The following is a 116,429-nucleotide window of genomic DNA, read 5'->3' on the forward strand; positions in this document are numbered from 1 at the left end:
CGTATATCCAACTTCACAACATACTCTGAATATTTATGATAACCCATAGTCACTTGTATAGTAACCCGTAGACAACTGTAGTAACCCAGTCACGTGTAGTAATCCATAGACATCTCTGATATATATATATATATATATATATATATATATATATATATATATATATATATATATATATATATATATATATATATATATATATATATATATATATATATCCGTAGTAACCCATAGTTACTTGTAGTAATCCGTAGACAACTATAGTCACTCTGAAAACCTAGATCCGCCCTCTTAAACCTTCGCGCCGACCCTTCGATTCACAACGCCGTCAGACTCGTAGACTACTACAGTCATTCTAAAAATCATAATATCACCCTTTTGAACTCGAGAGCCGCCAGCAAACGAAGAACAACCACCGTTCAGCCGTCCTCGCCTTGTAAGCAACTAAACACACACCTACCATGGATTCACCCAACCCTTGTCGCCGCCGAAAACGTGCAACAACCAGACCAACGTCGTTGAAACACATCACCAACCCATCCCTGCCGCCCCCTAACCACCACGTGCACAAAGGGTGATGCAATCTCCCCTTCCCATCAGCCCTAGGCGAATCGGGGACTGCAACGCCGCCACATAAAGCTCCTCCGGGATAGCCGCCGTCGCCGCTGATTACAGATCTGTTGTTCTCCGCCTCAAAACATCAAAAATTCAGATCTACTAAAGATACAACAAACGAAGAAAAAAAGGGGGAGTGAATGGATGATGTTGAGTGCCACAAAAATAATATAGAAAAATAAGAGAAACAGAGAGAAGGGAGCAGTTGGGCGGCGCATCAGAGGAGAGAAGGGTTGAGAGAGAGAAATAAGAGAATGGGAGAATGAAAGAGTCACGTGATATTTAATTAGGTGTACTAAGGGTATTTTGGGGTTAAAAATAAATAAAAGGGTGTATGTCAAATTTTATTAAGGACTAAGGATTTAGTTAAAATATTCTATTTAAAGTTGTCATTCACATCTAATTAGGTTTGATTTTAGGGGTGTCATGCATATTACCCCTTAAATATAATAAGGTGAGAAGAAGAATGCATCAATGTGATTGTAGATTCGTTACACGGAAAACCAAATGAGAAACATATAAACAAACGGATGAACGTGCAAGGCAAGGCCTCAAAACCCCAAAGTCCCAAACATCAAGAAAATAGATATCATACATAAATAATGATTATAAATTCATTATACACAAAATATCCCAAATTAAATAAATCTACAGATCAAGTCATTAAACATGTCCAAGAATTATCTCACAAAATAGCAATTGATTAATTTCAAAAGTTATATACAACGAGAATGAGGTAATTAAAAAGGCCAACAACTTGAACTCTACCTCTTCACTAGCTCTTAATTTTTCATTCGCTTCGAGTTCCGAATCTCGATTTCTCATACAACTGCCGAAATGAAGTTCCTAAACTCAAGTTAAAGCAATATGCAATAACACTTGATATTAGAGCTTGTTTCCTCTCAAACTCAGCCTGCTGCTCATGTAGTAATAACAAATATTCAGCTGAAATATTTGATACATAAAAATTAAAATCATTGCAATTGCATGTATCTCCTCGACTTCTGCTTCAAGTTCAACTGTGTAAGTAAACCCAAAACAAACAATTATCCTCGTTCAATCTTAAATCTCTTATCTAACACTAGTCATCATTTTATTATCTTTATCATATCCAATTAATTTAGTATTTATTAGTCTAATTCAAAATCTCTATCCAATTCTAATAATAACAATAACACAACACAATCGCTCAAAAAAACTGATACACACACTTAACACATACATTATACACACACGTATCTCTCTCTGTACACACCAATAATAATAACAAAGGCGAAGAAACATATGAGTTATATCACAACATGTAAAAAGAAGTAGTATATTTATCCATCAAATATCACATGAATCAGAACTACGAACATTGAGAAGATCTCAATCTTACAACAACGTACAGACAGACAGACCTGGATTATTTATGCACGCACGCTCAAATTCTCCGAGGTGAGAATTGAACTGACAAGGACATGGGACGCTGTTTCAGTCCACTCATAATATTCCCCTCATTCTTATTATTATTATTATTATTATTATTATTATTATTATTATTATTATTATGTACAAGAAGAAGCTTTCTGCTTTTGAGTGGGGAAACTAGCCTATTTGCAATCCTTGACGGTGAAAATGACCTACGCAACTTAGCTGCTGCAGTTGTCATCGCTCCTTCATTCTTCTGTACAGTGTTTCTGCTTTTCAATGGTGACACTAATCTGTTTGCCAGCCTTGATGGTGAAAATGACCTTCTCAACTTTGCTGCTGCAGATAATGATGCCTTTGGCGATTTCTTGCCTAAATTTGCTGCTCTTGTTGGTGAAATAGAAACCGGAGGGGCTTTAATTTTCACTTGGAACTTTGAAGGAGAAATAGCCTTAGGGGACTTTATCAAGAACTTGTGTGGAGTTTGTCGATTTCTTGTAACCACCGGTGTATAAGTCTTGGAGAATTTTTGATGATTTGATGTGGGTGGAGAAGAGTGAAATAGTGGGTTGGGAAATAATACTGTCTTTCTAGCCCATGGCCTATTCCTCGGGGAAATTCTGTTAGCTATGTACCTGCAATTTTCTTTGTCACAGTCTCTCTTGTGCACGGGCGAAGAAGAAGCTTTGAAGTTTATTCGGGATTTAGCTCGTTGAATGGAGGAGGGCTTTTCTGATTCGGACCACATTGTCTGTTTTTCCATCTTTCGCCGTGCGTGAAGTTCAGAGTGCTGTTGTTGTGCGGTTTCTGTTTGTTTCTGCTTTCTCCTCTTCTCAGTCAGTGGAGTTGTGGGGTCGTCGGTTGTCGGTTTTCTTGTGTTGGAAGAAACAGCTTGTACGATGTTTCTAGCAAATTGACTTGCCTGTAGAATTTCACCCATAGTCTCTCCCAAGAGCATTGCTGGCAATGACATTCTTCTCCATTCCTCTGTGTCTGTGTATATATATCATATATGTATGTCAAGGAAATTCGAAATGGATTTCGGTTGTTGCATTATAATAATAATATAGCAGCAAAAGGAGGAAGAATAATCACCTCCTGTATTGTTTGTTGGCAATTTTCCAGAAGGAGATCTTTGACCAGTAGCATTTTTAATCCTTCACAAATACAAAAGGGCAGCTGTTTGTTGAGTAACCAATATACAAAGTACGATGATGATCATATGTGTTGAATACAATATCCAAGAGGCAGGCGCCTATTATAATCAGACTAAACAAGATTGAACAAGAAAATAAATATATATTTAAAGAACAAAAGGATCAATAATAGGCTTCATCCCAGCTCAAAAAGAGCTTTCAAATTGGATCTTGAATTTTCTCAGTTGGATTGATACTCAGAGGCACAATCAGACATCAGCGGATAATTGGATCGAATTTTTTCGATTTCAAATTGGCCGATAATTGGATTCAATTAATTGTGCAAGAATAGTGAACAATGAATTCGCATATACGAAAATAAAGACTGAAGAAACACATAACAAAATGAAGAAAAAAAATCTGTATGAATTGTGAATTGCCAACATATGAATTGTGAACAATGAAACAGAGAAGAGAGAAAAAAGAGATAGATAGAGTATAGTGAATAGGTGTACCTGAGGGACTCGTGTTTACAGCGTAAACTGGTTCGGAGATAGGTTCGGGTACTGTTAGGACTGAGCCTCACACCAGATATCATTTTCGTCCCACCCGCCACTGTGTACTGAAGCTCCTGTAATCTAGCCATACACATGTCTACCTTCATTATCAAAACACACACACACGCACCACAATTATCAGCATTCGTTTTTGTTTTTTTTAAAACAATTCATAATTATCAAATTAACATGATTCATCTGCTTCCAATAATTTTTCAATCGAGAACCAGTTCAATTGATCAATTCTTACGAGAAAATCCCCAATTAGGGAATTAATTCGCTCACCTTTTTAACCGTCTCTCTGAGAAGAGTGGGGCTGAGAGGCGGCGGCGCCACCACCATCTTCCGCTGCTGCTGCTTCGGTGGGCTTCTGGCAACCATTTCTCTGTATCTCTCTCTTCTTCGCACAGAGAAACAAAAATTTCTGGTTTTCTATCTCTCTCTCTCTCTCTCTACACACTGGTTGGGTTGGGTGGGTGTATGATTTTGTGTGTGATGATTCGAACATGGAGTGAAAAGGTGAACAAGTAAGTAATGGTGGGAGGGGAAAGTCGCTTTTGTGTAACGGATAGTACTAATAAGTTATTCGTAACGGTCGGAATCCATTTCCGGAATAAAATCGAACGCATAGAAACGGCTACCTTTCATTTTTTCTAATTTAATATTATTCCCACTTTTTAACACTGCCCCATTCCGTTGACTCCTTGCAACATTTTATATTTTTATTTCATATTTCTTATTAAAATTTTAATTTCTATGAAATTCTGAAATAAAGTATGGGAGTTAATGTTATTACATAATTATCTTTGCTATAAATATTGTTTCAGAAAATTAATCATTCGAATTAATAAGATCTTATTATTCAAATACTTCAAAAATGAAAATCCATAGTCAGAAGGAATGGAATCTCACTCTTCGTACCAAAATTTAATGTGACTACATACTGTTTGCAAAACCAAAAAAAACAAAAAAAAAACAAAAAAAAAAGTTGGAAACTATTTTTTTTACCGACTCTAGGAGCTTGTTTGAACGCATATATAATTTTCTTTATTTTAAAGTTATAATTTGTTTATGTGGACTACTTGATAAAACACCCTTATTTGATTTTGACTTCTTGATAAATCCATTGTTTGTAATTGATAATTGACATAAATCTAATAAATACAATAACTGTTAAGTTTTTTTTTAGCCCAATAAAAAATGATCTTTAGTGATCTGGGTCAATCACTTAATAAATTGCAGCCCAATCCATGGAATCGAACCAAAGCAACATAAGCCCACTGATCTGGTCAAACATAAATCTGGACCGTCTATTGTGTGGTTTCAATCGCAGCCCTCCATTCTCTCTATTCTTAACTCTCTCTCTCTCTCTCAAACCCTAGCAGCACATTTCTGCAGCGTCGTTTCTCTCTCTTCACCTTGTCCCCATCTCTCTCTACAGTGTATCGTCACCCATTGTCGTTTTCCGGCGACACCGTCGCAGGTCTAGCCGGACAATGGGTGTCCTTGCCGTCGCAGCTCATTTAATGCTGAAGACCGTTGAATCTTCGTGTATAAATACTGTGGTGAGAGAGAGACAAGTGTGATTCACTTTTTATTCAAACTGAGTGTTTTCTGACCTTAATCCTCTCTTGTGAGTGATTAAGGAATTCTGAGTGAAGGAAAAAGGGTTTGTGCTGAGTGGAGAGGGTGAGTTATTCACTGAGTTGACTGTTCATGTGTTGGTGAGTAAACTCAGAGTGAGTTTGGGGGTCAGGTCTGAGGTTTTGGATCAGTGGTTGTTGCTGGGTGCTTGTTTTCGTTTTGGTGTTACCACCAGACCTTGGATCGACCGAATGAACACTGGAAAAGGGAACTGAGCCGTTTTATTTCATATTTGCAGCTCTACACTTGAGCTATTTATCTGTTATCTCATTCCCCCTTTCTTCGGTTCTACGGATCTACGGTTGAATGTGCAGGAACTTGTACCTAACAGTGGCATCAGAGCATCAGCTGGGCACTTGTTCTTTACAAACTTTTGCTACGGATATCGTTACTGTGGCTCACTCGCTCTTGTTTCTGGGTAAAATCCTGGAAAACCTGTGGTTGACCTTGTGTGGTCAGAATATACTTCCGTTGTTCTCTGAAACCTGGGCCAACTCAAGCTATCTGCTACACCAAACTTCCATTGTCCGGACCGCTTAGTGTCGCAGGAATCTGGGGAAGGGGGTAGTGTGAGATAGCCCAGTTTTCAAACGTTATGTTGCCTTCTGCAACACTTGGCTCATGTTTGGGCCTCCTGGGATCATCTTGTGTGCTTTATTTTCTGTTGCTGTTTGTGTGCTTTCATTTTCTGTCGCTGTCTGTGTGCAGCTTGTGTGTTTGTGTGCAGCTTGCTTGTTTCTGTGCCCTCACCTTCTTTGTGAAAATGAATTCTTATCCTGTGGCTTCATTTGATGGTAATGGTGATTTTGCTATGTGGAAACAGAAAATGAAAGGTGTGTTAGTTCAACAGAAATGTTTAACGCCATAACTCAAACCTATGATGATAAAACTACAAAGGAAATGAAAGATGATTTTGCTTATTCCCTGATTATTCTGAACTTATCTGATTTTGTGATTAGAAAGATAGGTAAACTTAACACTGCTAACGAATTATGGGATAAGTTAGAAGAACTTTATACCGAAACCTCCTTACCCTCGAAAATATTTTTACTGGAATTTTTTTTTTGGTTTAAACTTGACTTGCACAAAGATATAGATGAAAATCTTGATGTATTTACAAAACTTGGGCTAGATATAAAGTTAACTAGGGATTAAAATATTGATGAATATACCCCCATTGTTCTTTTAAATGCTATTCCATATTCTTACAGTGATGTTAAATTTGCAATTAAGTATGGCAGAGACAAAGTGACCTTGGATACTGTTATAAATGGTTTGAAAAGCAAGGAACTTGATTTGAAAACCAACAAAAGCAACAATTCTTTGGGTGATGTAAACTTTGTGAAAAACAAGCCTAAAAACAAGTTTTCAAACAAGGCTTCTTCTTCTAGTAACCAAAATTTTCAAAAACCAGGTAAGGGTAAAGGAGGGAGTAAGAATAAGCTCAAACATAGGAAGTGTTATAACTGTGGTAAAGCTGGTCATTATGCTAATTGATGTTCTGAACCTAAGAAGGAGAATAAGGCTAGTAATGAACATGCTAACCAAGTTGCTGAAAACATGGGTGATGTGTTTATGATTACAGATGAGTATCTTGATTATGTGAATTATGTGTCTACATCTTTGACTGATAATGACTGGTTGTTGGATTCTGCTTGCTCAAATCATATGACACCTCACAGAAGCATGTTCTCTTCTTATGTTGAATTAAAAAATGGGTCTGTGTCCATGGCTGATAGTAGTAAAAGACATGTGCTAGGCATATGAACTGTATGTCTGAAATTTCAATCTGGATATGTGCTTAACTTGAAAAATGTGAGACATGTTCCTAAGCTTAGTACTAATTTGATGTATTGTGCTATCTTAGAGGATTCTGGGTACAAGGGTTCTTGGGGTGATGGGGTGATGAATATTATGCATGATGGTTTGTTATCCTTTAAGGTTGTGAGAAGGCACAATATGTATGTTGCATCTGCATTATCTGTTTCACATGTTAATTCTGTTCAGCATGACATGACTGATCTTTGGCATAGAAGATTAGGTCACATCAGTAGTAAAGGATTAAGAATTTTGCATAAAAACAACTACTTGAGTGGTGATATTGTTGTTGATATGCCTCTATGTGATTCATGTGTTATGGGTAAACAGTCTAAAGTGAAATTTCTTAAATCGCCTTTCCCTAATACTTCTAAGTGCACAGAAATCCTTGAATATGTTCATGCAGATGTTTGGGGCTCTGCCCCTGTCTCCACACCTGGTAGAAATAGATATTTATTATCTGTGGTTGATGATTTTTCAAGAAAAGTGTTTGTTTTGTTACTTGTGCAAAAGTCTGATGTGTTTGATAAGTTCAAAGCATGGAAAAAATTTATTGAAAATCAAACAAACAAGATACTTAGAACCCTTAGGACTGATAATGGCACTGAATTTTGCAATCATGAATTTGATGCTTTGTGTGCTGAGTTTGGCATTAGAAGACATAGGAATGTTGCATATACTCCGCAACAGAATGGCGCAGCTGAAAGAATGAATAGGATTTTAATGGATAGGGTTAGATCCATGTTGCATTCATCTGGTTCGCCAAAAGTATTTTGGGGTGAAGCTGTCTTAACAGCTGCTTATGTGATTAACAGATCTCCATCTGTACCTTTGTCTGGAAGCCTGCCTGAAACTATTTGGACTAGGAAACCAGATGACTTGTCTAATTTGAGAGTTTTTGGCTGTTCTGCTTTTGTTCACCATAAAACTGATAAGTTAGAACCTAGATCCATAAAATGTGTTTTTATTGGATATCCTGAAGGGGTAAAAGGATATAGATGTTGGCTAAAAATGAGCACGGTTTCAAGACTATTATTAATAGGAATGTTGTGTTCAATGAAAATGAATATCCTTGCTTACCTCTGCCTTCATTTATTGTTTCTCCCTCTGCTCCAATTGAGGTGGAGAAATCCCCTCTTGGAAATGAGGAAATTAAGAATGATGATGATGATTCATCCCTTGTGCCTGAAAATGTTTTTGATCAAAATGTTGAGTCTGATTTGCCTGATATTGATGATTTACATGATTATCAACTTTCTAGGGATAGGCCTAGAAGAGAGATTATGAATGTTAGAGTAGCAGACCAACAAGCCAACTTGTGGCTGTGGTTTTTCGTATTTATTATGGTAATAAACGAACCTTTATTCGTATTAATGATAAAACACCTTGGCATTCTATATCTTTGTCCCTTTGTCACAAGCATAGATATAGTCCTTACAGTTATTACAAGTACTAGTAATTGATCGTTAGGATCGTGAGATATTTACTTAAGTATTATAACTGTTAAACGTGTTCCTAGTCGAAGGGTTACGCCACCAATGAGGATATCGGCCTTTCCCATTAGAAGACTAGCACTTAGTGTATGTGTACTGCATCTCATCAGTAAACGGTATTGTGATATCGGCATGCATAAGTGGGTGCTCGTAAGTTGACGAGTTCACTGAACTCCCTCACCCTAGAAATCTCTAAGTGGTTCCCAATAATCGAGTAGAGATATCTATGGTATAGTTGTACACCATTAGTCCTTATGACCTAGACATCACCGTGACTTCACTAGAGGACCAGCTGTATCGTGACCTGTCTCTGAGTTCCACCGAGGACCATCCCAAGGGCCAGTGTTCGTGCAGTCCGAAATCTAGTGGGAGGTCTGTGCATTGTAGTCGGGGATTCGATCGCTAGAATAGTCTTGGATGTCCTGTGTGTTCTGATAGTTTGTAATCATTCTAAGTCTCTGGCCAGAGCTGACTAAGTGATGATTAGAGGATTCGATTCTCTAAGTCATGCACGTGACGATTACAATACTTAGAACGATCGCACTGTCATTGAACATATAAAGAGGTCTCGATGAACCAATGCCTCTAGTTCAATCGGGACATATGAATCGAAGGGACCGTACTGTACGTTAACTATATCTGAAGGTTCTTGCAGGCACTTCATTTGTATCTAGGGAATCATGACGCGTAGTTGCTAGACGCCAATCTTGATTCGTTGGGTGATTAAGGTGAAACGAGTTTCATCTTAATCGTAACTCTAAGTGGACGAGTTTTGACCACAAAGGGTTGTGGGCCCATGGCTAGCTTACACCTGAACCATCGAGGGTCACACTGCTCGTGCACATGAGATCTTTGAATAAACGGTCAAAGGTAAAATATGTTTATCTTTGCATGATTGGAAGTCAATATGATTGGGTCCAACATTCGTAATTTGGAATTATGAATGAGAATAAGAAAAGGAAAAGAATAGGCGAACGTATTAGTGAACCTTCTAAATCGGGAAGTTTCAAAATTTAGAAAGTGCACTGAATTATGGTTTCCACTTTTGGAAAGTTGGAAATCGAGAGTTGGCACTCGTAATGACGAGGACATTATAATGATTCCGAAAATGTAATCGTTACAGTTTTCCGATCATCGAATTGAGAGAGATGAGCAAGTAAAAGAACTAACGAACTTAAGTTGTTGGGCCCGGTCCAACTTAAGCCCGTTAGGGTTTTATGCAAGACATATAAATACTTGATTTATAGGTCTTGCACACACACATAGGGGTGAGTTCGGGACGGGATTTCGGGAATTCGGGATTTTCGGGATCGGGATTTCGGGATTCGGGATAGAAATTTTAAATCCCAATCCCGTCCCATACTATTAAATCCCGATAATATCGGTATCCCTAAATATTTCGGGAATTCGGGATTGGGATCGGGAATCCCATATTTTGCCTAAAACACTAAGAAATATTGTTTTTTTTTTTCCATTAGTATTATTTTATACACTAAAACAATTTGAATATATTATATACATACTATTGTTCTTGCACTATTTAGTTTTACCACAAAACTTGGAACAAATAAAATTTAAAAAATTTAAAAATAAGTTGAAACGATATATTATATTGTATTTCTCATATATATATATATATATATATATATATATATATATATATATATATATATATATATATATATATATATATATATATATATATATATATGTGTGTGTGTGTGTGTGTGTGTGTGTGTGTGTGTGTGTGTGTGGTTTTATTAGTTTTTTTTTTCTTTATTCCTAATTTGGGATTAAAATATCCCAATCGGGATTGAACCAATTCTCGATCCCGATCCCGTATTTGTTCCTAATCCCGATCCCGAATCCCGTAATCCCGAATTCCCGAAGTTTTAGTCCCTAATAGTAAAATTCCATTCGGGACGGGACGGGATCCCGAATCCCGATCCCAAAGTCCCAGCCCTACACACACAACTAAGAGAACACACGTTCATAACCCTAGCCGCTGCCTCTCTCGATCAGCCACCCTCTCCCACGGCCACCACCACTGCGCCGTCGCCGGAAATTCGCCGGAATCGGCCACCCGTTGGCCGATCTCTTTCGGTATTCCTTTCCTTCTTTCTTTTATTCCGTTATTCTGACTATTACGTGTCTAGTGCCACGTGTTTAGTAGATCGAAGTATACGAGGTGAAATCCAAGAGGAGGAAGATTGAAGAATCGAAGATGCGAGAAGGCAATTCTGAAAAACTGCTCTCGGGTTTTCTGCGCTGTCCAGCGAGAAAATTAGCCATAAATCAAACGGTGATCGGATAGACGTGAAATTTTTAAAGAAGCTTCAAGACTCACAAATCTACATTCTTCCAGAAGAAATTGTCCATCCAGTAAATAAGCATGGAGATATTGAAGTCGGAGCAAGGCTGTAATTTCAGATCAGCAAACAGGTTGGATCAATAGGAGTGGGAAGAGCAGCTGGCCATCTTCTCGAGTCTTCGTTCGATTGATGCTTCAAGGACAGCACGTGAATCACACGCGCCGCCGTAGCTCGGATCATCGCCGTTGCTGCCCCGGATTGCACGGATTGGTTTCCGTGGCAATCTAGCTTTGCTTAGTGCGCCTACCTCACGCTTCAAGAGGTAATGTTTCGAATCTATTGTCATTCGATTCGGTTACGTTTAAATTAATATATGCATGTTCGTTTTAATAAGAAACTTGTATGACTTTATGTGTCTACATGAAATTGGTTTTATTATTGCGAGCATGATTATTTGATTTAAACGCGAGCATGCTAATTGATTTAATTTCGATTAAGTAATCAAGCATGTTGTTGTTTTAATTTCGCTGGAAGCGCAAAGGTACGCAATGTATGTTGTTTTTAATTTTGCTGTAAGCGCAAAGGTACGCAATTAATTGATTTAAATTATCGGGCATGTGTTTATGTGCTTTAAAGTTTTTTAAATCGCATAAAATTTTTGTTTTCCGCTGCGTACACGTGCCTGATTCCCAACAAGGAAGCCTCATCATCTTGATAATTTTCAGCTTGCTTCTCATGTGTTCAATGTGTTTGATGCTTTAGATGGTAATGAACCTAAGTGCTACAAAGATGCTTTAAATTATGTTGAATCTGCTATGTGGTTGTCTGCTATGAAAGAGGAAATTAACTCCTTACATGTCAATCAAACTTAGACTCTTGTCCCTAAACCTGCTTAGTGCTCTGTGATTAAATGTAGATGGCCCTTTAAAATTAAGCATGAAACTGATTCTGTTAGATATAAAGCTAGGCTTGTAGCTAAAGGTTTTACAGAAAGAGAAGGTATTGACTATACTGAAATATTTGCTCCGGTTGTGAAATTCACCACTGTCAGAATTTTGCTTGCTTTAGTTGCTCATTTTGATTGGAAACTTAAGCAAATGGATGTTAAAACTGCTTTTTTGCATGGTGACCTTGATAAGAAAATTTTCATGACTCAACCTGAAGGTTTTGTTGATTCTGTTCATCCTGATTATGTCTCTCTGTTAAAGAAATCTTTATATGGCCTTAAGCAGTCCCCTAGACAATGGAACAAAAAAATTGACTCTTGTATGCTTTCTTTGAAATTTAAAAGGAGTGATTATGATCCATGCTTGTATTTCAAAGATAACTGTCAATCTCCTGTGTTCCTATTAATTTATGTTGATGACATGCTTATTGTCAGTCCTTGCTTAAAGGCTATTGATCATGTGCAGAATTGTCTTAGTGAAAATTTTGACATGAAATTTCTTGGTGACTCAAAAAGAATTATGGGTATGGATATAATTAGGAACTAAAAAATAGTTCTTTGTTTCTGAACCAATCTGCATATGTGGAAAATATTTTAGATAAATTTGCCATGAAAAATGCCAAATATGTGTTTGTGCCTTTAGCTTCTCATTTCCTGTTAAGTAAGGAACAGTCCCCTAAGACTGAACCTGAAATGTGTGACATGAAATATGTTCCTTATGCTAATGCAATTGGCTCTGTCACGTATTTAATGGTTAGCACAAGACCTAATATTGCATATGTTGTAAGTTGCTTGAGTAGATACATGGCTAATCCTGGCATGCCTCATTGGGAGGCTGTAAAATGGTTAATGAGATATCTAAGAGAATCTGTTAGAACAGGGATTGAATTTTCAAAATGCGAAAAAGGAATTTTCTTATGTGGCTATGTGGATTCCAATTATGCTAACAATAGAGATAATAGGAAATCTACAACATCTTATGTGTTTACCTTGTGTGGTTCTTGTATTAGTTGGAAATCACAACTTCAAAATATTGTAGCCCCTTCTACCACTGAAGCTGAATACATTGCAGCTACTGAGGCAGTTAAAGAATCTATCTAGTTGAAAGGGCTGCTTGCTGAAATTTGTTTTTGAAACAAAAGGTTGTGGTTTTCTCTGATAGTCAATCTGGTATTCAGTTGTGCAAGAATCATGTCTTTCATGACAGAACTAAACACATTGACATCAAGTACCACTTTATCAGGAAAATTGTTGAGAAATGTGTGGTAGACCTTGAGAAAATTCCTTCTGAATTCAACCATGCTGATATGGGCACTAAGTGCTTACCTGTTGAAAAATTAAGATCATGTTTGAGAATCTTGAATATCATCTCGAAACATGATTGAAACAAACATTGAGTGTTTACTTGATGTGTGCAAGATTTATGTGCTTTCTTTGTGACAACTTTTGTGAATTTTAACTTCTCTGTGATTTTAAAATTTTCTTTATCTAGGTGATTACATCCTTCGTGGAAAAACTCTTTGGAATCTTCTACTATAATATGTGTGATTAGCGTTTAAGATTCAAAGTTACGGCAATGATGATCCCAGTCCATTAAGTGTATTCATAAAAATCATTTATTGGTCTCAGGTGGAGAATTTGTTAAGTTTTTTTTTAGCCCAATAAAAAATGATCTTTAGTGATCTGGGCCAATCACTTAATAAATTGCAGCTCAATTCATGGAATCGGGCCCAAAACAACATAAGCCCACTGACCTGGTCAAATCTAAATCTGGACCGTCTATTGTGTGGTTTCAATCGCAACCCTCCATTCTCTCTATTCTTAACTCTCTCTCTCTCAAACCCTATCAGCACATTTCAGTTTATTTCTTTTTTATAAACTTGAAAAATATTCTCGTTGGAGGGCTTTTCATTTCATAAATTATAGGGTTACAAGCATTTTCTTATTTTCTTGCTTCTTGTTAATTTAATTTATTTATTTTTAATTTTTTGCTTCTGGTGGTATTCTAGATGATATCACTCACCTTGATGAAGCGGGAAAGAGTTGCTTATTGATGATGCTAAAGTTAGATCACCTTAGATAGTTGAAGTAGGATGAGCTGGAAGAGCAGAGTGGATCACTGGCTCACGAGCTTGATGACCTTGAGATACCTGCGATCATAGAACACGTAAACTAGGCTGGGGGTTGATCCGGCGGAAACCCCTCCGACGCTCAAGTTAGACGTGCTAATAGTATAAATGCTCCAGAGAATACAAATTGTAGTATTACTCAGATAATGAGTTCAAACCTTTATTTATAGCTTAGTCGAGATTGTTGAGCTCAAACCTTATTTGAAGGTGATTGGGCCTCGATGATAGTGGTCTTCAATATTGGGCTCGTGGCCCAATATATTAATAAATTATAAGCCCATTGGGTTGGCCAAATTAGGCATATCATTAAGCCCCCCACTCTCGAGTCGATGTGGGGGCCATGTTGAAATGGGTGTCAGATCGTGTCGAGAGTAAAAATTGTAGAAGTCGATCGGTGGCGTATGGCCTAATGGTGTGCGAAAATGCGTTGGAGCATGTGTCGGAGGGGAGTGGAGGCGCGTGGCGCGTAGCGCGACCAATTTGTCGCGATATAAGTTACTTGAGTCGTCGGTGTTGTCCCGCGACGATGTAGTAGCTCGGATCAAGTTATCTCCTCGTGGGAGTTGTCTCGTCGTGGGGTAATAGAGTTGATCGAGTTATCTCCTCGTGTGAGTTGTCTCGCGATAATGTAGTAGCACGGAGCTAGTATTCTCCTCGTGGGAGTTATTATTTATCGACATTGTCAATGTTTTGACGCGTTGCTTGTATGTGTTTACATATAGCCTTGTGCGTGATGTACTTGAGGAGGGGATCAGGCTCTCAAGATTTTTTTATGGGGATCGTGCCCCTTGTTAGACCTCGTGGGTTGTAAGTATGTTTGGATCGTGGCCACGTTTAAATGAAGGACCCATCGAAAACAAGTAGATAAATTTTGAGTAATCAAGCTGGCCAGGCTATATAGATTCCCATAATATCTCTAAGTGTTTCTAGGTTGTAATCGTGCTAACTTGAGCTTGCGATTATATAGTGAATTTCAGGCGAGTTGTCTCCTCATGGGAGTTGTCTCGCAACGAAGTTATATGAGCATTGGACGCGCGACTGGGGAGCATGCGGATTCAGGTCGCTCTGAGCGAGTAGTCTCCTTGTTGGATTTGTCTCGCATCGAGTCTTATTACCGAGCGAGGTGGCTCCTCGTGGAAGTTTCCTTACAACGAGTTCGTAGTGCCGAGCGACTTGGCTCCTCGTGGGAGTTGTATCGCTGCGGGTTGGTAGTACCGAGCGATTTGTCTCCTCGTGGGAGTTGTCTCGCTACGGGTTGGTAGTACCGAGCGAGTTGTCTCCTCGTGGGAGTTGTCTCGCTGTGGGTTGTAGGACCGAGCGAGTTGTCTCCTCGTGAGAGTTGTCTCGCTGTGCGTTGTAGGACCGAGCGAGTTGTCTCCTCGTGGGAGTTATCTCGTTGTGGGTTGTAGGACCGAGCGAGTTGTCTCCTCGTGGGAGTTGTCTCGCTGTGGGTTGTAGGACCGAGCGAGTTGTCTCCTCGTGGGAGTTGTCTCACTGCGGGTTCGTAGAACCGAGGGAATTGGTTCCTCGTGGGAGTTGCCTTACAATGGGTTGTAGGACCGAGCGAGTTGTCTCCTCGTGGGAGTTGTCTCGCTGCGGGTTCGTAGAACCGAGGGAATTGGTTCCTCGTGGGAGTTGCCTTACAACGGGTTGTAGGACCGAGCGAGTTGTCTCGCTGCGGGTTGTAGGACCGAGCGAGTTGTCTCCTCGTGGGAGTTGTCTCGCAACGAGTTTTCGGACCGAGCGAGTTGTCTCTTCGTGGGAGTTGTCTCGCTGCGGGTTGTAGGACCGAACGAGTTCTCTCCTCGTGGGGGTTGTCTCGTTGCGGGTTAGTAGAACCGAGGGAATTGGCTCATCGTGGGAGTTGCCTCACAACTGGTTGTAGGACCGAGCGAGTTGTCTCCTCGTGGGAGTTGTCTCGCTGCGGGTTGTAGGACCAAGAGAGTTGTCTCCTTGTGGGAGTTGCCTCGCAAGGGGTTATAGGACCGAGCGAGTTGTCTCGCTGCGGGTTGTCGGACCGAGCGAATTGTCTCCTCGTAAAAGTTGTCTCGCTGCGGGTTGTACGACCGAGCGAGTTGTCTCCTCGTGGGAGTTGTCTCGCTGCGGGTTGTAGGACCGAGCGAGTTGTCTCCTCGTGGGAGTTGTCTCGCTGCTGGTTGTAGGACCGAGCGAGTTGTCTCCTCGTGGGAGTTGTCTCGCTGCGGGATGTACGACCGAGTGAGTTTGCTCCTCGTGGGAGTTGTTTCGCAACGGGTTCATAGTTCCGAGCGAGTTGACTCCTCGTGGGAGTTGTCTCGCTGCAGGTTATAGTACCGAGCGAGTTGTCTATTCGTGGGAGTTGTCCCGCAAGCCCCCCACTCTCGAGTTGATGTGGGAGCCAAATCGAAAAGGGTACCGGATCGTGTCGAGAGTAGATCGGTGCAGTTGTTTTCCGTTAGTCGTTGGCGTGGCGTAGAGGAATAATAATTTTTATTTTCTCTGCGGAGAGCTAGCTCTATTGAGTGGGGCGCGTTAAGAATCCTTGCGCAACTTGGTAGAGCGCGTTGAAATTCCCTCGCGATTATGTGGTGCGCAGTGATGGTTGCGCGAGATTAAGTGAGTAGAGCGAGGCGCGCGCGCGAATTGATGTTCGTAGGACCGAGCAAGTTGTATCGCAATGGCTGTGGAGCGACGTGCGTATCTAGGACGCACATGTCGATCGATGCCGCACGGTGAAGGATCACGTGGCTCGAGGTTGCGGGCGCGAATGGAGGTCCCGCGGCGGAGGAGGAGCACACGCACATATCGCAGTTGGATATGTCCTAGCGTGCGTTGCGCGATTGACGCGGGCTCAAGTTGAGAGTAGATCAGTGTTGTAGTTTTGTGTTAATCATTGTCGTGGAATAATAATAATAAAGATATTATTATTCAATTTTTTTTTTTTTTTGGCGGCGCAGAACGCGCGCATGATAGGGCGTGGGGCGCAGGCTTGCTGAGCGCGCGGGAACAGGGCGCGGGCTTGCTGGGCAACCGGGGCACGGAGCACGGGCGCGCGCGCGGCAAGGGGAGCGGGGCTTGGGGTGCGCGTGTCGGGGAGAGGGGCCTGGTGCGCGGGCGCGCGCGTGTCGGGGAGCGGGGCGCGGGCGTGCGCACGCGTCGGGGGGCGGGGCGCGGACGCGCGAGGCGTGCACGTGTTGGTGTGCGGGGAGCGCGCACGCGCGGGGCTGCCGGGAAGCGGGGAGCACGCGCGCGCGGGGTTGTCGGAGGCGGAGGGGGGCGCGGGGCTTGCAGGACGTTGGGGAGCGCGATCGGGCATGATTTTTTTTTTTTTTTTTGAGCGAATCGAGGCGTGCTCGAATGGGGCCATGCGAATTGGCGATGAACAGTTTGTACTTGGAGTGATGATTTTGTACTGAATGTTGGTATATTTGATACCACCAACGGGGTTGGTACTAGTAGTAAACGTTATACATACTAAGTAGTTGAGTATGGGAGATATAGTGACAAGTACTCAAGTTAAGTTTGTCAACTGATTTCGGGAATCGTGCCGCGCGCGCCTCAGGAACTTGCCCGTGATTTTTTTGCCTCGGGAAGCGTGCCCGTGCGCGCCTCGGGAAATGTGCCCGTAATCTTTTGCCTCGGGGAAGCGTGCCCGTGCGCGCCTCGGGAAACGTGTCCGATTTTTGTTATTTATTTTTTTTTTGGGTGGTTAATGTCCACCGCTTGGGGATGTTCTATTTTATGAGTAGGGAGACCATATCCCGCTCTTGAGATGGGAGGTGAACCCACTTGGGGTTGAAAGGTAAGGGTGATGTCCAACCATTGGGATGAGATGCTCAATTGGGGGTGGAATAGTCCCCCAACTCAGGATGAGGCGATCACGAAACATTGGGATGAGATGCCCAACCTTCGGATGGGATAGCCCCCAACTTTAGGATGAGGCGGTCACGAACCCTTGGGATGAGATGCCCAACCTTGGCGATGTATGGTGCTACTGATTCAGTGGCAGCACGAGTTGAATCTTCCGTGATTATACGCTGAAGGTCTTCTTCGATTATCTGAACCGTTCGAGGAGTAAGTAGAAGTTGATCTTGTTGAAGCTTCCGCAATTATACACTGAAGGTCCTCATCGGTTATTTGAACCGTTCGAGGAGCAAGTAGACCTTGGCGAACGAAATATTTTAGGGGCAGAGGTAAGCCCCAGGGAGTCGATATATTAATAAAATTATAAGCCATTGGGTTGGCCCAATTAGTCATATCACTTATCTAATAATACAAATGTTGAGCGCGTTTCAATACCTCAAGCACCTTTTATGGCGAGCGCGTTTCAATACCAAAGAGGAGGTATAAAACTAACCATGTTGTATGTCGCCTTGATGATAGAATACTTAAGTAACCATTGAGAATATATAAAGTCATTTAGTTTTGAGTCTTTTGACAATCTTCTTTTGAAGGTGATGACTCGGGCATGAGAGAAACTGGACGAAACGAACACCCCTTCCATGTCAGCGTAAAGGAATCTGCTCAGGGCTTTGCTTCCAACAGTACTTGAGAAAAAAATGATGCTGAAAATATTCTCGGAGATGTTATCCCTCCGTAACTCTACTTGCCGATTGTGCAGTTAGTGATTTCCATGACAGTCCCTCAGTAAAACAATATTCTGTAGTTCTAGAACCTCCATCACAGTACTCTGACGATAATACCCCTCAAATCATTGATCAACGAGGTACACTAGAGAGAGAAAGAGGGGCATTATTAAAACTGAAATGATGAATACCGTTCATTCATATTTGACTTTCTCTCTTTAAAACCACCAAAACTCCCAAAAAAAATCCCCAAAACACACATAAACCCTCAACAATTCGCACAAATCCTCCCAAATCCAAAAATCTCTTGAAATTAAAGGTAATTTCTCATCTAGATTAGTTATATGTGTTTAATTTGTAGTTAATTTGGTGTTAATCATGTGAAACCCCCAAAAAAATCACATTTTTGGAGATTATTTTTCGCGTCCAGTTTGGCGTGAAAATTGTTTTTCGGTGCCCTTTTTGGTCGTTAGCCACGTTTTCCAAATTTATATAACAAAAACGAACAAAATTTACTTGATTGGATTGTGTATCTCGATCCTCATCCGATGCACTAATTTCCATTATAAATCGCTATAATGATGGGTTTCGAGACAATTTCTAATATAAAAGTTGGAGAGGATTTGTTTCTAAAGAGAGAAAGAGAGGCAGAGAGTGAATTATTAAAACCGCATTCGTAAAAATGCTACCGCAAATATCACCTCTCATATTAAAATTATGAGGATTACAATTCCCACTCCACCGAAACAGAAATATGCAATCAATGAGCGTGAATTATGGAATTAGTAAAGAACGTGTTATTTAAGATATAAATATACGTTATTTCTTAGTTAGGGGTATAATGCTGATAATTAAGTGTTTTTAATTAATAAAAGTTGTTTTGGATTTATCTTAAAAATGTAAAAGAAAATTGGACTCATTGTAATGACATTTATGTAATGGGGGTTTTATCAAATTATCCCTTGTTTTTGAGGACCCTCATTTTTTTCTGGTCGCTCAACATAAATTTATTCGTTTTGGTATTCTATTTAATTTTAAAATGTACTCTTGATATCCTTCAATAATTCATAATAGAAATGAATTTAGGCTGCGGCTATATGCAAGACTAATTCCACTTGTGCAAGACCAAATTAAATTTTTCAATATATAAATACTATAATACCCTTACTTGTTAAAAAAATAGAAAATTCCAAATGTGCAATACCAAAAACTCAAAAACAAAAAGAACCTTATCACAAACCACAAGACCAACTCTCATCTTCTCTATCAAAATCTTTCTCCTTCCTCATCTATAAACCCTCTTTCTCCTTCCTCATCTATAAACCCACAAAACCTAAACATTCAAAATCATCAAAACTCAACAAATCTTACAAAGATGGCAAGTATGGAGTCAATAGACATCAAAATAGAAGAATCTACGGTGGAATAATCCAATAAATTATGCATTGATGTGTTTTTCTAGCTAGAATATCGTTTTTCCAAAAAAAATCCCGCGCAGACGCAGTCGACATGTACATGTCGAATTTTATAGGCAAAAATCGACATTGAGATGTCGATATTGTAGTACAAAATCGACACCTTAGTGTTGAAATTTAATTGTTAGTAAATTAGTCCAAATATACTAAATTTCGACATTAAGGTGTCGAATTTATGGACATATATTCGACACCTTAATGTCGAAATTTAGTTGTTTCATATTTCGACATGTACATGTCGAATTTTATAGGTAAAAATCGACATTGAGATGTCGATTTTGGAGTACAAAAATCGACACCTTAGTGTCGAAATTTAACTGTTAGCAAATTAGTCCAAAATTTACTAAATTTCGACATTAAGGTGTCGAATTTATGGACATATATTCAACACCTTAATGTCGAAATTTAGTTGTTCATATTTTTTTATTATTTGTTATTTGGTCTTGCATGAGCAAACAAAAGCCAATTTAATTTATGGGCATATTTGTCATTTCATCTTAATAAAATGGAATCTTTTGGAATCTTTCTTTAATTTGGTCTTGCACAAGTGGAATTAGTATTGCATATAGCCGCAGCCATGAATTTATGTTCGACAATTCTTCCCTTATATTTTTTATTAAATAAAATAAAAATAAAAATGACACTCTCGATAATCCATTTTTTAATTCGTTGGTAATATGAAGATAAACTTGAAGAGGAGGAACAAACAAGACTGACATAAAATACTAGTAATATATCCCCTTGAGCAAACTCAAGAAACAGCAGCAATCAGCCCTTACCAAAGTGCTACCTACCTACCTACATCTGAAACAAAAATGTTAGAAAATCTACATTTCCAACATCTTCAGGGTAGGATATAAAATTCATCAGTCCCTTTATTTATACATTTGCTGAATTCCTAGTACAGTGAGAGGAGAAATAGGGAGCAACACACTGAAAAACATAAATAATCACACTCAACTTTGTATTCACTAACGACATAACACAACTATCCTGCTTTACTAGTACAAAACCATTAAGTAACACAACCCGGAATTTCCGATTACCCTAAATATTTTGCACTATGGCAGAAAATGTTGAGCGAATTCACCCAGAACAACTCTGTTCATACAGAAAGATTCTATACATTGGTAAAACAAAAGGAAAAACAAAAAACAAACAAACACTATATTCTTAATACTATAAAATCTATCGAAGAGAATGCCTAACAAACGAAAACTTCGAACTGATACCAATAGCTATGAAACGTTGAGAAAGAACACAACTTTTTTTTCTTGATAAACCCCAGCTCAGAAACTCAAATCTTAATTCCGTCGTTTGATCAACTCAATGCAATCCAATGAGACGGGCAAACAGATATTTCCTCCAATATATATTAACATATTTGTCTCATGGTGAAAGAAGTAAGCATAGTACAAAGCCAGGTCCATTGCTCTTTGTTGGATAGCCAAAGCACAGATCTAGAAAAAAGGCATTCTAGATTAAGACCAATGATATTCGATTTTACCACTCATTTATCGTTATCAGCCAAGGTTTAACTGCGCCAATTCCGGAGGATTGCGGCTGATTAGATTTGCCCACAGATTTGCAAGTGTGACAAAGCACTGCTGGTTTCCCCATGTAATCATCTTCATATCTGGTTTTAGAAATGTTAAGAATATATAAATCATGAGGTAAAGAAACATGATTGAAAGATATTTATAGGACTTGATATAGCTCAACGGGGCAAACTCCAATTCAATGTTGAATCTTTTCATAATTGGTGACTTCTTTTGAACATTTAAAAATATTCTTTTAATTGATATGTGATTTGAATATGTCTACCTGGTACAGCTCCTGCCGTTAGTATTGACAGCCAACACCTAGATTCATTTTCGGCAAATAAATAGTTCTGAAGTGTAAGTGCATCAAGATCGAGGATGTGCTTGATGGACTTCAATAATGATGAATTATCCAAAGCACTTGAAAAAGCTTCTTCAATTCCTGAACTTGACCATACAGCATGACATTCTTCTAGAAGAATATAGATAGCTGGCGGCGAATCAACAGAACCTGATAAAGTCCAGGGCTTGAAAAATTTGGCTGAAGCTCCAAGAACCACAACCACCTTGTAGATCTCTCCAAGGGCTAAAAAGAACTTCCTCCCTGTAATCATTTTTTTCTAATTTTAGAAGAATTAAAATTGTGACTATAAAAAACGTTGAGGCGTAAAATAATGTCCTCTTCATCTTCTTATGTTCTTGACCAAATTCATAATCTGCTATTATTTACCAAAAATATTATGTTACTGAAGATATCAGTGTAGTGGTTCCCCTCAAAATGATCACCGACTACTTTTGAACTGTACCTTGAGGTTCAGATAGTAACTGAGTTTGAAGATGCTTCTCTACTGCTTGATTCCAGATTGAGGCACCATGTTTTAACTCTTGCATACATGCAGAAATTATCTCAGACCAAATGGAAATATATGCCATTTGTTCGTCCGTTGTTCCCACGTTCAAAATTTTAAGCATTGTTGTTGTGTGTCTTAAAAGTTCCATAGCTGATCTCAGATCCTTCTTTACCTGTCGCCCATCAAGATAAAACATCATAAGCAGCAAACAACCACCATGCACACACAGAAAGCAACATAACGGAAAAAGGAAAATTCCAGTCAGGCAATCCTCAACTCAAATACAAGTGGCAATGCTTGTTTCATCCAAAAACAACTGAGAATTTGGATATCGATAACAATAAATAAATAAAAAATCTGCCACAAGCCAAGTGCAGATAAAATTCTGGATATATATATCCATACAGCAAATTTCAAGCGGTTAAAACATTCAGTAGTATAAAGGGCATAGCTATCAGGTGAAAGTTGAAGGCACAATATACGTACTCGTAGCAAGTTTCTCGATAAGTGATATTCTGAATCAAGTATTTGAAACTGTGGCTCCAACAAAACTTGAACAAATTGATTGATATGACTATCTCCTGAAGGGTGATCCTGCAGATTACTATCTTCAAAAAGGATGTTCATTTCTTCAAGTTCCTTGCAGACCAACTACAAAAGATCGAGGATATTCAGATATTAATTGATCAATATGAACTTGCAAGAGACAAGCACAATCAAGTACTCAATTAAATGTTCCTTCTGAAGTACTGAATAAAATTGGAAATTTTACAACAAGAAACGCACACCTCATTTACTTAGCATCACTTCCAAATGAATAAATGAAATTTTGGTGACGCTTTGATCAAACATGTATGCATAACTAATATCGTAGCTAATATCTTAGCATGAAAATCTATGAGAAATCTACCTTTAGATAGATTATTAACCATTTATGGAAAATCAAAAACAAAAAGTATACTGTTTGTGATATTTAAGAAATATCTCTTTCCACCTTTAACAAAATGCTTTCATATAGTGAACACAGACTAGTGAAAATAAGCGCAAAATACCAATGTGAATAAAAGAAACTTTTAAACATTGATCTTTCGTCTATCAGCAATTACATAACATGGTTTGCTCTCTGCAACAAATTGGTTTCTTCTTCCGGATTCATCCTTCACATAGATGTTTCATTTCCCGGTCAAATAAGTTTCTATAGAGGATTAATCCAGCAAAAAGAAAGAACTTCACAACTAGTGCTTTGACCTTCCAATGAGGTTCTTGGATGGTGGAATAATCTCACTGAGAACTTCACAACTAGTGCTTTGACCTTCCAATGATGGATCACATATGACACTGATTTCAATTGAAAACTTCTCCAACCATTCCCTCAAAACTTTTGACATTTTTTGGGAAAAAAAGACTTTGATCTTACTTTTCCAAATAATACTTCAAATTACTTTTAGATTGCAATAAAACCTTAAACAGGCTAGAAAATTTTGAATCGGAAAAAGAAATTAATGAATTTCATGTAGTTAAAAGATAACCCTCAGAAAAGCTAGTTTTTTGCAATCACAATACACAGACCAAATAGTTCGAAAAGACTACCATCGTCAAACTTGAACAGTGTTAGATTGTAAAAGCGAATATATTCGAAATGTGAAGCATGCTTCATATCTTTGTGTTTCTTGAAACTGAGGAAGTTGAATACAGTACAACCAATGGCATCTTACATATCCTAATTCCTAATCCAATCAATATTTACTAATAGTTCTAAAAGCGAGAATACTAGAGTTTCAGAACCATAGATGTAGGCAATAGTCTTTTTCAATTTAATTTCGGGAAAAAATATAAAACTCATGAACTGTCATGCAAAGGACTAAGAGATGATTCACCTGTAATTCACTATCGGTTGATGCAGCTTTTTCACCTTCACCAGATATTGTAGCATCCGCTCGAGCTTGCTAATAAAATGGAGCATATTATGGCAAGCATGTTAAAACGTAAGTTGTTGTGACAACACTCCTCAGATACTTAATAACAATTAGAACAAGATTGAGAAACTGCCTTCCCAGTGATACATACCTTTAAGCTTTCAATATGAAATTTAGCTACAAAGCATAATTCTTCCTTTAATTTATAATAGAAATCCAAATAATTGTTCAGCTTCAATTTCGAGGAGATGCTCATATATGTATCTCCGATACTACTATTAGATGCCGCACTGTCAACTATGGTTTGTGAGGCATCCTTAAAATCCCATGAATCATCATCAAGATCTTCGTCCTCTTCTATATTGGAATCAGAAGCTGCACTGGATAGGCCCAACTGAGTTTCGGTTGGGTTTTGGACAGTATATACGATAGATGTCTGCTCAGTTTGGCTGTATAAACTTGATATCAGATCATTGATAGAGATGACTGAGGTAGGAGTATGACTATTTCTTTGATCCGAAGTAGACTGGTGAATAAACAGATCTTGAATATCTGAAGAATCACCACTTTCTGGCTCTTCATTGCCAAAAATAGAGAGCGGAATTGCGCCTTTGTGATAATTTAAGTTTGTATCCTTCTCCTATAAGGTGAAAAATCAACGTAAGTAAATCAAAAGAAAAAAGGGAAAAGATAAAATTTTCCAGCTACATAAGGAAGATTAACTTTTTTAGTACAAAATGCAACAGCTTCCTTGGCAGATCAAAATTATTTTTCTAAACTTAAGAGTGTGATGCCGAATAACGTATTAAAGAAAGCTAATTTAAAAATATGTTATTCTTTTGAGAAAAGATGAATCAACAAAGAGCCAACTTGACGTGACAGAACTCCAAAATATAGCTGGATGAAGACGATCGACGGATGAAGGAAGTGAAAATATAAGATGAATGGACACACACATAAAAGTGACATAAGATAAATGGACAGAAATTTAAATAATATATATATATATATATATATATATATATATATATATATATATATATATATATATATATATATATATATATATATATATAACCATAGTTTTAACAATTAGGAGGCAATAATGCAAATGGAATCACATCAGTTCGTGAGAAGGAAAAGGTAAACATGGAGTAATATGAAAATAAATATCATGAAACACGGTCACTCTACTAGACATCGATATCTACAAATAACCCCTCCACTGGTCCATACTAAAGGTCAAAAGTCAAAAGATTCTATTTATAAGGACTGCCTTGTTTCCTGTCACTAATATAGGTAGCTATGAAAGGGAATAACAAATAGAATGCAATCAGCAGTAGAAAGGTCTATCAAATGAAAAAAGAACAAAAAATTGCTTCACCTGGATTTTGTCATCCAATGTTGATACTACATCTTTAGAAGGAAAATGAAAGCCATTGGTCGACACTTCCTGAAATAAGCACATAAACTTTACCATGTGCAACTTTTGCTGCAAGAGTAAGAATAACCATAACAAGTGGTATGAAAAGCTATTTACCTCTTGCTTTGGTCCAGCTACTGCAGATGCCACTGTAAAATCTCCAAAATTTTCATCTGCATCATATTCTGCACTTCCAACATCTGTATTATTGTTTAACAAACCTTTAACGTTATTTTGCTCAATAACTGAGTTCGTCTCTGAAGTAAAACCATTTAGAGTTGCTACACTCGGCTGAATATCAACAAAATCGATCTCTCCTGAAGTGCCAGAAATACCACTTGGGGTAGTAAAATAATCAACGGGTTCATCTGGCATAGCAAACAAACTGCCATTTGAAGTCCCAAACAAATCGAGCGAATTGTTTAAGCTGCTTCCAATCCCAGATGAGTGTGCACTACTTTCAGAAACTTCATGCTCCATTAAGTTAACCTTCAGTTAAATTTCATCACGTTCAACAAGCAAATGTGAAAGACCAAAAAAAGTCACTTCAAAAATGTAAAATTTATATTTTTAGGCTGGTGCAAGTAAACAGATTTTCTACAGTCAGTTAGTAGTAACTGTACAATCAACGTCAGAAGTTAAGATCATATCAATAGTTCGACACTAATTCCTGACCGTCATATTTGCGATCTTGATAAATGATAAACTCTTAAACCAATATAAGACTAAGAAACCTAAACAAATAGTTTCACAAAGCTGAAATATAATCTTAAACAATGAGAATGATTCCTTACTTTATTAATCACTTCTTCAGTCCGAAATTCTGAAGATGCATCCTTAAATTCCCATCCGTCATCATCATCATCATCAATAGCAGCAACAGTAGCAGAGCCATCCCAATGTTGCCTATGCCCATTCATGTCGACATCTGAACTTGAAGTATGTACATGAGGAGATGTATTTAAATTCGAGCTAAATCCGGAAAATTCTTGAGTCCAGCCGCCAAAGGGATCGGCATTCTGATTTGGATCTGGCACATACGACTTAAAACTAAATTCGTCATTGTCAATCGTGTTTGTGAGCTGGCTGCCATCAATTACACCTAATCTATCATTCAAATCAATATTTTTCAACTCGGTAACAGCTGATCCAGCGCCATTCGAATGAACTCCATTTTCACTGCCGGTGGAAATGGGACCATGCCCGTTTTCAGGCTTGGTCTCTAAATAACGATTAAACAGATCGGAAATATTAAGATTCCGATTATTCTTCGATGCGTCGTTGCTAACTAAATTTGAATTGAGATCCAGAGAAATCGTACTTTTCTTCCCTTGATTGACATCCACAGAAATACCGAAATTGTGTACCTCCTTGTCTTCTTCCTCGGGATCCCCAAAAATGGAGAGCGGCAAAGCGCCACTGGGCTTCACCCACGAAGAGGGCGATGCGGAATTATCTCCATTGAAATTTGTGCCGGAAGGCTTCGATTGCTGCGGGGATTTCACAAAATCGCCCCATTCGTCGTCGGCCAATGAATTGGATTGGAATGAAGCGGAGGCGAAGTCTCCGAATGTGACATCATCGTCGTCCTCCGCCGCCATATGGAGAAGGACGGTGAAATTATCTGTCCTCTATTGAACGAAGATCTTATGAGCAGGTGGATCGGCCATTAGAGGAGTTCATGAACCAGTTAACATGTGTGGTTGGAGAGACCACTATTACAATTGTCAGAATTCATAATGTCCCTTTTCGAATCTATAATGACATTCTTCACGAAAATTTGAGTACTGAGTTCCCAAGAAAATAATAAAATGGACTTGGTTTTTTTATTCTTTTTCTTTTTTAATTGAACATAAATTTGTAATGTTTTTCATCCAAAAATCGTGGCACACGAGTATTTATATTTTTTACTTTACCTAAATTGTTGGGTAAAAGAAAAGCACCATAACTATGCTGCACGGACACGTGGACACGGCGATACGTGGATACGGACATGGTGATACGACATTTTCAAAAAATTAGGATACGAACATGCGGGGATACCCGTAAATATAAAAAATATAGGGGTATATTTATAAATAATAAAAATATAGCGATACATATATAAATTGTAAAAATATGAATAAGTCGTCATCGCATAAGAGAACCGCTCGCCCTTGTTGCTCGTGTTCTTGGTCGCCGTCGCATGATAGATTTTTGGAGTTTTGGGTGGACTCACAAAGAAAATAGAGGAAATGTGTATTACATAGAAAATAAAATGCACATTTTTTTATTAGGGCTCTCTCTTAAAACGTAAGAGAAGTGTTCCAACTTTTTTTGAAATTGTGGAGCCCGACACGGGTGTCCTACTTTTAGCGAAATTACGACACGGGCTGACACGGGTGTCCGAGAAGTGTCCGGGTGTGTCCGAGTGTCCAGGTGTCGGATACGGTGACTCTTCACCTTCTAGAAGTGGCAGCATAACAGCATAGAGTATCAATCACACCAGGCACATTACAAATAAGTTCATCAACGGATACTTATTCATAATGAGATCCATAGAAAAAAATTAATTTACAAAAATTCATAATGCGAATACCCTAAGTAGTGTTTCCCTTATCTACAATTTCTCGAGTTTGCGAAGATTTCTTCTTCGTCACAGCTGATAAGTCCTTGATTTTTCTTGTATTGGACTTGGTTAGCTTTCTTTTGGTGGTATTGACTATGGTGGTTCTGCTTGGGTTGGTGGTGCGGATTGTAATTTACTTTACTTGTAATAAAAAATCGTTGGAATATAAAAGTGGGGTGGTGATGGTGTGGTGTGGCGGCGATGTGGTGACGATGGGGAGCAGATATAGGGTTTCTTGGGTTGATTGAGCAGAAGACGGCGCGGGTAGAGAAATTCGTACAGATGGACCTTTAATCGACAACGTGTTTTGGTAGTCGATTAAGTTAATCGACTATGCTCTGATAGTCGGTTAGAGTGTTAATCGACTGTTTTAGTAGTCGATTAAGGTTACTCGATTTCATTTTTGGATTTTTGTGCATTAATTCCGATTTGTATAAATCAATTCTACAATCTATCTATATATAATATATAAAAGTTGAATTCCACACCTAATTGATTGACATTTGGCAATTTCAGTTGGTAACATGTCATCAATTTCATCCCAAGTGGCGAACTGATTAGCGGAAATAAATCATCGAAAAACATGTCATCATTTTCTAAAATTAAAAGTAATTAAATATATTTAATTATTTTATTAATATATTTATATCCTACTATTTATAAAATGCTCTAAATATATCAACTTTCTTGGAAACTTTAAATAAATTTATTTTTTAATTTAAGTTTATAATTAATTTAATTTGAATTTCGTTAAATTCGATTTAAGATCTTCCATTATTATAATTGCATGATTGGTGGTGTTACGGAAATTTTGTATTTTAATTTATAAACTTGGATTTATATTAAAAAAAAATTGCAGAATAAATTATTTGGTATTATACATTTTACATGACCATGACCAGAGAATAAGTATTTTTTTACTAATTTAATATTATATATTAATATTATCTGTAAAAAAGAAACATTACTTTTTTTTTTTGCCATGTGTAGAGTAATCCCAATTATTATTTCTTTTTTAAAGCAAACTAGTACCTCACCCGTGCGTTGCACGGGGTATTCATCGTAAAAATAAATATTTAATTTTAAAAAAAGTCATCGAAATAGTAAGATCAATGATATGCAATACAAAGTAGTACAAAAGTAAAAGAAAATAAAAAATATATTCCGTATTATATAAAAGTAATGAATACCAGTACCAGTACCAATACCAATATCCATACAAATATCAATACCATTACCATTATCATTACCATCATCAATACTAATACCATTTGCATTACCATAACCATGACCATCCATTGCAGTTACTGTCACTAATACCAATATTATTACCATTGTCATTATCATTATCAATACTAATACCAATACCTATAGCAATACCAATCATTATCATTACCATTATCGTTACTAATGCTAATACTAATACTAATATAGTAATACTATTACTATTAGTGTTAGTAATCCTAATATTATTGCTAATCCTAATCCTGGTATTAACTCTAATCTTAATTTTAATACTAATTTCAATCATAGTTCTAATTCAAATTATAATCCTAATATAATGTTAGTCTTAATCTTAATACTAATTAAAAATCATAATCTTAATCCTAATAATAATACGAATCATAATTCTAATCCTTATAGAAATGCAAATATGTTAATTCTAACGGTAATCTTAATACCAATCTTTATATGCTAATGCGAATGGTTATGCAAATCCTAATTCTAATTATAATTCTAATCATAATGTTGGTCTTAATACTAATTTTAATCATAATGCTAATCCTAATATTAATATTAATTCTAATATGTTAATGCTAATACTAATACTAATCATAATATACTAATGCTATTACTAATACTATTACTAATATTAATTAGTTACTGCTAATATTAATATACAAAATGTTAATGCTAATACTAATACTAATACTAACATACTAATATTAATCTTAATATATAATGTACTAATACTAATACTAATATATTAGTACCAATGCATACCAATATCAATACCAATACCAATACCAATATCAGTACAATTATTAATATCAATACCAATATCAATACCAATATCAATACCAATATCAATATCAATACAATTACCAATTCCAATACTATTACCAATACCAATACCAATACATATACTAATATCAATACCATTATCAATACCATCATCGTTACCATTACCATGACAATTATCGTTATCATAACCGTTACCATAACCATTACCATCACCAATACCAATATCGTTAACATTACCATTATCATTATCATTACCATTACTATTACCAATACTAACCTCAATACCAATACCAATACCAATGTCAATATTGATAACAATATCAACCACTACCATTACCATTACCATTATTACCATTACCGTTACCATTACCATTACTGATGATGCTAAAGATAGATCACCTTAGAGTGTTGAAGTAGGATGAGCTGGAAGAGTAGAGTGGATCACTGGCTCACGAGCTTGATGACCTTGAGATACCTGCGATCACAGAACACGTAAACTAAGTCGGGGGTTGATCCGGCGGAAACCCCTCCGACGCTCAAGTCAGACGTGCTGATCATATAAATAGTCCAGAGAATACAGTTGATAGTATTACTCAATTAATAGGACGTACCTTAAGGAATGAGTTCAAACCTTTATTTATAGCTTAGTTGAGATTGCCGGGCTCAAACCTTACTTGAAGGTGATTGGGTCTCGGTGATAATGGTCTTCTATATTGGACTCGTGGCCCAGTAGGTAAAGAAATTGTAGGCCAATTGGGTTGGCCCAGTTAGGCATATCATTAAGCCCCCCACTCTCGAGTCGATGTGGGGGCCATGTCGAAATGGGTTCTCGATCGTGTCGAGAGTAAAAATTGTAGTGGTCGTTCTTTGGCATATGGCCTGATGGTGTGCGAAAACACATTGGAGTGTGTGTCGGAGGGGCGTGAAGGCGCGTTGGCGCGTAGCGCGACCAAGTTGTCGCGATGTAAGTTACTTGAGTCGTCGGTGTTGTCCCGCGACGATGTAGTAGCGAATTATCTCCTCGTGGGAGTTGTCTCGCGATAATGTAGTAGCACAGATCAAGTAATCTCCTCGTGGGAGTTGTTATTTATTGACCATGTCAATGTTTTGACGCGTTGCTCGTATGTGTTTACATATAGCCTTGTGCGTGATGTACTTGAGGAGGGGATCAAACTCTCAAGATTTTTTATTATTTTTTTTATGGGAATCGTGTCCCTTGTTAGACCTCGTAGGTTGTAACTATGTTTGGACCGTGGCCACGTTTTAATGAAGGACCTGTCGAAAACAAGTAGAGAAATTTGAGTAATCAAGCTGGCCAGGCTATATAGATTCCCATAATATCTCTAAGTGTTTCTAAGGTTGTAATCGTGCTAACTTGAGCTTGCGATTGTGTAGTGAATTGCGAGCGAGTTGTCTCCTCGAAAGAGTTGTCTTGCAGCGAAGTTATAGGAGCATTGGATGACGCGCGACTGAGGAGCGTGCGGATTGAGATCGCTCTGAGCGAGTTGCCTCCTCGTGGGAGTTGTCTCGTAGCGAGTCTTATTATCGAGCGAGGTGGCTGCACGTGGGAGTTGCCTTGCAACAAATTTGTAGTGCTGAGCGAGTTGGCTCCTCGTGGGAGTTGTCTCGCTGCGGGTTCGTAGTACCGAGCGAGTTGGCTCCTCGTGGGAGTTGTCTCGCTATGGGTTCGAAGTACCGAGCGAGTTAGCTCTTCATGGGAGTTGCCTTGCAACTGATTTGTAGTGCCGAGCGCGTTGGCTCCTCGTGGGAGTTGTCTCGATGCGGGTTGTAGGACGAAGCGAGTGGTCTCCTCATGGGAGTTATCTCGCTGTGGTTTTGTAGTCCCGAGGGAGTTGGCTCCTCGTGGGAGTTGCCTCGCAACGGGTTATAGGACGGAGCGAGTGGTCTCCTCGTGGGAGTTATCTCGCTGTGGTTTCGTAGACCCGAGGGAATTGCCTCCTCGTGGGAGTTTCCTCGCAACGGGTTATATGACCGAGCGAGTTATCTCCTCGTGGGAGTTGTCTCGCTACGGTTTCGTAGAACCGAGCGAGTTCTCTCCTTGTGGGAGTTGTCTCGCTACAGGTTTGTAGTTCCGAGCGAGTTGTCTCCTCATGGGAGTTGTCTCGCAAGCCCCCCACTCTCGAGTCGATGTGGGAGGCAAGTCGAAAAGAATACCGAATCGTATCGAGAGTAGATCGGTGTTGTAGTTTTCCGTTAACTGTTGGCGTGGCGTGGATAAATAATAATTTTTATTTATTATTGGAGAGCACGAGCGATTTGGTGAGGCGCGTTAGAGAGCGCGCGCGATTTGGTGGAGCGTATTGAAATTCGCGCTCATTTGGTGAGGTGCGTAAAATCCGGGCGCGACTTGGAAGAGCGCGTTGCAATTCGCGCGCGTAAAAATCCGGGCACGATTTGAAAGAGCGCGTTGATATTCATGCGCGATTTGGTGAAGCGCGTAAAAATCCAGGCGCAATTTGGTAGAGCGTGCGATTTGGTGAAGCGCGTAAAACTCCGGGCGCGATTTGGAAGAGCGCGTCGAAATTCACGCGTGATTAGATTGCCTTAGAAGCCGCGCGCGATTGCCATGTGAGAGGAGCCGCGCGGCTTGAAGCCGCGCGAATTGGAATGTGAGGGGAGCCGCATAAACTAGAGCCGCGCGGCTTGAAGCCGTGTGATTTGGCATGTGAGGACGAGCCGTGCACGGAGCCCGAGGGTGGAGAGAGAAATGTTGCAGCGGGCTTGGTAAGTGCGTGATGTCAGGCCCACGTGCTGCCCCACCCTCCCGTATCTCTCTCCTTTTCTTCTCTTTTTTTTTTTTTTTTTTTTTTTTTTTTAATTACTGCCGCGCGCGAGGACCGAGGCGCGCGACTGACAGAACATGCGGCGACCCCCCGCGCGCGCTTTGCACACTCCCAGTCCTTCTCCTCTTTTTTTTTTGTTTCTTTTATGCCGCGCGTATCGAGGCGCGCGTTTTGGACGATGCGCGGCTACCGAGGCTCCCTTGGGCCAACCGCGCGGTGCTGATGTGCGCGCAATTTTTTTTTTCTTTGTCTATTTTCTTTTCCTTATCCTTTTTCTTCTTATTTATCTTCTTCTTGTTTTCTTCTTCTTCTTTTTCTTCTTCTTCTTCTTTTTTCTTCATCTTCTTCTCTTTTTTTTTCTTCTTCTTCTTCTTCTTCTTCTTCTTTTTTTTTTTTTTTTTTGAGTAGGGGGACCCTATTCGGCGCTTGAGATGAGATGTGAACTCACTTGGGGTTGCAAGGTTAGGGTGATGTTCAATCATTGGGATGAGATGTCCAACCTTCGGATGGGATAACCCCAACTTTAGGATGGGGCGATCACAAAACCTTGGCGAACGAAATGTTTTGGGGCATTATAAAACCCCGAGGAGTCGATAACCCTTGGCGAACGAAATATTTTGGGGGCACTATAAACCCCCAGGGAGTCGATAACCCTTGGCGAACGAAATATTTTGGGGGCACTGTAAACCCCCAGGGAGTCGATAACCCTTGGCGAATGAAATATTTTGGGGGCACTGTAAACCCCCAGGGAGTCGATAACCTTTGATAGCGTTGAAGGGCCTCCTCGGTTGTCTGAACCGATCGAGGGACGGGAAGAAGTGGATCTGAAGATCTAGTGGGGCATCACGAGGAGGGTCTCGTGGTGGATCCCGAGCATGGGGAGGAGGAAGTGACAAGCCAGAGCCTCCACGAGGTGGGAGGTTGTTAGCAGTGTCACACTCCCCTGAGCAAAAGTCTCAAGGCCATCTTGCGCGCTATGTGATCTTGTTTGCCTTCCCACAGACGGCGCCAAAATGATGATGCTAAAGATAGATCACCTTAGAGTGTTGAAGTAGGATGAGCTGGAAGAGTAGAGTGGATCACTGGCTCACGAGCTTGATGACCTTGAGATACATGCGATCACAGAACACGTAAACTAAGCCGGGGGTTGATCCGGCAGAAACCCCTCCGACGCTCAAGTCAGACGTGCTGATCATATAAATAGTCCAGAGAATACAGTTGATAGTATTACTCAATTAATAGGACGTATCTTAAGGAATGAGTTCAAACCTTTATTTATAGCTTAGTTGAGATTGTCGGGCTCAAACGTTACTTGAAGGTGGTTGGGCCTCGGTGATAATGGTCTTCTATATTGGACTCGTGGCCCAGTAGATAAAGAAATTGTAGGCCCATTGGGTTGGCCCAATTAGGCATATCAATTACCATTATCATTACTAATACTAAAAGTAATATACTAATATTAAGACTAATCTGATAATAATACTATAACTATTAGTAATTCTAATTAGGGGTGTGCGCGGGCCATAAACCCGCGGGTTCTATCAAAACCCGCTCTCGTCCCCTCAAACAACGGTTCTTGATTTTGAAGAACCAAACTTGTGGGTTTTTAACGGGTTTACGATAGGCGGGTCCATGGCGGGTTTGTAGTAAGACCCAACCTTTACGGGTCGAAACCCGTTATCTTCTAAACTATTTTTGTTTTATATATAATTTATAAGTTTTACGGGAGACTAATTAGAAACTAAAATGAATAACCTATAAACTTAAATTGAAACCAAACATAAATAATGTAAATGTCAAGAGTAAATAAAAATTAATATAAAACTAAAAATAACTAATTCATAAGTTTAAAGACAAAATTTAAATAAAATAAATATAGATTTTTCAAGCATAACCAACGCTATCCGTCTCCATTCAACACCATTTTTTTCCTTTTTTTTTCTGCCGTGTCTTGACCGTTGTATATATATGCATTTTTTCCTACATTTTCTTAGAGATTTTCATAATCTCTATAGCTATTACTTCCACAATTATAGTTTAGTTGATTTATGTATTTGATACACTAGAGATACTTTATTTATTCATTAATATTATTAACTTATTATACTATATAATGTAAACAAAACGACGTCGTTTTGTATGGCGGGGCGGGACGGGTTTCACGGGTATTAAAAAAAATTGAACCCGTCTAAGACCCAAACCCACGGTTCTTCACCATTTTAGGACCCAATCCTATGGATGGATCTATCCGTCCGGTCCCAATGGGGCGGTTTTTCACGGGTTTAACGGATGTAGCGGGTTGATGGGTCCGACTTGCTCACCCCTAATTCTAATAATAATCCTAATCATAGTACTAACACTAATCATAATCCTAACACTAATGCTAATGCTAACCCTAATTGTAATCCTAATACTAATTTAAATCATAATTTTAATCCTAATTATAATCCTTATCCCAATCCTAATGGTAATGCTAATCTTAATTCTAATATTAATTCTAATTATAATCTCAATTCTAATAATAACGCGAATCATAATTCTAATCATTATAGAAATACAAATATTATAATGCTAAAACTAATTTTAATATCATTCCTAATATGCTAATGCTAATGCTAATGTTAATGCTAATTTTCAATATTAATTCTAATCATAATGCTAATACTAATATGCATCATAATGTTAATATTCATACTAATATGCATACTAATATGGATACTAATATTCATACTAATATTGATTGTAATATGCTAACAGTAATGCTAATGTAATTCTAATCTTAATCCTAATGCTAATACAAATACTAATATTAATAATAGTACTAAACTAATATTTATATGCTAATGCTAATGTTAATGTTAATCCTAATATACTAATGTTAATGCTAATCCTAGTATACTAATTCCAATCTCTATATATTAATGCTAATCATAATTCTAATTCTATAGCTACTCCTAATGGTAATGCTAATACTGATACTGATACTGATGCAACTCAAAATTGCCAACACTAATTTATGTTGATATTTATGGCAATGGTAATATGATAATGCTAATGTTACTAAAACTAATTCTAGTCTCAATTGTTATGTTAATTCTAATCCTAAGCATAATTATAATATTACTTCTAATGCTAATGTTAATGCTAATTCTAATAGTAATTCTAATGTTAATGTTAATTCTAAATTTAATACTAATTATAATTATTAATCATAATCATAATCATAATCTAATTCCCAGTAGAAATAATCATAATACTAATAATAATACAAATACAAATATTAACACGAATACTTTGCTCTAAAAAAATACTAATACTAATATTAATATTATAATGATACTGATGTTGATGGCTGATGTTGATGTTGATACTGATACTGATTCTGATACTATAATCATTACTATTACTGTTACTATTATTATTACTATTACTATTAATAATCTGATTATAACATTATTATTCTCTGAAATGATTTACGCGGCAGCAAAATTACGAATGTCGTTCACAATAGTTTTCTCTTTCTCTCTCTAAAAACCCCGAAATCCATCCAAGCCCCAAAAGCCCCAAAATTCACAAAAACCCTCAACCTCTCTCACAAATTCTTCCAAATCCGAAAATCTCGTCAATTTGAAACGTAATTAATCATCTAATGTAGTTATATATATTGAATTTGTGGTTAATTATGTGAAAATTCCCAGAAAATCGCGATATGGGGCTGTTTTTAGTGTTGGGTTTTCGAATTTTCCACGCCTAAAATGGGAGTGTGAAAGCAGTTTTCACGCCTAAAACAGGCGTGGAAACTGCTTTCACACGCCCATTTTGGGCGCGGAAAACAGGTTTGGGCGTTCGGTCCGGACGCCGGTTCTGGACCGGTCGTCCGGTTAAATTTTTTTTTTTATCCCAGTATAAATGACATTGTATATTATATTTAAATAATTATTAGTCAACGAACTCGCTCTGGCCTAGTTGGTCAGGCGTCTTGTCTGTTACGCAATAGACCCGTGTTCGAGTCTTTCTAGCAGCATGTATTTATTATTTTTTTGCCAAGTATAAGGAAATCTATAAATAAAATGCAATAATAATTTATTATCAAAATGGCTGTGGCCTTGTTGGTCAGGTAAGCCTATGCTTCCAAAGTTTAGTGCCGTGTTCGAATCCTTGAGACAACCCAAATAACAAAAACCTGATGATGATATCCATATATCTATAATATCAAAGGAACAAACAACAAAAAATTATAATCAAAACATTGAAAAAAAATAATATGACAATACAACATAAGCAGTAGCAAAATAACAATTTCAATATCTATATTACACGAAGATCAAATAATAATATATAACAATATCAATCAGAAATAGCAACCAGTAAAGGAAAAAAGTACAACAAACGAATAAATAACAATGAATAATATTGAATTTTTTATCAAAAAGAATAATATAATAATAATATGATGAAGATCCAAATATTTAACAGGAATAAGAGGATCAAATGAAAATAACAACGGTGAATTAAAACAAATCAAGAAGAACAATAACATAACAACAATAGAATAACGACGAATAACATTGTAAACAATATAAACATGAACAACATAATAATATTAGAAGGAAGATCAAATATTTAATAGACTGAGAATGAAACGAAAATATCAACGACGAAAAAAAAGGTGCAAACAATAGTGTGGTTTGGTGCGCCGGTGATGTGAATGAATGCAAATGATGAATTATTTATAGTGTTTGGGATGGAATGTAAGAAGATATTTTTACATTTAGATAAATTAGGCAATTATATTCTAATTGATATTAATATAATTAGGTAATTAATGGAGAATTTTTTACGGATTGATTGATGATTGATTATGGTCAAATCAATAAAAAAAATCGTGGTTTATGTAATATATAGTCAATGATAGTTGTTTGGATTGATTGATGATTGATTATGGTCAAATCAATAAAAAAAATCGTGGTTTATGTAATATATAGTCAATGATAGTTGTGGCATAATCATCAAATTCCTAAAAAATAGATATATTAAAAAATCGGATAATCATATTCCATAATTAGCGAATGTGAGAAAATATTAAACAAAAATAGATTAAATTGTACCTTAAATGTTAATTAAATTATTACCATAAATCGGAACATTAATATAAATAAAATAAAATAAAATAATTATCATAGAATTTTGAAAAAAGAAGTTGGAGTTCAAAAATAAAATAGGGTTCGAATGAAAAAAAAATACATGGTGAAAATCATATATTAGGACAAAAAATGGCACATGGATAAAAATCAACGAATTAAAATGTTAATATATTGTCCATGTTTTAATTAAATAATTGTCTTAGTTATATTAATTATTAAATAATTAGCTTTATGAGTCATATATTTTCCTTAAATAATTGATATGTACTGGCGTAAATATTGGAAGCCATAAATAGTAAAAATTAGGATATAAGATAGTAATAAGTTATATTAGGATATAAGATAATTAATAATTAATTCAAATGCATTAAATTTATATTGACACATTGGCGATGAATAGGATTCCTACGTGGATGTTTGCATGGATGACACATGTCGTAATTCTAAGATATGAGGGTTTCAATTTATGTATTATATTGATCATAATTACTGGGCATTATTTGCCATACTCAAACGGAAGGTTCTCATCTTCAGTACAAAAAAAATCCACCTTAGCAGCTAACAAATGAGCTAGTCTATTACCATTTCGTTTGACAAACGAAAAGGAGCAGTTTCCAAAATATTTGGACCGAGCCAGGATCTCGTTCAAGAAAGCACCATACGTTGACTCCAGAAGATCTCCTTTGGTGAGGGCTTCACTGACGGGGCAGACCAATCACCCTCAACAATAATGTCTTCCCAGTCTCTACTCCGACCCGTGGTAAGTGCATGAAGAATCGCATGAGAATCGAATCGCATGTAATCCCAATTATTAACCATATTGAGAATTATACTATATGAATTTCATGTTATTTTTTACACAATTATTTTTTCTTCACTGAATCAATGACAATAAATTTTACGATTGATTTACCTTTTTAAATTATATACTAATTAAAATACAAATTTTATCATAATTATACTAATAAATTGAATAACATATGTTAAGTTTAATCAATTTATAAAAAAAAAAAACGAATTGATTTTATATATTTCAAAATATAATAATGTTATTCCAAATCTTTGGTATTAAATTCATTTATCTACTTTATTAATACCAAACATTAAGAATATCAATTGTTTTGTTTAAAATGTATAATGATCGTATTATTCTACTAATAAGTATTTCATTATAACTCTGATAAATATAATTAAATATATATTTAGAGCAACTACAATCCAAAAGTATCAAAATGCGTTTGCAAATATTTATGTGCTATTTAATATTTTATTTTGATATTTTATCTAAATGTATTTGCTCCAACCATAGGTATTAAATAGTTGTTAATTAGATATAATTAAATTTATTTATATATCTAATTGCCACATGTTATTTTCTTAAATTATCCCAGTTCACATGTTATTGTTTTAACTTTTCTTTTTTCTTCTCCGAATCCAGGGACAATAAATTTTATGATTGATTTAATTTTTTAAATTATATACTAATTAAAATACAAACTTTCTCATGATTATACTAATAAATTAAAGAACATAAATGAAGTTTAATCAATTGATTAAAAACATATTTATTTTATATATTTCAAAATATGACAATACTATTCTAAATCTTTGGTATTAAGTTCGTTTATTCATTTTATTTAATACAAAAAAATAAGAATATCAATTGTTTTGTTTAAAATGTATAATAATCGTATATACTATATACCGTATTCTACTAATAAGTATTTCTCCATAACTTTGATAAATATAATTAAGTACATATCTAGAGCAACTCACTACAAGAAATAATGCCTTTAGGGACGACTTTTTATGGTCGCTAAAAGCAAAAAAATGGTCGCTAAAACGTATAGCGAGCAAATTAAGCTTGGTCACTCGTGGTCACAACAGGGTGGCTACTAAAAGTATTAGTGACCTGTTAATCGGTTGGACGCAAAAGTGACTTCTTTGGCGACCATACAATCATGGTCATTAAAGATGAATTTATTTGCGACCAATTAATTAACCGCTAATCTAAAAAATATGGTCTCTATAATATTGATATGGTTGCTATACATATACATTTAGTCACCAATCGTCTTGGTTGCAGTATAATATTTCTGTAGCGACCAAAACATTGATGGTAACATAATACTGACGTGGTTGTTATAATGATATATTTAGTGACCAATCTATTTGGTGGATAAATAATATTTATTTAGCAACCAAGAAATTGGTGCCAATATAATATTAGCATGATCTTTGTAATTGTACATTTACTGACCAATCAATTTGATTGGTATATAATAATTATTTAATAACCAAGAATTTGGTGGCAATATAATATTAGCATGATCGCTGTAATTTTATATTTAGTGACCAATCTATTTGGTGGATAAATGATATTTATTTAGTAACCAAGAACTTGGTGACAATATAATATTAGCATGGTCGTTGTAATTTTACATTAGTGACTAATGTAATTGGTGGATAAATAATATTTATTTATCTACCACGAAATTGGTGGCAATATATTTTTAGCATGGTCTCAATAATTTTACGTTTAGTGACCTATTCTTTTGGTAGGTATATAACATTTATTTAGCAATCCATAAGTTGGTCGCAATATACTACTAACACGGCTGCTATAATTATAATTTAGTGGCCACATCCTTTTGGTCACTACATAATATTTATTTAAGAACCATGTAATTAGTTGCAATAATGTAGACATGGTTGCTATTCTATATACAATAAAAAAACGAACACTAATTGTAAAAGCATCAAAATACCAACATCCACATCTTTCTTCATGGAGTTTGATAAACACAAAGAACTAAAATGACCGAAGCTCCAAAAATTACTAAGGCACATGATTTAAGTATAAAAAAAATAGACATTGTCGATTCGAAACAAAGAATGATGGATCGGTTCTATCCACTCATGTTGGTCGTAATTTTGCGAAAAAATTAGGTGTAAATCTCGAAGAAGTTTTGGGACCCTGAAAGAGGGAAACGTATAAAAGATGATGTCACCAGTTATGCTGAAGGAGTTTTAAAGAGAAGTCCAACTTTAGTAAATTCTTCTTACAACCATCTTTAAAAGAGTTTCTCCCACCTATATCAAATTTTCGTCAAGCCATTATAAGCTCGATAAGGAGCACAAATTTTAAATATATAAAGGTAAATAATAAACCTTTGCTTTCTTGCCAAAACGAACTGTATGAAGAAACTGCAGATTCTCATCAACTTTTCTCTTCGACAACTTGAAAGCCACTGAAAAAAAATCACATTAAAATAGCTCATTTTATCAAAAAAGAGTGTGTGCTAAATCTTATTACATCATGTAATATCACAGACCCTATACCAATTTCTGATTAATTTTGAGTTTTACCGCCACAAAGCAGGATGGTATATTTATTATCTTCTCTTGGAATAGACCTACTACTCATTTAGTCATTTATGAATGAATTTTTGCTTATACATGTTTCAAAATAAGGGCTTCCCTTGGTTCTACACTTACATTATTCCTGCATTTTCTTCATTATATATGTATAATTTTGTTTATCGTCGATGCTCTTGCGTATAGATTTACTATATCTCTGTTGTAATCACAGGTACAGAGGGTTGCAAGAGACAGACTTTGCTGAAGCATGCGCAGGCTTTTGCATAATTTGCAGCTGTACAGCTTGTATACATTCTGATCTGGAGAATAAAGTTAGTATTAAGGTTCTTCTCTTGATTTTATATGTTTTCTAATTAAGGTTCTTGTTCTTGCATGTTAGGACTTGTTCATACCAGACTTGCAGCTTGACATCATCAACAAAAAGGTCCAGTACTCAAAATATATTATTAGAGTACTTCTTCATTTTTTTAGGAAGTTTGTTGTTGAGCAGAACATAGAAAGAGAAGAAGATGCAAGAATTCAAGGTAACTTTAACTTTTGTTAGGAGGTTTTAACGTTCACCTGTATTACACTTTTTGTTTGGAAAATTATTTTGATATCTCTTATCTTCTTGTTACTTGTTACTGATATGGATTTTGATGGCTCCAAACCAAAGCGAAGTGTCTTAAAATAGTATTTAATGGCACTATGCATCATTGAAGTTTCACGATGATTTTTTCTAATAATATTAATTTATGCCGTGTAGAAGTACTGAACATATTTAAAGTTTATCGTACACTACTTGTTTCCTGAAGATCTATGTGTTTAAAAGTGAGATTCTTATTTTAGGCGCGCCTTTGTTTGTGTTACTAAACACCCTGGAAAACAGCACGAATATCTAAATCTTATTTCTTGTCTGTATCAAGATCTTCCAAGTACGGTTCCACAATCTCACAACTTTCATATACATTACAATCATTGTATCAATTCTACTATGACGATCCATCACCACTGCTACGACCATTATCCCGACAAAAGTGTATATTCACTGTTTATTCAAAAGATAGAATAAATACATAAAATATTTTATATGTTAACAGTTTGTGTTAATTGTATGTGCTACTCCATCTCAGTGGTTTATGTTTTTGAGGTCTTAGTGAGACGTACCTGGAGATAAACACAATTGATAGAACTTTTGATTTTCCCTAGCCGATGTAGTTTCATTGTTTGATTAATCATAATATGTATTTTGGTTGGGCAGGTGTTTCAGTTGCAGCACTACAGCTTCCGAAAGCTAACTTTATCCACGACGTTAAAGTCAAATGGTGGATACTTTTAACCTATGCCCTTTTCCTGATAAATGTTTGCCCCAGTATGCAAAATGTTGATAATTATAACTTGTGTTGTGCAACGACAACTGTAAGACTGCAATATTCAAAATCCACAGAAGTTGTCTCAACTGTACGTACAAGCTCTGCGTAACTTGTTGCCGAGAGATAAGGAATGGGTTCCAATGGGGAAATGATAAATATCACGTTCATCATGGGGGTCGTACTTTTACAAGAAATGATAGATTTTCTGCAGCAGCCCGTTGTTCTATGGACCACACTAGTTATACTTCTGAATGGAAGCTTATAGACAGAGGTACCATAGTTTGTCCACCTGAAATTATGGGGGTATGTGCTCATGGGAATCTGGTGTTAAAGTCCACATATCCAGATAACTGGGTATCAGAACTGCTAATTAAAGCAGAGTCCATAGATCTCGAGGTGGGTGAAGTTTCTGAAGAAGCATGCTCATGTTTAGGGTGTGCAGTCCGTAATTTCTGTTCTCCCACAGTTGTGGGCGTTGACCAAAAGCACTTCCAACGGCACCTATATAAAGGTGAGCCTGTGATAGTCCCTGACGTGCTCAGCAGGACGACTGAGTTGAGTTGGGAGCCATTAGTCATGTGGCGTGGTTGCCGCAAATCTAGAAGGACTAATGATGCTCGCATTCTGGAATTCAGCGTAACGAATTGCGTAAATTGGTGCAAGGTATGCCGACTTCTCTATTATGTTTTACTCTATCAATCAAAAAGTTTTAATTTGGAATTTGTGATTGGACCTTGCTTATTTTACATCCTTTTAATCGTATACCTCTTTTTTTGTTTTTCTCAGTCATGGTCTTATTTCTTGTAACTGTTTCTAGGTTGTATTTTGTATGTTCTTGAGCATTCACTTGCTGCTCTTGTAACTGTTTCTAGGTTGTATTTTGTATGTTCTTGAGCATTCACTTGCTGCAAAGGGTTGTAGTATTCTATTGGCCCATGTAATATTTCAAAAGAAGGACAAAGTAACAAAAATACGAATCTCTTATCGTCCTTAGTTTCGGTGCAAATTTCTCTTCATAATGTGTCAACCTTCAAAATGTCAAAACTTTGGTTGGGTTAATAAGTGTCTAACACGAATTTGGATAGGATAAAGCAAAGATCAGACAATTCTTCGTACACGACATGTTTTCTAAAATAGAGATGTTTTGATAGATTTGCTCTTGATGTTTGTTTTGCAATGTAATTGAAATGGGACCAATATATACATCACCTCTACCCTTTTTATTCGCTATGTTAAGTGTCACATCTTATGTATGTTTTAGTCTGTCAGTTCCGATGCATTCTGCACATATACTTTTGTTTTCATTAACTTAAATATGTGGTGTTGTAATGATTTGATTTTGTGACTATGACACGCAGGAAACCATAAACATGAACCAATTTTTCAATGGGTACTCTGAAGGCCTCTTGGATAGTGAAGGCCTCTTTCAAGAACGGCTGCCTCGCCATTTCGTGGAGTTCATTAGATGCTTGCCTTTCAAGCTATACACGCATCAAGATGGCTACCTCAACATGCCAGCGAAAACACCGAAGAAGTCGTTGAAGCCGGATTTGGGTCCAAAAATATGCTTTGCTTATGGAGCAATGAGGACCTTGGATTCTGTTCTGCAACCAAGATTCAGTATGCTCTTTCAAATATGGTACATTTTATTTCTGTTATTATCTCTCTTTATTAACTTGAATATTTATGAGAATATATGAACTGCTTTAAATCATTTCCGATTAGTCTGCCTATTGCATCGATAGAAGCAGAACATCTCCGAAAGAATATTCTTATGAAGTCGTGGGTATTTATATCTATTCAGCGCAGTCCTAATTCTTCTTTCTTGCATGTAACATGGTAATCTTAATTGTTGACTTATTATACGCAAGGTAGAATTATGTTGAATGTGCTTTAGACTTGAGTTTCAGTTAGGAATAATAGTCATGAAAATATTCGGAATAATGTAGAGGCATAAAAGTTCGATCACAAACTATTTCTTGAAGAAGAGAAATGGATTTGCTGTGAGCCTCCATGGTTCTGGAAATATGACATAGTCATATAATTGAGCAATATGGTTAGCCTCTTCATGATGGAGTTAACCTTTGATTCCAATTTACTATGAAACTTTCAATAGGATAAAATATATTAATTATGCAGATTTACTTCTCTTTTTGCCTTACTTTATTGGAGAAATTTTGGGCTATAATAAGATTATGTAACTTCAAATCTTTTGTGGATTGAGACACAAGGGTTGCCCGTTGTGCCAACATCACTTGCGACTAGTGATCTACCTAATCTATCAATTATCGTTAATGCACGACTTGTTTCGATACTGATGGGGACCTATAGATACAAGATTAGGCTCGGAAACATATTTAGATTGTCCTACAATTTGTGTGATCTTCTACGGGTTGAACAAAACAATCGTGAATGGTCAAAGTGGTTGCAAAGAAGGTGATACGAGCCTCGTAAGAGTTGCTAGAGACCCAATATACATACGCGGAGGCAGGAACAAAACATCCAAAAGGAAGGATTCAAGTTGGATTAATATGGAATATGGACCCTCTAGCTATGAAGAAATAGAAACCAATATTATTAGGGTGGAATATTGACCCATGGTTATATCAAACCAAAAACAATTATTATATGGCAAAGAAAATTACAAGAAACAACTTGTAAATTCCCGAAGGTTGTTGTAGAACATCGATGGAGAATCGATCTTCAAGAACTCAAAATAATTCATTAAACTTTGTGTACGGAAGCTATGTATACAACCTATTTATAAGTGCTTCAAAGTCTCATTTCTCACAAAAAAAAAAGAGTTCATACATTTACTATAATAAGAAAACTAACAATTAAGCTAATTATAACCATAAACGAATTCTAAATGTTGCTTTTCTTGAAACTTATCAACTATACATCATTTTTCTTAATTGGTGGAGATTTGGGAATGCATGTGCAACAACTTTGAGCCCATTTTGTCCATCTTGCATTCCGTCTGTTTTTAAAGCATGAAACTTCAAGATCTTTTGTTGGCTTTGCGTAACATTTTGAATCATAGCAATCCAAATTGAAAAATTGCGAGAGACATCCAAGATTTTGGACGCATGACGACTTCCTTTCTTTAGTGCCTTCGAATTCCTCATCATGGGGACCTTAAAGTATTGATCAAGTTTTTGTTCTTCACGGCCAACTCCCACAAGATCACGCATTCTCTCTTCTTCCAATTCTTCCAAATCTTCATCTTCAAGCCTGTCAGGATCGTATCAGAAGGAGAAGGAAAAGCTTTAGAGAGAGAAGAAATGTTGGCGTCTTATATACCTAGAACTCACAAGTATTACATGAGGATGGTCAAAGCTATTTAGATGCAAAATATTGTTTCCATATTAATAATGCATAACGATGAAATTCTTCTCCCCGAGTTGATATTATGATGATTGAACTTATTAACTTCTAATACTATTTTAATACATAAAATAACTTCTTAAGAAAGTGATCTTAAATTATAGGAATTTCGAGTTTCTAAAATACCGTTAGACCGTACTAAATAGAAAATACGGATTAAGACTATAAAGTATAAAATAACCTATTATTATCTTCAATAAAAATTATGTTGAAAGTGGTTCGTTAGTAAACCTTGTTATTGGGAGTAGAAAGAGTAATCTCTCAATACTTCAAGTTTCATATATGAAGCGAGTCAAAATGGGTGAGGGTATTTTCTATAAATAGTAAATACTATATACATATACATATGGTAAATAAAAGGATATTATAGATCTGCCATAGAATTTATCAAATTCTCATACAAGGTATTGAATCTAATACAATGATTTTATTGTATCTAGGTATCGAGTAGGAACGACTTTTTCATAACATAAGTTGTTTTTAACTTTAGCCAAGGATCTTGCTTCTAGATTGCATTTGGTCGACTTCGTGCAAAAATAGTACATGTAGAGTTAAAATGAGATATATTAAATAGTTCACTAGATACTTACTCTAGTATGCGATGTTACAAACGTAATTTTTTCCTATTACTCGATCACCCCAAATTTGAGCTATATATCATATTAACATTCGAGCAAGATAAACATAGAAAATTTCTAATAGTCGTCAAAGGAATGTTTGCTTCCTTTTTTATGTTTGATATGATTCCTAACTACGTAAAGACTTTAACTTAAACTACTAAATAGTTTAATAGGTAAAGATATTTATTTTGGTGTTATACGTCACCCATGTAAGCTTTGTGCTTTATTTTGGTGCTTGTCCATAGAAAGTTTATGCTAGTTGTCGAAGGAATCTTGGAGTTTTTCTTGATGTTTAATATTTTTGTTACCTAAATCATTCAACTTAACCTTGTTGATTGCACTCAAGATCTCTTTCTACCATTGCCTACGTTGTTCGTATGGAACATACAAACAAGTGACTACAACAAGTGATCCTCCTTTTGTTGATTCTAACTTTCCTCTCTTTTTTAATTTTGTTTTAGGTCAATGTCTTGATGCATACAGCTGAAACGTCTCTTAATCCGGAAGAGCTTTCAACAATAGTGGAGTTGGGAAGGAAGCACATTGCCCAAGATCCAGTTGTATTTTCTGTAAGCAACCGGAAACCAAATCAAGATGCCACGAGAAATCAACAATTTGAAAGGGAAAATAAAAATAAAGGAAAGGAAATATTTAATCCTTCAACCTCAGGAAACAACGATCAAAGCTTCGATGAACAAAAATGTGGTGCTATCTGGGACATTTTTCAGAGGCAAGATGTTCCTAAGCTGGAACACTATCTTCGGAGGCATTACGGAGAGTTCAGGCGTATCGTCCCTTTGCAACAAGTAATTAAATCTTGACTTTGAAAACAATGTTCTACTTAACTTATTATGTTATGGGGTTTATCTCTCATATGGTAGTTACTATTGTTTTTCTAACAGAATTCTAAAAATCAAAATTTTGTTAAGCTTTTGGTATGATCGTTTATTGTCCTAGGCTAAGTAGATAGATGTCTTTTATTTTTCCAAAGTATTGATATGTTTTGGAATATTACTAATTTATTTTTTCCTCCATTCGTGCACAGATGGTTCATCCTATTCATGAGAAAGTATTTTACTTAACAATGGAGCATAAAAGGAAGCTGAAAAATGAATATGGTATGTTTTTATCTATATATAATATAAAAAGAGGATTTATGCCTTCAATGATTGACATGTGGCAAATGATGATGTCATTTGTCAAAATTGCTTAGTTGTAGTTCAATTGATGAGGTGGATTCATCAATTGATTAGGTGGCATTTTCTATTTGGTAGGTATTTAAGTTATTTCCTATTTAACATTTGTACACTCATTTAAATATTTACCACATGTATATATGTTATTTTCAAATTTACTTTTTCTATAAATTCGAAAAAATATCGAATTTATATTTTCAACATTTCAAAATATATTTATTGAAAATATTCAGGATACTCAACTTTTTACGAATATTCTAATAATTTTCAGAAGAAAAATATTTTTTAATATTCAACTATTAAAATAAAGGAAACAGTTTTTTTTTTTTTTTTTTTAATATTGAATATTTTGGAATATCAATATCTATCAAATAAAAAAAAATTAACAATTTTTTTTGTTACATTGTACTGTTTAATAAATATACAATATTTTTTGTTAATAATAATTTGAAATTACGTATTTCTATTATACGTTCAAAAAATTATACTGGATTAATTTATAATTGTTTTTATTAATACATTATATATATATATATATATATATATATATATATATATATATATATATATATATATATATATATATATATATATATATATATATATATATATATATATATATATATATATATATATATATATATTTCAAATCATTTTGTGAAGATGAAATCAAATCAAATCATTTATTATATGGTAACATTTATAATTGTAACTATTTTTTCATTAGCAACCATTTTGAAACAAATCATTTACAGGGATTATGGCAAATCATGGCAACATATACATTTTTAATTATATGGATTTTAAAAATCTTTCGGTGATTGTTCTACCAAAACAAAGAAGTCAAAACGCAAATGTAAAGTGCATCTATATAATATATAAAAGTTGAATTCCATGCCTAATTGATTGACATTTGTCAATTTCAAATGCTGACATGTCTTTAATTTCATCCCACGTGTCCATTTGATTGGTTACGAAAATTAAGCAAAAAACATGTCATCATTTATATAATTATACATGTCATTAATTTGCATATATAGAAATTACCAATCAAATCTTAAATATCACATCTATCATACAAAAAAGTCATGCGTATGATATATATATATATATATATATATATATATATATATATATATATCTTTTTATTACATTTAATGTTATTTATATTATTACCAAATGTAATTGATTATTTCTTTTTTCATTGGTCATATACAAGTATATAAACTCCCTACCAATTCACTTTATTCCACCATCATTTTTCATTCGATAAAAAACGTATGGTTATGTGCGTTTTGTTTTGATAAAATCGGCTCCTTTATTAAATTAGGTTCTCTTGATTTTTTGCAAATGTTGTTATTTAGTTATTTCGTTATTTTCTATTGATGATTTTTCTTTCATTTTTAATTTTATAGTATTGTATTATCTCCAAAATTTCGTAATTATAATTTCAATATATTATATGCTCAAATTTGGTGTTTATACTTTTAATTATTTTATGAAAGAATCATATAGGTTCGTATAAATACATGAATAAATCATCTTTATCTCATGATTTTACCAATATGTTTTATTTTGTTTTTCTTACTAATTAATATTTAAATTTTATTATATTTTTCAGATGAATATCTTCTCGAAAGCTACGTTCGATGGGTTTAGGAAAGACATGTACCTTGCTTATACTTTTAATATGATTGAATCGTCCCGATTGACAGACGATGGTTTGCATAACAAAGAATTGGTATTTGGGAATTGTAAGGGATTGTCGTACACGGTTTTGAACGGAGAGGCGAATGTTTTGCCGTTACAAGGTCGTATGATACTGCCTAATTGGTTTACTGGACGGCCGACATATTTCTCTCGATATTAAAAATATTGCAGACATTCCATTTGGTTCTTTCACATTTGAATCGTTTCATTTATTACGACATTTTTTGTTTTTTCTATTTCATTTTAAAGTGCTACATTGGTCTCGGTATTTTCAATCTTTTTTTATGTTATGTTTGGTACTTTGATATTAATGGCATTTGTTTATTTCATGGTAAAAATATTCTATATTCCTTTCAATATGATGTTAGTTTGCAACAATATACAGTGAACAAATTAAGCGATAAAATAGATCATGTGAGTATTTAGTATCCTATTTGATTCGGTTCGGATTTGGTTTGCAATGCTTCGGTTTAGTATGGTTTGGTTCGGTTTGGATTCGTTTCACTTTCGCTCAGATGTATTCTGATGGCAAGTGAAATATGTTCGAGGGGTGAGGAAGCCGGTTTTAGAAGAAGAATTATTGTTTCCAAATGCAACTTCTAAAATTGCAATTACCTCCCAAAAGTTATGTACATTTCGAAATGTGTCAGGGCCAGTTTGCAATTAAAAATAATTTTAATATGATTGTGTAAAGTTTAAGTATTATCATTTCAGTCCCTGATCTTCAGCATCCCTATTAAAATAATGTGACATATTTACAACTTGCCCTTAACCCTTCAAATTGAAATATAACACACACACACAAACACACACACCACCGTTCATATATTATTGTGATCTGATATATATATATATATATATATATATATATATATATATATATATATATATATATATATATATATATATATATATATATATATATATATATATATATATATATATATATATATGCTACGAACACAAACACACACACACCCTTCAAATTGAAGTATAACACACGCACACATAAACACGCACACCGCGGTCAGATCATATATTATTGTGATATGTACCAAATATAGGATTTATATAAAATTACCATACTAAGTGGAAACCAAATCCAACACAATCTACTGATTTTTTTTTTTGCAGCTAAAATAAAAAAAATACAAACGTCCGTTGCTTAAATAATACTACACGCAGAATCACCAATACTACACGCAAAATTACAACGATGAAATAACAGTACAAAAATATCCATGTATATTTTAGCTGCTTATACAAAAAAACCCTAAATGAATATATATTATCATGTATACACGTGATGATAATTATTATTTATAACTGTGTCATAATATTTGTATATAATTACAAACAAAGTGCCACGTAGTTATTTAAATGTTTTTTTGGTTAATTTACCATGTACTACTTTGTAATTTTCTAGAAGTAAAGTTAAATGTATGTAAGCCTTGTATTGTTAATATTTATCATTCACTAGCCTATTATAATACTTTTGAAACACAACATATTCATTCACACACCATATAGTTCAATAAACGAATAATAGTCAAAGCTCATAGTATTACATAAAAAAAAAAAAAAAACCAATCTATATAATATATAAAAGTTGAATTTCACACCTACGTGATTGACATTTGTTAATTTCATTCGGTGACATGTATTCAATTTCATCCCATGTGGCAAATTGATTGGTGAAAATAAATCATCAAAAAACATGTCACCATTTTCCAAAATTAAAAAGATATTAAATTATTTTATTATATATTTATATCATACTATTTATAAAATGCTCTAAATATATAAATTTTTCGGAAACACTAAATAGTATTATTTAACTTTAATTTAATTTAAATTTATTTAAATTCAATTTAAAATCTCCAATTATTATAATTGTATGATTGATGGTGTTACGAAAATTTTGTATTTTAATTCATAAACTTGGATTGATATAAAAAAAATATTGCAGAATAAATTATTTGATATTATACATTTTACATGAACATGACCAGAGAATGTGTTTATCTTTTTTACTAATTTAATATCATATTCGTAATTACCAAAATTTCCGTGATGTTTATTTCCGTCATACACCGACCCCCTTACGGTATGATTGTTCAAGGAATTTTTTTTATTACGTGGAATATTCCCCGAAAAATGCAGATTCTACCCTGCACACGACATTTGTTTATGGTACGTTTTAAAGACAAAAATTACCCTGAAGGGAACTTTACACGAAATATTTATTTTTCTTAAATAACATATTCACAACTTTTTAGTAGTACTATTACCTCCCCTAAGGGTAATTTTTGTATTTAAAAAGTATGATAAAAGAAATGTCACGTTTATGGTACGTTTTAAAGACAAAAATTACCCTGAGGGGGACTTTACACGAAATATTTATTCTTCTTAAATAACATATTCACAAATTTTTAGTAGTATTATTACCTCCCCTAAGGATTATTTTTGTATTTAAAAAGTATGATAAAAAAATTATCACGTCTGCAAGGGTAGAATCCACAATTTTTGGGATATTACATGAAATAAAAAAGATTCCGTAAAAAAATCACACTTGGTTATTTACAGTGAGTGAATTTGAACTGTAGATCTGCATATAATCATAAACACACGTGTATGTATGTTTAATATATACTCATTTAGTTATTATATCTACGATTCAAATACATCCGAAGTAAATACACGGGTGTAACATCTAACTCACCATAAACCTCACTACAACTAATTGACCTTTTCAACAATTATTATTTTTTTTTAAAAAACTTCTTGATTAAGTGCTTGATTATATAAATTGGGTTAATTAAATTAATAGCTCAGCTATTCTATTGTCAAATACTCCAATCATGAATTAAACACGCTTTTTCTTCCCATGTGATAAATTGATTGGTGAAAATAAATCATCAAAAAACATGTCACCATTTTCCAAAATTAAAAAGATATTAAATTATTTTATTATATATTTATATCATACCATTTAAAAATACTCTAAATATATCAACTATTTTGGAAACCCTAAATAGTTTTAATTTTTTAATTTAATTTTAATAGTAATTAATTTAATTTAAATTTATTTAAATTCAATTTAAAATCTTCACTTATTATAATTGTATGATTGATGGTGTTACGAAAATTTTGTATTTTAATTCATAAACTTGGATTTATATAAAAAAAAATATTGCAGAATAAATTATTTGATATTATACATTTTACATGAACATGACCAGAGAATATGTTTATCTTTTTTACTAATTTAATATCATATTCGTAATTACCAAAATTTCCCTAATGTTTGTTTCCGTCTTACATCGACCCCCTTACAGTATGATTTTTCATGGAATTTTTTTTATTACGTGGAATATTCCCCTAAAAATGCAGATTCTACCATGCACACATTTGTTTATGGTACGTTTTCAAGACAAAAATTAATCTGAGGGGGACTTTACACGAAATATTTAGTCTTCTTAAATAACATATTCACAACTTTTTAGTAATACTATTACATCCCCTAAGGGTAATTTTTGTATTTAAAAAGTAAGATAAAAGAAATGTCACGTATGCAAGGGTAGAATCCACAATTTTTGGGATATTGTATGGAATAAAAAGATTCCGTAAAAAATCACACCATAAGGGGGTCGTGTAAGACAAACAATCATATGGGGGATTTTGGTAATTACCGATAAGTGGGGGTGTTTTCCATAATTTAGCCTAAGTTCATGAGGATTTTCGTAATTTATCCTATTAACAACGTTTAATGTTCTTTTCACGTCTTAACGTTTGCTTATGCCCATATATTATTTTAAATAATTTTAATGCCAGCTTGATAATATAATTAAATATTAATTTCTAATATATTTAATATGTGTTTCTTGATGTTTCAGGTATCACACATGAGGAATTTGATATAAAAGTTGCGAGATTGAATAGAATTGCATTTTATACAAAATAATATATACTTGCAAAAACATTGATGCAAAATCAGAATTAGGCTGTGATTAGTGTTAGCATTAGAATTATGATTATAATTAATATTCTTTGAATTAGTATTAATATTAATACTAGGATTAGGATTCGGATTAATATGGTATTATAATTAACATTAATTAATATTATGATTATGATATGATTATGATTGTGATTAATATTAGTAATTGAATTATAATTAAGATTATGATTATTGGTTAGTACTACAATTAGTGACATGTATTAGTATTATGATTATGATTAGCATTAGGATTAGGATTATGGTTAGAATTCTAAATAGAATTAACATTAGCATTAGCATTAGTATTATTAGTAGTAAAATTATTAGAATTATAATTAATGTTAGAAATAGGTTTAGGATTAGAATTATGATTAGGATTAGAATCATGATTAGTGTTATGAATATGATTAGGAATAGGATAAGGATTTGGATAATATTAGTATTACAATAATAACCAGCATAAGCATATTCAGATTAATATTAACATTAAAATTAGTATTAGCATTAAAATATGTACATTAGCATTAACATTAACAATATTAACATATTAGTTTTAGAAATAATATTAATATTAGTATTAGTATTAGTATTAGTATTAGTATTAGTATTAGTATTAGTATTAGTATTAGTATTAGTATTAGTATTAGTATTAGTATTAGTATTAGTATTAGTATTAGTATTAGTATTAGTATTAGTATTAGTAATAGTATTATTAATAGTATTAGTAATAATTTTTGTATTAGTATTAACATTAGTATTAATATCCGTGTTAATATTAGTTTTAGTATTAGTATTAATATTAATATTAACATTAATATTAGTCCAAATATCAGTATAAGGGGGTCGTGTAAGACAAATAATCATCTGGGAGATTTTGGTAATTACCGATAAGTGGGGGTGCTTTCCGTAGTTTAGCCTAAGTTCATGAGGATTTTCGTAATTTATCCTATTAACAACGATTAACGTTCTTTTCACGTCTTAACGTTTGCTTATACCCTTATATTATTTTAAATAATTTTAATGCCAGCTTGATAATATATATAATTAAATATTAATTTCTAATATATTTAATACGTGTTTCTTGATGTTTCTAATATATTTAATATTAGTGTTAATATTAGTTTTAGTATATATTAGTATTAATATTAGTATTAATATTAATATTAATATTAGTCTAAATATCAGTATCAATATCAATATCAGTATCGGTATCATTATCGGTATCGTCATTAGTATCTGCATCAGTATCGGTATCGGCATCAATATCGGTATCGGTATCGGTATCGGTATCTGTATCGGTATCGGTATTGGTATCGGTATCGGTATCGGTATCGGTATCGGTAACAATATCAGTATCAGTATCAGTATCAGTATCAGTATCAGTATCAGTATCAGTATCAGTATCATTATGAGTATCAGTATCATTATCAGTATCAGTATTAGTATCAGTATCAGCATCAGTATCAGTTCCAGTTTCAGTATTCATATCCGTATCAGTATTAATATTTGCATCATATCAATATTTGTATCAATATCAGTATGAGTATGAGTATCAGTATCAGTATCAATATCAATATATGTATCAGTATCGATATTAGTATCACTATCAGTATCAGTATTAGTATTAGTATTAATATTAATATCAATATTAAAATCAATATTCGTATTAATATGATTGTGATGATCTGTATGAGTATGAGTATCAGTATTAATATGAGTATCAATATTAGTATTAGTATTACTATGAGTAAATGTATAAGTATCGGTATTAGTATCAGTATCAATATCAATATAAGTATTAGAATTAGTATTAGTATTAATATTAATATTGCTATGAGTATCAATATTAGTGTCAATATCATTATCAGTATTAATATAATATTACTAAGAGTATCAGTATGAGTATAAGTATTAATATCAGTATCAGAATTATTATTGTTATTAGTATCAATATTAGTCTTAGTATTAGTATTTCTATCAGTATTAATATTAGTATCAATACCACTATTAGTATCACTATAAGTATCAGTATTATTATTAGTATTAGTATCAGTATTAGTCTTATTCTTCGTATTAGTATTAGTATTAGTATCAATATAACTATCATTATCAATGTAAGTATCATTATTATTATCATTATTAGTATCAATATTAGTATTATTCTTAGTATTTGTATTCGTATCAATATGAATATTATTATTAGTATTAGTATTATTATTAGTATTAGTATTAGTATTGGTATGAGTATGAGTATGAGTATTATTATTAGTATTAGTATTAGTATTAGTATTAGTATTAGTATTAGTATTAGCATTAGTATTAGTATTAGTATTAGTATTAGTATTAGTATTAGTATTAGTATTAATATTAGTATTAGTATTAGTATTAGTATTAGTATTAGTATTAATATTAGAATTAATATTAGTATCAGTATTATTATTCGTATTTGTCAGTAATGGTATCAGTACTGGTATCAGAGTATCAGTATTATTATTCGTATTTGTCAGTAATGGTATCAGTACTGGTATCAGAGTATCAGTATTAGTATCAGAGTATTAGTATTAGTATCAGTATTGATATGAGTATTGGTATCATTATTGCTATTAGTATTAGTATCATTATTGGTGGTGGCGTATACATCTTATCTCTTTTGCAATATTTATAAATTGTGTTGTTGTTTGAGTAATGTGCATCACTAATTGAGTGTTGTTAGTGATAAACTTGCACTGTATCTGAATATCTCTGTTGTATTTGTTGTTAAGTTAGTTATTTTGTAGAAAATTCACATAGTGTAGCAGATTGCATTCCATGAAATAGAGGTATACCATATGTTTTAAATGATTTCACTTCATCTTCATATCGTGTTTTGCGCGTTTCAAGTATTCTTCTTGGTAATATTTAATTGCATTTCATATGTTACAACTCTGAATGAAGAGATAATTTTTTTTTATTTCCTTTCATTTTGTTTTACATTAATTGATGTTGTTATAAATAGATAGTCGTTTACATATTATTTAGTTTATTTTTTTTTAAACTGACCTCCGTGCAACGCACGGGTGAAGTACTAGTTGTGTTGTAAAGTGGTATATGTGTGAATCTGTATATATTGATTATCTATTTTATATATTTTTTTTTGTAGGAATTGAACAATAGACCTTTGTCCAGAGATTAGGCGATGCAGTTTTGGTACCAGCTGGCTGCCCGTACCAAGCTAGAAACTTAAAGGTTTGAGTGTTTGACTCCTATACAACTTCGTGAACGACGACTTCAATTATTTTCAGTCGAATGTAAATTTTTTGCTGTGAATTTTGCAATTAATATTTGTGCGCGTGTTCCATCTTGCAGTCGTGTACGAGTATGTCCATCGACTTTGTTTCAGCTGAAAGCGTCGGTCAGTGCATCCGCCTATCAACGGAGTATTGACGTCTCCCAAAGAATCATAGTTGTAAGGAAGACAAGCTGCAAGTATGTCAAAAATATGATTGTCTTGTCAATAAACAAAATCAAAGATATATAATGAATAAAATTTGTCTGCTTGTAAGAAAACAAAGATTGTGGACGACATCTAACGGCTCGTAATGAAACAGGTGAAGGGATTGATTCTCAGTGCTGTCTGCCAAGCTGTGCAGTACTTGGACAAGATTGATGCGTAAGTCAATATATACATATATAGGCTTTTTAAACATATGTCTTTGATACGATGTTAATTCATTTTATTTTGTTCTTTCCGAGTATGACGTTAAGAAGTCCATTTGCACCCCCCTTTGAGCATGGGAATGTACGCCAAAATCCAGCTCAGCAAGGGGAGAGACCTAGTATTCTACAAATGAGGAGGGAGTTGGAGAGGATGAAACTGGCTCTCGAAACGAAAGGCCACCATTTTCAACCTTATATGAAAGAGTATCTCTTAAAAGAGATTACACTCCTCATTAATAAAATAATCTCCAGTGCTGGCTCTTTTTCATCTTAGTTACACCATTTTCAACGGTTAGCCTGAATAATATTTTGACATTTTCATCTGTGGAACTATAATTTATAATTTTGTGCCATACTTTTGTCCGATTTCATGAATTTCGAATTCGAGTTGGTTTTGGCATGATGCAGGCTAATGATTCTGTTTTTTTGATTTAGTATTAAGTTTCGGAAAAGGCCAATTGATATTTCTGTTTGCTAATGTTATGTTTGCCGAATGCACATGCCTGTTAGCAGTGGATATCGGGTTTAGGTGCTCATGAGAAATTCACAAAATGTAGTAAGGTACTATCAAACCCGTCCGGTATATTTTATATCTTTCCAAAATGTATATTGTTGCCAGCTAAGATTGGTCAACGCTGATACGTTAGATGAGCTGGCGTGACGTGGCTGGATAAGGCACAATTTATTGCGAATCGCTGCATTGGCTGCCGGCCTCATCACGGTAGATTTTCTCACCATTATATAATACTCGTTTTCTCTTCCCCCATTCATTCCCATATCTCGCATCTCTCTATTCCTCTTTCAGTTTTCTTCTCATCATTTTCTCACACATATTTGTAAGTTTTTTATTTAGTTTTCTAATGATGACCCCACCCCCCCCCCACCCCCCCACCCCCTACCCAGTTGTATTCAACATTTAATTTTCCATCTTCCAACTATTTTATCAAATTGATGATTTTTGATTTATTCTGGTTCAAAATCAGATGCATTTCGTTTAATGAGATACGCAATTTATTTTGTTTTTGTTTTTGATTTTGTACTTTCCGATCTTTCATCCCCCTCCCGAGTTGATTAACTTAGCCATTTATTTCTGGCAATATTTATTTCTCTGGATATTCTTGAAAACATGACAACTTTTACTTTGGATTAGAAAGAGTACTCAAATAGGTCATATATTTTTGTCATTTCGATTTGCAGATTAGTTTTCTACGACTAACTTTTGACTTTTGTGTCCTAGCTATCTTGCTCCTCTTTCTGATGACCCGTTTTTTTTATTTTTTTCTTATTGTGAAGTTACCAATGAAGGAAAATTCAGATGAAGCGGCCCAGTCTGAAGGTAAATTTCGTAATTACAATCCTGGCACTTCTCTACTATGATTTATCCGTCAATCGAAAAAATTGTAATGTGAAATATGTGATTGGTTATGACACCTTTGCTCGTTTTACGCTCTATTGTTTGTTGGATTATTTACAAATTAACTTTCTAAAAATAAAGATGTTCTTCGTATAGCTTAAATCATCAATTAAGGTTTTATTTATTGTAATCGTTTCTTGACGTGAAGATCTTTATGTGCACTCTTAATGTTTTATTGCAATTTTAATTCATGAATATATATGTTGTTTCTACCCTTTTTATCGGCTACGTATCATTTCTTATTCCAGGGGAAATACGTATACCTAGTCTTGCAGAAGTGAAGAGCGAATTGGAGAGGATGAAATTAATTCTCAAAACAAAAGGCCACCTTATTGACCCTCATATGAAAGCCTATCTTTTGCAAGAGATTTTGCGCCTCCTTCCGCCGCCGAGTCTTCTACATCTCAGTGACAGCATATGTACCGATGCGTTAACGTTTTTCATACTTTAATTTTGAGCAATATTCTTTTTTTTTTTGGTTTCGTTTTTTGTGAGTTTGGCGAATCAGCTTGACATGAGTGAACTGTTTGTTTTTTATTATAAAATATATCTTTAATTTCGTAGCAAGATATTGTGTTAGTTGTAGTAGTTTCATTTTCTCCTACATTGTAATTCATACCATAATTCAATTTTCTTAATAATATAAAACGGATGAGTATCAATGTTTTAAAAATCGGACCGGACATTGACGGGAACAAGCTACTGGATCATGGTTGGACCGATTTAACCGGTTTTTTCATTTTTTATACACATCTTTTAGTATACAAAACATATTTTTTTCACACATTAACTCATTACTCATTTTTCATGGTTGGACCGACTTATTTTTATTTTACACACATAACATATCAACAAACACATATGACACCGAATCATAGTAAAAAGACATCGTTTTGGCCATTTTATTTGTTTATTTTTATTAAGAAAAAACAATTTTAGGAAGAAAAAAAAACCCCGTTTCACTCGGGTTTTGATATTACATTTCAACCTGTCAAACTGGACCAGACAAGACAATGATTCGCGATTTAATCGGTTGAACCAGCCGGTCCAGTCCAGTTCAAAACACTGAGTATAATACAATTTGATAAACTTCCAAACCATCACGCAACTGCAGCTGCTTATGCAGTGCCATTTTATTTGATCTTTTCTAGTACATAGTTTCTGTAACAATAAAATAAAAAATAATGTATCTTATTTTAATTATTTTGATATTTTCTTATATTAGGTTTGGAGTATTTTTTTTTAAGAAAATTAAATCACGCGACAAATTAGAAAGTAGGAGAGTGACATGATTTATTATGTATTCTTTAACTTAACGACGAGCTAGTACCAACTCTCATTATAATATTAGTCTAAAATTTATATAGCGAACAATGGTAGTAGTTGTGCTAAAATTCAAAATACAATTAAACCTCCATAAATTTATACAGTCGGGACTAGGGGAATTCTATTGATTTAGCGAATTATTAAATTATCGAGTTAATAATTTAACACATTTTCACTGAGTAGGGACCGAGAGAAACTATTCTTTAATCGAGGTTATTAATTTATCGAGGTTCTACTGTAATGATGAATATTGGAATAAATTGGGTTTCAAGAGTGATTCAAATAGCAATCGAAGTCTCTTGGTATAATTACAGTTTTGGTCCCCCAAGTTTGCACGTTTTTACTGTGGTCCCCCATTTACCGCCGTCAACAAAATACACACTAATGTTGTCACATTTTAACAGATTTAGTCCCTCCGTCTGTTTGACCGTTAAGTAGTAAAGGTCAACGGTTGAATTTGGGGTTTTTCTTTGAGAAAATTGCATAAGACCCCTGTATTCTTTCAAAATATTCTAAAAACCTCTAAAATTTTATACAACCATAATTTAACCCCTATTTCATCAATTAACCAATGACCCCGATTTTTCAAAATTTGATAATCCGGCGTTGACTTTCTTTTTAACTCGGTTGACTCTTTTGCCAATTGATCTTTTTTTCCCGCTGTTCACCGATATTGAATGTCGGCTTAACAACGTTGACATTTTTTTTTCTTGATTTTTATTTTATTTTTATTTAAATTGTTGAGTAATGGAAAAATATAATTGAAAAAAAATCAAAGTAGATAATCGGCGAGAAAATATTATCATACAAAAAAAATCAAAATAAAGAAAAAAAAGGAAAAAAGTCAATGCATCTCAATGACGGAAAAAATTTAAGACAAAAAAAGAGATAAAAATTAACGGCCGGTGTTAGCCCAAATACCGTTGTACTAGAGTGGTTATCTCATTTCAAATTACTCCGCACATGCCTAATTCATCTTCTTCATATTTTCTTGGGAATAAATTTGGGATGCACTAGCGGTTCCACGAAGAAAAAATTGAGGGGAAGAAATTATAGATTTTAGAATTTTTTTAAATTGTATTTAGGCCCTAGAATTTAAGATAAAAACTGTGTTAAAAGTTTGTAATTTTAATATTACAATACTAGATATTAATATAGTATTATTATTGTGTTATACATAATTGTGTTAATCGGAAAAAAAGTCAAAGAAAAAAGTTCGTAAAACATCAAGAAAAATAAAAAAAGTCAACATTGTTAACCAGGAATACAATGTCGGTGAACGGCGAAAATCAATATTAAATAAAAAAGTCAATGCATAAAAAAAAAGTAAAAAAAAAATCAACGGCGTTCAACGGTCAGCGGTAATGGTGGTAAAAATCGGGGTCGTTTGTCAAAAGTGATTAAATGATGAAATTGGGGTTAAATTAGGGTTGAATAAAATGTTAGGGGATTTTACAATATTTTAAAAGAATGCAGGGGTCTGAGTGCAATTTTTATTTGTGAAAAATCCCAAATTTAGCCCTAATTCAACAGTTGACCGTTACTTATTAACGCTTAAACAGACAGAAGGACTATATGTGTTAAAATGTGACAACATTAGTGTGTATTTTGTTGACGGCGGTAAATGGAGGATCAAAAGTGAAAAACGTGCAAACTTGGTGGACCAAAACTGTAATTATCCCAAGTCTCTTCCATGGTGTGATTTGATGATTTGTTTTTGGCAACAAATATATGCAAGACGGAAATTAATAAGTGCAAGACCTTACTTCATGCAAGATCAAAATATAAATAAACTTACTAAGATCAAGACTGGAAATTACAAATATATCCCCAATATTAATTTAAATATTATTAATTCAAATAAGGCTAATTGCTATTGCAAGACAAAAAAAAAAAAAACAAAAAAAAAAAGGAATAAAAAAAAGGAAAAAAAACGAGGGAAAGCACTCTCCCAACAAAACCCCAACATCTTCTTCTTCACACTCATTTTACACACTTTTTTCCATAAAAAAATCTTCCATATTCTCCAAAACCCTCAAATCTTACTAAAACTTGAAAAGAAGGACATTATGGATACACAAGACATAAATATGGAGGATTCTAAGGTCGAAGAACACAAAGAGGTAAGAAATATTGTACTTTGTGATCGTTTTTCTCGTTTTTCGCACCTCATTTCACGTACAAAAAATTCGACGTGTACAGGTCGAAATATGCTCCGAATATCGACACACTAGTGTCAAAAATTTCAACATAAATCGACACTTTTGTACTGTTGATTTTTATTGAATTTTTCGACATTCTGGTGTCGATATTCGGTGCATATTTCGACACTAATGTGTCGATATTCGGAGCATATTTCGACCTGTACACGTCGAATTTTTTGTACATGAAATGAGGTGCGAAAAACGAGAAAACGATTAACGGCGACGACGGGGATATTTCTAGTGCTTGTTGACTGCAACGGCGACGGGGGGGGGGGGGGGGGGGGGGGGGGGGGGGGGGGGGTGGTGGTGGACTTCAACGGCGACGGGGCGACGGCTAAGGGCGGCGGCGAGTGCTGCAATTGAATTTTTTTGGTTTTCTTCCCTTCTTCCCTCCTCCTCGTTTTTCAATTCTCGTTTTTCAATTTGCTTTTTCTTTCTTTTTTTTATTAATTTTTCTTTTTTAAATTGGTCTTGCAAAAGTAAATTAATAAAAGAATGTTTATTTTGTTTGTATTTTATTAAGGTTATTATAGTCTTTTTATACTTAATTTGATAAAAAAAATTCATTTGGTCTTGCCCTAAGTAAAATTGTAATTGCAAATAGTCGCTGCCTTTGTTTTTAGGTTTTTCAACTTGAAAAAAATAATAATAGGGTTTAACTGCAACAATTCTTAGTTAGAGGGGTTAAAGTCATATTAATGCTTAGTTAGAATAGTTGAAATTATATTGATGCTTAATTTGAGGGGTTGAAGTGATATATAATGCTTACTTTAGGGTTTAAACTTTAATTTATTTAGCAAATGATCATCAAATAAAAAAGCCCTTTTCCGACGATCAGTTGTAAATTGTAATCTCTCCACTCTCCAGATTAAACCCCATTAGGTGGCAGTTGCAATGTCCATGCCCACCGTCGCCGCCGCCGCCGTCACCGTCACCGGCCGTTATCCCTCGCCGTATTCTTTCTCGGCGCACGGTAATTCGAGGATGACTACTGTTTTGGTTAATGTGCTCCGGCTATGCTTGCCGCCGTGGTTATGGTGGTGGGAGATATATGAAGTAAATTGGATGTGGAAATTCTTCATCGGATGGCTATTTCGAGATTGTAAGCCATTAAATTTACTGTTTTGGTGAATTATATGAAAATGCAATTGCCTTTAATTTCTCTGCCTTTTTTTGATAGTAAAATTTCGAGTACTTTGGTCGAATTAATTGGGGAACCTCATACCTAATTGAACTCTTGGGAAATTCATATTTGCAGTGGCTTTTTTTTTTCTTTCGTTTCCCTGTGAATTATTATATCAATGTATAAGTATAAGTGATTATATGATAATACCGTAATTTTTTCAACTGTTACAATTGCTATTGTCATATATTAATTTTTACGTTTATCGAACAATGTCTTTAGGTTGTATGCCTTACAATCTTGTCTGCGTGGCTAGCCTGCTTCTGTCATACTGGTTACGTTTATAGAACAATTGCTGCTCCTTGTTTAGAACTCATATTATCTATAGGAAATGGTTCCTGCTAATTTTACTTCTCATTGTTTGAAGGAATATGGGGCATGATCGAGACCTGGTGAGAGATGTATTTTCAGTATCAGGTAATATTTTAATCTGGATATTGAAGCCTAGTCTTGGTGCTTATTGAGTTTATATTTTTGGAATATGGGGCATGATCGAAAAGTGCTTCATCTGATAACATTTATATGAAAGAGTATATATCGCATAAATGACTGCGTGGGTAAATGCTTTTATTGGCGGGGTTTCCCACAAATAAATTTTACCCTACCCTCCCTACTCCCTATTCCCATTCTACTTTCTCACACATTCTCTGCATCTCTCAATCCCTCGTTCAATTTTCGATCTCCATCTCCTCATTTTCTCTTATCAAAGGTTCAAACTCAGAGGAAAAGTTGTTGAAACTCCAATAATTGAAATGGTCAGGATATGCATTTTATAGAAGAAGATATTCATAAAATGTTAGTTGTACTGTTGGCTTGAAATGAGAAGAAATGCTTTATATTCTTCTACCTATATTATTGAAATAGAGATCCTTTCCATGTATCATATATAATACATTCATTTTATTGTCACGTCTCATATTATTGGCTAGTTTTCGTTCTCTTAAGTTCGTTTTTTTTTAATTCATTACATTTTTATTTGCTATGCAGAATCTAAATAGAGAATAATGGTGTTGGCTAAGAGCGATCAAGACTGAGATGAAATGCCAAAATACCAAAGAGCAATCAGTTTTCAGCATTACCAAAGTAAGTTTGGTACAATTTACTAGTGGTTCGGGTTTTGTTAATGAAATGCCAAAGAAAAATCTCTATATTTTTTTACAGAATATTCTATTCTACCTATTCTGGAGGAATTTATGAACCAAACCTAATTGTTTGGTTTTAGTATTAAGTTTAGCAAAATGCAAACTGATATTTCTGTTTGCTAATGTTGGATTTTATGAATGGACAGGCCTATTAGCAGTGGATATTGGGCTTAGATACTCTTTCAGAACTCCAAGAAATGGTTAATGAAGAGTCCACAAAACATAGTAAGGTAATGTCAAACCCTTCCAGTATATTTTGCAAAATCGTATACTCGCTAAATTTGGTTAATGCTAATACGTTAAATGAGCTGGCATGTTGGTGGATGGATAAGGCACAATTTATTGCGTATCGCTGCATTGACTGTCGGTCTTATTACGGCAGATTTTCTCACCACTATATAACACTCGTTTTCCCTGCCCCCATTCATTCGCATATCGCCATCTCTCTATTTTCCTTTCATTTTTTTACTTTTCTTGTCACCATTTTCTCAGATTTAAGGATTTTTCTTTATCTTTGGTTGAAAATGATGAGATTTGTGTTCGATATCTTTTAGTTTTTAATTTAGTTTTCGATTGCGCTTTTTTTTTTCTTTCTTTCTTATTCTTCGTTGGTCTCCACCTTATCTCCTTAACTGTATTAGACATTCAGTTTTCTATCTTCAAACCATTTTCTGGATTGAAGGCTTTTGATTTATTTCTGGATGAAAATCAGATGACACATCTGATTGGACATAATTAATTTTATTTTATTTTTGTTTTTGACTTTTATATTTTCATTATGCTTGGTTTACTCATCCATTTCTTTCTGTTCAATTTTCATTATTTCTCTGGAAATTCTTGAAAACATGGCAGCTCTTACTATGGATTTGGGTGAAATCATCTATATACCAGTTTGATTGGAAAACTAGTTTTTTCGAATTCAAACTGCCTAAAGAGTCCTATGCTCTGCATGATCCACCCCTCAGTAGTGAATCTCAAATTTTTGTTTTTGCGAAATTAGATATACAAAAGTGAGAACTAAGGGTTCCTATGTTATATGTTAATATCTTCGTCTTTCGGTGTGACAAACGCAAATAAACTCAAACAACTGTCCTCAGCGTCACATGTGTGGTAAAGATATAGTTGTTGGATACATCAAATGCAGTTTGAAGGATTATTGCGTTCTCAGCATCACTAAGTTGTGAATAATTTTGTTGTTGAAGATACTTTTTCATTTCAGTGTTTCAGTTTTATGTTAAGCTACTAAAATTACATCTTTTGCATCTGGAAATTCTTTGACTGGAACCAATCTTGTGACGTAGGCGTCCAAATTGTCATAGTCGAAGAATTTCTAGGACACAAAAGATTTTAGTAGTGTCTAACAACTGAGCATTGAAGTATAAAATGTCTCCAACAACAAAAGTTCTCAACATTTAATAATGCATGAAACGGGATAGTTCTTTTTATTGCATTTGGTGCATCATAAAACTATTTCTTCATCATTCTTGTGGCATTGATGACAATTGTTTGAGTCACTCTATCATACTCGAAGACAAAAATGTTAACATAAAAATCTGTAGTTCTCATCTTTGAATATCTTTTTTTGTGAAGAAGTTGGAGAGAGAATATCTTGTTTTTATGAGACGTGTTATTGCACTTTCAGTTCTCATTAGTACCCTAATCGATGTTGCTATTAGAGACTTTCTGATTTTAGTAAATTCTTTGGTTGAAATTCTGATTTTAGGATGCTATCGTTACTTTCTAACTTGTTGCCATCTAGGCTTCCATCTTGTTTAGAACGTAAAAACTTCTGTTAAAATTTTAGTTAGAAGCTTCTTTCATTATACTGACAACGCACTTGGATAGATGCACGCAGAAAGCATATACTATCACATTCTTCCGTTGGTCTCTAGTTATTGCATCGAGAAGAATTCAACTACATATATCTGACTTTCAAAGTTATTAGTGTTAGAAAAGTGTTCATATTTCAAATATTACTGAGAAATGAGTATATGTATGATGTGAATTACTTACTGAGTTACTTTGCGTTTTCTGTTCTGACAAAATAATATTTTCTCCTGCACTATAACATTAATCTGTTTCACTTCGAAGCAACACTAAATTTAGAGCACCTCACACGCGGTATCACATAAATATTTCTGCACCATTAAACAGTGATACATCTAAAAATCTTCACGATTTGCTTAATATTGTAAAAAGATCTTCCTGATTGAGTATTTAAGGATGAAGGGTTTTTGCAGAGAGACCCGTCCGATGTGGTAATATTTGTAATTTTAATGATTGTTTACGGTGTTACGTGGTCAATAAAGTATGTATTAACCAAAGTGATCCAAGGGTGTCTTAAGTTTGCATTATAGTGAAAAATGCATTTGGAAGAATCTTTTTTGTACACACACACACAAAATAAAATTGACACAATACAGTTATAAAAGATATGCAAATGCTATGCAAATGAGAAATTTATAGTGGAGAAAGATAATTTTGTATGAAGCACCAATTCTGGATGTTTTGACAACGAATGATGTACTATCAAATTGAATACGTCCTCGTTTGGTTGTTACAATGAGGTGACCAAGATAAGATTATTTTAATTTTATTAGGGTCCAATTGTATAAATGCACCAATTAATCTATAAGAGAAGGGCACAATTTTTTTCTTTTCAATTTTTTTAGATGCTCCCAAAAATTATTGAATTAACTAAATATGAAATAAGATATAATTAGTCATGATTTATCTTGTTAACCAACAAAGCCAAAACATTTTTGAGAGCGATTTTTTTTTTTCCTCCTGAGAGACTTTGATAATCGCTTGATGTAAATATTCATTATTGAACATAATTAATTATGGTATTGAAGAAAGTTGATTTCCTCAATTTGTGTTATGTATTTGTTGACACTTTTTATGCGTCGTGGTAATAAAATAGTTGAAATTCCAAAAACTAAAAGCTTTAGATTTCTATCATTTGTATGGCTTGTGCACAAGGAAGAATGAATATGGTCAGGATATGCATCTTGAAAAATATAGCTTATAGTCGAGAATGGAAAATAAGAACTTTCATTTTCAGGATATTTTATGTTATAGTATTTGGTGATAGATTTATTAGAGGAATATTTGGTCAATGAGCTTACATTTGTTTTTATGTATTGGATGCTTAGCTAGTTTGTCCGGAAATCCGTATTGAAGTGTTGAACCACACAGCGCTGTTTTAAGCAGTAGTGTACTTTAGTTGCATAATGCTCTTACTCAAAAATAATCTCCTAATTGGTAGAAGCAGCTTATATTACATAAAACTTTTCTGATTAGCTAACTTTATTTTTCAGCTTCAAGATTTCATGAGAAAGAAAAATGGGAAACTAACTCTTGGTACACTGGACATCGTGGTTGCATCTTTTTTCTTCTTCGCTTTTTCGGGTTTAAAAGAATAATTGAAATAATTTTAAGTTTTTAACGTATAGGGATTACTCACGATTAAATGAAAATGCGCCAGTAGTAAATCTATAGTTGCAAAAAATTTGCTCATAAGTTGTTTGATCTTAATCTGGTATGGGGGCTACAAAAGTTTGGGTTGAGCTCCAAAGTTATATGCATCTAATCAAAACAACATCAAATATCTATATTAACCTTTTATTGCACTGTATAACTTGGCACTTCTTTAGCTTATTGAGCAGAAATCAAGCTAAACTTGATAAATAGGCTGACTAATATGATATCAAAATTTACCATTCCTAGAAAAATTATGCTGAAATGATCTACTTAGCAGTTGGGTAGATGTGTACGGTTTGGTAAATCGACCGAACCAAAACCAAAGCCTTAGTTTGTACCGAATACTGAACTGCTATCCTGTTTGATATTCGTTTTCCATATTTCACAGTTTTGGTTCGGTGCTGATACTTTTGGTTTAAGTTTATGCAACTGAACTGTGCTTTTCTTTTTTCTTTTTTTTTAATCAATTTCTGGTCAATCTCCTTCCTGGCTTCCGTTCTCAACTTTTATTTATTTATTTATTATTTTCTTTTTCTTTTTTTCTTCAAAGGAGGAGCCGTTCTCAACTGTTTGATATGATTGCAGAAGAGATTTTTTCCATGTATGGATTCATTCCTGGTATTGTCATATGCCTTATATTAGCTAGTTTTAGTTCTTTTCTTCCACCAAAGAAAATGCAAGTTAATAAGTTTAAAAGATTCTTTTTTTTTTTAATTCATTTGAAATTTTACATGTAAGCCATTTGGAAGAGCAATCAAGATTGAGATGAAATTTTTGAAATTTCCAACGAGCAATCAATACCAAGAATGGCAATCGGTTTTCAGCATTGCCGAAATATGTTTAGTGTAACTTCATTTGTCTGCAATTCAGTTTTCCCTGGATCTTTACGAATTTACCAAGCCAAACCAAATTTTTTGGTTTTGGGTATTAAGTGTTGCAAAATGCAAAATGATATTTCTGTTTTCTAATTTTGGGTTTGCTGAATGCACAGGCCTATTAGCATTAGCAGTGGATATTGGGTTTCGATAAGAAGTCCAAGAAATGGCTCGTAGAAGTTAAAAAACGTAGTAAGGTACTGTCAAGCCCATCCAATATATTTTGTTTCCGTATATTGCTGCCAACTAAGAATTGTTAATGCTAATACGGCAAATGAGTTAGTGAGTTGGTGGATGGATAAGTCAGAATTTATTGCAATTGACTGTCGACCGTATAACGGCAGATTTTCTCACCATTATATAACACGCATTCTCCGTGCGCCAATTCATCCACCATAACTCCATTTCTCTATTCCTCTTTTCAGTTTTCTTCTCGTCATTTTTTTCAGATTTAAGGCTTTGCTTGATTTTTTGGTTGAAAATCAGATGAGATTTGTGTTTATATCTGTAATCTGTAAGTTTTTTTATTTCATTTTGTTTTTGAATGATGCCTACATTTGTTTCTTATTCTTGTTACACCCCCCTCCCCGCCTCCCTAGCTGCATTCAACTTTCATTTTTCCACCGTGTAATCATTTTCTCGGATTCAAGGATTTTGATCTATTTCTGGTTCAAAAAACAAAGGACATATCTGATTTGACATACATCATTTTTTTTTAATTTTGTAATTTTCGATTTTTCATTCCCTGTCGCCTAGTTGTTTCCGTCCATTTCTTTTTGTCCAGTTTTCATTCATTTCTACTTTGAATTAATGATAGATCTCATCTCGATTTGAAGATTAGTTTTCTAGGACAAGTTTTTGTGTCATAGTTATGTTGCTTCTCTTTCTGATGATTTTTTTTTCCTTGTATGTAGAGTTATCAATGAAGAAATATCCTCTGCCGGAAATATGCAGAGGAACGAGCTCAAGTTTAAGGTAAATTTCGTGAAAGTCAATTATGACAGATCTCTTAGAACCAAAGATTGATAAACAGAGAACAACATGGATCTGTTGTTGTTTTTCAAAAAAAACAATATCTAGTCTTCAGTCACAAAATGATTTAGTAAATAAACTTATCTTAGTTAACTTAATCAACAGATCTTAATTAACTTAATCAACAGATCTTACATTAGATACCCTTGTGAAATGGAAGGAAGCTATCTATACTTATTTTTGAGAGGGTTATATCCGGAACTGTAGATCTCTTATAATTTCACTCTCGTAAAGTAAGATATTCAAAAAGTGAGGACAATGAGTTCCTATGTTAACATGTTTGTCTTTGGGTATGACGGAGGAAAAGAAGTGACTCAAACAACTGTCATCAATGCCACAATAAGGACAAAGAAAATGTCCTACAGATTCGGCGACGCAGTTTTCGTACCAGCTGGCTGCCCTCACCAGGCTAGAAACCTAAAGGTTTGAATGTCTGGCTTGTATACAACCAACGACTTCAATTAGTTTCAGTCGAATGTAAATTTTTCGCTGTGAATTTTGCAATTAACTTTTGTGTACGATGTTCCATCTTGCAGTCGTGCACAAGTATGTCTGTCGACTTTGTTTCAGCAGAAAGTGTCGGTGAGTGGATCCGCCTGTCAACGGAATATCGGTCGTCTCCCTCACAATCATAGTTCTAAGGAAGACAAATTGCAGGTATGTAAAATAATATGATTGTCTTGTCAATAACTAAAATCGGAGATATATATAATGAATCGGAGACATCTAACGGCTCGTAATAAAACAGGTTAAGGGATTGGTTCTCAGCGCTGTACTTGGACAAGATTGATGCGTAAGTCATATATGCTTGTTAAACATATGTCTTTGATACGATACGATGTTAATTCATTTTATTTTATTACTTACCAGTATTACGTTAAGAAGTCCATTTGTACCACCCCCTTTTGAGCATGGGAACGTACGCCAGAATCCAGCTCAGCAAGGGGAGAAACCTAGTCTTTCACAAATGAGGAGGGAGTTGGAGCGGATGAACTCGGCTCTCGAAACGAAAGGCCACCTTTTTCAACCCCATATGAAAGACTATCTCTTAAAAGAGATTCCGCTCCTCACTGACAAAATAAGCTTCAATATGCTCTTTCAGATATGGTACATTTGCACCCTCTATACGCATCGGAATGTACATCGGAATCCTGCGCTGATGAAAAAGAATGTGTTGGCAGGTGATTAAGTTTATTCTTGAAAGAATGTGTAGCTAGAAACTATGGAGAACCTCTGGCTGCTGTTATATTTATATATACTTCATTACTGTTTAACATGATTTTTGGGTAATTGGTCGAATATGTTGGTGAGTATTTGTTGATTATTGTTTTTATTTACTATATATATATTTTTTGGTTATTGTGATAATAATGCCCTAAATGTGCCAACTGCTGCAATTTCTGTTGCCGTACATTAATTTTTATCTCCCAAGAAACTCCATGGTCGTAGGTTATGGAAAGGCGTGTTACGTTGTTTGACTTACAATCTTGCATGCGTGGCTATCCTGCTTCTCTCTGTTGTATTAGCTACTATAGGATTAGCATCAATTATTGTTACTCCTTTACTATACGTTGTTTTGTAAAAAAAATCAAATGTTTTTCGACCAAAAAACCGAAAAAATTATGACATCTTATTGGTAACTTGATGGTCCCTACTAATTTTTATTCTTATTGTTTGAAGGAATATGGGGCATGATCGAGAGTTGGCGAGAGATGTATTTTCAGAATCAGGTAATAATTTAATTTGGATGTTGAAGAGTAGCCTTAGTGCTCTTTTAAGTGTCAAATAATCGGAAAGTGCTTCATCTGAGAACATTTATATGAAAAACGAAATGTCGCAGATATGAATGCGTGACTTAGTTATTCAAGACTAACGGATATGTTAATAAAGCTATTAGTTATTATATGTCTTCAGTTAACTTGTTCAAGTATTGATCAAATATATTATACACAATTGCAAGTGATATTACTCTTCGATATGTTCAAACATCTCAAAAGAACTTTGGTTTTAGGAAAAGAAATCGTGCCGGATATTTGGAAGATAAAACAATCGGGAATGAGGTTTTTAGCATCACTCCTTGAGTTTTTGCTTTTTTCATACCTAGGTAAACTAAATTAATGGCTCAAGGAAGTTCACAATAGACTGTATGGTACATTTCATATCTCGCCAAATGTCATTTTGCTGACAGCTATGGTTGGTGTAACTGCTAATATGTAAAATTAGCTGGCATCGTCACTGGATATGAAGCAATTTATTAGGGGTCGATACAATCAATGCTGACCTTATCGGATTTACTAGCGGAGTTTCCCACAAATAAATTTTACCCTCCCCTCCCTACTCCCATTCTTCTATCTCGCCCATTCTCTCCACCTCTGTATCCCTTGTTCAATTTTCCATCTTCATCTCCTCATTTTCTCAAATTAAAAACTTCTGTTTTGTGTGTGGTTCAGAATCAGAAGAGTTTGTGATCTGATTTAGGTGATTTTATATTACATTTTCTTGTTTTTCCCTTTTTTTTTCTTAAACTTGATGAACTGAGTTTGCTATCTAATTTCCATCACTTTCTTGTTACATTTCATGACACGATATCTTCTATTTTAGATTAAAAAAGAACATGTGTTTGTCATCTTGATTTTGAAGATTAGATTTTAGGATTAGTTTTCTTACTCCTCCTTGCTGATTATTTTATCGTTTATGTTGTAGAAACTAAGGCTATGTTTGGTAAGATTTTGCACTTTCGTTTCCATCTTATATTTTGGAGAAAGATGTTTTGGGAGAAGAATTTGAAAATAAATAAAGTGTGTTTGTGTTTTGAGAAAAGACAATTATGCTGTAATCAATCAAATCATGTCTGAAAAGTGTTGGGAAAATGTATTTTGTAAGAAGAATTTGAAGGATAAAATGATTTTAATTTTTATTTTAGTGAAGAATTTTTTACTCAAATTGTGTTTGATTGAAAGAGAGAAGAAGTATTTGAATTTTTTTTGGAGAAAGTCTTTGAAAATATTGTAGAAAGATAATTTTATTTTTGTGAAAGAGTGAAAAAAAAATTGAAAATGGTAACAAACATAGCCTAACAATTTTGAAAAAAAAAAATCTTCTATAAATAAGGTTGGTTTAATCACTGCATGTATTCTTACTTAATAATTAAAAATTAAAATAATTGATAATTAGTGTGGTGCAATCCTTATGAAGAAACCAATAACCACTATTATATACTTTATGTTTTTTTCCTTAACCTTTATCTCCCACTTTTTTTTTTTTTTTTTGTGTGGTAGAATTTAGAGGACAAAAAATCATTAGTCGGCATAGGTTACGTGAACATATTAATTTTTTTATTTTAATGGTTGAAATATTTATTAATAGATTCTGGTGAACTAGTTACTACTTACTAGGACCAGTTTTATTGTCAGTGAGCATAAGTAGTAAGTAGCAATAATTTAAAATAGATATTTTTTCTTAAAATGTCCTTCAGGAATCCTAATTTGAGATTTTTTTCCTGGGCCCTCCATTTTACAGGCATGGTAAGTAAAAACGTTTTTGGATAGTGAGAAGGAAAATGATTTACATATTTATGTGAATCAGCATAAGATTGCAATAGTCAGTATTATATTGCAGTAATATGTATAAGTATGCAATAGTCAACATTATATTGCAGTGAGCAGTATCGGATTACACTAATCAACACAATTTTCCTTTTTTGCTGGTAAGACATCCTTATTTCATTTTCCCTGGAACAATTATGCATACATTTTGCCATTGCAGTTAAGAGAACTTGGTGCTCTGACTGAGAAAACAATTGAAAACCAAGATTTATCAAGGCAATTAATTTTCGGGGAGTTAAAATGATGCCATTGAAAAGTTCAAATGGAGAAACATCTTCTGCTGGAAATATGCAAATGAACGGACACAACTTAAAGGTAAATTAATAATGTTAATTGTAGCAGATCTATCGAACAAAACAATGAGAAACAGAAAATAACATGTTGCCTTCCTAGTATTATGTATATCAGTTGAGATTTAAATTTCTATAAGATTTGATATAAGTATATAGGTTGCAGAATTCAGTTATCCATGCAATTGTCTTCTATCAACTACTTTTTAGAAGTAAATAATCAAATTGCATTTTGTGTTTGTCTTTTCAATGAGACCCCATGTGTAAATACCAAGTTAGAAAAACCCCTTTTCAGACTATTCGTAGTGAAATTGCTTTGACTAAATACATTTATTTGTAAGTGTGGATTCTTCGATTTTGTGATGTTGGTCTTGAATTATTTAGTTTTCAATCATGAAGTGATTTAATGTAAATAAATGTATCTTTGTTATTTTAATCAATAGATCTAAACATTAGATATCCAGTGGACATGAATATATATATATATATATATATATATATATATATATATATATATATATATATATATATATATATATAATTTAAGAGTAAAAGCATACAAATGTTTGGATGATCTGTCATAATTTCATAATATTCGAAGGTGTCTAAATATTGTTCTGAAATAACTTGATGGCGGCAGAAAACAATGATATGTCACCACAATTAAAGTTAAGATCCTAAAGAAGATTATATCCAGAACTGTAGATCTCATCTAATTCATTCCATTGCCAACTTTTCATAAAGTACTATATTAAAAATCGAGGATATACTCTATGTTAATATGTTTTTCTTTGGATGTGGCAGAGGAAAAGCATCGACTCGACCAATTGCCATCAATGTCATAGAAATGACAAAGAAAAAGTCGTGCGATGCACCAAGTGCAAGCATAGGGGTTATTGTATTCTCTGTATCAATAAATGGTGAGAAATTTTGTTGGTTGATATATTATTTGCTGCTCTTATGTTGGTACTTGGTATATCTTACATGGTGGTTTGTTTTTTGTGATATGGATAAATGTCATTTAAGTCATACTGATTAATTTTGAGTTTTACCGCCGCAAAGTAGGATGGTATATTTATTATCTTCTCTTTGGAATAAACCTACTACTCATTTAGTCATTTATGAATGAATTTTTGCTTAAACATGTTTCAAAGTAAGGGCTTCCCTTGGTTCTACACTAACATTATTCCTGCATTTTCTTCATTATATATATATATATATATATATATATATATATATATATATATATATTTGTTTTTTTTTTATCGTCGATGCTCGTGCATATAGATTTACTATATCTCTGTTGTAATCACAGGTACAGAGGGCTGCAAGAGGCTGACTTTGCTGAAGCATGCGCAGGCTGTCGCAAAATTTGCAACTGTACAGCTTGCATACATCCTGATCTGGAGAATAAAGTTAGTATTAAGGTTCTTCTCTTGATTTTATATTAATATAGTATTTTATATGTTTTCTAATTAAGTCTCTTGTTCTTGCATGTTAGGACTTGTTCATACCAGACTTGCAGCTTGACATCAACAAAAAGGTCCAGTACTCAAAATATATTATTAGAGTACTTCTTCCTTCTTTTAGGAAGTTTGTTGTTGAGCAGAACATAGAAAGAGAAGAAGAGGCAAGAATTCAAGGTTACTTTAACTTTTGTCAGGAGGTTTTAACGTTCACCTGTATTACACTTTTTGTTTTAGGTGTGCCTTTGTTTGTGTTACTAAACACTCTGGAAACAGTACGAATATCTAAATATTATGTTCTTATCCATCACCACTGCTCACGGCCATTATCCTGCCAAACATGTATATTGAATTGTTTATTCAACAAATATAATAAATAGAAAAGGATTTTATATGTTAACAGTTTCCGTTAATGTTATGTGCTACTCCATTTCAGTGATTTATGATTTTGAGGTATTAGTGAGACGTACCTGGAGATAAACATAATTGATAGAACTTTTGATTTTCCCTAGCCGATGTAGTTTTATTTGATTAATTATAATATATATTTTGGTTGGGCAGGTGTTTCAGTTGCGGGACTACAGCTTCCGAAAGCCAACTTTATCCACGGCGATAAAGTCAAATGGTGGATACTTTTAACCTATGTCGTTTTCTTGATAAATGTTTGCTCCAGTATGCAAAATGTTGATAATTATAACTTGTGCTGTGCAGTGACAACTGTAAGACTGCAATATTCGATATCCACAGAAGTTGTCTAAACTGTATGTACAAGCTCTGTGTAACTTGTTGCCGAGAGATAAGGAATGGCTTCCAATGGGGAAATGATAAATATCACGTTCATCATGGGGGTCGTACTTTTACAAGCAATGACAGATTTTCTGCAGCAGCCTGTTGTTCTATGGACCACACGAGTTTTACTTCTGAATGGAAGCTGATAGACAGAGGTACCATAGTTTGTCCACCTGAAGTTATGGGGGGATGTGCTCATGGGAATCTGGTGTTAAAGTCCACATATCCAGATAACTGGGTATCGGAACTGCTAATTAAAGCAGAGTCCGTCGATCTCGAGGTGGGGGAAGTTTCCGAAGAAGCATGCTCATGTTCAGGGAGTGCAGTCCGTAATTTCCGTTGTTCCACAGTTGTGGGCGTTGACCAAAAGCACTTCCAACGGCACCTATATAAAGGTGAGCCTGTGATAGTCCCTGACGTGCTCAGCAGGACGACTGGGTTGAGTTGGGAGCCATTAGTCATGTGGCGTGGTTGCCGCAAATCTAGAAGGACTAATGACGCTCGCATTCTGGAATTCAACGTAACGAATTGCGTAAATTGGTGCAAGGTATGCCGACTTCTCTATTATGTTTTACTCTATCAATCAAAAAGTTTTTATTTGGAATTTTGTGATTGGATGACTCTCACGTTCACTTATTTTTACATTCTTTTGTTTATTATAATATTAACAAATGAATTTTCTAATAAATCATGTTGTTCTTCGTATACCCCCCTCCCCCCCCTTTTTTTTTTCTCTCAATCATGATCTTATTTCTTGTAATTGATTCTAGGTTGTATTCTATATGTTCTTGAGCATTCACTTGCTGCAAATGGCTGCAGTATTCTATTGGTCCATGTAATCTTTCAAGAAAAGAACCAAGTAACAGAAATACTAATCGTTTATTTTCCTTAGTTTAATTGTGTCAACCTTCAAAAAACAAAACTTTAGTTCGGTTAATAAGTGTCTAACACGAATTTGGATAGGAGAAAGCAAAGATCTGACGGTTCTTCGTACTCGATATGTTTTCTTAAATAGAGATGTTTTGATAGATTTGCTCTTGATGTTTTTTTTTGCATTTAATTGTAATGATTTGATTTTGGGACTATGACACGCAGGAAACTATAAACATGCACCAATTTTTCAACGGGTATTCTGAAGGCCTCTTGGACAGTGAAGGCCGGCCCAAAATTTTGAAGTTGGAGGATTGGCCTCCAACTGAATCCTTTCAAGAACGGCTGCCTCGGCATTTCGTGGAGTTCATTAGATGCTTGCCTTTCAAGCTATACACACATCAAGCTGGCTACCTCAACATGCCAGCGAAAACACCTAAAAAGTCGTTGAAGCCGGATTTGGGTCCAAAAATATGCTTTGCTTATGGAGTCAATGAGGACCTTGGCTTCTGTTCTGCAACCAAGCTTCAGTATGCTCTTTCAGATATGGTACATTTTTTCTTTATATCTATCTTTATTAACTTGAATATTTATGAGAATACATGAACTGCTTTAAATCATTTCCGATTAGTCTGCCAATTGCATCGATAGAAGCAGTACATCTCCCAAAGAATATTCTTATGAAGTCGTGGGTATTTATATCTATTCAATGCAGTCCTAATTCTTCTTTCTTGCATTTAATATGTTAATCTTAATTGTTGACTCATTATACGAGTTTATAATATGATGATTGAACTTATTAACTCCTAATACTATTCTAATACATAATTAACTTCTTAAGAAAGTGATCTTAAATTATAGGAATTTTGAGTTTCTAAAATATCGTTAAGACCGTACTAAATAGAAAATACGGATTAAGACTATAAAGTATAAATCACGTATTATTATCTTTTATAAGAATTATGTTGAAAGTGGTTTGTTAGTAGAAAGAGTAATCTCTCAATACTTCAAGTTTCATATTTGAAGCGAGTCAAAATGGGTGAGGGTATTTTCTATAAATAGTAAATAGTATATACATGTGGTAAATAAGAGGATATTATAGATCCGAGCCATAGAATTTATCAAATTCTCATACAAGGTAATCAATGTAATACAATGATTTTGTTGCATCTAGGTATCGAGTAGGAACAACTTGTTCGTAACGTAGTTGTTTTTAACTTTAGCCAAGGATCTTGCTTCTAGATTGCATTTGGTCGACTTCGTGCAAATATAGTATGTGTAGAGTTAAAATGAGATATATTAAATAGTTTACAAGCATAAAGTTTTGCTATTACTCGATCACCCCAGATTTGAGCTATATATCATATTATCATTCAAGCAAGATAAACATAGAAACTTTCTAATAGTCGTCAAAGGTATGTTTGCGTCCTTTTTTATGTTTCATATTATTCCTACCTACTTAAAGACTTTAACTTAAACTACTAAATAGTTTAATAGGTAAAGATATTTATTTTGGTGTTATATGTTACACATGTAAGCTTTGTGCTTTATTTTGGTGCTTGTTCATAGAAAGTTTATGCTAGCTGTCGAAGGAATCTTGGAGTCTTTCTTGATGTTTAATATTTTTGTTACCTAAATCATTCAACTTAACCTTGTTGATTGCACTCAAGATCTCTTTCTATCAATGCCTAAGTTGTTTGTATAGAACATACGAACAAGTGACTACAACAAGCCTGAATTTGTATTATATTTGTTGTCAGGATCCTGCTTTTGTTGATTCTAACTTTCCTTTCTTTTTTAATTTGTTTTAGGTCAATGTCTTGATGCATACAGCTGCAACGTCTCTTAATCCGGAAGAGCTTTCAACAATAGTGGAGTTGGGAAGGAAGCACATTGCCCAAGATCCAGTGGTATTTTCTGTAAGCAATTGGAAAGCATATCAAGATGCCACGAGAAATCAACAATCTGAAAGGGAAATTAAAAATAAAGGAAAGGAAAAATTTGATCCTTCAACCTCAGGAAACAACGATCAAAGCTTCGATGAACAAAAATGTGGTGCTATCTGGGACATTTTTCGGAGGCAAGATGTTCCTAAGCTGGAACACTATCTTCGGAGGCATTACGGAGAGTTCAGGCGTATCGTCCCTTTGCAGCAAGTAATTAAATCTTGACTTTGAAAACAATGTTCTACTCAACTTATTCTGTTATGGGGTTTATCTCTCGTATGGTAGTTACTATTATTTTTCTAACAGAATTCTAAAAATCAAAATTTTGTTAAGCTTTTGGTATGATCTTTTATTGTCGTAGCATAATTAGATAGATGTCTTTTATTTTTCCAGAGTATCAATATGTTTTGAAATATTACTAATTTATTTTTTCCTCTATTCGTGCACAGCTGGTTCATCCTATTCATGAGAAAGCATTTTACTTAACAATGGAGCATAAAAGGAAGCTGAAAGATGAATATGGTATGTTTTTATTGTGTTGTAAAGTGGTATATGTGTGAATTGCTATATATATTGATTATCTATTTTTATATTTTTTTTGGTAGGAATTGAACCATGGACCTTTGTCCAGAGATTAGGCGATGCAGTTTTGGTACCGGCTGGCTGCCCTTACCAAGCTAGAAACTTAAAGGTTTTAGTGTTTGACTCGTATACAACTTCACGAACGACGGCTTCAATTATTTTCAGTCGAATGTACAATTTTCGCTGTGAATTTTGCAATTAATTTTTGTGTGCGTGTTCCATCTTGCAGTCGTGCACGAGTATGTCCATCGACTTTGTTTCAGCCGAAAGCGTCGGTCAGTGCATCCGCCTATCAACGGAGTATCGGCGTCTCCCAAAGAATCATAGCTGTAAGGAAGACAAGCTGCAGGTATGTCAAAAATATGATTGTCTTGTCAATAAACAAAATCAAAGATATATAATGAATATAATTTGTCTGCTTGTAAGAAAACAAAGATTGTGGATGACATCTAACGGCTCGTAATGAAACAGGTGAAAGGGTTGGTTCTCAGTGCTGTCTGCCAAGCTGTGCAGTACTTGGACAAGATTGACGCGTAAGTCAATATATACATAGGCTTGTTAAACATATGTCTTTGATACGATGTTAATTCATTTTATTTTATTCTTTCCCAGAATTACGTTAAGAAGTCCATTTGCACCCCCCTTTGAGCATGGGAATGTACGCCATAATCCAGCTCAGCAAGGGGAGAGACCTAGTACTTTACAAATGAGGAGGGAGTTGGAGAGGATGAAATTGGCTCTCGTAACGAAAGGCCACCTTTTTCAACCTCATATGAAAGAGTATCTCTTAAAAGAGATTACGCTCCTCACTAATAAAATAAACTCAAGTGCTGGCTCTTCTTCATCTTAGTTACACCATTTTCAATGGTTAGCCTGAATAATATTTTGACATTTTCATCTGTGGAACTATACTTTATTCATATAATTTTGTGCCATACTTTTGTCCGATTTCATGAATTTCAAAGGCCTGAGAATTTTCGAGTTGGTTTTGGCATGATGCGGGCTAATGTTTCCGTTTTTTGGTTTTAGTATTAAGTTGGGGTAAATGCAAATTGGTATTTCTGTTTGCTAATGTTGTGTTTGCTGAATGCACAGGCCTGTTAGCAGTGGATATTGGGCTTAGGTGCTCATGAGAAATTCACAAAACGTAGTAAGGTACTCTCAAACCCGTCCGGTATATTTTATATCTTTCCAAAATGTATAATGTTGCCAGCTAAATTTGGTCAATGCTGATACGTTAGATGAGCTGGCGTGGCGTGGCTGGATAAGGCACAATTTATTGCGCAATTTATTGCGAATCGCTGCATTGACTGCCGGTCTTATCACGGTAGATTTTCTCACCATTATATAACACTCGTTTTCCCTTCCCCCATTCATTCCCATATCTCCCATCTCTCGATTCCTCTCTCAGTTTTCTTCTCGTCGTTTTCTCAGATATTTGTAAGTTTTTTATTTAGTTTCCGAATGATGACCACCCCCCCCCCCCCCCCCCGGTTGTATTCAGTATTTAATTTTCCATCTTCCAACTATTTTATCGGATTGATGATTTTTGATTTCTTCTGGTTAAAAATCAAATGACATGTCGTTTAATGAGATACGCAATGTATTTTTGTTTTTGAATTTTGTACTTTCCGATCTTTCATCCCCCCTCCCGAGTTGATTAACTTATCCAGTTCTTTTTGGCAATTCTCATTTCTCTTGATATTCTTGAAAATACGGCAGCTTCTACTTTGGATTAGAACGAGTCGAAGAGATCATATATTTATCATTTAAGATTTGAAAATGACCCTTTTGTGTCCTAGCTATCTTGCTCCTCTTTCTGATGACCCTTTTTTATTTTTGTTTTGCATTGTGAAGTTACTAATGAAGGAAAATTCAGACGAAGCAGCCCAATCTGAAGGTAAATTTCGTAATTACAATTATGGCACTTCTCTACTATGATTTATCCCGTCAATTGAAAAAAATTGAAATGTGAAATATGTGATTGGATATGACACCTTTTCTCGTTTTACATTCTTCTGTTTGTTAGATTATTTACAAATTAATTTTCTAAAAATAATGATGTTCTTCGTATAGCTTATTTCATCAATCATGGTCGTATTTCTTGTAATGGTTTCTTGGTCGCGATTTCAATTAACTCACAATGTGGCTTGCAAATCTGTTTGTGGGCCGGCCAACATCTTCAAAATGTCGGCAGTCTGTTTGGCTCCAGTGTTTTTTCGTTCATGAATTTTGAGCCGTGAAGATCTTTATGTGCTCTCTTAATGTTTTATTGCAATTTTAATTCATAAATATATATATGTTGTTTCTACCATTTTTATCGGCTACGTATCATTTCTTATTGCAGGGGAGATACGTATACCTAGTCTTGCAGAAGTGAAGAGAGAGTTGAAGAGGATGAAATTGATTCTCGAAACAAAAGGCCACCTTATTGACTCTCATATGAAAGCCTATCTTTTGCAAGAGATTTTGCTCCTCCTTAACAAAGTAAACACCGCCGCCGCCGAGTCTTCTACGTCTCAGTGACACCATATCTACCGATGCGTTAACGTTTTTCATACTGTAATTTTGAGCAATATTTTCTTTTGTTTCGTTTTTTGCGAGTTGTAGTGAGTTTGGCGAATCAGCATGACATGAACTGTTTTCTTTATAAAATATATCTTTGATTTCGTAGCAATATGTTGTGTTAGTTGTAGCAAATTTAAAATTGCAAGTTAGATAATTATGTATTATTCTCAACTAGCATGTATTTTTAACTTAAGTAACTACGATTTGTAAATGGGACATGAAAAATGCGGTTTTAATTTTTAGGTTTAAATAATCCGTTTTTTGTCTATCCACGCCTAAAATGGATGTGAAATAGCTGATTTCACGCCCAAAATAGGTGCGATAAAATGCCACACACTCCCAACATCGGCGTGGAAACCCCTACCCCATGTATCAGTATCACAATCGGTATTAGTATTAGTTTCAATATCAGTCTTAGTTTTGTGTGTTAGTGTATCAAGATTCGGATTAATGCACAAGAGTGGTAATGTGATTCGATCACTACTCATGATAGAGTTGATTTTTGCATGTCAGTTTTAATGATGGTTCCGACGTTTTCAATTTATATTTATGTAGATTTTTGGTGACAAAATGATATACAAATTTGTTATTTTTTGTTTTCGATCGATTTAAATTACATCCTCAATATTTTTTAGTTTAATACATTTTAATTTTCGAATTGATCCCCATGCATCACACGGTAAAATACTAGTAAATTGAATAACAGGTTTGAAGAGCGTATCAAATAGCAATCGAAGAGTGATTCAAATTGAATAACGGGTTTGAAGAGAGATAAATTGAGTAAACTGCAAAAAGTACCCATGTATAATCTCTAAAAAAAATAGCGAAAACCCCCCTATGATAAATAAACTAACCAAAACCCCCTGTGAAATTATTTAAATAGCACACTTGGCCCATTTATTATTTGAGTGTTGACTTCATATAAAAAGGCACAAATACCACCGGGATTTTGCAATTAATAAATTCTTATATTTTTTAAATATTTTAATTATTTTATTTTTGTTATATTATAAAGGTACAATGGGGTCTTTAATTTATTTCTATTTTTATTATCACATAGTTTTTGTATATATTTTAAATTATCGCTACATCAAAAGAAAATTTAAATTCCGTTATTATATATTTAAAAAAATCTATACTTAATTTGATTAACAAATTTTTAATAATTTTTAAATTTAATTATTTACTATTTTTTAACAATATTTAATTTCTAAACAATCAAAATAAAAGGAAAATATATATACATATAATATATATACATATAAATACATTGTTAGGGACAATTTCGTCATTTCACGTCCAAAAACCTACTACCAGTCGCGCAACCCGCGAGTGAGCCACACTTAAGTCAACCGGGAGGGTTTTTGCCTTTGACTAAATTTCACAGGGGGATTTTTGCTAGTTTATTTATCACAGGGGGAGTTTTTGCTATTTGGAAATTACACAGGGGTACTTTTTGTAGTTTACTCGAGATAAATTTGATGAAATTTTTCTTGGTTTTTCAACTTGAAAAAAATATAGTAGGGTTCAACTGCAACAATTCGCAACAATTCTTAGTTAGAGGGGTTAAATTAATATTAAAGCTTAGTTGGAAGGGTTGAAATTATATTAATGCTTGGTTGTAGGGGTTGAAGTGATATGTAGCGCTTACTTTGAGGGGTTTAAACTTTAATTTATTTAGCTAGCAAATGATCAAATAAAATAACCCTTTTCCGACGATCAGTTTGTCATCTCCCCACTCCTCAGATTAAAACCCCGTAGGTGGCAGTTGCAATGTCCAGGCCCACCGTCGCCGCCGCCGCCACCGGCCGTTATCCCTCGCCGTATTCTTTCTCGGCGCACGGTAAATCGAGGATGGAGCTGGTGAAGAGGAGATGGGAAAATAACAGGCATTCCAACAATACGACTACTGTATTGGTTAATGTGCTCCGGCTATGCTCGCCGCCGTGGTTATGGTGGTGGGAGATATATGGAGTAAATTGGATGTGGAAATTCTTCATCGGATGGCTATTTCCAGATTGTAAGCCATGAATTTACTGCTTTGGTGAATTATATGAAAATGCAATTGCCTTTTTCTATGCATTTTTTTTATTGCAGTATGCAAATGCCTTTCTCTATGCCTCTTTTTGATAGCAGTATGAAATTTTAACAATTAATTGGGGAACCTCATACCTAATTGAACTCATGGGAGATTCATATTCATATCAATTTATATGTATAAGTGGTTATTTGGGATTTTCTTTTTCCACTGACTATAAATTTAAAAAGGACACCTTTTTCGTTGTTTCATGTAAATTTGTCAACTGCTGCAATTTCTGTTGTCATGTATTAATTTTTACCTCCCCAGACACTCAATGGTTGTTGGTTATAGAAAGTCGTCTTAGGTTACTATTTATCTCATCTTTTTTGTAACTTGATGGTTCCTACTAATTTTACTTCTCATCATTTGAAGGAATATGGGGCATGATCGAGAGTTGGCGAGAGATGTATTTTCAGTATCAGGTAATATTTTAATCTGGATGTTGAAGAGTAGTCTTAGTAGTGCTCTGTTGAGTGTCAAATAATCGAAAAGTGCTGCATCTGATAACATTTATATGAAAGAGCAAATATCACGGAAATGACTGCGTGACTTAGTTATACAAGAATAACATACTATGAGTTATTTTATGTTTTGAATTACTTATTTTCAAGTATTGATCAAATATAATATACACAATTCAAGTGAGGAGATGTTTACTTTCCAGGATATACTATTATTAACTCGTCAATATGTTCAAGGGAAAATAAAGATTAGAAAGAAAGTGAGACCAGTCAAGAAGCCTTTGTATACTAGCCCAGTTGGTAAATGTTTTTTCTGGCAGCCTGTGTTGTAGTTTCTTAAAAAAAAACATTGGCCTTATAAATAGCCTACAACCCATCCCCAAAGTGAATTGAACCCTTGACTTAATACAAGATAACAAACTTAAGAAATGCAAGATAATCATCAAATAGGATTCTTTTGTGTGTCATGGTAGTAAAACAATTGAAATTCTTATTGCCAAAAAATCCACTGATTTCAACAGTTCTGTCATTGTGCCTGTGGTACAGTCTTGAATATAGTAACTAGTTTGCTTATGCATTTAAGGAGTGCACCAATCTCGCCAATAATATTTTGTCTCACTTTCTAGGCCTGGTTTTTTTTATGAACGATGACAGCAAGTTCAAAGTCCAACAGCAATAATGATTGCTCGTACTGCTGTTCCGCAAGATGATACAAGTGGAGATGGTACTACTTCTACAGTCATCTTTATTGGTAAGCAAGCTTTACTTTTCTTAAATGGTCCACGTTAGTGAAGTATTGCGTGGGGTGTTTATTCTGTAAAAAGCGGTACTGAATACCATACCATTCAGTAAGATATCCACACTTATATCCTATACCAAAAACAACCGAAATGATTTCGACTTGGTTCGAAATTTCTTCGAATAATTGGGGTTTGGTCCTTCAGATGAACGATGCCGACTACTAAACTCTTTCATTTGCATGCTAAAGAAAATATCAGCAAATATTACATCTTACATAAGGCAGATGATAAAGTTGTTTGATCATATTTACCAGTATTAGAGAATCTGTAGATCTTGCATAAATTGGTGCTCAGATTCGAAAAGATAATTGTAAATGTCATGTTATCTGTGTACGTTGTTATCTGTGTACGTAGCTGGTTGAATGAGTAACAGATTTTAGTCATCCCGTTATCTATGGATATGTTTTCCTTACAGGTTTTTTTCTGGGCATTGCCCTACCTCACAACTATATCCCAGTGTTTGTATAGATCAAGGAAATGAAGAAAATACTTTCTAATTTTTTTTAAAGAAATACAAAGAATTCGAAAGCGTGTGAGTGCACCATCATCTTTAGAAGCCGCTATTCAATGATATTTTGACTTTTGTCTCACTTTCTAGTCCTGGTTTATTTTATACAGTACTAATTTTGATAAAATGAAACCAGGCCGGATCATTTAGACGATAAAGTAGTCGCAAAAGAGATTTTTAGCAATGATCTTGGGTTGGTCAGTCCTTGTGTTTTTGCTTTTTTCATACCTAGGTAAACTAAATTAATGGCTCAAGGAAGTCCACAATAGACTGTATGGTACATTTCATATCTCGCCAAATGTCATTTTACTGCCAGCTACGATTGGTGCAACTGCTAATATGTAAAATTAGCTGGCATCGTCATTGGATATGAAGCAATTTATTAGGGATCGATACAATCAATGCTGACCTTATCGTATTTACTGGCGGAGTTTCCCACAAATAAGTTTTACCCTTCCCTCCCCTTTCCCATTCTACTTTCTCACACATTCTCTGCATCTCTCAATCCCTTGTTCAATTTTCCTCATTTTCTCTTATCAAAGGTTCAAAATCGAGAGTTTTGTGATCTGATTTAGGTGATTTTACTTCATTTTGTGTTTGAATGATGCCTATGTTTTTATATTATTTTTTGTTGGTTTTCCCTTTTTTCTTAAACTGAGTGGTCTTTATCTCTCTCCGGCTGTCTATCTTGATTAGAAAAGAATGTGTTTATTGTCATGTTGATTTTGAAGATAAGATTTTGGACTAGTTTTTTTTATTCCTCCTTTTGGTGATTGTTTTAGTGATTAAGGTGGGTTTAATCTCTGCTTGTATTGTTACTAGTAATTAAAAAATAAAATAATAAATTATTAGTAGAATTGAGCAATCCTTATGAAGAAACCAATAACTACTATGATTTACTTTACAGTTTGTTTCTACTTGATTATGAGCCATTTGCTGAAGTTGTTAAACTTGTACTCATATATTCTCGAATATTATCCTTTCTGCTCTGCTGTAACCCATTTCTTCAAATAAATATACAAATGTTTAGTGGTTTAAATTTGGTTGTTATTCTCTCCTCGTCTTTAGGTTACAATGCATTCATGTCTTGAAATAACTTCATTCTCTCATAGATTTTGTAACCTTTAAAAAACATTTTCCAGCGTAGGCTATGTAAACATATTAACAATTTAATTTTAATTTTTGTAATATTTATTTAACAGATTGTGGAGAATTAGGACCAGTTTTATTGTCAGCGTGCACAAGTAGTAAGTACCAATAATATAAAATAAATATTTTTCCTAAAATAATCTTAAGTAATGCTAATTCTAGATTTTCTTCCTGGATTCCTCCAATTTACTGGCATGGTAAGTAAAAAAACATTTTTGGTCGGTGAAAAGGAAAATTATTTATATATTTTGTGAATGTGCATAAGTAGTAAGTAGCAATAATATAAAATAAATATTTTTCCTAGAATTTCCAATATAATTCGAGATTTACTTCCTGGTGCCCTCCATTTTACAGGCATGGTAAGTAAAAACATTTTTGGTCGGTGAAAAGGAAAATTATTTATATATTCTGTGAATATGCATAAAATTGCAATAGTCAGGATTAGATTGCAGTGAGCAGTATCTGATTACAGTAATCAACACAATTTTCCTTTTTTGCTGGTAAGACATCCTTATTTGGTCTTCCCTGGAACAATTATGCATACATTTTTGCCATCGCAGTTAACAGAACGTGGTGCCTGATTGAGAAAAACGATTGAAAAAACAAGATTTACAAAGACAATTAGGAGTTGAAATGATGCCGTGGAGAAATACAAATGAAGATGCATCTTCTGCTGGAAATATGCAGATGAACGAACCCAACTTAAAGGTAAACTAGTAATGTTAATTGTGACAGATCTATCGAAAACAAAAATGAGAAAAGGAAAACAACATGTTGCCTTCCGTGCATTGTTTCATATCCTTGACCATTTTATAACTATGAACAAAATTTTGTTTTCCCTTTTAACAATTTTTTTTCAACTTCAAATCAATGTTCTAAAAGCGGAATAAGGATTGATATAAGTAGATTGGTTGCAAAATTCGGATATCCCTGCAATTGTCTTGTATCAACTTTCTCTTTGTACTACTTTTTTAGAAGTTAAGGTCTTAGTGATGATTATATCCCGAACTATATATCTCATCTAATACACTCCCTTACCAACTTTCATGAAGTAAGATATTCAAAAGTGAGGACAATGAGTTCCTGTGTTAATATTTTTTTCTTTGCGTGTGCCAGAGGAAAAGAAGCGATTCAAATAATTGCCATTAATGTCACAGAAACGACAAAGGAAGAGTCGTAAGATGCACAAGGTGTAATAAGAAGGGTTATTGTATTACATGCATCACAAAATGGTGAGGAATTGTGGTTTTTTTTTGTTCCCATCTTTCAGATCTGTATTGTTTTCTAAGTAAATGAATCAAATGTTTCCTTAAATCTTTGTTTTTCTTTACTCTTCAATGTCAAATTATTTGGTAAACTGCTTCATGTTTTTTGAGACTGAAATATACTTATAATTTCTGAGTTGTTGTTCTTCAGCAAACTTGATTTTAAGATAATAACAGTATAGTTATTATCTTCTCTTTGGAAGATGGCAGTCCATGCCCTTTCCGGTTGAGGCTTATCTTATACTCATGTTTAAAGAACTTTGCTTAAACATGTTTTGAAGTAAATGAAATTGTCTCTACACTTAAATTATTTCCTGCATCCTCATGCTTATATTTATGTCTTTTCGTCAGTAATCTTGCATATATATTTACTAAATCTCCGTGGTAATTACAGGTATGCAGGGATGCATGAGACATATTTTGCTGAAGCCTGCCCCAGTTGTTGTAACATTTGCAACTGTACAGCTTGCTTACAGTCTGATGTGGCTAATCAAGTTCGTATTAAAGTACACTTATCTTGATTTTATCTTGATTTAGAATTATATATTTTATAATTAGTTTTATTGTTCTTGCATGTTAGGAATTGCTGATCCCAGACCTTTGCATTAGTGACAAGACTCAGTACTCAAAGTATATCGTTCGAGTACTTCTTCCTTTCTTGAAGAACTTTGTCGTTGAGCAAAATATGGAAAAAGAACATGAGGCTAGAATTCAAGGTAATTTTGACTTTTTTTAGGAGTTTTGAAGTTCACCTGGATTACGCTTTTTGTTTGGAAGCTTAGTTTGAATTCGCTGCCTGAAAAGAAATTCAAACAATCTATGTTTCTAATGGAATAAAAAGTTGGAAGGATTTTTTTCTTTTCTTTTTTGGCTATTTTTTACATGAAGATGTACTTCAATTATTTTGAGAAGTAATAACTCTGCTTTCAAAATCACCGTAAAGTATTTCATTATCTAAATATTTTACATTAACTAGAAAGGTGCGCGTGCGTTGCACGCGTCGTATTAATTTTTCTATCTATTATAATTCATATATGATAGTTATATTGTTATTAGAGTAATATTTTGTGACACTGATAATTATTTGGAATAGAATATCACTGATAAATAATTTCATACGGTTTTTCCTATGTATATTTACGACCCTATTATTTTCTTTATCTTTTCATTTCAATTATTACAATTTTTACTTATCATCGTTGTTATAAAAAAAATGAATGATATTTACTTGCTTCGTAGTTATTTTTTTTGGCATTTATTTTACTGGAACTCGCATGCATTTCTTCCGTGTAGCCGAGTGAATTGTATTTTGCACCTCAAAATTGAAACTAATTGACATTTTGAACTCGAAGATTTTAAATGTGACAAAGTTCACCCATAAATTATATATCTCATGGGAAAATTCACCCTACATAAGTTTTTGTGAGACTTTAACCAAAAAAGTTAATATAGCACGATATTTTAACTTTGAAAAAAATATCATTCTTGTTTATATTTTATTTCCTTCTTCATATTTTTTAATTATTTTATTTGTATTAAGAATTTAAAAACATAATTGATGATTTATTTGAGTTTCATAGTGCAGTAAAAAAATATATAATTTAAAAAACTTCTTATTTTGATTCAGTTGTAATGTAAAAAATAATTAAAAAATCTCAATTTTTCATAAACTTACAAAATATATTACAAGAAATGAAGAAATTAAACAAAATCATGTGGAACATTGTTATTTTGGGAAAACAAAAAAGGCATAGCCGATGAAAAATAAATATATTAAAACACAATAAGGTGTTAAACAAAATTAATTTTTAGCGGTGAAAAATGAATATATTAAATTGTAATTTCAATTTTAATTAATAAATAAATAAAATAAAGTAATTAGTTAACATTTTTTTTATCTATCTTACAAGTATAATAATAATAAGGGTAAATTACAAACACCCCCCTGAGCTATGGTCAAATTACAAAAACACCCCTCTTGTTTGGATAATTACAACCACCCCCTCAACTCCTCAAATTTAGTGGAATCTTCGAGATTATATGGAATATTATCACTTATGTACCCGTTTTATCCCATTCAAACTCTACATTATGAAGCAAGATGATCATAATATGTGATTTTTAGCTTGTATATATCAGTTTGTGGTGCATCGAAAACTGTATTTTTACACAAAACGAGTACAAACTAGAGCACATTCCACGGAATCTAGATGATTATGTTGAATTTGGCACATTAAGGGTGGAGGTGTAAGAAAAAATCATAGTTGAGGGGGTAGATGTAATTATCCAAACAAGAGGGGGATTTTTGTAATTTGACCATACCTCAGGGGGGTGTTTGTAATTTACCCTAATAATAATAATATGAAAGTATGAAATAAAAACTATAACATACAATCAAACATTAAAATTCTTCAAAACTTAAACTATCACGAAATACTGAATTTTAGTTAAAAATTCACAAGAATTTAATGTAGGCAGTTTGCCATGAGAAATATCAATTGAGGGTGGATTTTTCAATTTTTGAAATATTAGGATGCATATCGCCAATTTGAGTCAATTTTGGGTGCGAAATGCAATTCACAATCTCCCACTTTCAATTTTACTATTTTACTATTTTTTTTATTGAAATAGTTATTGATGTTGTTGGTTTTTTTATTTCTTTGTCCGTGGTCAATTTTCATCATTCATTAATTCATTTATCTTGAATAATAAATATAATTTATATAGCACTTTGACGTATCAGCCTAACCATGCATCATTTGTGTAAAAGACAATAATGAAGATCTTTTTTTCCCCAAATGCATATTTTGAAAATTAAAAAGATAAAATATATTAAATTGTAATTTCAATTTTAATTAATAAATAAATAAAATAAAATAATTAGTTAATAATTTTTTATCTATCTTTCAAGTATAATAATAATAATAATATAAAACTATGAAATAAAAACTACAACAAATATTACAATTCCTTCAAAAGTTGAACTATCGTGAAATACTGAATTTTGGTTAAAATATCATAAGAATTTAATGTAGGCTGTAGTTTGCCATGAGAAATATCATTTGAGGGTGAACTTTGCAATTTTTGAAACATTAGGATGCAAATCGCCAATTAGAGTCAATTTTGGGTGCGAAATGCAATTCACAATTCCCCACTCTCAATTAAACTATTTTACTATTTCTTTTTACTGAAATATTTATTAATGTTGTTGGTTTATTTGCTTCTTCTTGTCCGTGGTCAATTTTCATCATTCGTTAATTCATTTACTTGAATAATAAATAGAATTTGTTGGATGCTTGCAGACTTAGTTTTATATAGCACTTTGACGTATCAGTCTAACCATGCATCATCTGTGTAAACAATAATAATGAAGATATTTTTTCCCCAAATGTATTATTATTATTTGTCCATTTGTTTAGTTTTCGGTGCAATACTGTTTGATCTCCTTTTTATTTTTCTTTCATTAAGTTGTAGCTTATGAAATACATTTGTTTATGGGCTATGACATGTGAATTTCCTACGAGCTCATTGTTATTTCATCTTCGTCAATTAGAGTCAATTTTGGGTGTGAAATAAGATTGGTTTTCTAGTCGTTTTATTATGATTTTTCTATAATCCATGCACATTTATTAGTTTTCTTAATATGTGTGAGTTAGCCAAAAAATACAATTAAAATGGAATGGAGGAAGTAAATATTATTCAAGTTATAATTTTTTACCATATTATAAATAAAAATAAATTGAATAATAAATGTCGAATACTTGCAAATTTTCATATATTTATAGTATTTTTTTTCTTTATTCTCTTACTGTACTATACATATATATTACAAGTATCGAGAAAGTAGATTAGTTTTATCTAAACGATAAAAATATTAACATTATAAATAATAGTTTCAATTATCCAGGTTAATTATTCAGGCCCCAAGTATGCGAAATAAACAAAAATGAAATTAACATTGAATTTTGATTATTTTGAATTAATATATTCAGGCAAAACCTAAAATGAAATAACATTCATTCTATCTTGTAACGATTTATTTTTATTAAAGAAATGGAAAATGAAATTACATTCTATTTTGTAAAAAAAAAAATATATTATATTGCTAGAAAGTCAAAAATGAAATAACTCTATCTTGATTATATTTTCAATTAATATATCACAAAAATGGTAAAAATATTTTTATTTGTTATTTGGCTAGAAAGTAAAAAAATGAAATAACTCTATCTTGATTATATTTTCAATTAATATATTACGAAAATGGTAAATGAAATTACATTCTATCTTAAATAAAATATTTGTTTTATTTTTTATTTGACTTAAAAGTGCAAAAATAAAAATTGTAATTGTTAAGCTTTGAGTGCAATCATGAAATCCATACGTATTATTAAGTAATACATAATTTATATTATGATGATTAATCTTTAGTAAATAAACTTTTCGTATTTATAAAAATACTATATTAAATGAATTTCTTTAATATTTTCTTTATAGAGAATGATAAATGTAATTTGATCTATTTATTATTTAAATTGTTAATGACTTAATTGGCCATAATCACTTAATGTTACAATTGAGTAACATAGGGGTATAATAGGCACTATATAAAAGGGAAGAAACCACCACCCTATTCATCCTTTTATATATAGTATAGATTTAATGTAGTTGGCATTAAATTAATTCTGCTTGATGTGAATTGTGATTGATTCCATTCATGTCCATTAAAAAAATGTTTTATCATGCTAACTAGTCTATCATATTGAATTGTGTTTTATAGTGCTGGATATGAACATAATTAATAGGATTTTTTATTTTCTCTATCAATTATAGTTTCACTGCTCGATGAATTACAATATCTTTTTGGTTGGACATGCTTATCGGTTGCAGGACTACGGCTTCCCAAAGCAAACTGTAGCCATGAATATCAACTGAAGAAATGGTGGGATATTTGGAACCAATTTATTTTCTCGATAATTCTCTTTCCAATATGCAAAATGTTGATTTTAGAACTTATGTTGTGCAGCAGTAACTGCAAATCTTCAGTATTTATTATTCACCGAAGCTGCCCAAACTGTTCATACAAGCTTTGTGTGAGTTGCTGCCAAGAGATTAGAAACGGATTTGTTTCGTACTGTAAATTGACAAATAACGGTAACATTACCTGTCCATCTCAAGGCATGGGGGGCTGTGGTCCTTGGATTCTGGAGTTGAAGTCCACATATCCAGTTAACTGGATATCGGAGCTGCTAACAAAAGCAGAATCAGTAGCTGAAGTTCCTGAACCTTCTGAAGGAGCATGCTCATGCTCGGGATACAATCATGGGAGTGAATCGGATAACTTCCATTGTCCCACAGTTGAGGGCGTTGAAACAGCGGACCAAAAACATTTCCAATGGCACCTATATAAAGGTGAGCCTGTAATAGTCCCTAACGTCCTCAGGAGAACGACAGGGTTGAGCTGGGAACCATTAGTCATGTCGCGCCTCTCACAAAATTAAAAGCACCCATGACTTGCGTATTCTAGAATTCAGCGTAATGAACTGCTTAAATTGGTGTGAGGTAAGTAAACTTCTCTAGTATGTTTTACCCTATCAGAGACGCAAATTATAATCCGGATTATGTGATTTGGATTCCTCATTTCTCATCCTTTTGTTAGAGTATCTAATAATTAATTTTCTAATAAATTCTTAAGTAGGTTTTAGATGCTAAGCCACACATTCTTCATGTTTACTTTTGTTTTTCGTGTTGTAATAATTTGAGTTTGGGACTATGACATGCAGGAAACAATTAACATACACCAATTTTTCAAAGGATACACTGAAGGCCTCTAGGACAGTGAAGGCCGACCCAAAATATTAAAGTTAGAGGATTGGCCTCAAGCTGAATCATTTGTAGAACGACTGCCGAGGCATTTTGGAGAGTTTGTCAAATGCTTGCCATTCAAGCATTATATTCATCAAGCTGGCTACCTCAACATGCCGGCTAAAACACCAAAAAAGTCTTTGAAGCCAAACTTGGGTCCAAAGATATGCTTTGGTTATGGAGTCGATGAGCACCTCGGCTTTTGTTCCGCAACCAAGCTCCAATATGCTCTTTCAGATATGGTACATTTTTTTCTGTTATATCTATCTTTATTAAATTGAGTGTTATTTTCCCATTAGACTTCCTACTACATCAATAGAAACAAAACAGTACATCTCCGAAAGAGATTTAATGATGTGTTAGCATCTTATGTGGATCTTAAGGATTGATATTGCGAATTACCACCAAATATATTAACATTTTATGTGGATCTTAAGGATCTTAAGAAATCAATTAATTTTATTTTTTTTGGAGTGTCAATATTTTAATGTTCTTAGGAATTGATATTTGTGAGGTACTACCTACCACCAAAATTCATGTTTTACAAGAATGGTAATACAAGAAAACTTAATATTTGCAATGCATAACTAGCACTCATAAATAGGATTTTTTTTTTCTTTTTTTGTATTTTTGTTTCTTCTATGGAACAATCTTTATTTTTGTTAATCTTAATTGTTGACTCATTATACGCATGCTTGAATCATGTTGAATATGCTTAAGACTTAGGAATAGTAGTTATACAATAATTCTGAATCAAGCGGAGGCGTGAAAGTTCAATGAGTTGTTGAAAACTATTTCTTGAAGAAGAAAGATGAATTTGAAGTGCGACTCCATGGTTTCTGAAACATGTCGTTGTCGTATAACGAAGCATATATGACCTCTTGCATGATAAACTTTTCGTTTGATCCTATTACCATTAATTTTTCTTCAAGATTTTGTCTTAATACTATAGAGTTGCTTCAATTTTTTCCCTTACTCGGGTAATTTTTTTGAGCTATAGTAAGATTTTGTAACTTCGAAATTTTTGTGGATTGAGACATTACGATCACTAGAGATTAGTGTCTACTTAATCTATAAAGACAACATTAGGCTTGGAACACATTGTTCGTTGTTTGTCATAATGTGCATGGCCAAGTGTCTGCAAAGAAGGAATAAGGAATAGGATTAGATAGAAAATGTGTAGTTGTAACTAGAACTCATAAGCATCGCATCAAAATGTGGGATTACCTCATGTATTCCCGGAGAAGTTCAGGGGTCTTTTTGAACTCTATAAATTGTTTCGCCAGTAGTGCGCCATGAAGACCATAAATCTATATATAAGCTTCAAAGTTATCCTATTTGAGCCAAGCCATGTTTGTATTAGGTAAATATAAGTTGAAGTTACCAAACCGAATGTAAAACACGGTGTAAAGTAATATAGAGCAAAAGATGGGGAAAAAAATAAACCGGACGTTGCCGTCGGAGATCATTAAATCAAGTTTTCATTACTATTTTCTTATAAACTAAACATATTTTGTGATTTCAAAAATTGTCCGTTTTCATTTCCCCATACACTTTCCATTTCTTCATTTTGAAATCCATGACCCAAAGGTAGCCAATCTAGAAAAAGACTTCTTCCCTATGACTTACAAATATCTATTAACGTATATTCAACTTCAACCATGCTTCAACCTTTGATGGTTAAGTGGAACCCTTGTGAAACTGCGCAAAGAGTTAAGCAAACTTTTGTTTTGGGGTTTTCTAGCATTTGAAATCATGTATCATCTATAATATAAAGCTATGTAAGCTAAACTATGTATGCAAATTTTCATCTCCAACTATAATGCAAGAACAAGGTATGCTTGATTTATTTTCGATAGATTTTGTGGTGATATTGTTTAAATACGATTTGATCGCGGATCATCATGATTATGGAAAGTAGCTAGCCACACTGATAGGAGTATAATTATTAGACTCGATGAAAAGGGAAATAAAATATCTTTTAGATTTCAAAATGTAGGATTCTTAGCATGTGCGGTTCAACAAGACCAATCTCTAATTTCAAGTTTAGATAAAGCTAATAAAGCCAAAATCCCAACTTATAAGTATATCTAAGTTATTAGGGAATGAAATGGTAATACTCGAGTTTTGGAGGCGGGGTCCATCACCGCATGCAAACGTACCATGTGAAAACCTGCTTCGACACCAATTTGAGAAAAGATAGGAGAAGAATTCCTTTCGTCACATATTAAGTAAAAACAGTACATCGGCATACACAAGTTACTCTAAGCTAAATTAAGAATATATACCAACTAATATACCATAATTAAGCTAAAAATCTTAAAAATTGTGCTTTTACTCTATCGTCCAAATTTGAACTTGTTGAAGAACCATCTCAGCCAAAAGCTTAAGCTGTTAGTGAAATGTCTCATTTAATATTAAGATCTCCAACATGCCCTCTCAAGTGCACGCGAATTACATTTGAAGTCTTGCACTTGAAATATTTGAATTGGGTGGCGATGGGATTCGAACTCGAATGACCACCTCAACCAAAAGTTTATGCTACTAGTGAAATGTATCTTTTAATATAAATATCTTAATTATATTCCATTCAAGCAAAACAACCACAAAAACTTTATGCGAGTCGTCAACGGAATGTTCCTTATTTAAATTTCATCGTCCATAGTTTTCACTCTCCTCATTTTTGTTATTTAAATTATTTTTCAGGTCAATATCTTGATGGATACTGCTGCCCAGGATCCAGTTGTATCTTCTGCCAGTAATCAGAAAGCAAATGAAAATGTCATGAGAAATCGGCAAAGTGAAAGGGAAAATAAAAGTAAAGGAAAAGAAAAAAACGATTCTTCAACCTCAACGAACAATGAGCAAAGGTTTGAGGCCCAAAAAGGTGGTGTTGTCTGGGACGTTTTCAGGAGACAAGATGTTGCTAAACTAGAGGAATATCTTAGGAGGCATTACGGACAGTTCAGACATATATTCCCTCTGCAACAAGTAATTAATTATATTCTAACTTTGAGTTTAATGGAACAATTGCCAACTTTCTTTTTTGGCGTTTTGTGGATTATTTCTCATATTGTAGTACTTCTTGTTTATTGAGCAGAATCCGAAACATATACTGTTGTCAACTTAGTAGATGGTTTTTATTCTTCTTTCTTTTTGCCGAAGTATTAAATCATTTAAAATTGTACTTATTTATTATTCGTCTATTCATGTGCAGTTGTTTCACCTTATTCATGAGAAAGCATTTTACCTAACGGTGAAGCATAAAAGGAACCTGAAAACAGAATATGGTTAGTATGTTATATGCGTTTTAATGGTGTAATATCGATAATTGCCAGGGATACTGATTATATATATGCTGGTACTTCTTTCTTTGTAGGAGTCAAACCGTGGACTTTTATTCAGAAATTAGGAGATGCAGTTATTGTACCAGCTGGCTGCCCTTATCAAATTAGGAATTTAAAGGTTCGATATATCGTCATAGTTACTGTTCAAGTAGTTTATTCGTATGTAGTTAATGCAATTAATGCGCTCTTGAGTTTGGTAACTTGGTCTTGGAAAAAAAATGAGAAGGATTTGCTCACTTTATCAATGTTTTACATTCTCTTGTTATTTCAACTATCTCCTTTCCTTTGATTCTTTGAATTTTTTTTTAGGCAAATATGGCTTTCAAGTAATTTAAGAGATGATTAATTATTGTTCCAAAATGATATACATTGCTTTAACAGACTCGATATTTCTCCAAGCCGCGGACTACCATCTTTTTTAATTTCTATGCATGGCTAAATGTTAATTTGGTTCCTCAGTAAATTTTTTCCCTTTTTTGTTTAAATTTTAAATTTTCTGTAAAAATATTACACAAGCCATGTAGAATATCGACTGGTATACAACATTGTAAACAACTTCATAATAATCATGCCCCTTGTGCATTTTTCATTTTAATGCTAACTTTGCAATTAATTTTTGTGTGTTTTCCTCTTTCAGTCTTGCACAAGTGTCTCTGCTAACTTTGTTTCAGCAGAAAGTGTTGGTGAGTGCATCCGTCTATCAACGGAATACCGGCGTCTCCCTCACAATCATAGTTCTAAGGAAGACACATTGTAGGTATGTAAGTTGATGTATTAGTATATAATATATAAAACGGATTTCCTTCCCTAAAAACTAAAATATATAAATTGAAAAGATTATTACTAAGTATGGATGAGAAGTATAATTTTCTCTAGTTATATTTGTTTCCAGCCTAACTCTGATTCGTGTGCATAAATAATACTAAATAAACATCTAATGGCTCTTAATGAAACAGGTGAAAACACTGGTTCTCTATGCCGTATGCCAAGTTGTGCAATACTTGGAAAGGATTGATCGGTAAGTGGGATATTCTTGATTTCCATGATTTAAGTTTTTGTCTAATTGTTCATTTTCGTTATCTGTTTACGGTCAAAGGTCTAGATCTGTAATTGAATTTGGTGGTTGAATAACTAGCCGATGGAATTAACTCGGATGTTTGTTGAATTTCGCTGTCGTGAGATGGAGAACAAATGTTATTTTGACTTCCTTCAGATGCTTGATATTGCTAAAAATTTCTCATAATAAGTAGCCTTGATTTGATATCATTTATTTTATTTTATTTTCTAAGGAAGAAGAAGTAGAATTAGCCTTCTCATTGGCGATTTTGACACCTGTTTTTTTTTTTTCCAGTAATAATACCTTAAGAAATCCGTTTGAGCAGGAGAATGTACAGCCAGGGGAGAGACCTAGTCTGTCACAAATGAGGAAGGAGTTAGAGCGGATGAAGTTGGCTCTTGAAACGAAAGGCCACCTTTTTCAAACGCATATGAAAGACTATCTTTTGAAAGAGATTGCGCTCTTCACCGACAGAATAAACTCCAGTGCTGGCTCTTCTTCGTCTTAGCATAAATGGATACAAGCATTTCCAAAATGTATATTGTTGCCAGCTAAGATTGGTCAACGCTGATACGTTAGATGAGCTGGCGTGGCGTGGCTGGATAAGGCACAATTTATTGCGAATCGCTGCATTGACTGCCGGCCTTATCACGGTAGATTTTCTCACCATTATATAACACACTCGTTTTCCCTTCCCCCATTCATTCCCATATCTCGATTCCTCTCTCAGTTTTCTTCTCATCATTTTCTCAGATATTTGTAAGTGTTTTATTTAGTTTTTGAATGATGACTACCCCCCATTTGTATTCTCTATTCAACATTGAATTTTCCTCTTTCTGCTGATTTTCTTTTTTTGGATTGTGAAGTTACCAATGAAGGAAAATTCCGCCGAAGTGGCCCAATCTGAAGGTAAATTTCGTAATTACAATTATGGCACTTCTCTACTATGATTTATCCGGTCAATTGAAAAAATTGTTGTGTACTGAAATATGTGATTGGATATGACACCTTTGCTCGCTTTACGTTTTTTTATTTGTTGGATTGTTTTCAAATTAATTTTCTAAAAATAACGATGTTCTTCGTATAGCTTATTTCATCAATCATGGTCGTATTTCTTGTAATGGTTTCTTGGTCGCAATTTCAATTAACTCACAATGTGGCTTGTAAATCTGTTTGTGGGCCGGCCAACATTTTCAAAATGTCGGCATTCTGTTTGGCTCAAGTGTTTTTTCGTTCATGACTTTTGATGCGTGAAGATCTTTATGTGCCCTCTTAATGTTTTATTGCAATTTTAATTCATGAATATATATGTTGGTTCAACCCTTTTTATCGGCTACGTATCATTTCTTATTCCAGGGGAGATGCGTATACCTAGTCTTGCAGAAGTGAAGAGGGAGTTGGAGAGGATGAAATTGATTCTCGAAACAAAAGGCCACCTTATTGACCCTCATATGAAAGCCTATCTTTTGCAAGAGATTTGCTCCTCCTTAACAAAGTAAACACCTCCGCCGAGTCTTCTACGTCTCAGTGACACCATATCTACCGATGCGTTAACGTTTTTCATACTATAATTTTGAGCAATATTTTTTTTTTCTTCGTTTTTTGTGAGTTGTAGTGAGTTTGGCTAATCAGCTTTGACATGAATGAACTGTTTGTTTTTTATTATAATATATATCTTTAATTTCGTAGCAATATGTTGTAGCAGTTTCATTTTTCTCCTACTTTGTAATTCGTACCATGATTTAATTTTCTTAATAATATAAAACGGATGGAGTAAATGTATTGAAAACCGGATCGGACATTGACCCGAACAAGCTATTGGATCACGGTTGGACGGGTTTAACCGGTTTTTTAATTTTTTATTTTATAATTGAGTTAATTGCATAGACCCCCCTATGTTATTTCTCGGAAGCAAAAAACCCCCCCTGGAAAAAAAATTAGCATATAACCCCCTATGTTGTGTTTTAGTCAGCCCACCGCCCTTTTGTGTGCACTGGCTCGTTGACTTACGTGAAATGACAGAATCGCCCTTAATAAAAAATAAAGCAAAAAAAAAGACCCCAATACTCAAAATACGTATCCTAACCTTTTCCCCCAAATCGTATCTTAGATTTTGCTTATCCAAATTATAGCCACACAATCTCTCACAGCACACCATCAACTCTAAAAAACAAAACTATCTCACATCTCCGAACTGAAATTTGAAGCCCTAAAAAAAAATCGAAGCCCTAATTTTGAAATTGCATCTCTGAATCCCGAAGCCCGCAGAACCAGAAGAAAGGAATGTAAGCGCTAGAAGAATTCTCGCCCATATATTAAAGAGGTTGGATTTTGATTTCCGAGTTTTTGCTGTTTTTAAGGCATGTTGAATCTCTGTTCATATGTTTGAAGATTCGTGGTAGTGGTCCATACATTGTCTGCTTTTTTTTTGGATGTGTGGGTTGTGGTCCAATTTTTATTTATTTATTGATTTTTTTGTGTAAAACATGTGCTTGTCTGGAACTTCAGGGAACAAGTGGGGCTTCTACACCATTTCTTTAATCAAGTTGATTCATTGTAGAATTTATGTTTTTTAGTGTTTGTATTCAACTGTTTAAAGCAGTGAACATGTGGTTAATTTTTTTTTGTCTTTAACTTTGAACTCAGTAATGTATTTAAGTCTTATATAGTAATGTATTTAACATGTGGTTCAATTTTATAAAGTAATGTATTTAACTGTTCAACTTTTTTTGTCTTTAATTTAATAATGGAGATGAACATGTGGCCCAATCTAATAATTGAGTTTGTCTTTAAGTCACTGAACACTTCTTTGTATGCAGATGGAGAACCTTGTGACAGTGTCTCTTTGGCTAGATAGCAATTTTACACATAGCCCCAACTTGTCTTATGTTGGAGGAAGAAAGCAAGTGACCACAAGGATTATCTTAGACTACATGAATATGGATTCACTATATGCGCTATATAGGTTTTGTGGAGGTAAAAAGTTGAATGTCACTTTCTATTTTCTGTACCCTGGTCAGTAACTTGAACATGGCTTAAGGCAGATTTTAGATGATGTTTCCATAGCATGGTTAGTGAGTGTGCATGAAGGTCTAGATCATTTGACACTGTACACTGAAGATACTGGTATAGAGCCACTACTTGCAGTTGATAGGGATAGGAATGTATCAAGGGAAGAAGTGGAAATATTGTATTTTCAGCAAGGGGATGAAGAAGTACACTTTTCTGAAGCACCATTTGAAGAACAACTAAATGATGAACTAAGAAATGAAGAACCAAATATTGAAGATCAAGAAGCTGAAGAACCAAGTGTTGGAAATCATGCAGCTGCAGAATCAACTGTTGAACATCAAGAAGCTGCATAACAAACTATTGAAAATCAAGCAGATGAAGAAGCAAATGTTGAAAATCAAGCAGATGAAGAAGCAAATGTTGATTCTGAGGATGATGATTCTGCAGATGATGACTACCTGCAGCCTGAAGATGCTACTTCAGATGAAAATGATGTACATTCAAATGTTCCAAGTGAGGAGTTAGATGATATTGAGGGCTCCTCTGATGATGATATCTTTGTGGATAGACAGTTCACTAAGCAAGACCTATTGAGGAAGTTAAGAAGAATGGGGAAGAATGTTAGGAGACCAAGTAAAAGACTGCATAAATGTCCAATTGACCAATTTGAATCCCAGTGGTACAGTGAAGCTGAAGATGATGATGCTGTTGATAACTTGGATGGTTGCAACAAATCTAAATGTCCAACATTCACTGAAGGGCAAAATATGAAGAACAAAGAGTTGGAAGTTTTGATGAAGTTTGGAAATATTGGTCTTTTCAGACAAGCCCTAACAGATTGGTTAGTCAGAAATGGTTATGAATTAGAATATGTGAAAAATGAAAGGAAAAGGGTGACAGCAGAATGCAAAACTGAAGGCTGTAATTGGAGGATCCATGCCTCTGTTGTGCAGGGTGGTCCAACATTTCAGGTACTACTGTGTTTCAAACTTATAATAAGTATTTTCTTATTGCTTTTACTTTTGGCATTATGGTGTTAATGTTTCTTTCATTGCAGATCAAGAGCATAACTGGAGAGCACACATGTTCAAAAAATGAGAGTTAACAAGCATGCAACTTCAAAATACATTGGACAGAGAATGGAACAAGCCATTAAAGACAATCCAGATGACACTATTACCAATCTTGGAAATTCTGTGATGAGGAAGGTGGGTATAGAAGCTGGCTATTGGAAGACTTTGAGGGCAAAAAATGCTGCAATCAACAAAATTAGAGGGCTGGATGTTGAAGAATACACTCAACTCTGGGATTACTGTGAGACTGTAAGAAGCAAGAATCCATGAGCTAAGTTACTGCTCAGAAAGGTGTTATATTCAGACCCCCCCTGTGTTTGAGAGGATGTACTTCAGCCTTCCTGCAATGAGAATGGGATTTCTATCAGGGTGTAGGCCATTAATTGGGCTTGATGGATGTTTTCTTAAAACAGTTCATGGTGGGCAGCTGTTGTGTGCTGTTGGGAGAGATGGGAATGACAACTTGTTTCCAATTGCCTTGGCTGTGGTTCCAGTGGAGAACAGAGAAGCTTGGACCTGGTTCTTGGGAGAGCTCCTTGATGAAATTGGAGGTGTTGAAGAAAGGAAGTGGACCTTCATTTGTGATAGGCAAAAAGGTCTTCTTGAAGCAATAAAGGACCTTGCCCCTGGATGTGCTCACAGATTTTGTGTGAGACACACTTATCAGAATTTCAAGCAAAAGTGGCCTTCCTTGGAATTAAAAACAATGCTGTGGAGAGCTGCTTCAACAGGGAACAAGAATGATTTTGAATCAAAGATGGTTGAGATAAGGAGATTGGACAAAGATGCAGCAAAGTATTGAGAAAGATACCAGCTGAACATTGGGCCAGATCTTATTTTTCTACAAAATGCAGGTCTGATGTATTGGTCAACAATTTGTGTGAGTCCTTCAACAACTACATACTTGAAGTTAGGGAGAATCCCATTATTAGTATGTTTGAATGGATAAGAACCAGATTGATAACTAGAATTCAGACAAAAAAGGCTGGTATGGAGAAGTATGCATGAACTATCTGCCCTAATATCTTGAGGAAGATCAATAAGTCCCAGCAACTTGCAAGAAACTGTTATCCAAGGTAGTGTGGAAATGAGGAGTTTGAGGTGGATGCAAATGGTGTGAGATATGTGGTGTACTTAGCTAAAAGAGAGTGTACATGTGGCATATTTCAATTAAATGGATATCCATGTCCTCATGCCTGGTCTTGCATTGCAGAAAGAAGATACAAAGTTGAGGATTTTGTGGACACATGTTATAGGAAGGAAAATTACTTGAAAGTGTATGCCTATATGATACATGCAGTCCCTGGACCCAGAGATTACTTGAAGACCACTTATGAGCCACTTCAGGCTCCAAAATACCAGAAAAAAAAGGGAGACCAACCAGATTAAGAAGGAAAGCTCCAGATGAGATTCATAGGACCTCATACAGGAAGGGTTTGACACACACCTGTCAAAATTGCTTACAAAGAGGTCATAATAAGGGAACCTGCAAAAATCCTACAAATCCAAGGTCCAAACTTTATAATGTAAATGTACATATCATTGATTTCCTTATTAAATTCATTGATTTCCTTATTCAGAATAATACAAGTGCCAATATGGTTGTTTTATTGTGTTAGGGAAACTCACCAAGTGAAGAAGTGCAAACCTCTCAAAGTGCCCCTCCAAGTTCTAGTCAAGAACCAGTTACTCCACATCCAACCGGACCTTCATCTGCTGCAAATGCTCCTCCAGGATCCCTTCCACCCCATCCAAGTGGTCCTCCTTTTGGTCCTTTAGGATCTGTTCCAGTACCTGGCAGTGGTCCTCATTTTGTACCTACAAGACCTGATCCAGCACATGCTTCTGCCCCTCCAGGAAGGGTTAGTCTTTCTTTTATTCTTTCCATTGTTTGAACTGGTCATATTGCCTAGTATTTGTAACTGTTTAATTGCAATTGTAGATATACCAAGGAAGAAGAAATGAGGCTTTACTAGGAAGAACCAAAAAATTCAAGAAACCAAGGCCAACAAATCAAGCACAAGCAACTGTTCCACCCCCAAGTCAAGCACAAGTAACTGTTCCACCTCCAAATCAAGCACAAGCAACTGTTCCACCTCCTACTGCAAAAACTGTTCCACCATCTGCTTCAAATGCAACTTTTCAAGCTGGAAATTCAAGTCAAATTCATGTGCGCAAAAGAAAGCCTCAAATAGCAGAAGTCCTTCAGAATATTAGGAATGCTTCTAAAAAGAAGAGGCATTGGAAGACTTGATCTGTTGTAAAATTCTTTTGGCTGTCTTTTGAAAGTTGAATGTTTTTTGAATCTGTAAAAGTCCTTTTGAATTGGTGATCTTTTGATAAACTTGTGATATAACTCTAGATGGTCTTTTGATGAACTTGTAACACCCTTTTGCTGGTCTTTGTATTGTTGGGGATCGTGCATGTATACGCAGCGGAATTTAAAATTTTTATATCGAACTAGTTTCGATTACATGCATAAACTAATCACATAGTCAACGTACCTTAACGCTTCCGCCATACATATGGTAATTATCGATTTAATTGAAAAACACGTAAAACCGAAAATTACGAAACATGCTTTTTCTTCATTTCACAAAATCGAAACATGTAATCATGTATTACTCATGCTCGCAAATTAATAATCATACAAACATGTTCGAATCGAATTACGAAAGTTCCGATTTAATTACCTCTTGTAGCGTGCGATTTCGACGAATCGAAATCCTAGAACGAGTCACGTACAAGCTGCTAATTACCAATCCACGGGGCTGCAACTCACGGCTGGAACAAGCTGATCCAGCAAGCAACGAACGACGACGAATGGCAGCAGTAGCGGCGGCGCGTGGCAGCAGCAGCGGCGGCGCGTGAGCGGCGGTGCGGCGCGTGCGGCGGTGCGTGGATTCGTCGGGGCAGCAGCTCCTCTCCAATTAGGTTTCACCTCGTATTTTCGACCCACTCGAACTACAGCACTAGATGTAAACGATTTAGATAACAACAAGAATAAAACGAAGGAAACGAGAGAAGAAAACCGGCGGTTTTCCGGCGGTGGTCGGCGGTGGCGCGCCGGTGGAGCAACGGCCGAAGAGGGGAGCGGCTAGGGCTTGAGCGGCTAGGGTTTGGTGCTGAAAATCTGATCTCAAAACTCTTTTTGAGGTCTATTTATACCTAGGGTTTTCAACCCTAGTGGGCTTAAGTCATTGGGCTTGACCACTGATGCATTAAGCCCATTCCCTCGTCGGCCTCGTTTCTAATAAACGATCGTTCACAAAATTATAACAAAATTATATTTGTGACGAGCTCAAAGTCCTCGTCGATACGAGTGCCTCTTCGAAATTTCCAATTTCCAAAATTGGAAACTTCCACTTCAGTGGACTTGCTAAATCGGGAAACTTCCCAATTTAGAAAGTTCACTAAATTCCGCATGTCTCTCTTTCTCTACGTTTATTCCGATCCACAATTACGAATCTTGGATTCAATCATATCGACATCCAATCGTTCAAAGATTAACACATTAATCTATGCTTGTTGTTATCAAGGATCTATATTACACGAGAAGTGTGACCCTCAATGGTTCAGGTGTATGCTAGCCGTGGGCTCACAACTCTTTGTGATTCGAACAACACATTGTTCTTATACGAACTCCTCCCAAGAGTCCCGATTAGAGTAAAACTCATTTTACCTAATCCCCGATCAAATCGGTGCCCAACGAATCAAGATTGGCGTCAAGCAACTACGCATCATGATTCCCTAGATACAAATGAAGTGCCTGCAAGAACCTTATGATATAGTTAGCGTACAGTACGATCCCTTCGTAGCACATGTCCCGATTGAACTAGAGGCATTGGTTCACCGAGACCTCTTATAAAGTTCAATAACCGTGCGAACGTTCTAGGTATTATAAATCCGTTCGTGTGCGACTTAGGGAAACACATTTCCCTAATCACCCCACTATCAACTCTGGCCAGAGATTCCATGGATTATAAACCGTCAGAACACACAGGACATCCATGACTACTCAAGCGCTCGAATCCCCTACTACAATGCACAGACTTCACACTAGATTTCGGATTGCACGAACGTTGGCCCTTGGAGCGGTCCGCGGTGGGACTCAGGGACAGGTCACGATACAATCGGTCCTCTAGTGAAGTCACGGTGATGTCTGGGTCTTAAGGACTAATGGTGTACAACTATATCTTAGAAACCTATTACTCGATGAATGAGAACCACTTATAGATTTCTAGGGCGAGGGAGTTCAGTGAACTCATCCAGTATGAGCACCCACTCAAGTATGCCGATGTCACAACACCGAGGACTGATGAGACGCAGTACACATACACTAAGTGCTAGTCTCAAAAGGGAAAGGCCGGTATCCTCATTATTGGCGTAACCCATCGACTAGGAACAAGGTTAAACAGTTACATTACATTGCTGAGTTATCTCACGATTCTACTAGATCAACTCACAGTAATAGAGTAACTCGTTAGGACTATATCTATGCTGCTTGCATGGGATAACAGATATAGAATGCCAAATAAGATATTTTATTATTACGAACGAAAAACGATTGTTTTATTACAAAGATAAAGAGAAGGACCACAACCACAAGTTGGCTTGCCGGTCACCTACTCTAACATGTATGACCTTTTGACTTTTTTCTGTTGATGAATTTGTCAGTAGATGAATTTGGATATATTTTGATGAAATTGTATGTTGGTTTGTTATTGTTGATTTCATTGGTTTGTTGTTAATTAATTGTTACAGGGAGAAACATGTAAACATGGAGGAATTTACTACATACTTATAACACAGAGGGGGTTTATGCTAATTGTTTACAACATAGGGTTTCGTTTGCTTATTTATAATTATACAGGGGGGTCCATGCTAATTAGTAAGTACAAATTTTGGGAATACAACAACCAAAACCAAAAGAACTACAACATCACAAATTCGTAATAATACTTGAATAGAACATCAAATTGTCATTACAACATCTCAAACTCCTAATAATACTTGAATAAGTAACATCAAATTGTCATTACAACATCTCAAATTCCTAATGATACTAGAGTAAATAACATCAAATTGTCAATATTACACTGATAACAACAACTTGAACAACTAATACTACATTACAACTTATCAAAATAGGGTCATTCATAACAGCTTCAAATCTTCAGTAGCAGCACCAAAACAATTACTAACAATGCTACGCATATAGCCCATGAAATTTGCAGCATAAATCAATCATTTTTTTCAGTAGAAGCTTGTGGAATAATTTCGTCGGCTTCATCAAATTCATTGGGCAACGGTTGTTCCCAACTAGGATTTTCCCAGCTTGGATATTGTACGGCTCGAATTGGCTCACACCATTGAAAAAACGTGCAACGACGAAAGTATAGGTACACATATGAAGAGATTAAATAAATAGCTTACTCAATGATAATCTTTATTTTGGTGTGCGATGTTACTATTGTAAGACTGTGCTTTTACTCTATCGTCCAAATTTGAACTATATTCCATTCACTTTATGCTGATCGTCAATGCAACTTACCTTATTTAAATTCTATCGTCCATACTTTTCACTTTCCTTACTTTTGTTATTTAAATTCTTTTTCAGGTCAATATCTTGATGCATACTGCTGCCCAGGATCCAGTTGTATCTTCTGCAAGTAATGAGAAAGCAAATGAAAACGTCATGAGAAATCAACAAAATGAAAGGGAAAATAAAAATAAAGGAAAAGAAAAAATCGATTCTTCAACCTCAGCAAACAATGAGCAAAGGTTCGATGAACAAAAAGGCGGTGCTGTCTGGGACGTTTTCAGGAGACAAGATGTTCCTAAATTGGATGAATATCTTAGGAGGCATTACGGACAGTTCAGTCATAAATTCCCTCTGCAGCAAGTAATTATATTCTAAACTTTGAGTTTAATGGAACAATTGCCAACTTTCTTTTTTGGCGTTTTGTGGATTATTTCTCATATGGCAGTACTTCTTGTTTGTCGAGCAGAATCCAAAACATATAATGTTGTAAAATTAGTAGATGGTTTTTATTCTTCTTTCTTTTTGGCGAAGTATTAAATCATTTAAAATAGTACTTATTTATTTTTCGTCTATTCATGTGCAGTTGTTTCACCCTATTCATGAGAAAGCATTTTACCTAACGGTGGAGCATAAAAGAAACCTGAAAGCAGAATATGGTTAGTATGTTTTCTGCGTTTAATGTGGTAATATCGATAATTGCCAGAGATACTGATTTTATATATGCTGGTATTCTTTCTTTGTAGGAATCAAACCGTGGACTTTTATTCAGAAATTAGGAGATGCAGTTATTGTACCAGCTGGCTGCCCTTATCAAATTAGGAATTTAAAGGTTCGATATATCGTCCAAATTGCTGATATTTGGCTGTTATGCTATTCAAGTAGTTTATTCGTTTTTAGTTAATGCAATTAATGCGCTCTTGAGTTTGGTTACTTCGTCTTGGAAAATAAATGAGAAGGATTTGCTCACTTCATCAATGTTTTACATTCTCTTGTTATTTCAACTATCTCCTTTCGTTTGATTCTTTGAATATTTTTTTGTAGGCAAATATGGCTTTTAAGTAATATAAGAGATGAAATAATTAATTATTGGTCCAAAATGATATACATTGCCTTAACAGACTCGATGTATCTCGAAACCGCGGACTACCATCTTTTTTAATTTCTATGCATGGCTAAATGTTTATTTGGTTCCTCAGTTAATTTTTTCCTTTTTTGTTTAAATTTTGAATTGTCTGAAAAAATGCTACACAAGCCAAGTAGAATATCCGACTGGTATACAACTTTGTAAACAACTTCATAAATTATCATTCCGCATATGCATTTTTGCATTTTCATGCTAACTTGCAATTAATTTTTGTGTGTTTCCTCTTTGAGTCGTGCACCAGTGTCTCTGCTAACTTTGTTTCAGCAGAAAGTGTTGGTGAGTGCATCCGTCTATCGACGGAATATCGCCGTCTCCCTCACAGTCATAGTTCTAAAGACAACAAATTGCAGGTATGTAAGTTGATGTATTAGTGTATAATATATAAACGAATTTCCTTCACTAAAATCTAAAATATATAAATTGAAAAGATTATTACTAAGTATGGATGAGAAGTATAATTTTCTCTAGTTATATTTGTTTCTAGCCTAACTCTGATTCGTTTACATAAATAATACTAAATAAGCATCTAACGGCTCTTAATGAAACAGGTGAAAACACTGGTTCTCTATGCCGTATGCCAAGCTGTGCAATACTTGGAAAGGATTGATCTGTAAGTCGGATATTCTTTATTTCCATGATTTAAGTTTTTGTCTAATTATTCATTTTCATTTTCGTTTTCTGTTTACGGTAAAAGGTCTAGATCTGTAATTGAATTTGGTGGTTGAATGACTAGCCGATGGAAATAACTCGGATGTTTGATATTGATGGAGAACAAATGTTATTTTTATGTCCTTCACATGCTTGATTAGGGATGGCAGCGGAGCGGGTACCCTCGAAAAAGTGCAATACCAGAACCATTACCATTTAATATAGCTCAAACCATGACCATACCAAACCCTTTTAAAAAGTTAATGAAAATACCATAACCGTTACCACGAATATCCGGGTACCCACGAGTACCCATTTACCATTTAAATTATGGTAATAAAAATTTTTTTAGATACAATAACGTTTAAATAACTCTCAGAAAAGAAAAAGAAAAAAAGAAAAGAAAAAAACAGTAAATTATACAAATATATCCTCCATAAATTATTTAATATTTTATTTAAAATTTTTGCCAAATTTTTTTTTTATTCATATTGTTGAATTAATATATATATATATATATATTAAATGGTCGGGTACCCATGACCATATAGGTAAAACCAGAACCATACCAAAACCATGACGGTTTTCTTTTCTTTTACCAAAACCATTACCAAACCCTAATGGTTTCGGTAACGGATTCTAAACGGAGCGGATACCCACGGATAGCTAGCGGTTCGGGTTTTTTTGCCATCCCTATGCTTGATATTGCTAGAAGTTTCTGATAATAAGTAGCCTAGACATAACTCATTTTTCTTTTTTTTTTTCTTTTTCAGTAATAATACCTTAAGAAATCCGTTTGAGCATGAGAATGTACAGCCAGGGGAGAGACCAAATCGTTCACAAACGAGGAGGGAGTTGGAGAGGATGAAATTGGCTCTCGAAACGAAAGGCCACCTTTTTCAACCTTATATGAAAGAGTATCTCTTAAAAGAGATTTCGCTCCTCACGGACAAAATAAACTCCAGTGCTGGCTCTTCTTAATCTTAGTGACACCATTAAAAATGCATTTTGTATTAATTTTATGTTTCAAATGTATATAGTTTTGATCCATATATACTTTTTTATTTTTATTAATATTGATAGAGCTGTGTATGTTATGTATGTTGTTGAGTCTGGTGAATCAACTTGAAATTAAATGTATTACTATATATAGGCTACTGCAATGTGTTATGTTGGTTGTAAACGGTTTTGTTTTATAGATGCTACACCAGGTGAAATACAGGGGTGATCCTCCACCATTGATGTACATATAATAACACACTCCTATGTGTATGTGTGCTTAATGAATAGTTATATGTATAGATCAATGGTGCATGATCACCCAATGTGTTTCATCGGGTGTAACATCGCATAGAGTGCTGTAAACTATGCCGAATTTTTGGCCCTTAGAACTGTTTGGTGAAATTTGAGATTTTAAATTTCATGGCAGATAATTAGAAAAATGAGGTTAGATAGTTGATTAGCTCAACCTTGAGACCGAATTACACATGTGCAAACAAGTGAGTTAGCTACATTTGTAGGGCCATGTGTTCCCTTGTTTTTTTTACCACTAATATAAAAGAACACAAGTATTATTAGTCCATCTATTATTTCGGAAAATTATCTGGAAGTCCTTAAAAAATATACTCTATAGTTATAAGGGCATGTATATTTTGCCTTTTTGCTGAAGTTTTTGTACGCTTTCGCGTTATGGATCTGATCCTAGATCTGGAGGAAAACTAACAGTAACGGCGATGCGGTGATTTGTACAATTTAGTTATATTAATATGAGTACAATTTAGTTATATTAATAAGCAACATCTTAGTTAAAATAAACAAAAGAAAAAACTAAAGTAAGAATATATACATCTCACGACACATACACAATTAACACAGACAACTTAGAAAACCTATCTACAGAGCTTATTACATTAACGAGCAACAATTTATAAAAAAAACATTTTTTTACATGTAATTCTATTATGAAGTTAGATAACATAGAAAACTTATTTGCATTGCTTAGTTACACAACTTATTTAGAATAAGTTGAAGAAAAAAACTTCAATCTCTAATGCGAACATTACCACCAATATTACCATCACCAAACAGTTTTTCATATTTATCCGTTTTAGATTCCATGATTATTATGAATGAGTGTAATAAAAATTGTATGTGTCTGCATGTTTGTGGTTGCGTATGTGTGTGATTATTGCGTGTGGCCGAGCGTGACAGGATTGAACGGAATTTGACGAAAAACATTTAAGGTAGATGCCGGATGCGTGTGAAAAACAAAAGGACTTAGCAAATTGCAAAAGTTCCACTATTCTAATTTGAAAGGCTATTAGCACTCACGGTATTTAGTAAATTGCCCCCAAAAAAATTGCGTAGCAAAAGTTGGCCTATATATGTGACTTACTTTTTGGGTTCCGAAAATTGCTATTTGCAACTCAACATTTTTTTTTCTCCCTCTCTAGACAAAATCACTCTCATCACTAGTTTGGCCTAAAATCACCTTTGTTGAAGCGATATACGAACACAAATGAGCTCATCGGATGAAAATCGGGATACACATCACAACGAGGTAAAAATTTCGTCATTTCGTTCAAAAAATCTGGACGAAAAGGGCAAGAGCTCAACCCGGGGGCCCGGAGCTGTTTTACACACCCAAGTTGGGCGTGTAAACCATCAATCCACGCCCAAACCACGCTCGAACTTAGTACTTTATTATGTCCAACTTAGTACTTTATTATGTCGAACATAGTACTTTATTATGTCGAACTTAATATTTTATTATGTCGAACTTAGTATTTTTATTGGATTGACAAATCCGAATAAAAAAAAAAGACCAACAATTCTGAATCAAGAAAACAGAATAAAAAAGAAAACCAACAATCCAACATCAACAGGTGCTCGTGGTTGTTTAAAAATCATCGTCCGTTCGCTCGCCACGCCGTATAGAACTAGTAACCTTTCGATTATGTTTGAGACGAATCATAGGCCCCTTCCCATTTCCCATCTTGAATTTTTAATTCAATTAGACATTCTGCAAATATAAGAGATATTCAAATAAGTAAAATTGAAAAAAAAAAAAAAAAAAAAGAAACACTGTTGAACGCCCAGACCGGGTGCCCATTCACGGACCGGACGCCCAAACTGGTAGTTTACCATCATTTTGCACGCCCAAACCGGGCGTGCAAAATGCTGGTGAAAGCCCGGTTTGAGCGTTCACCGAGCGCAGTTTTGAACAAAAAACAGCCCTATAATTCAATTTTTAGGGCTGTTTAACATGCAATTTCAACCGAAATTTCCTACCCAATGCAGTTAAAACATTTAGGAGTTGAAAATACCTCAAAATTTCGATGAATTTAGCTTGATTTGGCTTCAATACGAATTTTTTGAATGTTTTTTAGAGAGAGAAAGCTTTTTGGGTATGAAATGTAAATAGCAATTTTTAGACCCAAAAAGCATTTCACCTAATATATACATATTTTTTTTCTGAAATGATTTACGCGGCAGTAAAATTACGAATGTCGTTCACAATACATTTCCTTTCTCTCTCTAAAAACTCCCCAATTCACTCAAACCCCAAAACCACAAAAAAACCCCAAATTTCACAAAAATCCTAAATCCTTCTCACAATCCTTCCAAATCCGAAAATCTCCTCAATTTGAAAGGTAATTACTCATCTAAACTAGTTATATATATTGAATTTGTTGTTAATTATATGAAAATCGAAGAAAAATCGCGATTTGGGGGTCAATTTTGAATAAAAACTGCGCATCTTCCACGCCCAAAATGGGAGTGTGAAAGCAGTTTTCACGCCTAAAACAGGCGTGGAAACTGCTTTCACACGCCTGTTTTGGGCGCGGAAAATTGGTTTGGGCGTTCGGTCCGGACGCCGGTTCTGGACCGGTCGTCCGGTTCAATTTTTTTTTTTATCCCTGTATAAATGACATGATATAATATATTTAAATAATTATCAGTTAATGAACTTGCTCTGGCCTAGTTGGTCAGGCATCTCGTTTTTTCGCAATAGACCCGTGATCGAGTCTTTCCTGCAGCGTATATTTATTACTTTTTTGCGAAGTATAACGAAGTCTATAAATACAATTCAATAATAATTTATTGTCAAAATGGCTCTAGCCTTGTTGGTTAGGTAAGCCTGTGTTTTTAAAATAATGTCCCGTGTTCGAATCCTTGTGCCAACATAAATATGTAATTTTTTTTATTAAATCTCAGTCACAGAGCGCGCCCAAACCGGGCGCCGAAAGCTGTGTTGGGCGCCCAAATCGGGCGCGGATAACACTTTTACGCGCCCAAACCGGGCGTGAATCGGACTTTTTAGCTCCCAGTTTGGTCGTGGGTCTTGTTTTCGCGATTTAAAGAACAAAAACGAACAAATTTTACCTCGTTGGATTCCGTATCTCGATCCTCATTCGATGCACTCTTTTTTTTTTTCAAATGGCTACAATAACATGTGTTTTGGAATGATTTCTAATATAAAAGCTAAAATTGTAGAGAGAGAAAGAAAGTAGAGAGTGGATTTTTTTAAACCCGCATTCGTAATTTTGCTACCGCGAATATCACCTCCCATTTTTTTTTGATAAAAAAAAATTATATTAAAACAACAAAACAGAGCACAAATCTATAAGCGGATAACCGCCGTCACAAAAACAAAAGCAATCGAAATGCAATCAGTGGAACAATTCCCTCCCAATTTGAAATACAAGCCAATTTAGCAAGGTGATGAGCCGCAAAATTACCATACATACAAATAAGAATATTTGTAAAACGTGCTTTGCATGTATACATTTTTCATTGATAAAAAAATAAATTAAATTTGTATATGCACACACGTGTACGATTGAATTGAATATTGCAGACTGAAACTTTAGTAAGTATAAAGATTAAAGCAAATTGTAATTGGGCAACTGAAATCAAGGGCATCAGTCATAACAGTCTGCTAAAAGTTTCAAAAACCAAATTAAACATCGCTGATTTATTGAAATTGATTCGATAAAAAGCCGCACGAGGGTGCCGAGAAAGAACACCGAAGAAACAGAGTGGAAAAATAGTGCTTTTGTAAAGAATTGATCCCCATATGGATTTGAATTTTCCGGCTGAGGAAAATGAGAGTTTGTGTGTAAAGGAGGAGGAAATCATTGCATTGAAAGAGCACACCGAGTGTTCGACGAAGAGAAAGAGAGCGGCAAAAGTGAAGATAGAGAGATGGAGGTTGATAACAAAGAATGAAGTGAAGACTGGGGATTTCATGAAGAGAGCGTCGAAGAGGAAGTCACTTCAGTTGGCAAAGGAGAAAATTGGGAAATTGAATGAACAAGTTTATGAATGGGAGAGGCCGAAAACCGAGGAAAGATGCAAGTTGAAAGGGACAAGAATGAAGGGGCGATTGAGAAAACTCGAGGAAGAAGATATTCGTGTAGAACTAGTATGGAAGCTGGTGATGAGAGTGTGGAGGAAGTGAAAACTGGGTTAGTGGAGATCCCGAAAAGAAGGGGGAGAAAACCGAGGAAAGATGCGGTGGAGGAGCAAGTTGAAAGGGACAATAATGAAGGGGGGATTGAGAAAGGTGAAGGAAGACGAAGATTTTCCCGCAAAGCTAATGTGGACAAATCGGATAGTGCTGTGTATGTTTTTTTCTTTTTTATTTATGTGGCTAATTAGTGGATTTAGTAGGGGAAGGAGGAGCGTAACACGTGTCACCAGTGCAAGAGGAACGATAAAGGAAGAGTTGTACGCTGTACCAAGTGTGATAGTAAGATTGAAACAACACACTTATTAGTGAAAAATTAAATACACTTTTTGTGATTGTTTATATATAAACACACTATCAGTTAATCTTAAATTTCAATTATCACTTACATTTTAATCACAAACTATTATGCAGAAAGCGAGAAACTGCATCCATTATGGATTGCATACAAACAAAAAACCTTGCCTTCTCTC

General features: G+C 34.4%; 4 protein-coding genes and 2 long non-coding RNA genes across 28 annotated transcripts; 4 read left to right on the forward strand and 2 right to left on the reverse strand.

Moving 5' to 3' along the window:
- Window positions 1–1,906: 1,906 nt before the first annotated feature.
- Window positions 1,907–4,268, reverse strand: ATN (cyclin family). 3 transcript variants are annotated; one of them, XM_013001665.2, is made up of 4 exons: window positions 4,007–4,268; window positions 3,680–3,822; window positions 3,127–3,185; window positions 1,907–3,021 (listed from the first exon to the last, which is right to left on the reverse strand). In XM_013001665.2, the coding sequence occupies exons 1-4, from the start codon at window positions 4,100–4,102 to the stop codon at window positions 2,042–2,044; spliced, it is 1,278 nt and encodes a 425-aa protein (XP_012857119.2). In that variant the 5' UTR covers window positions 4,103–4,268; the 3' UTR covers window positions 1,907–2,041. The 3 variants fall into 3 exon arrangements, with proteins under 3 accessions (XP_012857119.2, XP_088683097.1, XP_088683100.1); XM_088826971.1 differs by having other exon boundaries at window positions 3,124–3,185; XM_088826974.1 differs by having other exon boundaries at window positions 3,124–3,185; window positions 3,680–3,802; window positions 4,007–4,218.
- Window positions 4,269–21,037: 16,769 nt separating this feature from the next.
- On the reverse strand, window positions 21,038–27,752 carry LOC105976372 (uncharacterized). Its single transcript, XM_013001640.2, has 9 exons — window positions 26,629–27,752; window positions 25,952–26,323; window positions 25,796–25,864; window positions 24,563–25,051; window positions 24,373–24,441; window positions 22,982–23,146; window positions 22,451–22,667; window positions 21,928–22,248; window positions 21,038–21,739 (listed from the first exon to the last, which is right to left on the reverse strand). Exons 1-9 carry the CDS (start codon window positions 27,433–27,435, stop codon window positions 21,627–21,629), a joined length of 2,622 nt encoding a protein of 873 aa, XP_012857094.2. The 5' UTR covers window positions 27,436–27,752; the 3' UTR covers window positions 21,038–21,626.
- Window positions 27,753–57,199: 29,447 nt separating this feature from the next.
- Window positions 57,200–57,954, forward strand: LOC148772282 (uncharacterized). The gene is made up of 3 exons (XR_016035011.1): window positions 57,200–57,286; window positions 57,407–57,710; window positions 57,794–57,954. It is a non-coding gene; the product is annotated as an uncharacterized LOC148772282 (long non-coding RNA).
- Window positions 57,955–58,723: 769 nt separating this feature from the next.
- On the forward strand, window positions 58,724–59,738 carry LOC148772283 (uncharacterized). The gene is made up of 2 exons (XR_016035014.1): window positions 58,724–59,093; window positions 59,420–59,738. It is a non-coding gene; the product is annotated as an uncharacterized LOC148772283 (long non-coding RNA).
- Window positions 59,739–63,492: 3,754 nt separating this feature from the next.
- LOC105976363 (lysine-specific demethylase JMJ29-like) lies at window positions 63,493–100,850 on the forward strand. Of its 20 annotated transcripts, none has more exons than XM_088827023.1 (29): window positions 63,493–63,803; window positions 64,252–64,301; window positions 64,872–64,967; window positions 65,173–65,256; window positions 69,060–69,110; window positions 69,501–69,581; window positions 70,299–70,359; window positions 70,718–70,839; window positions 70,953–71,073; window positions 71,165–71,209; window positions 71,287–71,597; window positions 72,097–72,146; window positions 74,182–74,336; window positions 75,116–75,231; window positions 75,627–75,726; window positions 75,813–75,954; window positions 76,339–76,402; window positions 76,489–77,113; window positions 77,662–77,985; window positions 79,248–79,592; window positions 79,832–79,904; window positions 79,988–80,073; window positions 80,194–80,313; window positions 80,436–80,497; window positions 80,577–80,831; window positions 81,060–81,119; window positions 99,641–99,714; window positions 99,928–99,970; window positions 100,418–100,850. In XM_088827023.1, the coding sequence occupies exons 13-25, from the start codon at window positions 74,262–74,264 to the stop codon at window positions 80,812–80,814; spliced, it is 2,370 nt and encodes a 789-aa protein (XP_088683149.1). In that variant the 5' UTR covers window positions 63,493–63,803; window positions 64,252–64,301; window positions 64,872–64,967; window positions 65,173–65,256; window positions 69,060–69,110; window positions 69,501–69,581; window positions 70,299–70,359; window positions 70,718–70,839; window positions 70,953–71,073; window positions 71,165–71,209; window positions 71,287–71,597; window positions 72,097–72,146; window positions 74,182–74,261; the 3' UTR covers window positions 80,815–80,831; window positions 81,060–81,119; window positions 99,641–99,714; window positions 99,928–99,970; window positions 100,418–100,850. The 20 variants fall into 20 exon arrangements, with proteins under 20 accessions (XP_088683149.1, XP_088683111.1, XP_088683156.1 ...); XM_088826985.1 differs by lacking the exons at window positions 99,641–99,714; window positions 99,928–99,970; window positions 100,418–100,850 and adding exons at window positions 81,206–81,291; window positions 81,822–81,864; window positions 82,312–82,641; XM_088826987.1 differs by lacking the exons at window positions 99,641–99,714; window positions 99,928–99,970; window positions 100,418–100,850 and adding exons at window positions 81,206–81,291; window positions 81,822–81,864; window positions 82,312–82,641 and having other exon boundaries at window positions 63,502–63,803; window positions 69,060–69,127.
- LOC105976365 (lysine-specific demethylase JMJ26) lies at window positions 93,668–111,688 on the forward strand. Of its 2 annotated transcripts, none has more exons than XM_088827062.1 (9): window positions 93,668–93,734; window positions 93,819–94,354; window positions 94,576–94,899; window positions 97,364–97,648; window positions 109,275–109,347; window positions 109,435–109,520; window positions 110,066–110,185; window positions 110,384–110,445; window positions 111,257–111,688. In XM_088827062.1, the coding sequence occupies exons 3-9, from the start codon at window positions 94,771–94,773 to the stop codon at window positions 111,462–111,464; spliced, it is 963 nt and encodes a 320-aa protein (XP_088683188.1). In that variant the 5' UTR covers window positions 93,668–93,734; window positions 93,819–94,354; window positions 94,576–94,770; the 3' UTR covers window positions 111,465–111,688. The 2 variants fall into 2 exon arrangements, with proteins under 2 accessions (XP_088683188.1, XP_088683186.1); XM_088827060.1 differs by lacking the exon at window positions 97,364–97,648 and adding an exon at window positions 108,767–109,051.
- Window positions 111,689–116,429: the final 4,741 nt, after the last annotated feature.

The sequence above is a fragment of the Erythranthe guttata genome, chromosome 2, assembly GCF_056151865.1.
Source record: "Erythranthe guttata isolate IM_541 chromosome 2, IM_541, whole genome shotgun sequence".
Taxonomy (NCBI): Eukaryota; Viridiplantae; Streptophyta; class Magnoliopsida; order Lamiales; family Phrymaceae; genus Erythranthe; species Erythranthe guttata.

Excerpts from the sequence above, each read along its gene's own strand:
- ATN (XM_088826971.1), bottom strand. The coding sequence starts at position 4,102 with ATGGTTGCCAGAAGCCCACCGAAGCAGCAGCAGCGGAAGATGGTGGTG. Across the intron at positions 3,823-4,006 it reads TCAGAGAGACGGTTAAAAAG|GTAGACATGTGTATGGCTAG; the intron begins GTGAGCGAATTA and ends TTGATAATGAAG. Across the intron at positions 3,022-3,123 it reads GCCAACAAACAATACAGGAG|ACACAGAGGAATGGAGAAGA; the intron begins GTGATTATTCTT and ends ATATATACACAG.
- LOC105976372 (XM_013001640.2), bottom strand. The coding sequence starts at position 27,435 with ATGGCGGCGGAGGACGACGATGATGTCACATTCGGAGACTTCGCCTCC. Across the intron at positions 26,324-26,628 it reads CTGAAGAAGTGATTAATAAA|GTTAACTTAATGGAGCATGA; the intron begins GTAAGGAATCAT and ends ATTTAACTGAAG. Across the intron at positions 22,249-22,450 it reads GTTACTATCTGAACCTCAAG|GGAGGAAGTTCTTTTTAGCC; the intron begins GTACAGTTCAAA and ends AAATGATTACAG.
- LOC105976363 (XM_088827023.1), top strand. The coding sequence starts at position 74,262 with ATGATGCCATTGAAAAGTTCAAATGGAGAAACATCTTCTGCTGGAAAT. Across the intron at positions 76,403-76,488 it reads CACGGCGATAAAGTCAAATG|TGACAACTGTAAGACTGCAA; the intron begins GTGGATACTTTT and ends TGTGCTGTGCAG. Across the intron at positions 77,114-77,661 it reads ATTGCGTAAATTGGTGCAAG|GAAACTATAAACATGCACCA; the intron begins GTATGCCGACTT and ends TATGACACGCAG.
- LOC105976365 (XM_088827062.1), top strand. The coding sequence starts at position 94,771 with ATGCCGGCTAAAACACCAAAAAAGTCTTTGAAGCCAAACTTGGGTCCA. Across the intron at positions 109,348-109,434 it reads AAACCTGAAAGCAGAATATG|GAATCAAACCGTGGACTTTT; the intron begins GTTAGTATGTTT and ends CTTTCTTTGTAG. Across the intron at positions 109,521-110,065 it reads ATCAAATTAGGAATTTAAAG|TCGTGCACCAGTGTCTCTGC; the intron begins GTTCGATATATC and ends TTCCTCTTTGAG.